The 123,698-nt window shown below is 44.2% G+C and overlaps 7 non-coding genes and 13 pseudogenes across 7 annotated transcripts; all 20 read left to right on the plus strand.

Moving 5' to 3' along the window:
• Positions 1 to 54,516: 54,516 nt before the first annotated feature.
• LOC130121312 (small nucleolar RNA U3) lies at positions 54,517 to 54,721 on the plus strand (annotated as a pseudogene).
• A 1,534-nt stretch (positions 54,722 to 56,255) lies between these two features.
• LOC130121342 (small nucleolar RNA U3) lies at positions 56,256 to 56,421 on the plus strand (annotated as a pseudogene).
• Positions 56,422 to 58,907: 2,486 nt separating this feature from the next.
• Positions 58,908 to 59,103, plus strand: LOC130121344 (small nucleolar RNA U3; annotated as a pseudogene).
• Positions 59,104 to 59,491: 388 nt separating this feature from the next.
• On the plus strand, positions 59,492 to 59,661 carry LOC130121340 (small nucleolar RNA U3; annotated as a pseudogene).
• A 1,386-nt stretch (positions 59,662 to 61,047) lies between these two features.
• Positions 61,048 to 61,229, plus strand: LOC130121348 (small nucleolar RNA U3; annotated as a pseudogene).
• A 400-nt stretch (positions 61,230 to 61,629) lies between these two features.
• On the plus strand, positions 61,630 to 61,799 carry LOC130121338 (small nucleolar RNA U3; annotated as a pseudogene).
• Positions 61,800 to 63,346: 1,547 nt separating this feature from the next.
• LOC130121346 (small nucleolar RNA U3) lies at positions 63,347 to 63,528 on the plus strand (annotated as a pseudogene).
• Positions 63,529 to 63,928: 400 nt separating this feature from the next.
• On the plus strand, positions 63,929 to 64,098 carry LOC130121339 (small nucleolar RNA U3; annotated as a pseudogene).
• Positions 64,099 to 65,696: 1,598 nt separating this feature from the next.
• LOC130121350 (small nucleolar RNA U3) lies at positions 65,697 to 65,877 on the plus strand (annotated as a pseudogene).
• A 399-nt stretch (positions 65,878 to 66,276) lies between these two features.
• Positions 66,277 to 66,446, plus strand: LOC130121345 (small nucleolar RNA U3; annotated as a pseudogene).
• A 2,079-nt stretch (positions 66,447 to 68,525) lies between these two features.
• On the plus strand, positions 68,526 to 68,737 carry LOC130121308 (small nucleolar RNA U3). The gene has a single exon (XR_008811041.1). It is a non-coding gene; the product is annotated as a small nucleolar RNA U3 (small nucleolar RNA).
• A 4,944-nt stretch (positions 68,738 to 73,681) lies between these two features.
• LOC130121321 (small nucleolar RNA U3) lies at positions 73,682 to 73,893 on the plus strand. Its single transcript, XR_008811052.1, has one exon. It is a non-coding gene; the product is annotated as a small nucleolar RNA U3 (small nucleolar RNA).
• Positions 73,894 to 83,017: 9,124 nt separating this feature from the next.
• LOC130121329 (small nucleolar RNA U3) lies at positions 83,018 to 83,221 on the plus strand (annotated as a pseudogene).
• A 2,340-nt stretch (positions 83,222 to 85,561) lies between these two features.
• Positions 85,562 to 85,776, plus strand: LOC130121315 (small nucleolar RNA U3). Its single transcript, XR_008811046.1, has one exon. It is a non-coding gene; the product is annotated as a small nucleolar RNA U3 (small nucleolar RNA).
• Positions 85,777 to 86,764: 988 nt separating this feature from the next.
• Positions 86,765 to 86,939, plus strand: LOC130121334 (small nucleolar RNA U3; annotated as a pseudogene).
• Positions 86,940 to 91,544: 4,605 nt separating this feature from the next.
• LOC130121332 (small nucleolar RNA U3) lies at positions 91,545 to 91,755 on the plus strand. The gene has a single exon (XR_008811057.1). It is a non-coding gene; the product is annotated as a small nucleolar RNA U3 (small nucleolar RNA).
• A 5,479-nt stretch (positions 91,756 to 97,234) lies between these two features.
• Positions 97,235 to 97,444, plus strand: LOC130121310 (small nucleolar RNA U3). The gene has a single exon (XR_008811043.1). It is a non-coding gene; the product is annotated as a small nucleolar RNA U3 (small nucleolar RNA).
• Positions 97,445 to 98,459: 1,015 nt separating this feature from the next.
• On the plus strand, positions 98,460 to 98,637 carry LOC130121325 (small nucleolar RNA U3; annotated as a pseudogene).
• A 1,980-nt stretch (positions 98,638 to 100,617) lies between these two features.
• Positions 100,618 to 100,833, plus strand: LOC130121316 (small nucleolar RNA U3). Its single transcript, XR_008811047.1, has one exon. It is a non-coding gene; the product is annotated as a small nucleolar RNA U3 (small nucleolar RNA).
• A 4,682-nt stretch (positions 100,834 to 105,515) lies between these two features.
• Positions 105,516 to 105,730, plus strand: LOC130121305 (small nucleolar RNA U3). Its single transcript, XR_008811038.1, has one exon. It is a non-coding gene; the product is annotated as a small nucleolar RNA U3 (small nucleolar RNA).
• Positions 105,731 to 123,698: the final 17,968 nt, after the last annotated feature.

Genomic DNA, 123,698 nt, shown 5'->3' on the forward strand with positions numbered 1-123,698 from the left:
GTGTGTGTGTGTGTGTGTGTGTGTGTGTGTGTGTGTGTGTGTGTGTGTGTACATGTCTGTTTGTGTGTGTGTGTTTGCATGTCTGTTTGGTTGTGTGTGTACATGTCTGTTTGTGTGTGTGTGCATGTCTGATTGTGTGTGTGTGTGTGTGTGTGTGTGTACATGTCTGTTTGTGTGTGTGTGCATGTCTGATTGTGTGTGTGTGTGTGCATGTCTGTTTGTGTGTGTGTGTGTGTGTGTGTACATGTTTGTTTGGGTGTGAGTGTGTACATGTCTGTTTGTGTGTGTGCATGTCTGTTTGTGTGTGCGTGTGTGTCTGCGAGTGCATGTCTGTTTGTGTGTACATGTCTGTTTGTGTGTGTGTTTGTGTGTGTGTGTGTGTGTGTGTGTGTGTGTGTGTTTACATGTCTGTTTGTGTGCTTCTCTGTTTTTCTGTGTGTGTCTACATGTCTGTTTGTGTGTGTGTGTGTGTGTGTGTACATATCTGTTTGTGTGTGTGTGTACATGTCTGTTTGTGTGTGTGTGTGCATGCCTGTTTGGGTGTGTGTGTGTACATGTCTGTTTGTGTGTGTGCATGTCTGTTTGTGTGTGTGTGTGTGTGTGTGTGTGTGTGTGTGTGTGTGTGTACATGTTTGTTTGGGTTTGTGTGTGTGTACATGTCTGTTTGTGTGTGTGTGCATGTCTGTTTGTGTGTGCGTGTGTGTCTGCGAGTGCATGTCTGTTTGTGTGTACATGTCTGTTTGTGGGTGTGTGAGTGTAGGTTGTGTGTGTGTGTGTGTGTGTGTTTGTGCATGTCTGTTTGTGTGTGTGTGTCTGTTTGTGTGTGTGTGTGTACATGTCTGTTTGGGTGAGTGTGTGAGTGTGTCTGTTTGTGTCTGTGTCTGTGTGTGTGTGCATGCCTGTTTGTGTGTACATATCTGGTTGTGTGTGTGTGCATGTCTGTTTGTGTGTGTGTGAGTGTAACTATCTGGTTGTGTGTTTTATGTATGTGTGTGTGCATGTCTGTTTGTGTGTGTGTGTGTATGTATGTCTGTTTGTGTGTGTGTCCGTGTGTTTGTGTGCATGTCTGTGTGTGCATGTTTGTTTGTTTGTGTGTCTGTGTGCATGTCGGTTTTTGCGTGTTTGTCTGTAGGTGTGCATGTCTGTTTGTGTGTGTGTGTGTGTGCATGTCTGTTTGTGTATGTCTGTGTGTGTTTCTGTATTGTGAATGTTTACACTTGATAGTGTGTATGTGTTGGTTTTTGTGCGTTTATGTGTATCTGCATGTCTGATTTTGCGTGTCTGTTCATGCGTGTGTGTGTGTGTGTGCATATCTGTTTGTTTTTGTGTTTGTCAGTGTGTGCGTGTGAGTGTGTGTCTGCATGTCTGTTTGTGTACGTGAGTGTGTGTGTGTGTGTGTGTGTGTGTGTGTGTGTGTGCATTTCTGTTTGTGTGTGTTTGTGTGCGTGTGTATGTCTTTTTTGTGTGTGTGATTGTGCATTTCTGTTTGTGTTGTGTGTGTGTCTGCGTGTGTGTGTACGTGTCTGTGTGTGTTTCTGTTTGAGTGTGTGTGCGTGTACATGTCTGGTGTGTATGCTTGTGTGCACATGTCTGTTTTTGTGTGTGTGTGTGTGTGTGTGTGTGTGTGTGTGTGTACATACCTGTTTGTGTGTGTGTGTGTACATGTCTGTTTGTGTGTGTGTGTGTGTGCATGTCTGTTTGGGTGTGTGTGTACATGTCTGGGTGTGTGTCTGTACATGTCTGTTTGTATGTGTGTGTGTGTGTGTGTGCATGTCTGTTTGGGTGTGTGTGTGTACATGTCTGTTTGTGTGTGTGTGTTTGTGCATGTCTGTTTGTGTGTGTGTGCATGTCTGTTTGTGAGTGTGTGTGTGTGTGTGTGTTTGTGCATGTCTGTTTGTGTGTGTGCGTTCGTGAGTGTAGGTTGTGTGTGTGTGTACATGTTTGTTTGTGAGTGTGCGCATGTCTGTGGGTGTGTGTGTGTGTGCATGTCTGTTTGTGTGCACATATCTGTTTGTGTGTGTGTGCATGTCTGTTTGTGTGTATGTGTGTGTGTACATGTCTGTTTGGGTGTGTGTGTGTACATGTCTGTTTGTGTGTGTTTGCATGTCTGTTTGTGTGTGTGTGTTTGTGCATGTCTGTTTGTGGGTGTGTGTTTGTGAGTGTAGGTTGTGTGTGTGTGTACATGTTTGTTTGTGAGTGCGCGCGCATGTCTGTTTGTGTGTGTGTGTGTGTGTGTGTACATGTCTGTTTGTGTGTGTTTGCATGTCTGTTTGGGTGTGTGTGTGTGTGTGTTTTTTGCATGTCTGTTTGTGTGTGTGCGTTCGTGAGTGTAGGTTGTGTGTGTGTACATGTCTGTTTGGGTGTGTGTGTGTACATGTCTGTTTGTGTGTGTGCGTTCGTGAGTGTAGGTTGTGTGTGTGTACATGTCTGTTTGTGTGTGTGCGCATGTCTGTGTGTTTGTGTGTGTGTGTGCGTTCGTGAGTGTAGGTTGTGTGTGTGTACATGTCTGTTTGTGTGTGTGCGCATGTCTGTCTGTGTGTGTGTGTGTATGAGTGTGCATGTTTGTGTGTTTGTGCGTGTGTGTGCATGTCTGTTTGTGTGTGTGTACATGTATGTTTGTGTGTCTGTGTGTGCATGTCTGTGTGTGTGTGAGTGCGTGTGTATATGTGTGTGCGTGTGTGTGTTTGTGTGCATGTCTGTGTGTCTATATGTGTGTGTTTGTGACTGTGCAGGTTTGTGCATATGTTTGTGTGTGCAAATGTCTGTTCATGTGTTTGTGTGTGTTTGTGCCTGTTTGTGTGTGTCTTTGTTTGTGTGCGTGTATCTGTTTGTGTGTGTGCATTTTGGTGTGTGTGTACATGTCTGTTTGTCTCTGTGTGTGTGTGCATGTCTGTTTGTGTGTGTGTGTGTGTGTGTGTGTGTGTGTGTGTGTGTGTACATGTATGTTTGTGTGTGTGTGTGCATGTCTGTTTGGGTGTGTGTGTGTGCATGTCTGTGTGTGTGTGCGCATGTCTGTTTGTGTGTGTGTGTTCATGTCTGTTTGTGTGTGTGTTTGCATCTCTGTGTGTGTGTGTGTGTCTGTGCATGTCTGTTTGTGTGTGTGTGTGTGTGTGTGTGTGTGTGTGTGTGTGAGTGTGCATGTCTGTGTGTGTGTTTGTCTTTTTGTGTGTGTGTGCATGTCTGTTTGTGTATGTCCGTGTGTGTTTCTGTTTTGTGAATGTGTACACTTGATAGTGTGTATGTGTTGGTTTTTGTGCGTTTATGTGTATCTGCATGTCTGATTTTGCGTGTCTGTTCATGCGTGTGTGTGTGTGTGTGCATATCTGTTTGTTTTTGTGTTTGTCTGTGTGTGCGTGTGAGTGTGTGTCTGCATGTCTGTTTGTGTACGTGAGTTTGTGTGTGTGTGTGTGTGCATTTCTGTTTGTGTGTGTTTGTATGCGTGTGTATGTCTTTTTTGTGTGTGTGATTGTGCATTTCTGTTTGTGTTGTGTGTGTGTCTGCGTGTGTGTGTGTACGTGTCTGTGTGTGTTTCTGTTTGAGTGTGTGTGCGTGTACATGTCTGGTGTGTATGCGTGTCTGTTTGTGTGTGTGCATGTGTGTGTGTATGTCTGTTTGTGTGTGTGTGTGTGTCTGTTTGTGTGTTTCTAAATGACTGTTTGTGTGTGTGTGTTTATGTGCACATGTCAGTGTGTGTACATGTCTATGTGTGTGTATGCGTGAGTGTGTCTCCTTGTGTGTGTGTCTGTGTTGTGTGTGCATGTCTCTGTTGTGTATACGTGCGTGTGTCTGTTTGTGTTTGTCTGCATGTCCGTTTGTGTGTGTGTTTGTGTGTGTGTGTGTGTGTGTGTGTTTACATGTCTGTTTTTGTGCTTGTCTGTTTTTGTGTGTGTTTGTGTGCATGTGTGTTTGTGTATGTGCATGTCTATGTGTGTGTGTGTGTGTGTGTGTGTGTGTGTGTGTGTGTGTGTGTGTGTGTACATGTCTGTTTGTGTGTGTGTACATGTCTGATTGTGTGTGTGTGTGTTTGTGCATGTCTGTTTGTGTGTGTGTGTATGTGTGTGTGTACATGTCTGTTTGGGTGTGAGTGTGTACATGTCTGTTTGTGTGTGTGTGCATGTCTGTTTGTGTGTGCGTGTGTGTCTGCGAGTGCATGTCTGTTTGTGTGTACATGTCCGTTTGTGTGCGTGTCTGTGTGTGTGTGTGTGTGTTTACATGTCTGTTTGTGTGCTTGTCTGTTTTTGTGTGTGTTTGTGTGCATGTCTGTTTGTGTGTGTATGTATGTCTATGTGTGTGTGTGTCTATTTGTGTGTTTTTGTGTATGTGTCGGAGTGTGTCTGTGTGTGTTTGTGTATGTGTGTGTGTGTCTGTGGGTTTGTTTTTGTTTGTGTGCACATTTATGCGTGTGTGTACATGTCTATATGTGTGTGTGAGAGTGTGTCTGTTTGTGTGTGTGTGCACTTGTGTCTGTTTGTGTGTGTCTGCATGTGTGTTTGTGCTTTTGTTTGTGTGTGTGTCTGTTTGTGTGGATATGCATGTCCGTCTGTGTGTGCATGTCTATGTGTGTGTGTGTGTCTATTTGTGTGTGTGTGTGTATGTGTCGGAGTGTGTCTGTGTATGTTTGTGTATGTGTGTGTGTGCATGTCTGTGTGTGTCTGTCGGTTTGTTTTTGTTTGTGTGCACATGTATGCGTGTGTTTACGTCTGTTTGTTTGTGTGTGTGTGTGTATGTCTGTTTGTGTGCGTGTGTATGTCTTTTTTGTGTGTGTGATTATGCATTTCTGTTTGTGTTGTCTGTGTGTCTGCGTGTGTGTGTACGTGTCTGTGTGTGTTTCTGTTTGAGTGTGTGTGCGTGTACATGTCTGGTGTGTATGCGTGTCTGTTTGTGTGTGTGCATGTGTGTGTGTATGTCTGTTTGTGTGTGTGTGTGTGTCTGTTTGTGTGTTTCTAAATGACTGTTTGTGTGTGTGTGTTTGTGTGCACATATCAGTGTGTGTACATGTCTATGTGTGTGTATGCGTGAATGTGTCTCCTTGTGTGTGTGTCTGTGTTGTGTGTGCATGTCTCTGTTGTGTATACGTGCGTGTGTCTGTTTGTGTTTGTCTGCATGTCCGTTTGTGTGTGTGTTTGTGTGTGTGTGTGTGTGTGTGTGTGTGTTTACATGTCTGTTTTTGTGCTTGTCTGTTTTTGTGTGTGTTTGTGTGCATGTCTGTTTGTGTGTGTATGCATGTCTATGTGTGTGTGTGTGTGTCTATTTGTGTGTTTTTGTATATGTGTCGGAGTGTGTCTGTGTGTGTTTGTGTATGTGTGTGTGTGCATGTCTGTTTGTGTCTGTCGGTTTGTTTTTGTTTGTGTGCACAAGTCTGTTTGTGTGTGTGTGTATATGTCTGCTTGTTTGTGTGTGTGTGTACATGTCTATGTGTGTATGCGTGAATGTGTCTCCTTGTGTGTGTGTCTGTGTTGTGTGTGCATGTCTCTGTTGTGTATACGTGCGTGTGTCTGTTTGTGTTTGTCTGCATGTCCGTTTGTGTGTGTGTTTGTGTGTGTGTCTGCGAGTGCATGTCTGTTTGTGTGTACATGTGTGTTTGTGTGTGTGCGCGCATGTCTGTTTGTGTGGGTGTGTGTGCATGTCTGTTTGTGTGTGTGTGTGTGTGTGTGTGTGTGTGTCTGCGAGTGCATGTCTGTTTGTGTGTACATGTCTGTTTGTGGGTGTGTGAGTGTAGGTTGTGTGTGTGTGTGTGTGTGTGTGTGTGTGTGTACATGTCTGTTTGGGTGAGTGTGTGAGTGTGTCTGTTTGTGTGTGTGTGTGTGTGTGTGTGTGCGCGTGTGTCTGTGTGTGTCTGTTTGTGTCTGTGTGTGTGTGCCTGCTTGTTTGTATGTACATATCTGGTTGTGTGTGTGTGCATGTCTGTTTGTGTGTGTGTATGTATGTCTGTTTGTGTGTGTGTCCGTGTGTTTGTGTGCATGTCTGTGTGTGCATGTTTGTTTGTTTGTGTGTCTGTGTGCATTTTTGTTTGTGTTGTGTGTGTGCGTGTGTGTGTACGTGTCTGTGTGTGTTTCTGTTTGAGTGTGTGTGCGTGTACATGTCTGGTTTGTATGCCTGTCTGTTTGTGTGTGTGCGTTTGTGTGTATGTCTGTTTGTGTGTGTGTGTGTGTGTGTGTGTCTGTTTGTGTGTTTCTAAATGACTGTTTGTGTGTGTGTGTTTGCGTGCACATGTCAGTGTGTGTACAAGTCTATGTGTGTGTATGCGTGAGTGTGTCTCCTTGTGTGTGTGTCTGTGTTGTGTGTGCATGTCTGTGTTGTGTATACGTGCGTGTGTCTGTGTTTGTCTGCATGTCCGTTTTTGTGTGTGTTTGTGTGTGTGTGTGTTTACATGTCTGTTTGTGTGCTTGTCTGTTTTTGTGTGTTTGTGTGCATGTCTGTTTGTGTGTGTATGTATGTCTATGTGTGTGTGTGTGTCTATTTGTGTGTTTTTGTGTATGCGTCGGAGTGTGTCTGTGTGTGTTTGTGTATGTGTGTGTGTGCATGTCTGTGTGTGTCTGTCGGTTTGTTTTTGTTTGTGTGCACATGTATGCGTGTGTGTACATGTCTGTTTGTTTGTGTGTGTACATGTCTGGTTGTATGTGTGTGTGTGTGTGTGTGTGTGTGTGTGTGTGTGTGTGAGTACATATCTGTTTGTGTGTGTGTGTGTGTGTGTACATGTCTGTTTGTGTGTGTGTGTGCATGTCTGTTTGGGTGTGTGTGTGTTTGTGCATGTCTGTTTGTGTTTGTGTGTGAACATGTCTGTTTGTGTGTGTGTGTGTACATGTCTGTTTGTGTGTGTGTGTGTGCATGTCTGTTTGGGTGTGTGTGTACATATCTGTTTGTGTGTGTGTGTGTACATGTCTGTTTGTGTGTGTGTGTGTGTACATGTCTGTTTGGGTGTGTGTGTGTGCATGTCTGTTTGTGTGTGTGTGTGTACATGTCTGTTTGTGTGTGTGTGTGTGTGTGTGTGTGTGTGTGTGTGTGTGTGTGTACATATCTGTTTGTGTGTGTGTGTACATGTCTGTTTGTGTGTGTGTGTGCATGTCTGTTTGGGTGTGTGTGTACATGTCTGTTTGGGTGTGTGTGTGTGCATGTCTGTTTGTGTGTGTGTGTGTACATGTCTGTTTGTGTGTGTGTGTGTACATGTCTGTTTGGGTGTGTGTGTACATGTCTGTTTGTGTGTGTGTGTGTACATGTCTGTTTGGGTGTGTGTGTGTGCATGTCTGTTTGGGTGTGTGTGTGTGCATGTCTGTTTGGGTGTGTGTGTGTGTACATGTCTGTTTGTGTGTGTGTGTGTACATGTCTGTTTGTGTGTGTGTGTGTACATGTCTGTTTGGGTGTGTGTGTACATGTCTGTGTGTGTGTGTGTGTGTACATGTCTGTTTGTGTGTGTGTGTGTACATGTCTGTGTGTGTGTGTGTGTGTACATGTCTGTTTGGGTGTGTGTGTGTGCATGTCTGTTTGGGTGTGTGTGTGTGCATGTCTGTTTGGGTGTGTGTGTGTGTGTGTGTGTGTGTGTGTGCATGTCTGTGTGTGTGTGTGTGTGTACATGTCTGTTTGGGTGTGTGTGTGTGCATGTCTGTGTGTGTGTGTGTGTGTGTACATGTCTGTTTGGGTGTGTGTGTGTGCATGTCTGTTTGGGTGTGTGTGTGTGCATGTCTGTTTGGGTGTGTGTGTGTGCATGTCTGTTTGGGTGTGTGTGTGTGTACATGTCTGTTTGTGTGTGTGTGTGTTTGCATATCTGTTTGTGTGTGTGTGCATGTCTGTGTGTGTGTGTGTCTGTGTGTGTCTGTGTGTGTGTGTGCATGTCTGTTTGTGTTTGAGTGCGTGTGTGTCTGGGTGCGCGAGTGTAGGTTGTGTGTGTGTGTGTTGCATGCATGTTTGTGTGCTTGTATGTGTGTGTGCATGTCTGTTTGTGTGTGTGTGTTTGTGCATGTCTGTTTGTGTGTGTGTGTTTGTGAGTGTAGGTTGTGTGTGTGTGTACATGTGTGTTTATGTGTGTGCGCTTGTCTGTCTGTGTGTGTTCATGTCTGTTTGTGTGTGAGTGCGTGTGTATCTGTGTGTGTGTGTTTGCATGTCTGTGTATGTGTGTCTGTGCATGTCTGTTTGTGTGTGTGTGTGTGCATGTCTGTTTGTGTGTGTATGACTGTGTGTGAGTGCATCTGTGTGTGTGTTGAAATGTGTTTGTGTATGTTTGTGTGAGTGTGCATGTTTGTGAGATTGTGTGTGCATGTCTGTTTGTGTGTGTGTGTGTCAGCGAGTGCATGTCTGTTTGTGTGTACATGTCTGTTTGTGGGTGTGTGAGTGTAGGCTGTGTGTGTGTATGTGTGTGTGTGTGTCTGTTTGTGTGTGTGTGTACATGTCTGTTTGGGTGAGTGTGTGTGTGTCTGTTTGTGTGTGTGTGTTTGTGCGCGTGTGTCTGTTCGTGTGTGTCTGTTTGTGTCTGTGTCTGTGTGTGTGTGCATGCCTGTTTGTGTGTACATATCTGTTTGTGTGTGTGTGCATGTCTGTTTGTGTGTGTGTGAATGTAACTATCTGGTTGTGTGTGTGTGTGTGTGTGTGTGTGTGTGTGTGTGTGTGTGTGTGTGTGAGTGTGTGTGTGTGTGTGTGCATGTTTGTGTGTTTGTGTGTTTGTGCGTGTGTGTGTGCATGTCTGTTTGTGTGTGTGTACATGTATGTTTGTGTGTCTGTGTGTGCATCGCTGTGTGTGTGTGTGTGTGTGTGTGTACATATCTGTTTGTGTGTGTGTGTGTGTGTGTGTGTGTGTGTGTGTGTACATGTCTGTTTGTGTGTGTGTGTTTGCATGTCTGTTTGGTTGTGTGTGTACATGTCTGTTTGTGTGTGTGTGCATGTCTGATTGTGTGTGTGTGTGTGTGTGTGTGTGTGTGTGTGTGTGTGTGTACATGTCTGTTTGTGTGTGTGTGCATGTCTGATTGTGTGTGTGTGTGTGCATGTCTGTTTGTGTGTGTGTGTGTGTGTGTACATGTTTGTTTGGGTGTGAGTGTGTGCATGTCTGTTTGTGTGTGCGTGTGTGTCTGCGAGTGCATGTCTGTTTGTGTGTACATGTCTGTTTGTGTGTGTGTTTGTGTGTGTGTGTGTGTGTGTGTGTGTGTGTGTGTGTGTGTGTGTGTTTACATGTCTGTTTGTGTGCTTCTCTGTTTTTCTGTGTGTGTCTACATGTCTGTTTGTGTGTGTGTGTGTGTGTGTACATATCTGTTTGTGTGTGTGTGTACATGTCTGTTTGTGTGTGTGTGTGCATGCCTGTTTGGGTGTGTGTGTGTACATGTCTGTTTGTGTGTGTGCATGTCTGTTTGTGTGTGTGTGTGTGTGTGTGTGTGTGTGTGTGTGTGTGTGTGTGTGTACATGTTTGTTTGGGTTTGTGTGTGTGTACATGTCTGTTTGTGTGTGTGTGCATGTCTGTTTGTGTGTGCGTGTGTGTCTGCGAGTGCATGTCTGTTTGTGTGTACATGTCTGTTTGTGGGTGTGTGAGTGTAGGTTGTGTGTGTGTGTGTGTGTGTGTTTGTGCATGTCTGTTTGTGTGTGTGTGTCTGTTTGTGTGTGTGTGTGTACATGTCTGTTTGGGTGAGTGTGTGAGTGTGTCTGTTTGTGTCTGTGTCTGTGTGTGTGTGCATGCCTGTTTGTGTGTACATATCTGGTTGTGTGTGTGTGCATGTCTGTTTGTGTGTGTGTGAGTGTAACTATCTGGTTGTGTGTTTTATGTATGTGTGTGTGCATGTCTGTTTGTGTGTGTGTATGTATGTCTGTTTGTGTGTGTGTCCGTGTGTTTGTGTGCATGTCTGTGTGTGCATGTTTGTTTGTTTGTGTGTCTGTGTGCATGTCGGTTTTTGCGTGTTTGTCTGTAGGTGTGCATGTCTGTTTGTGTGTGTGTGTGTGTGCATGTCTGTTTGTGTATGTCTGTGTGTGTTTCTGTATTGTGAATGTTTACACTTGATAGTGTGTATGTGTTGGTTTTTGTGCGTTTATGTGTATCTGCATGTCTGATTTTGCGTGTCTGTTCATGCGTGTGTGTGTGTGTGTGCATATCTGTTTGTTTTTGTGTTTGTCAGTGTGTGCGTGTGAGTGTGTGTCTGCATGTCTGTTTGTGTACGTGAGTGTGTGTGTGTGTGTGTGTGTGTGTGTGCATTTCTGTTTGTGTGTGTTTGTGTGCGTGTGTATGTCTTTTTTGTGTGTGTGATTGTGCATTTCTGTTTGTGTTGTGTGTGTGTCTGCGTGTGTGTGTACGTGTCTGTGTGTGTTTCTGTTTGAGTGTGTGTGCGTGTACATGTCTGGTGTGTATGCTTGTGTGCACATGTCTGTTTTTGTGTGTGTGTGTGTGTGTGTGTGTGTGTGTGTGTGTGTGTGTACATACCTGTTTGTGTGTGTGTGTGTACATGTCTGTTTGTGTGTGTGTGTGTGTGTGCATGTCTGTTTGGGTGTGTGTGTACATGTCTGGGTGTGTGTCTGTACATGTCTGTTTGTATGTGTGTGTGTGTGTGTGTGCATGTCTGTTTGGGTGTGTGTGTGTACATGTCTGTTTGTGTGTGTGTGTTTGTGCATGTCTGTTTGTGTGTGTGTGCATGTCTGTTTGTGAGTGTGTGTGTGTGTGTGTGTTTGTGCATGTCTGTTTGTGTGTGTGCGTTCGTGAGTGTAGGTTGTGTGTGTGTGTACATGTTTGTTTGTGAGTGTGCGCATGTCTGTGGGTGTGTGTGTGTGTGCATGTCTGTTTGTGTGCACATATCTGTTTGTGTGTGTGTGCATGTCTGTTTGTGTGTATGTGTGTGTGTACATGTCTGTTTGGGTGTGTGTGTGTACATGTCTGTTTGTGTGTGTTTGCATGTCTGTTTGTGTGTGTGTGTTTGTGCATGTCTGTTTGTGGGTGTGTGTTTGTGAGTGTAGGTTGTGTGTGTGTGTACATGTTTGTTTGTGAGTGCGCGCGCATGTCTGTTTGTGTGTGTGTGTGTGTGTGTGTACATGTCTGTTTGTGTGTGTGTGCATGTCTGTTTGGGTGTGTGTGTGTGTGTGTTTTTTGCATGTCTGTTTGTGTGTGTGCGTTCGTGAGTGTAGGTTGTGTGTGTGTACATGTCTGTTTGGGTGTGTGTGTGTACATGTCTGTTTGTGTGTGTGCGTTCGTGAGTGTAGGTTGTGTGTGTGAACATGTCTGTTTGTGTGTGTGCGCATGTCTGTGTGTTTGTGTGTGTGTGTGCGTTCGTGAGTGTAGGTTGTGTGTGTGTACATGTCTGTTTGTGTGTGTGCGCATGTCTGTCTGTGTGTGTGTGTGTATGAGTGTGCATGTTTGTGTGTTTGTGCGTGTGTGTGCATGTCTGTTTGTGTGTGTGTACATGTATGTTTGTGTGTCTGTGTGTGCATGTCTGTGTGTGTGTGAGTGCGTGTGTATATGTGTGTGCGTGTGTGTGTTTGTGTGCATGTCTGTGTGTCTATATGTGTGTGTTTGTGACTGTGCAGGTTTGTGCATATGTTTGTGTGTGCAAATGTCTGTTCATGTGTTTGTGTGTGTTTGTGCCTGTTTGTGTGTGTCTTTGTTTGTGTGCGTGTATCTGTTTGTGTGTGTGCATTTTGGTGTGTGTGTACATGTCTGTTTGTCTCTGTGTGTGTGTGCATGTCTGTTTGTGTGTGTGTGTGTGTGTGTGTGTGTGTGTGTGTGTGTGTGTGTGTGTGTGTGTGTGTGTACATGTATGTTTGTGTGTGTGTGTGCATGTCTGTTTGGGTGTGTGTGTGTGCATGTCTGTGTGTGTGTGCGCATGTCTGTTTGTGTGTGTGTGTTCATGTCTGTTTGTGTGTGTGTTTGCATCTCTGTGTGTGTGTGTGTGTCTGTGCATGTCTGTTTGTGTGTGTGTGTGTGTGTGTGTGTGTGAGTGTGCATGTCTGTGTGTGTGTTTGTCTTTTTGTGTGTGTGTGCATGTCTGTTTGTGTGTGTGTGTGTGTGTGTGTGTGTGTGTGTGTGTGTGTGTGAGTACATATCTGTTTGTGTGTGTGTGTGTGTGTGTACATGTCTGTTTGTGTGTGTGTGTGCATGTCTGTTTGGGTGTGTGTGTGTTTGTGCATGTCTGTTTGTGTTTGTGTGTGAACATGTCTGTTTGTGTGTGTGTGTGTACATGTCTGTTTGTGTGTGTGTGTGTGCATGTCTGTTTGGGTGTGTGTGTACATATCTGTTTGTGTGTGTGTGTGTACATGTCTGTTTGTGTGTGTGTGTGTGTACATGTCTGTTTGGGTGTGTGTGTGTGCATGTCTGTTTGTGTGTGTGTGTGTACATGTCTGTTTGTGTGTGTGTGTGTGTGTGTGTGTGTGTGTGTGTGTGTGTGTGTGTGTACATATCTGTTTGTGTGTGTGTGTACATGTCTGTTTGTGTGTGTGTGTGCATGTCTGTTTGGGTGTGTGTGTACATGTCTGTTTGGGTGTGTGTGTGTGCATGTCTGTTTGTGTGTGTGTGTGTGTGTGTGCATGTCTGTTTGTGTGTGTATGACTGTGTGTGAGTGCATCTGTGTGTGTGTTGAAATGTGTTTGTGTATGTTTGTGTGAGTGTGCATGTTTGTGAGATTGTGTGTGCATGTCTGTTTGTGTGTGTGTGTGTCAGCGAGTGCATGTCTGTTTGTGTGTACATGTCTGTTTGTGGGTGTGTGAGTGTAGGCTGTGTGTGTGTATGTGTGTGTGTGTGTCTGTTTGTGTGTGTGTGTACATGTCTGTTTGGGTGAGTGTGTGTGTGTCTGTTTGTGTGTGTGTGTTTGTGCGCGTGTGTCTGTTCGTGTGTGTCTGTTTGTGTCTGTGTCTGTGTGTGTGTGCATGCCTGTTTGTGTGTACATATCTGTTTGTGTGTGTGTGCATGTCTGTTTGTGTGTGTGTGAATGTAACTATCTGGTTGTGTGTGTGTGTGTGTGTGTGTGTGTGTGTGTGTGTGTGTGTGTGTGTGTGAGTGTGTGTGTGTGTGTGTGCATGTTTGTGTGTTTGTGTGTTTGTGCGTGTGTGTGTGCATGTCTGTTTGTGTGTGTGTACATGTATGTTTGTGTGTCTGTGTGTGCATCGCTGTGTGTGTGTGTGTGTGTGTGTGTACATATCTGTTTGTGTGTGTGTGTGTGTGTGTGTGTGTGTGTGTGTGTGTGTGTGTACATGTCTGTTTGTGTGTGTGTGTTTGCATGTCTGTTTGGTTGTGTGTGTACATGTCTGTTTGTGTGTGTGTGCATGTCTGATTGTGTGTGTGTGTGTGTGTGTGTGTGTGTGTGTGTGTGTACATGTCTGTTTGTGTGTGTGTGCATGTCTGATTGTGTGTGTGTGTGTGCATGTCTGTTTGTGTGTGTGTGTGTGTGTGTGTACATGTTTGTTTGGGTGTGAGTGTGTGCATGTCTGTTTGTGTGTGCGTGTGTGTCTGCGAGTGCATGTCTGTTTGTGTGTACATGTCTGTTTGTGTGTGTGTTTGTGTGTGTGTGTGTGTGTGTGTGTGTGTGTGTGTGTGTGTGTGTTTACATGTCTGTTTGTGTGCTTCTCTGTTTTTCTGTGTGTGTCTACATGTCTGTTTGTGTGTGTGTGTGTGTGTGTGTACATATCTGTTTGTGTGTGTGTGTACATGTCAGTTTGTGTGTGTGTGTGCATGCCATTTTGGGTGTGTGTGTGTACATGTCTGTTTGTGTGTGTGCATGTCTGTTTGTGTGTGTGTGTGTGTGTGTGTGTGTGTGTACATGTTTGTTTGGGTTTGTGTGTGTGTACATGTCTGTTTGTGTGTGTGTGCATGTCTGTTTGTGTGTGCGTGTGTGTCTGCGAGTGCATGTCTGTTTGTGTGTACATGTCTGTTTGTGGGTGTGTGAGTGTAGGTTGTGTGTGTGTGTGTGTGTGTGTTTGTGCATGTCTTTTTGTGTGTGTGTGTCTGTTTGTGTGTGTGTGTGTACATGTCTGTTTGGGTGAGTGTGTGAGTGTGTCTGTTTGTGTCTGTGTCTGTGTGTGTGTGCATGCCTGTTTGTGTGTACATATCTGGTTGTGTGTGTGTGCATGTCTGTTTGTGTGTGTGTGAGTGTAACTATCTGGTTGTGTGTTTTATGTATGTGTGTGTGCATGTCTGTTTGTGTGTGTGTATGTATGTCTGTTTGTGTGTGTGTCCGTGTGTTTGTGTGCATGTCTGTGTGTGCATGTTTGTTTGTTTGTGTGTCTGTGTGCATGTCGGTTTTTGCGTGTTTGTCTGTAGGTGTGCATGTCTGTTTGTGTGTGTGTGTGTGTGCATGTCTGTTTGTGTATGTCTGTGTGTGTTTCTGTATTGTGAATGTTTACACTTGATAGTGTGTATGTGTTGGTTTTTGTGCGTTTATGTGTATCTGCATGTCTGATTTTGCGTGTCTGTTCATGCGTGTGTGTGTGTGTGTGCATATCTGTTTGTTTTTGTGTTTGTCAGTGTGTGCGTGTGAGTGTGTGTCTGCATGTCTGTTTGTGTACGTGAGTGTGTGTGTGTGTGTGTGTGTGTGTGTGCATTTCTGTTTGTGTGTGTTTGTGTGCGTGTGTATGTCTTTTTTGTGTGTGTGATTGTGCATTTCTGTTTGTGTTGTGTGTGTGTCTGCGTGTGTGTGTACGTGTCTGTGTGTGTTTCTGTTTGAGTGTGTGTGCGTGTACATGTCTGGTGTGTATGCTTGTGTGCACATGTCTGTTTTTGTGTGTGTGTGTGTGTGTGTGTGTGTGTGTGTGTGTACATACCTGTTTGTGTGTGTGTGTGTACATGTCTGTTTGTGTGTGTGTGTGTGTGTGCATGTCTGTTTGGGTGTGTGTGTACATGTCTGGGTGTGTGTCTGTACATGTCTGTTTGTATGTGTGTGTGTGTGTGTGTGCATGTCTGTTTGGGTGTGTGTGTGTACATGTCTGTTTGTGTGTGTGTGTTTGTGCATGTCTGTTTGTGTGTGTGTGCATGTCTGTTTGTGAGTGTGTGTGTGTGTGTGTGTTTGTGCATGTCTGTTTGTGTGTGTGCGTTCGTGAGTGTAGGTTGTGTGTGTGTGTACATGTTTGTTTGTGAGTGTGCGCATGTCTGTGGGTGTGTGTGTGTGTGCATGTCTGTTTGTGTGCACATATCTGTTTGTGTGTGTGTGCATGTCTGTTTGTGTGTATGTGTGTGTGTACATGTCTGTTTGGGTGTGTGTGTGTACATGTCTGTTTGTGTGTGTTTGCATGTCTGTTTGTGTGTGTGTGTTTGTGCATGTCTGTTTGTGGGTGTGTGTTTGTGAGTGTAGGTTGTGTGTGTGTGTACATGTTTGTTTGTGAGTGCGCGCGCATGTCTGTTTGTGTGTGTGTGTGTGTGTGTGTACATGTCTGTTTGTGTGTGTGTGCATGTCTGTTTGGGTGTGTGTGTGTGTGTGTTTTTTGCATGTCTGTTTGTGTGTGTGCGTTCGTGAGTGTAGGTTGTGTGTGTGTACATGTCTGTTTGGGTGTGTGTGTGTACATGTCTGTTTGTGTGTGTGCGTTCGTGAGTGTAGGTTGTGTGTGTGTACATGTCTGTTTGTGTGTGTGCGCATGTCTGTGTATTTGTGTGTGTGTGTGCGTTCGTGAGTGTAGGTTGTGTGTGTGTACATGTCTGTTTGTGTGTGTGCGCATGTCTGTCTGTGTGTGTGTGTGTATGAGTGTGCATGTTTGTGTGTTTGTGCGTGTGTGTGCATGTCTGTTTGTGTGTGTGTACATGTATGTTTGTGTGTCTGTGTGTGCATGTCTGTGTGTGTGTGAGTGCGTGTGTATATGTGTGTGCGTGTGTGTGTTTGTGTGCATGTCTGTGTGTCTATATGTGTGTGTTTGTGACTGTGCAGGTTTGTGCATATGTTTGTGTGTGCAAATGTCTGTTCATGTGTTTGTGTGTGTTTGTGCCTGTTTGTGTGTGTCTTTGTTTGTGTGCGTGTATCTGTTTGTGTGTGTGCATTTTGGTGTGTGTGTACATGTCTGTTTGTCTCTGTGTGTGTGTGCATGTCTGTTTGTGTGTGTGTGTGTGTGTGTGTGTGTGTGTGTGTGTGTGTGTGTGTGTGTGTGTGTGTGTACATGTATGTTTGTGTGTGTGTGTGCATGTCTGTTTGGGTGTGTGTGTGTGCATGTCTGTGTGTGTGTGCGCATGTCTGTTTGTGTGTGTGTGTTCATGTCTGTTTGTGTGTGTGTTTGCATCTCTGTGTGTGTGTGTGTGTCTGTGCATGTCTGTTTGTGTGTGTGTGTGTGTGTGTGTGTGTGAGTGTGCATGTCTGTGTGTGTGTTTGTCTTTTTGTGTGTGTGTGCATGTCTGTTTGTGTGTGTGTGTGTGTGTGTGTGTGTGTGTGTGCATGTGTGTGTGTGTGTGAGTGAGTGTACCTATCTGGTTATGTGTGTGTGTGTGAGTGTGAGTGTCCATGTTTGTGTGTTTGTTTGTGTGTGTGTGTGCATGTCTGTTTGTTTGTGAGTGCGTGTGTATCTGTGTGCGTGTGTCTGAGTGTAGGTTGTGTGTGTGTGTTTGCATGTCTATGTGTGTGCAAAGAGATGCACAGACATGTAAGTCCTTTGTGCGCGCTGCAAGAAGTGCGCCCCTGGTACACCAATAGCGTAAAACTGAAGGACTGTGAGTAGAAGGGCGCACGCTAGTCCACTACTAGTACATCACTTTCACGGTATGTCGTCGCTGTAGTATTTTTTACTGACGGGTTTCGGCAGGCTTTCGGAGGGAACAGTTTAGTAGCTGGTTCCCTCCGAAGATTCCCTCAGGATAGCGGGCGCTCTGAAACCGTAGCCTTGTCTGGTAAAGCGGATGATTAGAGGTGTTGGGGCCGAAACCACCTCAACCTACTCTCGCTTTAAATGGGTAAGAAGTCCGGTTCGCCGGGCGTGGAATACGAGCCGCCAGTGGACCACCTTGGGTAAGCAGAACCGGCGCTGCGGGATTAAGCGAATGCCGGGTTAAGGCGCCGGATGCCGACGCTCATCAGACCCCAGAAAAGGTGTTGGCTGATATAGACAGCACGGCGGTGGTCATGGATGTCGGGATCCTCTAAGGCGTTAGTAACAACTCACCTGCCGAATCAACTAGCCCTGAAAATGGATGGCGCTGGAGCGTCAGGCCCATACCCGGCCGTCACCGGCAGCAGGAACCCTGATGGCTAGGCCGCGACGAGCAGGAGGGCCGCCGTGGTGCGCACGGAAGCATAGGGCGCGGGCCCGGGTGGAGCTGCCCCGGGTGCAGATCTTGACGGTAGCAGAAAATGTTTATATGTGGACTTAGCAGGCCGAGGTGGAGAAGGGCTCAGATCCCCGAATCTGGAGTGGAGGAGATGAGCGCAGTGGGGCGTGTAGTGAGGCAACGCAAATTATCCCGCAGAGGCTAGTGGGAGCGCCGGGGAGAGCCCCCCCCCGTGAAGGGCAGAGGGCCCTGTGCCCCCAGAAGCGAGCCCGAAGGCGGGCCGTTGGAGGAAACCTGGATACGGCGCTGCTACGGTGGTCAATCTAGACGCGTATTGCTACGGCGCCCGCCTGGAGACCCTCCGCCCCCCCCCCCGCCGGCGCCCAGCAGCCAACCTAGATATGTGATGGTCCTTGAGGAACTTTTTTCGCTCTTCTACGGTCTTTTCCGTGCAGCTATATTTCCCCACTGGGTGAGGCTTGTGGTTGGGGCAGTGCTTTCCAGGGTGACAAGGGGAGCCTCTCCGCTGGAGGTGTCCTGGTAAGTAGTCGTTCACCTCTAGGAGCAGGTCCCCCAGCTTGCGGAGCTTGTACGGGTCTTTCTGCGTCCCCTTCGGAACCTTGTCAAGTGTATTGAAGAGAGCCCTTTCGCTTGCCTCAGGTGAGCCGTACACAGTAAGTAGTCCAAGTTCCATCTCCCTGTGACCATAGGCCATCTTGGAGATACCTGCCTCAGCCTTGACTCGTGCTTTGGAACTACTTGATGTTGAGTAACGCGACCTTTTCTCTGCCAGGGTGAGAGAAGAGGTGTGGACAAAGTGTTCTGGTCCTAGCGGAGTTGTGTTTTCTTGAATATGCCTGTGTTCGGATGAGTACGACTCTTAGCGGTGGCCCCGCTAGAGGCCACTCCTGTCTGAGCGTCGCTTAGCCATCAATCGCAAAAGACAGGATAACCTCTTCCACAGAGAAGACCGTAGGTTCACACTTTAGCCGTGTAGGCGTCTTTCTTTAATCAACGGTAAATCAGAGAGACAAAAGCACAGCTCGACTGAGCGGAGGCGGCAAGACTCCTCAGAAAACTGGCTGCACAACCATAACTTAACCCTGCGGTAACCTGCCAGGGCAACCCTGACTTACCCCTTAGTTCACAATACGTGTCCACCACATCAGTTCCCCCCCAGAATTCGCCATAGTAATCGAAGTCAGGCAGGCGCGGGGGGATGACAGGCCGTCCGCGGCGGTTCCGTCAAGTCCTGGGGCGCCGTGTTGGGCGGTAGGGCCGTGTGTGAAAGCTCTGACCCCATCCAGCAAGGAGGCTCGTTGGTCCACAGCTGACCAGAGACGCGTTGCGTTGGGCATGGAATCGCCTGGGACTCGCAGTGGCGTGCTGTACACCAGCTCCGACGAAGGAGGCTTGTAGGTGTTCCTTCGGGGCGCTCCAAAGGCCCAGCATGACCCATGGGAGCTTGTCGATTCAGTTGCAGTCCTTGAGAGTAGCCCGCAGTGCAGCCTTCATGGACCGGTGGAAGCGCTCACATAGGTCGTTCGCTTGAGGGTGGTAGGCGGTAGTGTGGTGAAGCTTGACGCCCAGAGCCTCTCCCACAGCATTCCGTAGCTCTGAGGTAAACTGTGGCCCGCTGTCAGATGAAAGGTCGGAAGGTGTACCGAAACGTGAGTCCCACGACCCAATAAAAGCCCGGGCCACATCAGCCGACGTCGTGGATGGCAGGGGAATAACATCAGGCCAGCGCGTAGTCCTGTCCACCACAGTGAAGAGGTAGGTGACCAACCAGGTCGACGTGGACATGGTCAAATCGTCTCTCCGGCACTGCGAAGCGTTCCAGGGGCGCCTTAATGTGGCGGTGTATCTTAGCCCGCTGACAGGCCACACACGAGTCGGCCCACGCTTTCACGTCTCTCTTAAGTCCCTCCCACACGAACTTGGCAGAGGTCAGGCGCACGGATGGTTTACCGCCTGGATGAGAGAGGCCGTGCACAGCTTCAAACACGGGGCTGTCCTGTGTCGCAGAAAGTAACGCCCTGCAGGCGGAGCCCGTGTCGGAGATCCGTAGATGGAGGATGCTCGGGTCCGTGGCCTGGTCAGCGGCCATTTTTGCATAGTTCTAGCCTAGGTGGACCGTTCCAATCACTGCCCTAGAGTGGCAGTCAGCTACCTGGTTAACCTAACCAGCGACGTGCTGGATGTCGGTAGTGAATTCCGAATTGTAGTAGAGTTGTCGCTGCTGGCGAGCGGACCATGGCTCGCCCGACCCAGTTGCAGTCCTTGAAAGTAGCCCGCAGTGCAGCCTTCATGGATCGGTGGAAGCGCTCACATAGGTCGTTCGCTTGAGGGTGGAAGGCGGTAGTGTGGTGAAGCTTGACGCCCAGAGCCTCTCCCACAGCATTCCGTAGCTCTGAGGTAAACTGTGGCCCGCGGTCAGATGAAAGGTCGGAAAGTGTACCGAAACGTGAGACCCACGACCCGATGAAAGCCCGGGCCACATCAGCCGACGTCGTGGATGCCAGGGGAACAGCTTCAGGCCAGCGCGTAGTCCTGTCCACCACAGTGAAGAGGTAGGTGACCAACCAGGTCGACGTGGATATGGTCAAATCGTCTCTCCGGCACTGCGAAGCGTTCCAGGGGCGCCTTAATGTGGCGGTGTATCTTAGCCCGCTGACAGGCCACACACGAGTCGGCCCACGCTTTCACGTCTCTCTTAAGTCCCTCCCACACGAACTTGGCAGAGGTCAGGCGCACGGATGGTTTACCGCCTGGATGAGAGAGGCCGTGCACAGCTTCAAACACGGGGCTGTCCTGTGTCGCAGAATGTAACGCCCTGCAGGCGGAGCCCGTGTCGGAGATCCGTAGATGGAGGATGCTCGGGTCCGTGGCTTGGTCAGCGGCCATCTTTGCATAGTCCAAGCCTAGGTGGACCGCTCCAATCACTGCCCTAGAGAGGCAGTCAGCTACCTGGTTAGACTAACCAGCGACGTGCTGGATGTCGGTAGTGAATTCCGAAATGTAGGAGAGTTGTCGCTGCTGGCGAGCGGACCATGGCTCGCCCGACCCAGTTGCAGTCCTTGAAAGTAGCCCGCAGTGTAGCCGTCATGGACCGATGGAAGCGCTCACATACGCTGCCACTACGTAGTAGTACCTGGTCTCGTCTGCTGTTATGTTTCTGAGCGCGAACTGTGCCTCAGCCTGCGCGAATCATGTAGCCGCGGAAGACTCCCAAAACTCCGGCAGTTTAATTGCAACAGCGTTCGTAGCCGTAATGTGTGTGGTTTCAGAAAACTTACCCGAAAACCGACGTCGGGGTCAAAGCACAGCTCGACTGAGCGGAGGCGGCAAGAATCCTCAGAAAACTGGCTGGACAACCATGACTTAACCCTGCGGTAACCTGCCAGGACAACCCTGACTTAACCCTTAGTTACTGGGGTGAATTCTGTCCCCAATACGTGTCCACCACAGTATCCTCTTTCAATGTTGTATTATGTGAACTGCGTGAACACAACATCCATTGCACGCTGTCCGTCTTGGGAGAGAGATCCCTCCTCTGTTGCTCTCCCTGAGGTTTCTTCCTACTTTTTCTCCCCGTTAAAGGGGTTTTTAGGGAGTTTTTCCTCATCCGATGAGAGGGTCTAAGGACAGGATGTTGTGTTGCTGTTAAGCCCACTGAGGCAAATTTTTAATTTGTGATGGGCTATACAAATGAAAGTTATCTAGACGCGCGCCGGGGCTTTCTCGCGGATTGCTACGGTGCCCGCCTGGACACCCCCCGCTTCTCCCCCTTCGCTGGCGCCTAGCAGCTAACTGGTGCAGCATATATGATGGTCTTTGTGGAACTGTTTTCTCTCTTCTACGGTCTTTTCCCTGCAGCATCTACATTCCCCCACTGGGTGAGGTTTGTCGGGGTTGGGGCAGTGCTTTCCAGGGTGACAAGGAGCAAGTCCTCTGGAGGTGTCCAGGTAAGTAGCCGTCCTTATTTGCAGCTTCCACCTCTCGGAGCAGATCACCCAGGTTGCGGAGCTTGTACGGGTGTTTCTGCGTCACCTTCGGAACCTTGTCAAGTGTATTGAAGAGCCCTTTAGTGTTGAGCTACACAGCTCGGATGTGTTTAACTGCTCCTGGCTACACAGCCCGGACAGGTTAAACGTAGAGTGCATTTTATTGTATGTATAAATGACAAATAAAGTATTCTGTTCTCTTTTACAGTACACCCGAGTGTACTGTAAAAAAGTGCAGAGTTGGGGGTACCAGGGGCGCGCGAAGCCTTGGCTCATCTCCCCAGGAATGTTGCGGCCAGAGGCGGCGTGGCAGCCGCGAGGCAGGCGAGACTCGAGGGCGCTGGGAAGCCAAGCCCAACTGGTCGGGATGGGCGTCGCCGACGCAGGTGGCGCTGTCTAGGTAGACAGCGGCGGCTGGACAGCAGTGGTGCTGACGGCACCCATATTATGTTGTGGGATATTGAACATGTTAAAAACGGACATATCTGTTTCAGATAGCGGTAATGGGGACGTTATGAGAGAAGTTGTATTAGACAACATGCTATTTCCCACCATGAGGGTAAAGAGTAGGCAAGTAGATAGGGTCGCTTCGGTGGCCAAGAAAAGGGGGGAGATAAGACCCATAAAAACTTGTCTGTTTTGACTTGCGGTCATTAAAAGCTTACTTATCTCCGAAAGGTTGGCTAAGAAGTCCATTATTGAACCACATCACATTGGTGTCAGAAGTGGGATGGACTTCTTTAGAGAGCAAACGTTGGCCGAAGGGCGTAACCGAAAGTCGGCCGGTGAGCGTATGGAAATCGCTGCTCTCGAAAAGGGGATCAGAGTTCTGCTCTGTCTGCCAGATGGGAGTAGCGCAGTGCGGCCTCAGGAAGGGGGAGACCCGTGCCCACCTCTGAGTGCGGTAGGCGCGCTGGGTAATGTCCGAGGGGCGGAGTCCCAAGGAAATGGAAAATGTCTTCTCTTTCAGAGCGAGTCCAATGAGGAGTCCCCGCCTCGGCCTGCCCCGACCGTGCGACGAAAAACAGCAGGCGCCTCAAGCCATGGGGAAGCCACCAGAAGCAAGTTGGACATGACCCGTGGAGAGACAGCCACCAGCGGCGGCCATCAGGAGCAAGTTGGGCACGACTGGAGAGTATGTCACCAGGGGGTAACATCAGCAGCAAGCTGGACAAGATCTACAGAGAGGGAACTTCAACCCAAGTTACACACTGCCCCATTTGCCACTACTGGAGGAGTGGAACACACCTTGCAGATATGGTTCCAGTACAAGCCTCACCAACTGTACCCGAACCCTGGCCAAGCCCAAACATTCCCTCGGTGAAGTTGGGGCGCTGGGAAGGATTCCTTGCTCAGTTCAACCCGATTGCTAGGGTGATGAGATGGACAGAAAATCAACAAGTAGTCTACCTAGCAGTAGCCCTGGAGGGAGAAGCAAGGCAGGCACTCCTAGACCTGGCGGCTGGAGAGATATCACTGGGGGCGCTAACCACTGCCCTGGGTCGCCGGTTTGGCAACACCCAATCGCTGATTTGCCTCCGGGATCAACTCCATTCAAGACAGAGACACGGCCAGGAGAAGTTGGGTAACCTGGTGGCTGACATTCAACGCCTGGTGAGCCGTGCGTATCTTGATATACCCCAATCTGCCATCCAATGCCTGCTCCTGGATTCCTTCCTACGGGCTTTACAGCCACTTCACCTCAGGCAACAGGTGCGGCTTGCAAAGCCACTCACCATTGAAGAGGCGCTGCATAGGGCAGAGGAGGTGGAGGCCATTATGGCGGAAAAAGGAGCGGTCACAACACTGCACCATCATGTGCGGGCACTGCAGGAAAGTGAAGAGGGGCCACGCACATCCGTCCAGACAACACGACGAGCAGAGCCATTTCTGTGCCGGGGCTGTGGGCACCAAAGAAGGCAGTGTCAGAAGACAAACAGACGCTTTTACCAACGAGTACGGAGGCCTGTCACCCAAGTAGCCGCCTCTTCTGAACCGAGAAACGTCCAAGCGTCGGCCTAGAGGAGGACTGGCCGGCCCACACAACCTCCCCCCGGAAGGCTGGGGAACATTCGTCCAGGTAAAGATGGGGAAGAAACGGGAAGAAGGGGGGAGAAGAAAAGAAAGGGAGGAAGAGAAGGGGGAGGAAAAGGAGAGAAAGAAAGGAAAAGTATGACTGTTTCCAACCGCATCTTTCTGATAAATGCATTAACTGTCGAAACAACATCAGAAAACTTTTATGTTTTTTACACTTCGGACGGGATTCGAACCGACGACTGTCGTATAAGCTGCTGTCATATAAGCTGCCTTAAAAAAAAACCTGGGTTTCCAGAGCTGACAATGACGTCACAGGCAGTAGGCTATCTCATTGCAATTAGGACGGGATGGCTGGTTGATAGGTATTTATTTATGTACTGTTAAAATTAAATAGACCTAATGAAAAATATAAATGTAGCCTAATATTTGAAACGTCATTATTTTGAGAATAACATTATAATCTGATGTTATGAACTGCTATAACATAGGGTACATTTTTCTACACTCCTTTGTGCCAGCAGCCATCAAGATGTACAACAAGAACCAGCTTCATTGACTGACTGATGATGCTGTCTGTCCTGACCTCCCCTTATTCATCTTCCCGTGTCTCCATCTCATACATGCACTTTCATTATTATAGGCCTACTGCTTATTTATACAATTTTATTATTTTAGATTTGTATAGTTCACCATTTATTAATTATAGCACAGAGGTTTTTTGAGGGATACTAACATCCAGTCCTAAACTACAATCTGTTTGTTATATGTGTCAGGTGTTGCCTTTTCATGTGTCAAGTTTATTGATTGAGAAACTTAATAAATAAACAACTTAGTTGTTGTGGTTACACCGCCCCGAGCTGCCTCCCCGGCACGTTCGAGCCACTCCCCCAGCTCGGACGTGCCGGAAACATCCGAGCGCTCGGCTCGCGCTCTGAGGAGACGAGCGCTGCACTGCACCAGGTGTTTGCCATCATCCATCAGGCACACCTGCGGCAATCAGGCAGCCCTCTACAAGAAGTCTGCCAGAACACCACTCCGGGCTTCGACGTACTGAACCCTGCGGTAAAGTTCTGACAAGCCCTCCAGCGTTCCTTGCATCCTGTTTATTCCCCAGTGTCTTATCTTCGTGTCTCTGTTTCCTCCCAAGACTCTCCCTCCGTGACTTCCACGGCTCCCCGCGTCTCCCTTGTCCCTAGCGACCTTCACGTTTTTCCCCGGACCTCTCCTGCGATCTCCCCCCTTGTCTCCCTACCTGGACCCCTCCTTTCGGACTCGACTTCCCGGATCTCGGACCCGGACTTCCTCGGACAACCCCTCTTTGATCACGGACTGGACTTTCTTGCCAGGTGCACGCACATTATTTCAACACCTCCTGGTCATTTACATACCGCACCACACATTGGCTAAAAACACTCACACATAGTTATACACGCAAACCACGGGACACCACACATAGTTTATTCACACATCCCACTAACAGAACGTTTTTCGCACCATACATTCCCCTCCCGCAATAAAACCACCTTTTGGATTTTGAAGTCATCCTGTGTCTGTCTGCCTTGGGTTTCGCCACACGGGTCGGGTTCTGGTGCGCGAGCATAACAATTTAGGTAAATCGCTTTTTAACTACCGTTTTGTAGGTGCCAAATAAACTACAATGTACTTGCTACTCATCCTCAAAGGACATTTTGTGTCTTGTGTTATATTTGGTGATTGCAGTTAGTGAGCTGAAACAACCGAGTGATGACTTCCAAGGTGAACACAACATAGAGGCATTTGGGAATCCGTCCATCTACACATGATAAGCAGAGGATGTTTTGATGGTGAGTGTTGTGAGGCCAGGTCAGGTCGCTCTCCATGGTGCCGAAGGTGGGTCAGCAGTCCAGTGGAGCGCAGATGGGAGATCGGGGCGCCACAGTGTATATAGTTTGTCAAAAGAGTAAGATACACCAGGTCCCATTGGATGTGACTGCGTCTCCCCGGAATGAACTGTATTAGCTATTTCAATATTTTTGAAATTATGTTTTTGATGCAGACTCTTCACAGAATCCATTTGTTGTCCAACCGGCATATGACAATTGGGCACCATGGATTGGGAGGGAGACGAGGAAAAGCAGCAAAGTACTCAACACGGAATATGAAAAGGTCCCATTGCAGACATCGAACTAGACATCGAACTAGAATAGGGTCTAATTGGCTTTTCAGATTTCATGTTTTCATCTTTTCAAGGTATGGCAAGGTTTTTGCCCACTGGACAGAGCAGTCCAAAGCTCTACTGAGAGGTGACCTGTCTTCAGGCTCCCAAGACTCCGGAAACTGACGTTTTCGGAAGTCGTCCAGGTCAGATTGAAATTCAATTTAACTACCGGTATAATCAGAACCATTAATAACTAATACATTCAGATGCTTCAAACACTTTAACTAATGTTGAAAAGTGCATTGTTAAATAAATATATATTTTTAGTCATCATCTGTCTTGTTGCCCTCTTACATTACAGGAACATAACGAGGGCTTAGAACCAGAGGGGGGTAAGTGACATTTGACAAACTTTACAGGACAGCCACAACAAAAAATGACCATACATTGTCATTGCGTGTTGTGTTTTTACAATATCTGATGAATCACTCTGGGTTGGATTAGAATTCACAAGTTGTCCTTTGCCACACACCCCTAGAGGTTCCTTTACATTACTTGATGACCACTACACCCACTACAGCAAAGATGCAAAACGTGCAAGAGAAGCCCGCAGGTCTGCCCATGAAGGATTGGTGGACTTCATCACGACGCTGAAGGGGTCGGACAAACGGCTACTGGTATGATACCAATAATAATAATGCTTATACATAAAAACACTTCTAATTGCAAAAAAGATGTTGTGGTTACACCGCCCCGAGCTGCCTCCCCGGCATGTTCAAGCCACTCCCCCAGCTCGGACGTGCCGGAAACATTCGAGCGCTCGGCTCGCGCTCTGAGGAGACGAGCGCTGCACTGCACCAGGTGTTTGCCATCATCCATCAGGCACACCTGCGGCAATCAGGCAGCCCTCTACAAGAAGTCTGCCAGAACACCACTCCGGGCTTCGACGTACTGAACCCTGCGGTAAAGCTCTGACAAGCCCTCCAGCGTTCCTTGCATTCTGTTTATTCCCCAGTGTCTTATCTTCGTGTCTCTGTTTCCTCCCAAGACTCTCCCTCCGCGACTTCCACGGCTCCCCGCGTCTCCCTCGTCCCCAGCGACCTTCACGTTTTTACCCGGACCTCTCCTGCGATCCCCCCCCCCCTTGTCCCTCTACCTGGAGCCCTCCTTTCGGACTCGACTTCCCGGATCTCGGACCCGGACTTCCTCGGACAACCCCTCATGAATCACGGACTGGACTTTCTCGCCAGGTGCACGCACATTATTTCAACACATCCTTGTCATTTACATACCGCACCACACATAGGCTAAAAACACTCACACATGGTTATACACGCAAACCACGGGACACCACACATAGTTTATTCACACATCCCACTAACGGAACGTTTTTTGCACCATACATTCCCCTCCCACCATAACACCGCCCTTTTTGGATTTCGAAGTCATCCTGTGTCTGTCTGCCTTGGGTTTCGCCACACGGGTCGGGTTCTGGTGCGCGAGCATAACAAAAGATGATCAAAGCCTGATCTTCTGCAGTGCATTTATTTGACATGGTCTTTGTTTCTATAGGAAATAATCACAGGTGAAGGCAGCTCCAAGTGGCTGAATTTCAGGTCTACGAAACCAGACAGGGTCTTCACCTACCTGGAAGAAGACGACCAAATTGATTAAGTATTTAAGCACATCAACTTGGTCCTCAAAGGAGCCACAAAATGTGCACCTTATGTCCCAACGACAGAGTTCCAGAGAGTCAGCTTCGTGTTGGATGTGCTGATGCCTGAGGTGAGGTTTAACTCAACCATCTAATCTTAGTTACATTGATTTCAACTCAACCATCTGATCTTAGTTACATTGATTTCAATACTTGTCTGTTTATCCAGTCATCAAGGCCTGTATTATAACTGTTAAAGGGCATTCCGCGATTTAGTGAATGGGTTATGCTCGCCCCACCACTAATTTGTATTGTGTTGTAAATATGGGAGCCCTTTTAACTGGAGGTTATCTATCTCTACCAGGCCATTGTCCACGCTCTTGTGGCAGTGGACAACCTCTCTCTAGCTGAGGCAAAGAGAAGATTTAACGCGGGACCATTGTATGATGAAAGGTACAAATGTCTGAAATCAGTCTACCACTTTGTTCCTAACATCCCCTAGCTGTATTAATATTCATGATACACCTGTTATGCTCGCGCACCAGAACCTGACCCGTGTGGCGAAACCCAAGACAGACAGACACGAGATGACTAAGTCTACAAAGGGAGGTTTTATTGTGGGAGGGAAATGTATGGTGAAAAAAGGCGTTCTGTTAGTGGGATGTGTGAATAAACTGTGTGGTGTCCCGTGGTTTGCGTGTATAACTATGTGTGAGTGTTTTTAGCCAATGTGTGGTGCGGTATGTAAATGACCAGGAGGTGTTGAAGAAATGTGCGTGCACCTGGCGAGAAACTCCAGTCCGTGATCCAAGAGGGGTTGTCCGAGAAAGTCCAGGTCCGAGATCCGGGAAGTCGAGTCCGAAAGGAGGGGTCCAGGTAGAGGGACAAGGGGGGAGATCGCAGGAGAGGTCCGGGGAGAAACGTGAAGGTCGCTGGGGACGAGGGAGACGCGGGGAGCCGTGGAAATCGCGGAGGGAGAGTCTTGGGAGGAAACAGAGACACGAAGATAAGACACTGGGGAATAAACAGAAAGCAAGGAACGCTGGAGGGCTTGTCAGAACTTCACCGCAGGGTTCAGTACGTCGAAGCACTGAGAGACGTTCTGGGAGGCTTCTTGTAGAAGGCTGCCTGATTGCCACAGGTGTGCCTGATGGATGATGGCAAACACCTGGTGCAGTGCAACGCTCGTCTCCTCAGAGCGCGAGCCGAGCGCTCGGATGTTTCCGGCACGTCCGAGCTGGGGGAGTGGCTTGAACGTGCCGGGGAGGCAGCTCGGGGCGGTGTAACCACAACAACACCATGACTTCTCATGTCCTATCGATTGTATTTCTTATCTCTCCTTTTCTGTCTCTTTTCTTTTCCCAATGTATTCTTTAGTGAAGTGCAAGAATTTAATGATATTATCAAGATGCAGAAGAGGCAGTAGATCGAGGCCGAGCATTTATATTTTTATTTATTTTATTAATGTTTTTGTTTATTATTATTGTTATTGTAACCGGTTATTTTCTTGCGCGGTGTGGGATTCGATACGGGGTGTACTGCACCACAAGGCGATGTCACTAACCGCTCGGCTAAAGGGTCAGACCCGTTAGCTAGGGACTAACGTGTCTTATTAGTAGTTTACATTATTATTATGTAAAACCTCAATCACATTCTGTAAAATGCTGAACCCGATGATAACACTGAAAAATGAAAAAAAGAAATGTGCGTCTGCCTTGGGGGCCCTCCACCCCGGGGACCCCCGGTCACAGATGTTTACCATGTGAAGATGTCAAATGTTGTGCACAATGTCACATTAATAAAGATTATTGTTATATTTAACCATATTATCAAGAGGCAGTGGATCGAGGCCGAGCTGACTTACATGTGTAAATGTATTGTTTAGTGTGTTCATTTTATTCTTTGACATTAACTACACTGCTTAAAAAAATAAAGGGAACACCTAAAAACACAATATAGACCTCGATGAATGAAATATTTCATCTGAAAATCTTTATTTATTAGACAGAGGAATGAGTTTAGAGCAAAATAACCTAAGAATGATCAATGGAAATCAAAATCATTAGCCCATTAAGGTCTGGATTCAGAATCATACTCAAAATCAAAGTGGAAAATGAGAACATAGGCTGATCCAACTTCTGTGGAAATTCTTCAAGACGATTCAAAATGAGGCTCAGTAGTGTGTGTGTGGCCTCCACGTGCCTGTATGCACTCCCTACAACGTCTGGGCATTCTCCTGATGAGACGACGGATGGTCTCCTGAGGGATCTCCTCCCAGACCTGGATCAGGGCATCGGTCAACTCCTCGACAGTCTGTGGTGCGACATCGCGTTGGCGGATGGTACGAGACATGATGTCCCAGAGGTGCTCGATTGGATTCAGGTCTGGGGAACGTGCAGGCCAGTCCATAGCATCAATGCCCTCGACATACAGGAACTGCTGACACACTCTGGCCACATGAGGACGAGCATTGTCATGCATGAGCAGGAACCCAGGGCCCACTGCACCAGCATATGGTCTGACAATGGGTCTGAGGATCTCATCCCGGTACCTAATGGCAGTCATGGTACCTCTGGCTAGCACGTAGAGGTCTGTGCGGCCCTCCAAGGATATGCCTCCCCAGGCCATCACTGACCCACCGCCAAACTGGTCATGCTGGAGGATGTTGCAGGCAGCAGAACGTTCTCCACAGCGTCTCCAGACTCTCTCACGTCTGTCACATGTGTTCAGTGTGAACCTGCTCTCATCTGTGAAGAGCACAGGGCGCCAATGGCGAATCTGCCAACCAAGATGTTCTCTGGCAAAGGTCAATTGGGCTGCACGGTGTTGGGCTGTGAGCACAGGCCCCAATTGTGGACGTCGGGCCCTCATACCATCCTCATGCATTCTGTTTCTCACTGTTTGAGCAGAAACCTGCACATTAGTGGCCTGTTGATGGTCGTTTTGTAGGGCTCCGGCAGTGCTCCTCCTGTTCCTCCTTGCACAAAGGACCAGATAGCGGTCCTGCTGTGGGGTTGTTGTCCTCCTGCGGCCCCCTCCACGTCTCCTGGTGTACTGGCCTGTCTCCTGGTACCTCCTCCATGCTCTGGACACTGTGCTGGGAGACACATCAAATCTTCTTGCCACAGCACGCATTGATGGGCCATCCTGGATGAGCTGCACTACCTGAGCAACTGCTGTAGGTTGCAGATACCGCCTCATGCCACCTCTAGTGGTGAGGGCACTAGCAAAATGAAAAACTAACCAATGATCGGCCAGAAAAGATGAGGACAGGCAAATGGTCTGTGGCCACCACCTGCAAATCCATTCCTTTTATAGGGGTTGTCTTGCAAATTGTCTAATTTCCACCTGGTGGAAATTAGACAATTTACCAACAGGTGAAATTGATTCACAAATCAGTGTTGCTTCCTAACTGGACAGGTTGATATCTCAAAAGTGTGATTGACTTGGAGCTACATTGCATTGCTTATGTGTTCCCTTTATTTTTTTGAGCAGTGTAGTTTAATTAATGTTAGTCAGGAAATTTCTCATAGTGTAGATTATCAGCCTGATAGCTTGGTCTATAACATTGAGACTGTCTCCCTGCCCTGCTGTATTGCTCTTAAGCTCTCCTCTCCTAAATGTGTGAATTACAATAATCTAGTAATTATTCCTACCACTTGTAGTGGTGAGATGCGTGACAAAGTACCTAATAATCTACAAAACCAAACAGCTAACGTTATCAAAAATGTGACCACATATCGTCCAAAGCGTTGGTGGCCAAAACTCTCAACAAGGTGTCTAATTCCAATTAATCTTTCACCTATTGGTAGCTCTAAAGCTCTGCCTACTACTGATCACTTCCACAAGACGCTTAAATTTTTGTAAATATCAGATCACTGTCTACCAAAGCCTTACTAATAAATGATCTGATTCTTGAACATAGTTTTGATATGATTAGGTTATGTGAAACATGGCTGAAACCAAATGTTTTCCTTCCCTTAAATGAAGCTTCCCCACCTGACTATACTTATGCCCATGTAGCTCGGGAAAATAAACAAGGTGGGGGTGTTGCCTTAATATATACATCTATTTTCAATCTGACTTCTAGACTTGAATCTAAATTCCAGTGTTTTGAGTCTCTTGTTCTTGGTCCATCTCCCTCAGCCATGAATAGACTCGGCTCAGTCCAAATTGTGATACTCTACCAGCCTCCTGGCTGTTACTCGTTATTTCTTGAAGAATTTGGAGAATTTGTCTCAGGCTTTGTTACGCACTGTGATGAGATTCTAATTCTAGGTGATTTCAATATTCATCTGAATAAGGCTGCTGATCCTCTAAGTATAGCCTTTCTGGCACTAGTTGATACTTTTGGGTTCACTCAGTTTGTTCAAGAGTCGACTCAGTGCAGTGGTAACACCCTTGATTTGGTTTTATCTAAAGGAATAGCTGTTTCTGATCTGAATGTCTTACCAACCACATCTGCTGTCAGATCATTTTCTCATCAAATTTGAAGCATTATTGGCCTGTCCAGTTATGTCAGCACAGATGTAATTGCCACTCACCATATTGGTCCCTCCAGTGTAGCTGCATTTGGCCAGCAGCTGCCTGAAGTCTTGGCTCCTTTCACTGTAGTTAAATGACTCTGTTGAAAATTTCACTAGTGACTTAAATGTGGCCCTCTCTAGTCTCTTCTATTCAGTTGCACCTCTCACTACCAGAGCTAGGCAACTAAAGAGGCCTACACCCTGGTTTAATGATGAGACACATGCTCTTAAGCGGACGTGCAGGAGACTTGAATGTAAATGGCGAAAATCAAAATTGCAAGTTTTTTACCTATCGTGGCACGAGTGTTTATTGAAATACAAGCGTGCTTTATCTACAGCAAAAACATCGTATCTCTCTCACTTAATGAATATTAATAAACATAACCCCAGAGTTCCCTTTGACACTGTATCTAAACTTACTAAAAGCAGCCGTCTATTAGCTGCTCACCATTCACAGCCCATGAATTTCTAGATTTTTTCTGCAATAAGGTTGATGAGATCTTGGACAAAATGAGTTCTTCAACTCCATCTACTCCTGCAGATCCTGTCTTACTATTTTCATATCTACATAATGAGTCACTGACAGTTCCAGTTATTACAGCTTTTGAGATTATCTCTCTTGATACTTTGACTAAGTTCGTGTCAGCTTCTAAATCAACTGCTTGCCTACTTGATCCCTTACCAGCAAAACTTTTTAAAAACCTCTGGCCTTTTTTTGGACCTACAATCCCAGACATCGTTAATTTATCTCTTACTGCTGGCATTGTTCCCAGCAGTTTTAAGACAGCTGTGGTTAAACCTCTACTTAAAAAAACCGCACCTTGATCCAGAGTCTCTTAATAACTATCGACCAGTCTCTAATCTTCCATTCTTCTCTGAAGTACTAGAGAGAGTTGTTTATCAACAACTTTGGACCCATATGAAAGACAACCTGTTATGCTCGCGCACCAGAACCTGACCCGTGTGGCGAAACCCAAGACAGACAGACACGAGATAACTTCCAAAGGGAGGTTTTATTGTGGGAGGGAAATGTATGGTGAAAAAAGGCGTTCTGTTAGTGGGATGTGTGAGTAAACTATGTGTGGTGTCCCGTGGGTTGCGTGTGTAACTATGTGTGAGTGTTTTTAGCCAATGTGTGGTGCGGTATGTAAATGACCAGGAGGTGTTGAAAAAATGTGCGTGCACCTGGCGAGAAAGTCCAGTCCGTGATCCAAGGGGGGTTGTCCGAGAAAGTCCAGGTCCGAGATCCGGGAAGTCGAGTCCGAAAGGAGGGGTCCAGATAGAGGGACAAGGGGGGAGATCGCAGGAGAGGTCCGGGGAGAAACGTGAAGGTCGCTGGGGACGAGGGAGACGCGGGGAGCCGTGGAAATCGCGGAGGGAGAGTCTTGGGAGGAAACAGAGACACGAAGATAAGACACTGGGGAATAAACAGAATGCAAGGAACGCTGGAGGGCTTGTCAGAACTTTACCGCAGGGTTCAGTACGTCGAAGCACGGAGTGGTGTTCTGGGAGGCTTCTTGTAGAAGGCTGCCTGATTGCCGCAGGTGTGCCTGATGGATGATGGCAAACACCTGGTGCAGTGCAGCGCTCGTCTCCTCAGAGCGCGAGCCGAGCGCTCGGATGTTTCCGGCACGTCCGAGCTGGGGGAGTGGCTTGAACGTGCCGGGGAGGCAGCTCGGGGCGGTGTAACCACAACAGGACCCCCCCTCCTACGGGAGACACCGGGCGACCGTCCGATGGCGTTGGGGTGGGCCCGATAGAACTCCTCCAGGGAGTGCGGGGTTGGCCAGGTAGGACCGGGGAACCCAGCTGCGGTCCTCGGGCCCATAGCCAACCCAGTCCATCAGGTATTGGTACCCACGCCCCCGGCGGCGTACGGCGAGCAGCTGGTCGACATCCCAGACCATGTCACCACCGTCGAGGACCCTGGGGGGTGGAGGAGCTTGGACAGGGGGAGACAGGGGGCTGGTGGCTACTGGTTTGAGGCACAAGACATGGAAGACGGGATGGATCATGAGTGAGGTAGGGAGATGGAGACGCACCACCGAAGGGTTGACGATGCGGTCGATGGTGTAGGGACCGACGTAGCGGGGAGCCAGCTTCCGGTTGAGGGTAGGGAGGGGCAGGTCCCGGGCCAGGAGCCATACCCTCTGGCCAGGTCGATAAGCTGGGGCCGGCACTCTCCGCCGGTTGGCGCTGCGCCGGGCCCGCTCTGTAGCTCGCAACATAGCGGCCCGGGCGGTCTTCCAAACGCGCCGACATCGGCGGAGATGGGCCCTCGTGGACGGGACCGCCACCTCCAACTCCTGATGGGGGAACAGAGGGGGTTGATAGCCCAGGGAACACTCGAAGGGGGACAAACCGGTAGCCGAACTCTCCATGGAGTTGAGCGAGTACTCCACCCAGGGCAGGTACTTGCTCCAGGAGGCGGGGTTGCTGGTGGTAACGCAACGCAAAGCCGCCTCCAGGGCTTGATTGGCCCGCTCTGCCTGCCCATTGGTCTGGGGGTGATACCCGGAGGAGAGGCTGACCGTGGCCCCAATCCCCTTACAGAAGGCCTGCCATACCTTCGAAGTGAACTGGGGACCACGGTCAGAGACAATGTCCAGGGGAATCCCATGAGGTCGGACGACGTGGGAGACGAGAAGGTCCGCCGTCTCGGCTGCAGAGGGGAGTTTGGTGAGGGCAACAAAATGGACGGCCTTGGAAAACCGGTCGACAATGGTCAGAATGGTGTCATTGCCTTGGGACACGGGGAGGCCAGTTACGAAGTCCAAGGCAATGTGGGACCAAGGTCGGCCGGGGACAGGAAGGGGGCGCAGGAGACCTGCTGGAGGGCGATGGAGAGCCTTGCTGCGGGCGCAGGTGGTGCAGGCTGCCACGAACTCTCTGGTGTCTGCCTCCATGGTGGGCCACCAGAAACCCCTGCGGATGAAGGCCGCCATTCGGTAGACACCGGGGTGGCAGGCAAGATGGCTGGAGTGGCCCCACTCCAGCACCTGGGGCCGGACAGAGGGAGGCACAAATAGCCGGTTCCGGGTCCATTGCCTGGGTCGGGATGGGCGCGCTGGGCCCTTCTCACCACTGATTCGATGGCCCAGGTGACGGCACCCACCACCCGGGCCGGGGGAAGGATGGTGTCTGGGGCGTCAGGGGACCCCTCGGGAAACAGACGGGAGAGGGCGTCTGCCCTGACGTTCTTGGTGCCCGGGCGGTAGGTGAGGGTGAAGTCGAACTGGCTGAAGAAGAGAGCCCAGCGCGCCTGCCTGGGGTTGAGCCTCTTAGCCGTCCGTACGTAGGTCAGGTTTTTGTGATCGGACCATACGATGAACGGCTGCCCTGCTCCCTCCAGCCAGTGTCTCCACTCCTCTAGGGCGGCGTGGATGGCCAGCAACTCCCTGTTGCCGATGTCATAATTCTTCTCCGCAGGACTGAAACGCCGGGAGAAGAAGGCGCACGGGTGGATCTTCTGGTCCTCCTCCGACCGCTGGGAGAGGACGGCTCCGATGCCCGTGTCCGATGCGTCCACCTCCACGATGAACTGTCTGCACGGGTCCGGGTGGGCGAGCACCGGAGCCGTTGTGAACAGCCTCTTCAGGGCCAAGAAGGCGGCTTCCGCCTCCGAGGTCCAGGAGAAGGGGCGGAGGTTGGAGGTGAGTGCAGTGAGGGGGGCGGCCACACGGCTGAACCCCCTGATGAAGCGCCGGTAGAAGTTTGCAAACCCCAGGAAGCGCTGGAGTTGCGTCCTGTTGGTGGGCCGCGCCCAATCCTCCACCGCTCGGGTCTTCCTGGGGTCAGTGCGGACGAGCCCCTTCTCCATGATGTGGCCAAGGAACTCCACGGAGGCGGAGTGGAACACGCACTTCTCGGCTTTCACGAAGAGCCTGTTCTCCAGCAGCCGTTGGAGGACCAGGCGGACATGCTGGTGGTGTTCCTCCTCAGTCCTGGAGAACACGAGTATGTCATCCAGGTACACCACCGCGAACGTGTTCAGCATGTCCCGGAGCACGTCGTTGACCAATGCCTGGAAGACGGCCGGGGCGTTGGTGAGGCCGAAGGGCATAACGAGGTACTCGAAATGCCCTAGAATACAAGGTGCTTCTGCTGACTTGTAAAATCCTAAATGGGCTTGCCCCACCTTACTTGTCTGATCTCCTTAAACCTTACATGCCATCTCGAGCTCTTTGTTCTCAAAATACAGGGCCCCTGTGTGTACTCAAAGTTAAAAAGAAGTCAGCTTGTGGCAGGGCCTTTTCCTATCGGGCTCCATTGTTGTGGAATAATCTGTCTGCTGCCATCAGACTATCGGAGTCTGTTGAGTCCTTTAAATCCAAACTTAAAACTCATCTTTTTGCCTTAGCTTACAATTAGTTGCCTTTAAGTTGTGTGCTTCACAACCTGTACTGGATGGCAGGTTGGTTTTTTGTCTCAATTAATTTACCAACCACTGTTCTGCCGACGAGATTATCGAGTATAGATTACAGAGTATAAATTATGACTACTTGATGACTTAAATTATTATGACTAATGACTATTGCAAACTGTTCTCTTCTCTAACATGTCTTTTTCTCTCTCTCTGAATGATGTCTTCTCCTTTCTCTTTTTCTGTGTTTGAATGGTGTCATATGAGTCTCTCTTGCGTGCACGTGCAGTCGGTTCTCCTCCCAGGTCTCCGTGGTGATGGTGGTCGCCATTTGGATGCTGCCTGCCCTTCCTCTCCTCACATAAGTTTTTTTTAATTTTAATTTTTTTTAACTGATGATGCTGGTCATGTGGCTTGGGTCCTGGACTGCACCTGGGGAAGGATCAGCCAGTCAAAGAGAGCATCTTGAGGATCGCCTCAAAAGTATGTTTGAGGGGCTGTTGTTGAAATTGAGACAGGATGAAACATTCCAGGCACCCATAAAATCTTTTGTCTCCTCTTATGAGAAGTTTATGCCCGAGAGTGCGCTGATTTCACCGTTGCCCACGTTTGGAAAACCAAGTAGTGCAGCCACTTCAGCCAAACTACTAAAAATGCGGGCAAGGAAATGCCTGCAAATGAGCACAGGAACTGGTGTGCAACCTACAGCTGTGGTTCGATGGAAGGTACCACTTGGAGGCAGATGGGCATTGATCACTGGACGACCTCCTGAAAGAGCCCGGAGAGATCATAACTGTGGCAGAGTTAAAGAGGGGGGCAGCAAACTGCCCAAAAGATCGGCACCACACTTACTTTCTCAGTGTGTGACTGATCGTGTGTCCCTGGGTGGCAAACATAGCAGCAAATAAACTATTAAACAGCATGTTTATGTTTATGTAGGCCTAAGTATTTCGATTTTAACAGCAAAAAGTTCTCAAACAAATCACAGACTATACCTTCCAAAAAAAATTATATATATATTGTAACGTGCATGGATAAGAAGACATCGCTAACCGCTAGACTAAAGGGGTTACAATATACACTCACTGGCCACTTTATTAGGTACACCTTGCTAGTACCGGGTTGGACCCCCTTTTGCCTTCAAAACTGCCTTAATCCTTCGTGGCATAGATTCAACAAGGTACTGGAAACATTCCTCAGAGAGTTTGGTCCATATTGACATGATAGCATCACGCAGTTGTTGCAGATTTGTCGGCTGCACATCCATGATGCGAATCTCCCGGTCCACCACGTCCCAAAGGTGCTCTATTGGATTGAGATCTGGTGACTGTGGAGGCCATTTGAGTACAGTGAACGCATTGGCATGTTCAAGAAACCAGTCTGAGATGATTCGAGCTTTATGACATGGCGTGTTATCCTGCTGGAAGTAGCCATCAGAAGATGGGAACACTGTGGTCATAAAGGGATGGACATGGTCAGCAACAATACTCAGGTAGGCTGTGGCGTTGACACGATGCTCAATTGGTACTAAGGGGCCCAAAGTGTGCCAAGAAAATATCCCCCACACCATTACACCACCACCACCAGCCTGAACCGTTGATACAAGGCAGGATGGATCCATGCTTTCATGTTGTTGACGCCAAATTCTGACCCTACCATCCGAATGTCGCAGCAGAAATCGAGACTCATCAGACCAGACAACGTTTTTCCAATCTTCTATTGTCCAATTTTGGTGAGCCTGTGCGAATTGTAGCCTCAGTTTCCTGTTCTTAGCTGACAGGAGTAGCACCCGGTGTGGTCTGCTGCTGCTGTAGCCCATCTGCCTCAAGGTTCGACGTGTTGTGCGTTCAGAGATGCTCTTCTGCATACCTCGGTTGTAATGAGTGGTTATTTGAGTTACCGTTGCCTTTCTATCAGCTCGAACCAGTCTGGCCATTCTGCTCTGACCTCTGGCATCAACAAGGCATTTTCGCCCACAGAACCGTCGCTCACTGGATATTTTCTCTTTTTCGGACCATTCTCTGTAAACCCTAGAGATGGTTGCGCGTGAAAATCCCAGTAGATCAGCAGTTTCTGAAATACTCAGACCAGCCCGTCTGGCACCAACAACCATGCCACGTTCAAAGTCACTTAAATCACCTTTCTTCCCCATTCTGATGCTCGGTTTGAACTGCAGCAGATCGTCTTGACCATGTCTACATGCCTAAATGCATTGAGTTGCTGCCATGTGATTGGCTGATTAGAAATTTGCGTTAACGAGCAGTTGGACAGGTGTGCCTAATAAAGTGGCCGGTGAGTGTATATTGTAGCGAATTCGGTACAATATATATATATATATCAGTTATGAAAAAATGAATTGACAGGTCCTGTAAATATTGATTAAAACGACAAAACGCACACACAGGTTTCCCGGTTAAATAAGTAATTACGTAAATTACGTGTTAGCATGTTTATTTATTTTAAACTTGCAGCAACTTTGCTAGAAGTTTGACACAAGTGTTTGCCTGAAGGCACTTTTTGTAAGGGAATGCATTGTAATTTTTGTGTTACACATATTTCACAAGTATTGTAGGGCAGAGGAAGAGTCAGAAGACGGGAAGAAATTGAAACGGATGATGCGCTGTGGTGACCCCTAATGGGAGCAGCCGTAAGTAGTCGTAGTAGTAGTAGTAGTAGTAGTAGTGGTAGTAGTAGTAGTCGTAGTAGTAGTAGTAGTAGTAGTAGTAGGTAGAACCCCCTTAAGGGTCAGATCCTCAAAATGCTGCTACTTCCGTTCTCTCCCCCCAGAATAACGTTACTGAAGCTGATGATGCATCATCTTTCTAACCAGTACTAGTCTGCTGTACATTATTGCGCCTATGAAAATAATGGCGAAAATAATAAAAATATGTTTTCAGTATATCTGTGGTGGTGATAGGATTACACTAATATATAGAGATAGGACAAGAAGTTGTTTTCATACGTATGTATAATAGTGTAACGTACAGGATCGGACCCTTTAGTCGACTGGTTAACGTTGTCGCCCGCGATGCGGGAGATACGGGTTCACGTCCCGGCTGTAAACGGATCCCACTTCTGACACCAATGCCGCGGGGTTCCGCTACAGCCGGGACGCGAACCCGCATCTCCCGCACCGCGGGCGACAACGTTAACAAGTCGACTAAAGGGTCCGACCCGTTATCCAAGGGCTAACGTGTCTACTTACTCGTCTACGTCACAATATATTGATGTAATGGCGAAGATCGGTTATAACTCATGCTAGCTAACGTAGCTCACTAGCCAAGCATTGTCAGAGCAAGGAAGGAATCACGTGCTTTGAGGGGAGCAACGCGAACGTCAGATCGTTGACTTTTCAGCGGCCAATCAGGTAGCGCTTTTATGAATATTAATTAGCCTTCCCCTGCCACCCTGCGCTAAGGAAATTCGCACGCGGCGCAGCAGTTAGCGGAAGATAACGTTAACATAACGCGGCGCAGCAGTTAGCGGAAGATAACGTTAACATAACGCGGCGCAGCAGTTAGCGGAAGTGGAGACGTAACAAGCGCATTTGATTTACACCACTGGTACATTACCTGTTTTAAAGCACCGCATTATAAATCCAAAGTTATCAAGCAGTACATGATCATTGTGGTCTACAACTGTCACAGCACATCCAAAGCAACATTTCAGACCGTCATGACCCGCTCCACATCCTAGCTCATGTTTTATGAGTTTTTCATATTCCCCAGTGTTTCCTGTTTTATTGTGGTATTTACGTGTGTCTCGTTTGCAGATGCCACTTCCTGTCAAGTTTCCCTCCTGTGTGATTACCGGCCCCGCCCTAATGTGTTGCACCTGTGTGTCATCATCTCCCCCATGTGTGTATTTAAGCCACGCGTTTCTCCCTCATGCTGCCAGTTCGTCTTTACCCCGGAGAAGAGCCTGACGCCTCTGACTGGTTGCGGCGTACCGACCTTTTTGCCCGGTTAAACCTTTTTTGGAGCTTTTGCTGCCTGTGTCAGTCTGCTTTGTGGGTCCTTCGTCATTGTGAGCCTGCGAACTGGCCACAATATGGGCCCCGCAAACCACAGTCCGGTTCGTACTGCTCTGCGAGCTAGGACCAGCGACCGCAATGCTAGAAGTGATGCATAAATCGGACGCTACATCGCCGTGTGACCCTGGTAAGTTTTCTTTTCCTGTCAAACCACGTTATTGATTGTCTTACACGTTTGGTAGTTAATGCTGTACAACAGAAACAATTTCACTTGATGTTTTATTGCTTGTGCAGTACGAGTGTGAGTAGACTCGCTAGCTGGTGGTCGTATATATAAAAAAAATAAAATAAAAAACCTCCCACTAACACCTGCACATATTGCATTCTACCACACAGCAAACAACCACCACTCCCAAGAGACGCACCCGGGTCTTCTGTGGTGTCTTAAGTCTGTGGTCATTCAAGAAAACATTATTTCAGTGGTGTCAGTCAGGGCCGGAGTTTGTGTCCATATTTTATGATTAACTCCCGGGTTCACCGCGCAATTTCCCATGAAGTGAGGTCTGCCGGGCCGGTTAGGGTTTAGCCTTCTCACGAACGGCCGGCCCCGCAGTTGCCACCGAGGCAATTCCAACCGAGACAAATGCCGCGTCGTACAGCGTGTCTGAGAGTTGGCATGCTATGCTAGCACCGTGTCATGAGCAGGCGAGCCGCCGGGTCGAGTAGCCGCTGGTCTCGGCTAGTTTTTGACGGAGGTGCCAAGAATTTTGAACCGTGAGAGACGAACACTTTGGGCGGTCTTCGGCTGCAAGTTCTAAAGGACACCGTTTTAAATGAGGACGCGCAGCCGGCAGGAGACGAGGAGAGACATGCCGCGGAGTATGCAGAGCTAATTCAGTTTGTGGATGATGAAAGCTTGTCGCTGGTGCTGCGAGAAGCAGTGGACAACGGTGATTCATTAACACCAACAAAAGCTAAATGAAGCCTCCATCGCAATTATTTACATGGTCTCGAGACCGAGAAAACGACAAAACATGTTTTTAAACAAAACATGAAAAATGCTTTCAATAAACAAAGCCAAGTTTGTTAGGCGAATAAGAATTTAATTTTTTGGAACATTTTAGTAAACAACTTTATGCGCAATCGATATACTTTTTTTAAAAAAAATGTAAATCCAACAGACTGGGGGGTGGCAAGGCGTGCAGAGCCTGTGGCACGGCTAACCATTTTGCAAGTGTGCATCAAACCCAATAGCCGGGGGCAGGAGTTCATTCCGTGGACAATTCAATTCCGGGACAGCGGAATCTGCGTTATTCTGTTGTTTGCTACCTAACCCTGGTTAGTTAAGACAGCGTCTTAAGTTGATCTGTTGCATATATTTGCTTATGGTTAGTATTTGTTTTGTTAATAAACTCGTCTATTTTTAAACTGGGTTCTGCCTACCACCTTTCTTATTCCCCCGGGATACTTTTCCTTTGTTACTTCCCCTGGACCTTTTGACGGGCAATGTAACGGGGAGGAAAGGGAACAGTGGTTTCACTCTTCAACTAGAAGCAGCAATGTCAACTCGATTCAGGAGCCACATGTGTAATGTCATGAGTTTCAAGCACAAAATGCGGATTGCTCCCAGACCATCTCACGCCAAGTAGCACCAGACTCTACTCAGACCAGTTGATGCCCTCCATAGGCCTGTTGGTGACGGTGTGTTGTGCGCTACCACAGATGCACTATAGATTTCGAGGTAGTTGAGGCCAGAGCGCTAGAAAGAGTTACGTCAATGAGGGGTCAGAACGCGAGAGGGTCACGTGGTTCATGTAGCCGTCGAATAGTTCCAAACGAAGCTTGGCGGGTCATTTAAATGAACTACTTAGCCGCGATGATTTTTTTTAAAATATAGATATATTCCAACGTGAACTTATTCTATGCGCACTGTTTGGAACTATCCGGGGCTCCCACGATCCGCCGTTGCTGTTAAATAATTGGCCCATTGACGTCTACGGAGTTAACGTAACTCTCTTTTCTAGGGCTCTGGTTGAGGCCAGCCAGCAGCCATTGCTCTGACGGTCCATCTGTGAATACGTTGGGCTCATGCATTTCACCATTCCATCTGACTGAGAACACGCTGGTTAGCAAATGCCAAGGTGTTTTAACTCCGTGCCAGATGAGGTGCATTTTGAGTTGGATGCAGTGATTCGGCCAGTCCAGAGTCCACCTCGCAATGTTCAAGTCGCTACGCAGAAAGCGGTGAAGTCACGGCGTGATCAATACGAAGCGGAGGGCTATATTACTCCAGTTGGAGCCAACAGATTAGGATTAGCAATATGGTGATTGTTAAGCGACCTGACAAGCTGCGGGCATGCGTTGATGCCAAGCGCTGGGGCGATCACATTACTTCATGCCCACGCTAGACGATGTACTCTACAAGCTTTCTAAGGGGAGGGTTTTCACTTTCGTGGACGCCAGGGATGCCTTCTTTCAATGCCAACTTGATGAGCCCAGCAGTTACCTCACAACTTTTTGGACGCCCTGTGGTCGAACGCTGGTTGACGCTTCCCTTTGGTGTGTCTGTGGCCCCAGAAGTGTACCAACGGAAATGGTACGAGCTGCTGGTTAGGTTCAATGGAGCGGAGCATAATGCTGACAACTTTCTCGTCGTGGGCTGTGACGAAACGGATGAAAAGGCAGACCGGGACTATAATACCAAGCTGTCGGCCCTAACGGACGGATGCAGGCAGGTCAAGCGGCGACTTGGCTTAAGAGCGCTCCAATTGAAGGTGCCAGAGGTCTGCTTCCATGTGCACACCGTCTTCCATGGGCTTGAAAGCAGATCCGGAGAAGGTGAAAGCAATTGGAAATGCCACCCCCATCAAATGTGAAGGCTGTGCAGCGGTTTGTTGGATTTGTCACCTACCTCGCCAAATTCCTGCCACCGTTTTCGAAAGTGTGCGAGCCGTTGAAGACTCGTGGACAAGGACGCAGTCTGGCACTGGCTCTCAAAGCATGATAGCGGTGAGATAAAACGGCTGATGATGACAACGCATGTGTTACTACGACGTGGCAAAGGGGGTCATTATTCGGAGTGATTCATTAGCATGACCTGGGCTGCTGCCAGATTCAGGAGGGTCGCTCTGTCGCATTTGCTTCGAGGGCCCTCACACTAACAGAGCAGAATTATTCTCCAATCGAAAAGGAGTGCCTCAGCATTGTTTTCGCCATTATCGGTATGGACGCTACAGCATAGACCAATCACAAGCCCCTCATCGCCATATTCAGCAAGCCCCTTCTGAGTGCCCCAAAGCGTCGGCAGCGTATGCTGCTGGCTCTGCAGAGCTACAACCTCGGGTGGTGTGTATATTGGTTGGCTAAAATAACCATAAATGACTTAATGTAGGAGTGTCTTCTTAACCAAGCTTTTTGTGCCGTTTAAAGAATAAAAGTTACAAGTGAGGCACTCGTGGCTGTCGACTAGGCATGCTATCAGGACTAACCTAACTGTCTCAGTCTGGATGTTAACATTAACTACCTAAAACGATGAACACTGGTAGTTGTGGTCCTCTAACTAAGCTATGACTATGTAGTCATGGCAGGTCCTACAGAGCCATTTAACATGCATGGATAAGTCGACGCGTTGGTCCTTGACTAACGGGTCGGACCCTTTAGTCGACTAGTTAACGTTGTCGCTTGCGGAGTGGGAGACAAGGGTTCGCGTCCCGGCTGTGGCAACGGTTCCTGGGCTACCCCCCAAATTCGCTACAGTACTTTACTCGTGCTCCGCTAGGCACTACGGTAAATCGGTTTATGGTGACCCCTCTGGGGGTCACTGTCGTAATAATGTAAACTAAACTACGACACATCAGTACAGTGTAGAAGCTGGGACCAGTGATATACGTCAGTGAGACCCTCAGAAGAGCCACTGTCAAACACGTGGGGTCCATGCACAACGATCACGCTGTCTGTAGTTTAGAGACAGCAGCTGGATGTGGAGCTCATCAACCGGGCTGACTACCGCAATGTCACAGATGGGCGACTCGTACAGATCCGGCAACACACGGACAACGACGAGCACCCCAGACTGGCTTCAGGACAGCCGCAGGGTCAGATTTCAGAGTTGAAGCTCCACTTGCAGCAAGGGAATACTGGCATTTAAGGAGGGGCTCAGTAGTCAAAATGGGGTATTATTCAAAGGTGAAAGTCATTACTCTGCCTCCAAATGTTGGCACAGTGCACTCTAGTCACATAGGGGTCGAGGCATTATAGATGCAAGCTTCGTAGAAAGTGTTACCGAAAATTCTTATCCACAAGGTAGAGATTCAGACACGGCCAAAACTTGTGCATTAAATCTGCCGGGTGGCCTCTACATCGAGGGCATAATTAAATTTATTGTCTTTAAAAACAATGTGCAGGCACATGTTAAAAATGAAATGAGGGCTGTGGCTTCACCAAACGGTGCAAGACAGACGAACACAATATAAGATGTACACACATGAAGACCAAAAGCTAAAATAAGTTTAAAGAAAGAGCTGGAGTACAAAATATCTAGACATTCAGTGGTTAGCCAGGTTCAGGTGGGCAACAGCTTGTGGAAAGGAGCTGTTTTTGAGCCTGGTACTGTGGGCTCTGAGGCTCCTGTAGCGCCTCCCAGAGCGCAGGGGGGAGAACAGTCTATGGTTGGGGTGGGTGGGCTCTGTGCTGATGCTCGGATCCCTTCGAAGGCAGCGTTTTTGATAAATCTTTTATGGCTGGGTACTAGTGATATGCTTGGCTGCCTTGATGATCTACATAAAGGCTCAATGTTTGGATAAATCTTTGCCAATGTAGCATTAGTAAAATGTACTTTGCTAAACATGGCTTAATACAACTGAAAGTTGTACAGATGCAGACAATGTTTATCAAATCTAAAATGGAGTCCCATTGGTCATCCGTTAAAGGTGTTTCAGGCCAGTTTTACATTTTCCGTGGAATGTTGCTTGATGTTAATGAACTCATAAATCTCAGATGTCCTACCTCTGTGGTCTGAAGTCAATTCCAGGAAATGGTCGACGTGTTTTTTTTTTTTGTTTTTTTTTTTTTAAAGGGGTTTGTATGGAAATGTCTTTTGTGCAAAACTCCTGATCTGTAAATAACAAAAGTGGTTCTCAGATAAGTCATAGACTTTGGATAATTGAGGAAAAGATACAAATGTCTTTTATGGATTGATCTAATCCCTTTGTTAAACCATAAAGTAAATGCAGCGTCTGTACAAGAGGGAATGATTAGACTTAATCGGGCAGAGAATAAAGTTCCTTGCAGCCCAAAATGCCTTCTAAACTGAGTCCATATTCTTATTGAGTGATTGACTATTATATTCGAACTGAGGTTATTGCTAAGAAGGGTCAAGGCTGCACCAACCACTGAGCCAAAATGGTGTTGGCATGATGAGAACTCTAATCATACCCAGTCTGCCTTTCCTGCAATTGGGTTTTCTTCAAACCACTGAATTATTTTCTGAATATTGCATGCCCAATCGTAAAGGAAATTAGGCAAAGCCAGGCCTCCTTAGTGCATTGGTCTTTGGAGATGGGTTTGTCTGATTCGGCAAGACTTATTCCCCCATATGAACGAGATGATACTTTTATCAAGGGTTTTTAAAAAACATTTTTTTTAATGAGGATGTGGATGTTTTGGATGAGATATAAAAACTTTGGTAATACTATCATTGTAAGGTGTCAATATTTGAAAAATTTCAATAGCTCTTACACGACAATCTGTTTTCAAAAAGCTATTAAGAGTGACTATTACAATTGACTTTAAAGCTGGCTCCTACACCAGCAGTCACATCATAGATAATAATAAAACTTTATTTGTATAGCACCTTTCATACATAAAATGCAGCTTAAAGTGCTTTACATTTAAAAAAAAGGGAAACGATAAAACTCAACAATACAGATAAGTTAAAAGTAATAAAACACAAGGCAAGAAATAAAACCACAGTATAAGGTAAAAGAAATAAAATGGAATTTATTAAAAGCAAGAGCATGGAAATGGGTCTTGAGCTGATTCTTAAAACTATCTATGGATGTTGCTTTTACTTGTTGGGAGTCTATTCCAAGCTGTCGGTGCATTAAAAACAAAAGGCTGCCTCGCCATACTTTTTGTAGTTCATTCTAGGGACATTGAGCAGGCCAGCACCAGAGGATCTAAAAGATCGGCTCGGAACATAATCGGATAAGCTGTCAGATAGGTATGAGGGGTGCTAAACCATGTAGAGATGCTGGAAGCTAATAAGCAAGATGCTCGACCGCCAATTGGTGACGGAGGTGTCCAAGTCTCCAGCCTGGGACATAATGGTTGACGAGACAACAGACGTGCATCTGTCACCAAACAGTTGGGTCTTGTTGTGAGGCAAGTAAAATGTTCAAATATGACCAAAATGACTTATGGTGCAGCTAGAAACAGAGTTACAATAGTGTTACTTGGTTTTCTGCAGCTATTTGGGTCCAGATCAGACTGGAACTGTAGTGGTCAAGTCAAAGGTGTTGAATGTCTGCAAAGTCCAGGCTGGAGACGCAGCAACCGTGACAGTCTTAACCAGCCAGAGGCACTGGTGACATACCTGTCCAATGCCGCCTCACCATCTCCCTCAGAGTGGAGTTGAGGGGGATGGTGAGGTGGCATTCATGGTTTTTAATGTATCTTTAGTGATGAAGTGTCTGATTTGCAAGTATCTTAAAAAAAATTCCACCTCTCTGCAAGCCATATTGTTGCTGCAACTGCTGACGTGGCACTTTGTTAAAATTGGTTAATGTAAACGGATGCCCCCATTTTTTTGTTTGTTGTAAATGTACAGAAAAAAACACTTGCTTGTCAAAGTACAGAAATTGTAATATTACTGGTCACTATGATCAACGTACGCTTGGCCAACAGAGGGCGCAGTGAGTAGTATTCCCGAAGCGTCTGTAGGTTGGTGATTCTAGAAGCTTCGTCAGTACGTCATGTGAGTGCTGAGACCACGATAGAAAGGTTCAGCGCTCGGATAATATTTTGTATTCTCTACTTTTCTACAGGTAGGTTGATCATGATTATCAGTCTGATAAATGTAATGACGTTGTACACTCGAGTGAATGGTAACGGCGATCATTATGGAAGGAAATGTCGATTTGGACCGTATTTTAGCATGACGACATTAGACTAGCAACAGCAGTAAAATGGCGACCGCCGACGGAACGAGTCACGTAAATGTTGTATTCACAAAAGACGAGATATCAATATGATGGAGGCCTCTGTCTTATTATAATCGGTGCTAGCAGGCTAGATCGCTGATTAGCTTAATTATCCGAAGACGATTTGTCATTCATTTATGAGGTTCTAGCTAAGCTAACCGCTAGCTTGGACTACAGTAAAACCCTGCAGTGCCTAGCTTACGTTCACCACAAGGTGGGAGACACCGCGTGCTAGTATAATGGCTAGTGAATCAGCTCGTCATCTTCAGACTAATGGGGATTAACAATAAATAGAATATATTAATGTGTTAATGGCTTGATGACAATAGATTAGACACGTAATGGATTGTGACTGCGTGTAGTAATGGGTCGATGAACGTAGCCTTTCTAATTCTGTGAACTACATCAGCGCACAGAGTGCAAGGCATAGTATGGCGTTCATGCAGTACGAACACGGTGTATCAGATCAAGTAAACACAGGTCCTTTTAAATAGACATGTTATTCTTAAAGAGTTTATCTGCTATTCTTAAAAGATAAGTATACTGGTTTTCAAAATAAGAATGGTTTGATTGGTAAATGTTAACGTATGTTTAAATAGACCTCTTTAATGCAGTAATGCCAACCTTCTAAGATATTTCAGGGTCAGGACATGTTGGAACAGTAAAACAGGTATCCAGTCTGTAATGAACAATATATATTTTATATATTGTGTGTATGTAACTATAGAATGCTTGTTTTGTAAACGATAGGGTATAAATTGGTTAACCCACTATCGAAGTTATTTACCTCAACCTCTAAGGGGAGGGACACCTAACCTTTTATACTCAACTGGAGTCTTGTAAGAAAGATCTTAATCTGTAAACGAAATATGGGTTAATAAGGACATTGTAATTGAAGAGTGGTAAACTTGGTACTAGGAAGGTACAATTGTGTATTATTGTATGAGTTAAATGATGGTATTGATGTTTGATTGTATATTGATGTTTGTATTGTTTAAGAGGAAAAAAAATAAGGTTGCTGATTCTAGAAACTTTGTCGGTACATGATGCGAGTGATGAGGCCACTACAGAAAGATGAAGTGCTCTGATAATATTTTGTTCTCTGCTTTTGTAGTTTTCCGACTAAAATGTGTTACACCAATTGGAGCCTCAAGCATCATTTTGTGTCTAACAACACTGAAAGGATAGTAAAGTTTGGCCATCAAATAAATCTCCTAGCTTTGATAGCCCCTGGCTGTACCCTGCTTTTAAACACTACCTTATTGTTTTCCTTTAAAATGACTTTCTGTTTCGTCCGTTTTAACGTTCCATGTAGGGCTGAGACATTTAAGCCTGAGTCGAGCACCACTACTACCCTTCTTATCGACCCTAAAAAAATCGGCAAAGGTAGTTCTTGTTGCTACAGGCACTTCTGTTTCATGAAATGTAGAAGATCCACCCAGTAGTGGAACTAGAGTTTTATACAGGGAGTGGCCAAGGCTAATTCAGGAGGTCCATAGACGATGACAGAAAACTAGTGTATAACCCTAACCTGGCATCAAATGAGTATGAATGAATCCTATGGTTGCTGATTAGAGGTTGAAGTGATAATTCACTTAGCCTGGAGTTCTTCAATGTGGCACATAGTGTGGTCCACAGGGTTACTTCACTAGAATTCTTTAACATACCATGAATAGCCAGTGTCTCTACCTCCAGAACTGCAGCTCAATTTCTTTCTCACACACTGTGCTGTACTCGTATACTGGAGAGACTGGGGTCACTCTGTTTTAATGAATATATAATCTGGGTCTGTAAGTGTTGAACATCAAATATTTTCAGGAACTAAAGCTCAAGCATCAAGGAGATAAGATGGCATTTGTGTGTGTGAGACATAATTTGCATAGCTTATTCATGGAAGTAAATTTACAAAACACTGCAATTTGATGTACCAGTTATGACCAACTTGTACAGACCTCTGATTACCAAGTCAAACAATTTTTTGTTTTGTAAAAATGCAAGATATGCTTGCACAAAATATTATCAAGCAGAAATGGACTTGGAAAAGAAAAATAATTTTGGTGCCCACCAAGGTTACAAACTTAAACAATGTTCCCTGCAATTACTGCAAGGTTGTTTTTATTTAAAAACATTTCTCAAGTAGCTAGCTATAATTTCCTATACCTTACAATGGCAAACAGGCGATCTGCAAATTGTGGTAATGTTAACGGCTTGATAAGAATTGTTCGTTCTGAGTTCAAGAACGAAAATCTGAGTTGATGGATTTAGATTGCTAAATGTTAACTTGCTTAACTTTTGTATTAATTACCCCACATTAGCGAAACACTTGTGTACTGTAACTTACAACAGTTAACTTTCTATGCATAATGTGTATTACTAGCGCAGATGTAAACATAATGTTAGGCTAAACAGGGAACCGAGCTCTCTCAGCTGATCTGTTATTGAGTCAAATGGTTAGTATGCATCTACACAGCCACGCAACTTTTGTAAAAGTTGTTCAGGAAACCTTAAGTCGATGCTAAAACTTAGTTCAAAATGGTGCTTTCGCCGTAGGTCTGCCATAGTTGTCAGTCACTTGCATAACTCGTGAGCTGTGGAAATATTTTCTCTTCCTCATCCTCGATTTTGAAAGGCGCTGTCGGATGTCAAAATAAACGCTTCTTTCAAGAGGTGAAATGAGATGTCAATCGGCATCAAACTGCAAGTGATGGCGAATGAAGTTTTAGGATGGCATCTGGGGTGGCCAATCAGATGTCTGGGGTGTCCAGTTTCACCCCAGACACCTGTCTGGCTCCGCCTTGATTGAGGTGGAAGTTTTGTGATTGCACAGGAGCAAATTGTGGCGTCAGATGTCTAATAAACTGGCTAACAACCGTTTTTTTTAATTATTTCTTGACCTAGCAAGCACTGTGAGCAGCACTCACTACCTGATAAACATTTTTATAGTTTCAAGGCTTTAAATTTCATCCAACCTGATGCAGCACTGTGCTGAGAGCTCGCTAATATAAATGGCAGGGAGGCAAGGAAAACTTGCATTCTGCTGTGAGTATTGGGGGAGGATGGAGTGCCCTCTATTGTCCAGAAACGCACACTGCATCTGTTTGCTGAAATGTAGCCGATGAGGTTTTCTTGGTGCAATGTTTCCATCAGAGTGTCAGCCCACCTGGACTAGCAAATTGCTAATGCTCCTGTATAAAGATGGTTGTATTTAAATTGCAGGCCCTGGAAATTGATGGACTCGGCACCCTCACAGAAGGGACAGCCCACAAGAAAGGTAATAAAAACTGTGTGAATAAATGTTCCTGAGTGTTGAGCTGCAATTGTTCAGTTATTTAGCATTTGGTTTTATGATGGTATGGTTACCTTGTACAAAAGGGAAAGACTATAAAAATGCCAATGTACCCATCTAATTTATAGGCTCTAGCATCCCCGCGACCCTGAGAGCAGGATAAACAGTTTGGATAATTGATGCATGGATAGCAAAAGAATTCATGCATTGACATATACTTTCATTAATGTAAGCCTTGTCTTGTTCCTTGTGATTAGGTCTTGTCAAAACAGGCAGCAAAATATATGGTAGATTCTCTTAAAGAACTTGGATGGAGACTGAGAGCCTAAAGTCCCAGATCCGAACACAGGCCACGTCTTTGTGATAGACTGTCACAGATATCAACCACCAAGAAATGTAAGTAGTTGTAGTACTGTTTTTATTTTATACTTTATTTCTTTGGGAGAGTGCATATTAATTAAATGAATAAAATCATAAATATGCAATATTTAGCCAGTCATGTAGTCCTACCTTGGCAATAACCTACAAACTTCATCTGAACACATTTTGCACAATTTACTAATTCACTTTCAGTTGGGTATGAATTGGAATATAATTAAGTGAAAACCTCTCACATGAGCAATTGCAGCTCTTTTGTGAAGCTTGTTTTCTATGATTAAGCTTTGTGTTTTTGATTCCTGTTTATGCCTACATTTCATTTGCCCCATTTTTTCTGTTCATGGTATAGAGATGACCTGAATTATTTCATAAGGCCACATACAGCTCGCTACCCGTGCAGCAGACGGCTATTAAATGTACAAGTACTTGTTCTTATTTTGTTGATGTGGTTGTCTCATTTATGGCTGCAACTAAACTATTTTGACAGTCAAATAACTTATCGATTGATACAAATAATCGATTATTTAGATTATGACTCAGTTACTCAATGGCTCTTATTTATCTTTCTGCTTTCAAATGTAGCTTGAGGTTGTTTTAGGCATGCGGTAACGATAAAGATGAGACCTTCATTCAAAAATGTATTTTTTAATGAATGGCTAACTAGGACTAGTTCAGTGAGGGCAGTTGCTTGCTGGGGTGTACAAGTCTGCTTCCTTTGAAGAAAGCCATCCATGGTAGCATAACAAGATCCAACAAACCCACAACTTGTTCCAATTAATTTGAATGCGACCCACATTGGGCATGCACGCATAAACAAGTTGCAGAAATCTTTCACAAATTCAAGTATCAAATCCTCCGGTGTTCTCTAAACTTTTGTGTTCGGCAGCAACACCATCTCCAGCCATACATGTCACCATGACAACAATGCGACGTTTAAGCAAAGAATTTCCAAATGGCAGACAGGCTCTGGTTTAACATTGTAAAGTTAGGGCACATATGGAATGTGAACAGGATGGTTGTGAATATGTCCAATGTCATTAATAATTGATTGATCAAGAGAAAATGTATTTCAAAACAGAAAATGTTACAGCTTGTAACATGGCTTTTAACACTAACATTAGCTAGCCAGCTAGCTTAACTAGACGAGTCTTAATCATGCAGAGAGCCAACGTGCCACCTCTTCAGATTTTGCGTCGCGTTGATCAGTGCATAATTTCCGTTGGTTGGTTAGTAGACGTAGCTCGTACTAACGGTCACATTGTGAGATGGTCATCCTAACTTTGACACTCAGACTTTTGTCCCAGGTTATCTTCGGTCGTAAGACTGGAATTATGGCCATCTTTGAACCTGTCTCACAGTGCAACGTAAGACCACTTTTAGAACCCCGACCAAACATATCGCCACGTTTACTCATCTGAGACGGCCCAAATCGCATAGTCTGTAGGAGAGAGATGATGTTTAGTTACAGAATTTTTTTCTTTTTCCAAAAAAAAACACACCCAAACTCCAAATCTGCCTGGAGACACACCATAGAGCCAATCGGTAATGAACAGGACAGCCCTCCCAATGGCACGTAAACTGACGATGATGATTGCTGCCTTCAGAAACTTCAGGGGGCTATTATGAAAGTAGAGTTGTCCTATATGGGGTTTTAAATTTTCAGTTCAGACAAAAACAATGTTCTTTACAAGGAAAAGAACTGATGATGAAATGAAACAAATTATGTAATCAAGAATTGGAAAAGTGGGACCCTTTCAGTTTTTAAGGATATGGTTCGATGAAAGAATTGCATGCTTATCCATTCAGAAAGTAGTGGACAAATGTAAGAAGGTAATGTAATGGTGTTTAGTTGGAAGTGAATGGGGCAGATGGAACTGCTTTGAAGGCCATATAGAATGGTTTACTTTGGTCAGTATTAGATTATGGCTGTGTAGTGTATGGGTCAGCAGCCAACATTGGGGGAAAAAAATGAGAAGGTACAATATCAGGCTTTGAGATAATGCAAAGGTGCATTTAAAACAAGCCCCAATAGCAGCATTACGGGTAGAAATGGGAGACATGCCACTAGAAATGAGAAGGATGGTTATCCTTGAACTACTGGGCTAATTTACAGGGCCATAGTCAGGATCATCCAACACTAGACACTTCAGTCCCTTGTTGGGAAAAGGAGAGAAGGGAAACAAAAAGCTTTGGATGGACAATGACACAAAGCAATAGAATTTGAAGTAGATCAATTAAACATTGAGCCAACAGTGCCTTTGCCAGCAATACCACCTCGGATACTTCCAGATTCCTCAGTAGATTTCCCATTATTAGAAAAGAACAAATGTAAGAATTTGAATTCTGATTGACATAAAATACAGGCTTACATTGATAATTACACAGTTGCATCCAGATTTATATGCATGCATCAAACAGGTCAGTAAATCAAGATGGGAGGTGAATTGTAAAGAAGAAACATCCAAATTTACCGTATCCTTAATCCATCAAACTCTATCCGCATCCCTAACCCTAATTCTGGGGGTATCTCCAAGCCAGCACTGGCGTAGGCCCTCTGGTGACACACGCTGGCCCGGGCATTCAACCCTTAACTTTCACTCCGAGAAGGTCAGTATTATCCATCAGAAATGCCATTGCCATGGTTCGCTTGCCTACTGCGAAGAGTTGGTCTCTGTTGCTGTGGTGTTCTTTGTGGGATTGTCTACCTGAGTAAGTAAAATCTTACCCTAACAAAAACCCAACCCAAAGGTGTGGAAAGATCCGGCAATTTTATCCAAAACTCACTCTGAGAAGCTCAAGACTTTACATAAGAAATGCCACTGCCGTCGTTAGCTTGGCTACTGCGAAGTTAGTCTCTTTTGCTGTGGTATTGTCTGCCTGAGCAGATAAATCCCATACCCTAACCCAACCGAATCATGTAGAAGGAGGCATCCGTTAACTTTATCCAAAACTCACTCTGAGAAGCTCGGTGCTTTCCATTATAAATGCCGTTACTGTGGTTAGCTTGGCTACCGTGAAGAGTTAGCCTCTGTTGCTGTGGTATTTTCTGTGCGATTGACTGCCCAAGCTGATAAAACGCTTACACTAATCGAAATATGTAGAAAGAGCCGTCCGTTAATTTTATCCAAAACTTTCATTCCGAGAAGCTTGGTACTTTACATCCGCATTGCCATAATTAGCTTGGCTACGATGAAGAGTTGGTCTCTGTTGCTGTGGGATTCTGAGGGATTGTTCGACTAAACGGATAAAACCCTTACCCTAAGTGAAACCTGTAGAAAGCACTTCAGTAATTTTATCCAAAACTTTCACTCCGAGAAGCTTGGTACTTTGCATCAGAAATGCCATTGCAGTGGTTAGCTTGGCTACTGCGAAGAGGTAGTCTCTGTTGCTGTGGTGTTCTCTGTGCAATTGTCTACCTGAGCTGATAAAACCCTTACCCTAAGCGAAACATGTAGAAAGAGCCATCTCGTTCTACATCTTTGTCAGGGTTGGCGTAGGGTTATGGTCAGCAACAGAGACTTCCCATAGTAAGAGACTGTCTTGGTGGTTGCCAAGCTAACCACTGCAGTGGCGTTTCTGATGGAAAGTGCAGAGCTTCTCGGTGTGAAAGGTTTGGATAAAATTAACGGATAGCTCATTTTACACGTTTTTGTTAAACTTGGGGGTAGAACTAGGGTAAGAGGTTGTTTTTTTTTTTTTTTTTTTTTTTTTGCTCAGGCAGCCAGTCTCTGCTGTAGTATTGTCTACCCTAGCAGATCAAACCCCAGCCCTAACCACAAGATCCACCCGTTAAGTTTATCCAAACCTAACACTAACCAAAAGCTGCAGAAGACTGTATTTTCAGCGATCATTTCTGCCTTACTTAACTTGAAATATGTTTCTAAAGTGATTCCCGCCAGCCACGATAATGGGCTGTTGTGAATCTTCCTGAGCGCAAAGCGGGTACAGGGAAGTTGTTTAATGACACTCTGCTTTTATGACCGTTGAGTGCTCCTTTATGGGAGCTTTGAGGAAGGAGCACATTCTGAGGGGTTAAAAAGGGGGGAAATCCAGAACTCCTCCAGTTTTATCCAGACCTAAATTTTAGTCCTAATCCTTACCCCTAAAAACAGTAAATTGCAATAGCAGACCACTTCAAAAAAAAAAGCAGCTTATATTACTCTAAACCCCACCAATAACTTTTCAAGCTTAAAGCAGGGTAAACTAATCAAGATGGGAGGTGAATTGTAAAGAAGAAACATCCAAATTTACCTTATCCTTAATCCATCAAACTCTATCCACATCCCTAATCCCAATTCTGGGGGTATCTCTAAGCCAGCACTGGCAGAGGCACTCTGGTGACACGCGCTGGCCCGGGCATTCAACCCTTAACTTTCACTCGGAGAAGCTCAATATTATCCATCAGAAATACCATTGCCGTGGTTAGCTTGGCTACTGTGAAGAGTTGGACTCTGTTGCTGTGGTGTTCTCTGTGCGATTGACTGCCTGAGCTGATAAAACCCGTACCCTAAGCGAAACATGTAGAAAGCGCCATCCATTAACTTTATCCAAAACTTTCACTGAGAACCTTGGTACTTTCCATCAGAAATGCCATTGCGGTGGTTAGCTTGGCTACCGCGAAGAGTTAGCCTCTGTTGCTGTGGTATTCTCTGTGCGATTGATGGCCCAAGCTGATAAAAACCTTACCCTAATCGAAATATGTAGAAAAAGCCGTCCATTAATTTTATCCAAAACTTTCACTCTGAGAACCTTGGTACTTTTCATCAGAAATGCCATTGCAGTGGCTAATGCGAAAAGTTAGCCTCTGTTGCTGTGGTATTCTCTGTGCAATTGTCTGCCTGAAAAAAACCCATACCCTAAGCGAAACATGTAGAAAGAGCAATCTTGTTCTACCTCTTTCAGTCAGGGTTGGTGTAGGGTTATGGTCAGCAACAGAGACTGTCTGCCTGTGCAGATAAAACCTTTACAACTAAGCGAAACATGTAGATGGAACCGTCAATTAATTTTATCCAAAGCGTTTACTCTGAGAAGCGTCGTACTTTCCATTAGAAATGCCTTGCCATGGTTAGCTTGGCTACTGCAAAGTTAGAATACCACAGCAACAGAGTCTCTGTGCCATTGTCTGCTTTGAGTGCTCCTTTATGGGAGCTTCGAAGAAGGAGCGCATTCTGAGGAGTTAAAAAGTGGGAATAATTCAGAAATCCACCAGTTTTATCCAGACCTAAACCTTAGTCCTAATCCTTACCCTAAAAACATTAAATTGCAATAGCAGACAACTTAAAAAAAAAAAAAAGCTTATTACTCTAAACCCCACCAACAACTTTTGAAGCTTAAAGCAGGGTAAACTAATAAAGATGGAAGACAATGGGAGGTGAATTGTAAGGAAGAAACATCCAAATTTACCGTATCTTTAATCCATCAAACTCTAACCCTAATTCTGGGGGAATCTCTAAGCCGGCACTCTGGTGACACGCGCTGACCCGGGCATTCAACCCTAAACTTTCACTGCGAGAAGGTCAGTATTATCCATCGGAAATACCATTGCCATGGTTCGCTTGCCTGTTGCGAAGAGTTAGTCTGTTGCTGTGCTGTTCTAGAGAAATGTGTTTCTAAAGTGAGTCCTGCTACCCACGATGATGAGCTGTGATGCTTCTTCCTGAGCATAAAGCAGGTACAGAGAAGTGGTTTAATCAAGTTCTATGCTTTTGTGGAAAGAAGCATGCTCTGAGTGGTAAAATGCAGAGCCATCAATTAATTTTATTTAAACCTAACCCTAAAAACACACTGCCGTAGCAGTGAACTTCAAAAAAAAAATCATTTATAATGCTCCAACCCCCACCATCAATTTTTCAAGTTTAAACTGGGTAAACCAATCAAGATACAAGACAGTGGGCGATCAATTGTAAAGAAGAAAAATCATCCAAATTGAACCTACCATTAACCCATCAAACTCTCTCCATAACACTAATCCTGATGGTTTCTCCAAGCCGGCGCTTAGGCACTGTCCACCTGAGCAGATAAAACTTTACCCAAACCCTACCTAAACCGAAACATGTAGAAAGAACCATCTGTTAATTTGATCCAAAACTTTGACTATGAGAAGCTTGGTATTCTCCTTCAGAAATGACATTGCTGTGGTTAGTTTGGCTCCTGCTAAGAATTAATCCCACAAAGAATACCATAGTAACAGACTGTCTTGGCAGTTGCCAAGCTAACCACTGCAGTGGCATTTCTGATGGAAAGTACAGAGCTTCTCGGTGTCAAAGGTTTGGATAAAATTAACGGATAGCTCAGTCTACGTCTTTCTGTTGGACTTGGCGGTAGAACTAGGGTAAGAGGGTTTTTTTTTTTTTTGCTCAGGCAGCCAGTCTCTGCTGTAGGATTGTCTGCCCTAGCAGATCAAACCCCAGCCCTAACTAAGATCCATCCGTTAAGTTTATCCAAACCTAACGCTAACCAAAAGCTGCAGAAGACTATTTTCAGCGATCATTTCTGTCGTTCTTAACTTGAAATATGTTTCTACTAGAGGAACCCTGCTGCAATGTAGCGGTTTGGTTATCCACCCGTCTAAATCTTCAACCTGCCAGCTAACTCCCTCCCCCCAAATGCTCAGAATCATATGAAATGCCAAGAAAAGTGGTTTTTTTTAGAAAATGCATATTTTGCATAATTATGTATAATTGTTTTAATTTTCTATTTTTCTGGTCCTCTCTGGAACAATACCTACCACCTCCAAAAAAAATTAGGATCATAAATGCATTTTTGCAAAAATGCATTTATTTTGCATAATGCCAAACATTTGTAAGTCCCTCTTTTTTTACATAGGTGGAAAAAATGAAAGATGCTCAATCATCTGAAATGCAGATAAAAGTGGTTTTTAGCGATTTTTAGAAAAATGCATAATTTTAATTTTCTGGGATTTTTCCTTTACTCTCTGAGACGATACCTACCACCTCCAAAAAGAATTGGGATCATAAATGCTTTAGTTTCCGGTCCCGCTATCTACGCTAACAGACATACACTCACCGGCCACTTTATTAGGCACACCTGTCCAACTGCTCGTTAACACAAATTTCTAATCAGCCAATCACATGGCATCAACTCAATGCATTTAGGCATGTAGACATGGTCAAGACGATCTGCTGCAGTTCAAACCGAGCATCAGAATGGGGAAGAAAGGTGATTTAAGTGACTTTGAATGTGGCATGGTTGTTGGTGCCAGACGGGCTGGTCTGAGTATTTCAGAAACTGCTGATCTGCTGGGATTTTCACGCACAACCATCTCTAGGGTTTACAAAGAATGGTCCAAAAAAGAGAAAATATCCAGTGAACGGCAGTTCTGTGGGCGAAAATGCTTTGTTGATGTCAGAGAAGAATGGCCAGAGTGGTTCGAGCTGATAGAAAGGCAACAGTAACTCAAATAACCACTCATTACAACCGAGGTATGCAGAAGAGCATCTCTGAACGCACATGTCGAACCTTGAGGCAGATGAGCTACAGCAGCAGAAGACCACACCGGGTGCCACTCCTGTCAGCTAAGAACAGGAAACTGAGGCTACAATTCGCACAGGCTCACCAAAATTGGACAATAGAAGATTGGAAAAACGTTGCCTGGTCTGATGAGTCACGATTTCTGCTGCGACATTCGGATGGTAGGGTCAGAATTTAGCGTCAACAACATGAAAGCAAGGATCCATCCTGCCTTGTATCAACGGTTCAGGCTGCTGGTGGTATAATGGTGTGGGGGATATTTTCTTGGCACACTTTGGGCCCCTTAGTACCAATTGAGCATCGTATCAATGCTACAGCCTACCTGAGTATTGTTGCTGACCAAGTCCATCCCTTTATGACCACAGTGTTCCCATCTTCTGATGGCTACTTCCAGCAGGATAACACGCCATGTCATAAAGCTCGAATCATTTCAGACTGGTTTCATGAACATGACAATGAGTTCACTGTACTCAAATGGCCTCCACAGTCACCAGATCTCAATCCAATAGAGCAACTTTGGGATGTGGTGGACCGGGAGATTCGCATCATGGATGTGCAGCCGACAAATCTGCAGCAACTGCGTGATGCTATCATGTCAATATGGACCAAACTCTCTGAGGAATGTTTCCAGTACCTTGTTGAACCTATGCCACGAAAATTAAGGCAGTTCTGAAGGCAAAAGGGGGTCCAACCCGGTACTAGCAAGGTGTACCTTTATAAAGTGGCCAGTGAGTGTGTACGCGCACACACATTACGAAAACCTATGGGTAGAAAGTGATTCCCGCCAGCCACGCTAATGGGCTGTCATGAATCTTCCTGAGCGTAAAGTGAGTACAGGGAAGTTGTTTGATGACAAACTCTGCTTTTATGACCGTTGAGTGCTCCTTTATGGGAGCTTCGAGGAATGAGCACATTCTGAGGGGTTAAAAAGGGGGGGGAAATCCAGAAATCTACCAGTTTTATCCAGACCTAATCCTTACCCTAAAAACATTAAATTGCAATAGCAGACAACTTTAAAAAAAAAAAAGAAGCTTATATTACTCTAAACTCCACCAACAACTTTTGAAGCTTAAAGCAGGGTAAACTAATCAAGATGGAAGACAATGGGAGGTGAATTGTAAGGAAGAAACATCCAAATTTATCGTATCCTTAATCCATCAAACTCTATCCACATCTCTAATTCTGGGGGTATCTCCAAGCCGGCACTCTGGTGACACGCGCTGACCCGGGCATTCAACCCTAAACTTTCACTCCGAGAAGGTCAGTATTATCCATCAGAAATACCATTACCATGGTTCGCTTGCCTGTTGCGAAGAGTTGGTCTCTGTTGCTGTGCTGTTCTAGAGAAATGTGTTTCTAAAGTGAGTCCTGCTACCCACGATGATGAGCTGTGATGCTTCTTCCTGAGCATAAAGCAGGTACAGAGAAGTGGTTTAATCACAAGTTCTGTGCTTTTGTGGAAAGAAGCATGCTCTGAGTGGTAAAATGCAGAGAGCCATCAATTATATTTAAACTTAACCCTAAAAACAAACTGCCGTAGCAGTGAACTTCAAAAAAGAAATCGTTTATAATGCTCAAACCCCCACCATCAATTTTTCAAGTTTAAACGGGGTAAACCAATCAAGATACAAGACAGTGGGAGATCAATTGTAAAGAAAAATCATCCAAATTGAACCTACCATTAACCCATTAAACTCTCTCCATAACACTAATCCTGAGGGTTTCTCCAAGCCGGCGCTTAGGCACTGTCCATCTGAGCAGATAAAACTTTACCCAAACCCTACCTAAACCGAAACATGTAGAAAGAACCATCTGTTAATTTGATCCAAAACTTTGACTACGAGAAGCTTGGTATTCTCCTTCAGAAATGACATTGCTGTGGTTAGTTTGGCTCCTGCTAAGAATTCCACAAAGAAAACCATAGTAACAGACTGTCTTGGCGGTTGCCAAGCTAACCACTGCAGTGGCATTTATGATGAAAAATAGAGCTTCTCGGTGTCAAAGGTTTGGATAAAATTGACGGATAGCTCAGTCTACATTTTTCTGTTGGACTTGGCGGCAAAACTAGGGTAAGAGGTTTTTTTTTTTTTTTTTTTGCTCAGGCAGCCAGTCTCTGCTGTAGGATTCTGCCCTAACTGTAAGATCCATCCGTTAAGTTTATCCAAACCTAACGCTAACCAAAAGCTGCAGAAGACTATTTTCAGTGATCATTTCTGTCGTTCTTAACTTGAAATATGTTTCTACTAGAGGAACCCTGCTGCAATGTAGCGGTTTGGTTATCCACCCGTCTAAATCTTCATCCTGTCAGCTAACCGCCTGCCCCTAAACCCCCCACTCCAACGTCCTCCCCCCAAATGCTCAATCATCTGAAATGCCGAGAAAAGTGGTTTACCCCCCTAGTTCAACTCCCTCCCCCCAAATGCTCAATCATCTGAAATGCCAAGAAAAGTGGTTTTTAGCCATTTTTAGAAAATGCATATTTTGCATAATTATGTATAATTGTTAATTGTTTTAATTTTCTTCTATTTTTCTGGTCCTCTCTGGAACAATACCAACCACCTCCAAAAAAAATTAGGATCATAAGTGCACTTTTGCAGAAATGCGTTTATTTTACATAATGCCAAACATTGATAAGTCCGATTTTCTTTTTTTTTACATAGGTGAAAAAATGAAAGATGCTCAGAATCATCTGAAATGCAGATAAAAGTGGTTTTTAGCAATTTTTAGAAAAATGCATATTTATGTATAATTTTAATTTTCTGGGATTTTTCCTTTACTCTCTGAGACTATCTACCACCTCCAAAAAGAATTGGGATCATAAATACTTTAGTTTCCGGTCCCGCTATCTACACTAACTAACAGACATATACGCGCACATTACGAAAACCTATGAGTAGAAAGTGATTCCCGCCCGCCACGATAATGGGCTGTCATGAATCTTCCTGAGCGCGAAGCGGGTACAGGGAAGTTGTTTAATAACAAACTCTGCTTTTATGACCGTTGAGTGCTCCTTTATGGGAGCTTTGAGGAATGAGTGCATTCTGAGGGGTTAAAAAGGGGGAATAATTCAGAAATCCACCAGTTTTATCCAGACCTAAACCTTAGTCCTAATCCTTACCCTAAAAACATTAAATTTCAATAGTAGACAGCTTAAAAACAAAAAAGCTTATTACTCTAAACCCCACCAACAACTTTTGAAGCTTAAAGCAGGGTAAACTAGTCAAGATGGAAGACAATGGGAGGTGAATTGTAAGGAAGTAACATCCAAATTTACCGTATCCTTAATCCATCAAACTCTATCCACATCTCTAACCCTAATTCTGGGGGTATCTCCAAGCCGGCACTCTGGTGACACGCGCTGACCCGGGCATTCAACCCTAAACTTTCACTCCGAGAAGGTCCGTATTATCCATCAGAAATACCATTGCCATGGTTCGCTTGCCTGTTGCGAAGAGTTGGTCTCTGTTGCTGTGCTGTTCTAGAGAAATGTGTTTCTAAAGTGAGTCCTGCTACCCACGATGATGAGCTGTGATGCTTCTTCCTGAGCATAAAGCAGGTACAGAGAAGTGGTTTAATCACAAGTTCTGTGCTTTAGTGGAAAGAAGCATGCTCTGAGTGGTAAAATGCAGAGAGCCATCAATTAATTTTATTTAAACCTAACCCTAAAAACAAACTGCCGTAGCAGTGAACTTCAAAAAAAAAATCATTTATAATGCTCCAACCCCCACCATCAATTTTTCAAGTTTAAACTGGGTAAACCAATCAAGATACAAGACAGTGGGCGATCAATTGTAAAGAAGAAAAATCATCCAAATTGAACCTACCATTAACCCATCAAACTCTCTCCATAACACTAATCCTGAGGGTTTCTCCAAGCCGGCCCTTAGGCACTATCCACCCGAGCAGATAAAACTTTACCCAAACCCTACCTAAACCGAAACATGTAGAAAGAACCATCTGTTAATTTGATCCAAAACTTTGACTACGAGAAGCTTGGTATTCTCCTTCAGAAATGACATTGCTGTGGTTAGTTTGACTCCTGCTAAGAATTAATCCCACAAAGAATACCATAGTAACAGAGACTGTCTTGGCGGTTGCCAAGCTAACCACTGCAGTGGCATTTCTGATGAAAAGTACAGAGCTTCTCGGTGTCAAAGGTTTGGATAAAATTAACGGATAGCTCAGTCTACGTTTTTCTGTTGGACTTGGCGGTAGAACTAGGGTAAGAGGTTTTTTTTTTTGCTCAGGCAGCCAGTCTCTGCTGTAGGATTGTCTGCCCTAGCAGATCAAACCCCAGCCCTAACTAAGATCCATCCGTTAAGTTTATCCAAACCTAACGCTAACCAAAAGCTGCAGAAGACTATTTTCAGCGATCATTTCTGTCGTTCTTAACTTGAAATATGTTTCTACTAGAGGAACCCTGCTGCAATGTAGCGGTTTGGTTATCCACCCGTCTAAATCTTCATCCTGCCAGCTAACCGCCTGCCCCTAAACCCCCCACTCCAACGCCCTCCCCCCAAATGCTCAGAATCATCTGAAATGCCGACAAAAGTGGTTTACCCCCCTACTTCAACTCCCTCCCCCCAAATGCTCAATCATCTGAAATGCCGAGAAAAGTGGTTTACCCCCTGCTTCAACTCCCTCCCCCCAAATGCTCAGAATCATCTGAAATGCCGAGAAAAGTGGTTTACCCCCCCTAGTTCAACTCCCTCCCCCCAAATGCTCAGAATCATCTGAAATGCCAAGAAAAGTGGTTTTTTAGCGATTTTTAGAAAATGCATATTTTGCATAATTATGTATAATTGTTAAAATTGTTTTAATTTTCTTTTTTTCTGGTCCTCTCTGGAACAATACCAACCACCTCCAAAAAAAATTGGGATCATAAGTGCATTTTTGCAGAAATGCGTTTATTTTGCATAATGCCAAACATTGATAAGTCCGATTTTTTTTTTTTTACATAGGTGAAAAAATGAAAGATGCTCAGAATCATCTGAAATGCAGATAAAAGTGGTTTTTAGCCATTTTTAGAAAAATGCATATTTATGTATAATTTTAATTTTCTGGGATTTTTCCTTTACTCTCTGAGACGATATCTACCACCTCCAAAAAGAATTGGGATCATAAATACTTTAGTTTCCGGTCCCGCTATCTACACTAACAGACATATACGCGCACATTACGAAAACCTATGAGTAGAAAGTGATTCCCGCCCGCCACGATAATGGGCTGTCATGAATCTTCCTGAGCGCGAAGCGGGTACAGGGAAGTTGTTTAATAACAAACTCTGCTTTTATGACCGTTGAGTGCTCCTTTATGGGAACTTCGAGGAATGACTGCATTCTGAGGGGTTAAAAAGGGGGAATAATTCAGAAATCCACCAGTTTTATCCAGACCTAAACCTTAGTCCTAATCCTTACCCTAAAAACATTAAATTGCAATAGTAGACAGCTTAAAAACAAAAAAGCTTATTACTCTAAACCCCACCAACAACTTTTGAAGCTTAAAGCAGGGTAAACTAGTCAAGATGGAAGACAATGGGAGGTGAATTGTAAGGAAGTAACATCCAAATGTACCGTATCCTTAATCCATCAAACTCTATCCACATCTCTAACCCTAATTCTGGGGGTATCTCCAAGCCGGCACTCTGGTGACACGCGCTGACCAGGGCATTCAACCCTAAACTTTCACTCCGAGAAGGTCCGTATTATCCATCAGAAATACCATTGCCATGGTTCGCTTGCCTGTTGCGAAGAGTTGGTCTCTGTTGCTGTGCTGTTCTAGAGAAATGTGTTTCTAAAGTGAGTCCTGCTACCCACGATGATGAGCTGTGATGCTTCTTCCTGAGCATAAAGCAGGTACAGAGAAGTGGTTTAATCACAAGTTCTGTGCTTTAGTGGAAAGAAGCATGCTCTGAGTGGTAAAATGTGGAGAGCCATCAATTAATTTTATTTAAACCTAACCCTAAAAACAAACTGCCGTAGCAGTGAACTTCAAAAAAAAAATCATTTATAATGCTCCAACCCCCACCATCAATTTTTCAAGTTTAAACTGGGTAAACCAATCAAGATAAGACAGTGGGCGATCAATTGTAAAGAAGAAAAATCATCCAAATTGAACCTACCATTAACCCATCAAACTCTCTCCATAACACTAATCCTGAGGGTTTCTCCAAGCCGGCCCTTAGGCACTGTCCACCTGAGCAGATAAAACTTTACCCAAACCCTACCTAAACCGAAACATGTAGAAAGAACCATCTGTTAATTTGATCCAAAACTTTGACTACGCGAAGCTTGGTATTCTCCTTCAGAAATGACATTGCTGTGGTTAGTTTGACTCCTGCTAAGAATTAATCCCACAAAGAATACCATAGTAACAGAGACTGTCTTGGTGGTTGCCAAGCTAACCACTGCAGTGGCATTTCTGATGAAAAGTACAGAGCTTCTCGGTGTCAAAGGTTTGGATAAAATTAACGGATAGCTCAGTCTACGTTTTTCTGTTGGACTTGGCGGTAGAACTAGGGTAAGAGGTTTTTTTTTTTTGCTCAGGCAGCCAGTCTCTGCTGTAGGATTGTCTGCCCTAGCAGATCAAACCCCAGCCCTAACTAAGATCCATCCGTTAAGTTTATCCAAACCTAACGCTAACCAAAAGCTGCAGAAGACTATTTTCAGCGATCATTTCTGTCGTTCTTAACTTGAAATATGTTTCTACTAGAGGAACCCTGCTGCAATGTAGCGGTTTGGTTATCCACCCGTCTAAATCTTCATCCTGCCAGCTAACCGCCTGCCCCTAAACCCCCCACTCCAACGCCCTCCCCCCAAATGCTCAGAATCATCTGAAATGCCGACAAAAGTGGTTTACCCCCCTACTTCAACTCCCTCCCCCCAAATGCTCAGAATCATCTGAAATGCCGAGAAAAGTGGTTTACCCCCTGCTTCAACTCCCTCCCCCCAAATGCTCAGAATCATCTGAAATGCCGAGAAAAGTGGTTTACCCCCCCTAGTTCAACTCCCTCCCCCCAAATGCTCAGAATCCTCTGAAATGCTGAGAAAAGTGGTTTACCCCCCTATTCCAACTCCCTCCCCCCAAATGCTCAGAATCATCTGAAATGCCAAAAAAGTGGTTTTTAGCCATTTTTAGAAAATGCATATTTTGCATAATTATTAAAATTGTTTTAATTTTCTGCTATTTTTCTGGTCCTCTCTGGAACAATACCTACCAACTCCAAAAAAAATTAGGATCATAAGTGCATTTTTGCAGAAATGCATTTATTTTGCATAATGCCAAACATTTCGAAGTCCCAGATTTTTTTTTTTACATAGGTGAAAAAATGAAATGTTCAGAATCATCTGAAATGCAGATAAAAGTGTTTTTTAGAAAAATGCATATTTATGTATAATTTTAATTCTCTGGGATTTTTCCTTTACTCTCTGAGACGATATGTACTACCTCCAAAAAGAATTGGGATCATAAATGCTTTAGTTTCCGGTCCCGCTATCTACACTAACTAACAGATATATACGCGCACATTACGAAAACCTATGAGTAGAAAGTGATTCCCGCCCGCCACGATAATGGGCTGTCATGAATCTTCCTGAGCGCGAAGCGGGTACAGGGAAGTTGTTTAATAACAAACTCTGCTTGCTAACCGTTGAGTGTTCCTTTATGGGAGCTTCGAGGAATGAGTGCATTCTGAGGGGTTAAAAAGGGAATAATTCAGAAATCCACCAGTTTTATCCAGACCTAAACCTTGGTCCTAATCCTTACCCTAAAAACATTAAATTTCAATAGTAGACAGCTTAAAAACAAAAAAAGCTTATTACTCTAAACCCCACCAACAACTTTTGAAGCCTAAAGCAGGGTAAACTAGTCAAGATGGAAGACAATGGGAGGTGAATTGTAAGGAAGTAACATCCAAATTTACCGTATCCTTAATCCATCAAACTCTATCCACCTCTCTAACCCTAATTCTGGGGGTATCTCCAAGCCGGCACTCTGGTGACACGCGCTGACCCGGGCATTCAACCCTAAACTTTCACTCCGAGAAGGTCAGTATTATCCATCAGAAATACCATTGCCATGGTTCGCTTGCCTGTTGCGAAGAGTTGGTCTCTGTTGCTGTGCTGTTCTAGAGAAATGCGTTTCTAAAGTGAGTCCTGCTACCCACGATGATGAGCTGTGATGCTTCTTCCTGAGCATAAAGCAGGTACAGAGAAGTGGTTTAATCACAAGTTCTGTGCTTTTGTGCAAAGAAGCATGCTCTGAGTGGTAAAATGCAGAGAGCCATCAATTAATTTTATTTAAACCTAACCCTAAAAACAAACTGCCATAGCAGTGAACTTAAAAAAAATCATTTATAATGCTCCAACCCCCACCATCAATTTTTCAAGTTTAAACGGGGTAAACCAATCAAGATACAAGAGTGGGCGATCAATTTTTAAGAAGAAAAAACATCCAAATTGAACCTACCATTAACCCATCAAACTCTCCATAACCCTTATCCTGACGGTTTCTCCAAGCCAGCGCTTAGGCACTGTCCACCTGAGCAGTTAAAACTTTACCTAAACCGAAACATGTAGAAAGAACCATCTGTTAATTTGATCCAAAACTTTGACTACGAGAAGCTCAGTACTCTCCTTCAGAAATGACATTGTTGTGCTTAGTTTGGCGACCGCGAAGAGTTAGTCACTTTCTGTGGGATTATCTGCCTGAGCAGATAGAGCTTTACCCCAACCGAAATGTAGAACGTTTTTTTTAAACTGGATCCAAACATTTTACTCTGAGAAGCTCAGTATTTTCCATCAGAAATGCCATTGTCATGGTGAGCTTTGATACCACGAAGAGTTGGTCTCTGTTGCTGTGGGATTGTCTGCCTGAGCAGGTAAAACACTTGCCCTAACTCAACCGAAACATGTAGAAAGAGCCATCTGTTTATTTCATCCAAAACTATCGCGCCGAGAAGCTCGGTACGTTCCATCCGCAGTGCCATTGCCATGGTTAGCTTGGCTATGATGAAGAGTTGGTCTCTGTTGCTGTGGGATTTCTGAGGGATTGTCCGCCTAAACGGATAAAACCCTTGCCCTAAGCGAAACGTGTAGAAAGCACTCCGTTAATTTCATCCAACATTTTCATTCCGAGAAGCTCTGTTCTTTCCTGCAGAAATGCCATTGCCGTGTTTAGCTTGGCTACTGCGAAGAGGTAGTCTGTCGCTGTGGAATTGTCTGCCTGAGCAGGTAAAACACTTACCCTATCCCAACCGAAACATTTAGAAAGAACCATCCGTTTATTTTACCCAAAACTATCGCTGCGACAAGCTCGCTACACTCCATCAGAAATGCCATGGTCGGCTTCGGCTACCACCAAGACTGCCTGTTGCTTTGGTATTTCTATGGGATTCTCTGGCTGAGCAGATAAAACCCTTACTCTTAAGTGAAACATGTAGAAAGAGTTGGCTGTTAATTTCATCCGGAACTATCACCCCGAGAAGCTCGGTACTTTCCATCAGAAATGACTTTGCTGTGGTTAGTTTGGCTACTATGAAGAGTTAGTCTCTGTTGCCGTGGTATTTTCTGTGGGATTGTCTGCCTGAGCAGATAAAACCCTTACTGTAACTCTACTCTAACCAAAAGATGTGGAACGACCCAACCCTTAATTTTATCCGAAGATTTTATTCCGAGCAGCTCGGTACATTCCATCTGAAATGCAATTACTGTGGTTAGCTTGTCTATCGAAGTTATTCTCTGTTGCAGTGGTATTCTCTGTAGGATTTTCTCCCTTAGCAGGTAAGACCCTATCCCAACCGAAACATCTAGAAAGAGCAATCCGTTAATTTTATCTGAAACTATCACTCCATGTTCAGAAATGCTACTGAGAAGAGGTAGTCCCTGTTGATTTGGTATTGTTTGCCTGAGCAGACAAAACTCTTAGCCTAACTCATCCCTAACCGAAAGATGTGGAAAGAGCAATCTTAATTTTATCCAAACCTTTCAGTTGGAAAATCTCAGTACTTTCCATCAGAAATGACTTTGTCATGGATAGCTTGGCTACTGCTAAGAGTTTTTCTGTTGTATTTTTTTGTGGGATTGTGTGACTGAGCAGATAAGTCCTAACCCAAACCTTACCTCAAGTGAAACATGTAGAAAGCGCTCTCCGTTCATTTTATGCAAAAGTTTTACTCTGAAAAGCTCAGTACTTTCCATCAGAAATACCATTGCCGTGGTTAGCTTGGCTACTGCGACGAGTTGGTGTCTTGCTGTGGTATTCTCTGTAGGATTGTGTGCCAGAGCAGATGAAACCCTTGTCCCAATCCAACCGAAAGATGTAGAGCCATCCGTTACGTTTAGCCAAACCTAATCCTACTTTCGGGGATAAGTTCTTTAGTTTTTATCGTGAATTTTTTTTCTAAAGCGAGTCCCGCCATCCACGATGATGAGCTGGGGTGCTTCTTCCTGAGCGCTAAGCGGGTACAGAGAAGTTGTTTAATCACAAGCTCTGTGCTTTAGATGACGTTCAATGTCCCTTTTATGGGAGCATCAAGAGGAAGGAGCATGTTCTGAGTGTAAAAAGGAAAAAAAAGTGCAGAAATTCATCAATTTGATCTAAACCTTAGTCTTAACTCTTAAAACATTAAATTGCAATTGCAGAAAAGTTCAATTTGAAAGAAAAAACAAAAACAAACAAAAAACACTTGTATTGTTCCAAACCCCACCAACAACTTTTCAAGATTAAAACGGGATAAAGTAATCAAGATATAAGACGATGGGAGATCAGTTGTAACGAATAAACACCCAAATTGCCCCCAGACTTATCCAATCAAACTCTATCCACATCCCTAACCCTAATTCTGGGGGTATTTCTAGTCCAGCACTTGGGCATTGGCGGAGGTGCTCAGTTGCCATGTGTTGGCTCGGGCATTCAACCCTAACCATAAAGTTAACCTAGTATGTTCAGTGTGAAATGCCGGAGCCGTGGTTAGCTTGGCTTCCGCGAAGAGTTGGTCTCTTGCTGTGGGGTTTTCTGTGGGATTTGCTGCCTGAGCAGGTAAAACATCTACCCTAATACAAACCCTAACCCAAACGTGTTGAAAGAGCCGTCTGTTAATTTTATCCAAATTTTGCATACCGAGAAGCTCTGTACTTCCCATCAGAAATGCTATTGTTAGCTTGGCAACCTCCAAGACAGTCTCTGTTGCTATGGTATTATTTGTGGGATTAATTCTTAGCAGGAGCCAAGCTAACCACGGCAATGGTATTTCTGGTGGAAGAGACTGAGTGTTTCGGAGCTTGTGGTTCAGATATAATTAGCGGCTGGCTCTTTGTACATCTTTTTGTAAGGATTGGGTTAGGTTTAGTATAAGGGTTTTATCTGCTTAGGCAGACAGTCTCTGTTGCTGTTGTATTTCTGCGGGATTGTCCGCCTGAACAGATAAAACCCTTACCATAAGTGAAAAATGTAGAAAGAGGCGTCCATTAATGTTAACCAAAACTTTCACTCCGAGAAGCTTGGTACTTTCCATCAGAAATGCCATTGCGGTGGTTAGCTTGACTACTGCGAAGAGTTAGTCTCTGTTGCTGTGGTATTCTCTGTGCGATTGTCTGACTGAACAGGTAAAACCCTTACATCTAAGCGGAACATGTAAGAAGAGCTGTCCATTAATGTTTTCCAAAACTTTCACTCCGAGAAGCTTGGTACTTTCCATCAGGAATGCCATTGCCGTAGTTAGTTTGGCTACTACAAAGTTTTTCTCTGTTGCTGTGGTATTTTCTGTGCGATTGACTGCTTGAGCTGATAAAACCCTTACAATTAAGCGAAACATGTAGACAGAGCCGTCGATTAATTTTATCCAAAACTTACTCCAAGAAACTTGGTACTTTCCTTCAGAAATGCCATTGCCGTGGTCAGCTTGGCTACTGCGAAGAGTTGGACTTTGTTGCTGTGGTATTCTCTGTGTGATTGTTTGGCTGAGCTGATAAAACCCTTACAACTAAGCGAAAAATGTAGAAAGAGTCGTCCATTAATTTAATCTAAAACGTATACTCTGAGAGGTTTGGTACTTTCCATCAGAAATGCCATTGCCGTGGTTAGCTTGGCTACGACAGAGTCTGCTGCTGTTGTATTTCTGCAGGATTGTCCGAGTGAACAGGTAAAACCCTTACCATAAGTGAAACATGTAGAAAGAGCCGTCCATTAATGTTATCTAAAACTTTCACTCCGAGAAGCTTGGTACTTTCCATCAGTAATGCCATTGCCGTAGTTAGCTTGGCTACTACGAAGTTAGTCTCTGTTGCTGTGGTATTCTCTGTGCGATTGACTGCCTGAGCTGACAAAAACCTTACACTAAACGATATATGTAGAAAAGCCGTCCATTAATGTTATCCAAAACTTTCACTCCGATAAGCTTGGTACTTTCCATCAGAAATGCCATTGCTGTGGTTAGCTTGGCTATCACGAAGAGCTCGTCTCTGTTGCTGTGGTATCCTCTGTGCGATTGTCTGCCTGAGCTTATAAAACCCTTACCATAAGTGACACATGTAGAAAGTGCCGTCCATTAATGTTATCTAAAACTTTCACTCCGAGAAGCTTGGTACTTTCGATCAGGAATGCCATTGCCGTAGTTACCTTGGCTACTACGAAGAGTTGGTCTCTGTTGCTGTGGTGTTCTCTGTGCTATTGACTGACTGAGCTGATAAAACCGTTACACTAAGCGAAATATATAGAAAGAGCTGTCCAGTAATTTTATCCAAAACGTTCACTCCGAGAAGCTTGATACTCCCCATCAGGAATGCCATTGCCGTAGTTAGCTTGGCTACTACGAAGAGTTAGTCTCTGTTGCTGTGGTAATCTCTTTTCGATTGTCTGCCTGAGCGGATAAAACCCTTACAACTAAGCGAAACATGTAGACAGAACCGTCAATTTTATCCAAAGCTTTTACTCCGAGAAGCTTCGTACTTTCCATCAGAAATGCCATTGCCGTGGTTAGCCTTGGCTACTGCGAAGAGTTGGTCTCTTTTGCTGTGGTAATCTATGTGCAATTGTCTGCCTGAGCTGATAAAACCCTTACGCTAACCAAACCGAAACATTGTAGAAAGAGCATATGTTAAGATCCAAAACTGTCACTCCCATTCCCATGGTGAGCTTTGATAATGAGAAGATTTAGTCTCTGTTGCTGTGAGATTGTTTGCCCGAGTAGATAAAACCCTTACCCAATCCCAAACCCTACCTCAACCAAAACATGAAGAAAGTCATCAGTTAATTTGATACAAAATGGTGACTACGAAAAACTAGGTACTTTATTTCAGAATTGTCATTGCTGTGTTTAGCTTGCCTACAGTGAAGTGTTAGTCTCTGTTGTTGTGCTATTCTGTGTGGGATTGTCTGCCTGAGCAGGTAAAACCCTTACCCTATACCAACCGGAACATGTAGAAAGAGCAATCTGTTAGTTTTATCTGAAACTATCTATGTTCAGAAATGCTACTGCGAAGAGGTAGTCGCTGTTGCTGTGGTATCGTTTGCCTGAGCAGATAAAACTCTTACCCAAACTCATCCCTAACCGAAAGATGTAGAAAGAGAAATCTGTTAATTTTATCCAAACCTTTCAGTTGGAAAAGCTCCGTACTTTCCATTAGAAATGACTGTCATGGATAGCTTGGCTACTGCGAAGAGTTATTCTCTGGTGTGGGATTGTTTGACTGAGCAGATAAAACCCTTACGCTTAGCGAAATATGTAGAAAGAGCCGTCCAGTAATTTTATCCAAAGCTTTCACTCCCGAGAAGCTTGGTACTTTCCATCAGAAATGCCCTTGCCGTGGTTAGCTTGGCTACTGCGAAGAGTTATTCTCTGTTGCTGTCGTATTCTTCGTGCGATTGTCTACCTGAGCTGATAAAACCCTTACCCTAACTGAAAAATGTAGAAACAGCCTCCGTGAATTTTTTCCTGAAACTATCACCCAGAAGCTCGGTACTTGAGAAGAGCAATGCCATTGCTGTGTTTTGCTTGGCTACGGCGAAGTTAGCCTCTGTTGCTGTGGGATTGTCTGCCTGAGCAGGTAAAACCCTTACGCTAACCAAATCGAAACATTGTTGTAAGAGCATATTTAAATAAGATCCAAAACTGTCACTCCGAGAAGCCTAGTACTTTCCATCAGAAATGCCATTGCCATGGTGAGCTTTGCTATTGTGAAGAGTTAGTCTCTGTTGCTGTGAGATTGTTTGCCTGAGCAGATAAAACCCTTACGCAAACCCTACCTCAACCAAAACATGAAGAAAGTCATCAGTTAATTTGATCCAAAATTGTGTCTACGAGAAAGTCGGTACTTTATTTCAAAATTGTCATTTCTGTGTTTAGCTTGGCTACCGCGAAGTGGTAGTCTCTGTCGCTGTGGGATTGTCTGTCTGAGCAGATAAAACACTTACCCTAACCCAACCGAAACATGTAGAGAGAACCATCCGTTTATTTTACCCAAAACTATCGCTGCGACAAGCTCGCTGCTCTCCATCAGAAATGCCATTGCTGTGGTTGGCTTGGCTACCATCAAGACTGTCTGTTGCTGTGGTATTTCTATGGGATTATCTGGCTGAGCAGATAAAACCCTTACTCTTAAGTGAAACATGTAGAAAGAGTCATCTGTTAATTTCATCCGGAACTATCACTCCGAGAAGCTCGGTACTTTCCATCAGAAATGACTTTGCTGTGGTTAGTTTGGCTACTATGAAGAGTTAGTCTCTGTTGCCGTGGGATTGTCTGCCTGAGCAGATAAAACCCTTAGCGTAACTCTACTCTAACCAAAAGATGTGTAACGACCCAATCCTTAATTTTATCCAAAGATTTTATTCCGAGCAGCTCGGTACATTCCATCTGAAATGCCATTACCGTGGTTAGCTTGTCTATCGAAGTTATTCTCTGTTGCATTGGTATTCTCTAAGATTTTCTGCCTTAGCAGGTAAAATCCTAACCCTATCTCAACCGAAACATCTAGAAAGAGCAATCCGTTAATTTTATCTGAAACTATCACTCCATGTTCAGAAATGCTACTGCGAAGAGGTAGTCCCTGTTGATGTGATATTGTTAGCCTGAGCAGACAACACTCTTAGCCTAACTCATCCCTAACGGAAAGATGTAGAAAGAGCAATCTGTTAATTTTATCCAAACATTTCAGTTGGAAAAGCTCAGTATTTTCCATCAGAAATGACTTTGTCATGGATAGCTTGGCTACTGCTAAGTTATTCTCTGTTATTTTTTTGTGGGATTGTCTGACTGAGCAGATAAGCCCTAACCCAAACCTTATCTCAAGTGAAACATGTAGAAAGCTCTCCGTTAATTTTATGCAAAACTTTTAATCTGAAAAGCTCAGTACTTTCCATCAGAAATACCATTGCTGTGGTTAGCTTGGCTACTGCGACGAGTTGGTGTCTTGATGTGGTTTTCTCTGTAGGATTGTGTGCCTGAGCAGATGAAAGCCTTGCCCTAACCGAAAGATGTAGAGCCATCCGTTACGTTTAGCCAAACCTAATCCTACTTTCGGCGATAAGTTCTTTAGTTTTATCGTGAGAAATGTTTTTCTAAAGTGAGTCCCGCCACCCACGATGTTGAGCTGGCGTGCTTCTTCCTGAGCGCTAAGCGGGTACAGAGAAGTGGTTTAATCACAAGCTCTGTGCTTTAGATGACGTTCAATGTTCCTTTCATGGGAGCATCAAGAGAAGGGGCATGTTCTGAGTGGTAAAAAGGAAAAAAGTGCAGAAATTCATCAATTTGATCTAACGCTAAACCTTAGTCTTAACTCTTAAAACATTAAATTGCAATTGCAGAAAAGTTCAATTAAAAAAAAAAAACAACAAACAAACAAAAAACACTTGTATTGTTCCAAACCCCACCAACAACTTTTCAAGTTTAAAACGGGATAAAGTAATCAAGTTATAAAACGATGGGAGATCAGTTGTAATGAATAAACACCCAAATTGCCCTTAGACTTAACCAATCAAACTCTATCCATATCCCTAACCCTAATTCTGGGGGTATTTCTAGTCCAGCACTTGGGCATTGGCGGTGGTGCTCAGTTGACATATGTTGGCTCTGGCATTCAACCCTAACCATAAAGTTAACCGAGTATTTTCAATCTGAAATGCCGTTGGCTTGGGTACCGCGAAGAGTTGGTCTCTTGCTGTGGGGTTTACTGTGGGATTTGTTGCCTGAGCAGATAAAACCTTTACCCTAATACAAACCCTAACCCAACCCAAACGTGTTGAAAGAGCCATCTGTTAATTTTATCCAAATCTTGCATACCGAGAAGCTCTGTACTTTCCATCAGAAATGCTATTGTTAGCTTGGCAACCTCCAAGACAGTCTCTGTTGCTATGGTATTATTTGTGGGATTAATTCTTAGCAGGAGCCAAGCTAACCACGGCAATGGTATTTCTGGTGAAAGATACGGAGTGTTTCGGAGCTTGTGGTTCGGATATAATTAGCGGCTGGCTCTTTCTACATATTTTTGTTAGGTTTAGTATAAGGGTTTTATCTTTTTAGGCAGACAGTTGCTGTTGTATTTCTGCGGGATTGTCCGCCTGAACAGATAAGCCCTTACAACTAAGCGAAACATGTAGAATGAGCCGTCCATTAATTTTATCCAAAACTTTTACTCCGAGAAGTTTGGTACTTTTCATCAGAAATGCCATTGCCGTTGTTAGCTTGGCTACCACGAAGAGTTGGTCTCTGTTGCTATTGTAATATCTGCGGGATTGTCCGCCTGAACAGAGAAAATCCTTACTATAAATGAAACATTTAGAAAGAGCCGTCCATTAATGTTATCCAAGACTTTCACTCCGAGAAGCTTGGTAATTTCCATCAGTAATGCCATTGCCGTAGTTAGCTTGGCTACTACGAAGAGTTAGTCTCTGTTGCTGTGGTATTCTCTGTGCGATTGTCTGCCTGAGCTGATAAAACCCTTACTCTAATTGAAACATGTAGAAACAGCCTCCATGAAATTTTTTTCCGAAACTGTCACTCAGAAAGTCGGTACTTGAGAAGAGCAGTGCCATTGCTGTGGTTAGCTTGGCTTACGACGAAGTTAGTCTCTGTTGCTGTGGGATTGTCTGCCTGAGCAGGTAAAACACTTAAGCTAACCAAAACGAAACGTTGTAGAAAGAGCATACGTCAATAAGATCCAAAACTGTCACTCCGAGAAGCTGGGTACTTTCCATCAGAAATGCCATTGCCGTGGTGAGCTTTGCTACTGCGAAGGGTTAGTCTCTGTTGCTGTGAGATTGTTTTCTTGAGCAGATAAAACCCTTGACCAAACCCTACCTCAACCAAAACATGAAGAAAGTCAGTTAGTTTGATCCAAAATTTCGAGTACGAGAAAGTCGGTACTTTATTTAAGAATTTTCATTGCTGTTTAGCTTGGCTACCGTGAAGTGTTAGTCTCTGTTGCTGTGCTATTTTGTGTGGGATTGTCTGCCTGAGCAGGTAAAACACTTAAACTAAACCAACCGAAACATGTAGAAAGAGCCATCCGTTTATTTCAGCCAAAACTATTGTGCGAGAATCTTGCTACTCCATCAGAAATGCCGTTGGCTTGGCTACCACCAAGACTGTCTGTTGCTGTGGTATTTCTTTGGGATTATCTGGCTGAGCAGATAAAACCCTTACTCTTACGTGAAACATGTAGAAAGAGTCGTCTGTTAATTTCATCCGGAACTATCACTCCGAGAAGCTCGGTACTTTCCATCAGAAACGACTTTGTTGTGGTTAGTTTGGCTACTATGAAGAGTTGGTCTCTGTTACTGTGGTGTTTTCTTTGGGATTGTGTGGCTGAGCAGATAAAACCCTTACCCTAACCCAAATCCTACCTCAAGCGAAACCTGTAGAAAGCGCTGTCCGTTAATTTTATGCAAAGCTTTTACTCTGAGAAAGCTCTCTACTTTCCATCAGAAATACCATTGCTGGGGGTGCTGGTGAGCAGTAACATGTGAGGACGTCTTTAGATTGAGCTCCTGATCAGGGCGAACTTTTCATTAATATTTTAACTTTTCAGATCAAACACAGATAAATTAGGTTTAACACACACGACACTTAACCGCTAGCACACCGGACTCACAACCCTGTACTTGCATATCGATCATCTAGAAGACGCGATGGGCAAAAACAAATCCAGCAGTGACCAGGCCGCTAAAGCCTCGGGCTCTGGAGGAGGTACCAGGAGACAGGCCAGTACACCAGGAGCCGTGGAGGGGGCCGCAGGAGGACAACAACCCCGCAGCAGGACCGCTATCTGGTCCTTTGTGCCAGGAGGAGCACTGCCGGAGCCCTACAAAACGACCTTCAACAGGCCACTAATGTGCAGGTTTCTGCTCAAACGGTGAGAAACAGAATGCATGAGGATGGTATGAGGGCCCGACGTCCACAATTGGGGCCTGTGCTCACAGCCCAACACCTTGCAGCCCGATTGACCTTTGCCAGAGAACATCTTGGTTGGCAGATTCGCCATTGGCGCCCTGTGCTCTTCACAGATGAGAGCAGGTTCACACTGAACACATGTGACAGACATGAGAGAGTCTGGAGACGCTGTGGAGAACGTTCTGCTGCCTGCAACATCCTCCAGCATGACCGGTTTGGCGGTGGGTCAGTGAAGGTCTGGGGAGGCATATCCTTGGAGGGCCGCACAGATCTCTACGTGCTAGCCAGAGGTACCATGACTGCCATTAGGTACCAGGATGAGATCCTCAGACCCATTGTCAGACCATATGCTGGTGCAGTGGGCCCTGGGTTCCTGCTCATGCATGACAATGCTCGTCCTCATGTGGCCAGAGTGTGTCAGCAGTTCCTGTATGTCGAGGGCATTGATGCTATGGACTGGCCTGCACGTTCCCCAGACCTGAATCCAATCGAGCACCTCTGGGACATCATGTCTCGTACCATCCGCCAACACGATGTCGCACCACAGACTGTCCAGGAGTTGACCGATGCCCTGATCCAGGTCTGGGAGGAGATCCCTCAGGAGACCATCCGTCGTCTCATCAGGAGCATGCCCAGACGTTGTAGAGAGAGCATACAGGCACGTGGAGGCCACACACACTACTGAGCCTCATTTTGAATCGTCTTGAAGAAGTTGGATCAGCCTATGTTCTCATTTTCCACTTTGATTTTGAGTATGATTCTGAATCCAGACCTTAATGGGCTAATGATTTTGATTTCCATTGATCATTCTTAGGTTATTTTGCTCTAAACACATTCCTCTGTCAAAGATTTTCAGCTGAAATATTTCATTCATCGAGGTCCATATTATGTTTTTAGGTGTTCCCTTTATTTTTTTGAGCAGTGTATTTGTGGCTAACTGGTATTGGCGGCTAATTGATATTAGCTGCCAAGTGCCAACAGCTAGCGGAAGTAACTAGCTAAGACACCAAGACAACAGGGTCATGTTATGGTTTAACTTTATCTATTTACCTTAACTTTTGTAATTTGAGACTCACAGATAATGTTACATTTTTCATTTAATAAGTGTCTCATACCTGCTGCCCATTTAAAAAAAAGCTATTTTTCTGTTTTATTATCGTGTGTGTGCATGTATGTGTGTATGGATGCTAATTATTATGAGACCCGTAACAGTGCTTTGGTGACGACTGCTAGGGCGACACCCAGGTCAGTGTCACTTACCTACAAAGGAACTGTATTATAACTGCTGTTATATGGGTGTAGATATATTTTTCTTTTTTAATTTTTTTTAATATGGGTGTTGATATATAGTTCTTAGGTATATAAATACTTTTTGGATTTAATATAATCTTAACAAGACCACTGTTCGCCCTGGTTGGGGCTTGTTAGAAGGTTTCTATATGGTTATTTGCCAGGTTATACTAGAAATGGGGGATGCGATCTCTAGGGAATTAGTAGATCAGCATGGGTTCTCAAGGCTCTGTTTTTGTTTTGTAGCTAGTAGGCAGGGACTTTTTCTTTTCTTTTCTCTTTTCATTTTTAGAAAAAATGTTTGACACTCAGAATACAGGTTATCTTCGTTTTTTGAGCTGGACTATAAAGGGAATTCACAATCCAGTAAAGCGTAGTAGGGTTTTTGTACATTTAAAATCTTTGAGAGCTGATGTCATGTTCTTACAGGAAACCCACCTTCGGTCAAGTGAACACACAAAACTAAAAAAAAAGCTTGGATAGGACAAATTTTCTGTTCCAGGAATGAGAACAGAACGCGGGGCACGGCCATCTTGATCAGGAAGGGTATCCCATTCGTTCCACTACTGACTATTTCTGACCCCAGGGGAAGGTATGTGATAGTGACGGGTAACCTGTATGGTACACTTGTGGCACTGGCAAATGTATATGGACCAAACTGGGATGACCCACTTTTTTTCTCTAGTTTCATAGCAGCCCTCCCAGACTTAAATAATTACCGATTAATATTGGGGGGAGATTTTAATTGTGTATTACATCCATATTTGGACAGATCAAACCCAAGACCTAATAGTAAAGTTTCGAAGGCAGGTGCTGTTATTCATTCATTTATGGAATCCTACTCTCTTTTTGATCCCTGGAGAAGAAACAACCCAACTACTAAACAATACTCCTTTTTTTCCCCAGTGCACCATTCTTACTCAAGGATTGATTTTTTTTTTCTCCTGGATAGTAGGGTCCTTCCTATGGTTAGGGGGAGCCAATATAATATTATTTTGGATCATAGTCCTGTACATCTAGATATAGGTTTCATAGACTGCCCTAAACCCCAACGCACCTGGCGATTTGATCCTCTATTACTGTCCAGGGACTCCTTTAAAATTTTTCTCTCCCAGCAGATAGATATCTTTATGGAATTCAACCATACTCTGGATATGCCACTAACTATTGTTTGGGAGGCTCTCAAAGCCTACCTTAGAGGCCAAATAATCTCATACACAGCACATGAGAGAGAGAAACATAAACAACGTCTAACAGAACTGTCCCATAGTATAGCGGAAGTGGACCATTCATATGCCAATTCCCCAACACCTGAACTTTATAAGAAAAAATTATTAAAAACAGAATTCGACAAACTCTCCATTAAACAAACGGAACAATTCTTTAAATCAAAAGACATTTTATGAGTATGGAGAGAAAGCTGGAAAACTATTAGCCCATCAGGTTAGACAGTCCATAGCCGCTAACACTATTTCTGAAATTTGCACAGCAGCTGGGGTAAAGACTGCCGACCCTGACACCATCAATAACCAGTTTAAACAATTTTATATTACCCTTTATAGTTCAAAACTGCCCAGCGACTTGTTGCATATTTCAACTTTTTTAGACTGTCTGACCACACCAAAATTGCCCTTGAAGACAGAGCACAGATAGACAGAGATATCAACAGAGGAAGTGATACAAGCAATTAAATCCATGCAGAGCAACAAAGCACCAGGTCCGGATGGTTTCACAATTGAAATGTATAAAGAATTTGCTACCAAGCTGGCACCAATACTTAACCTGATGTATCAGGAAATTTTTAACCAACAGAAATTGCCCCAAACTATGATGCAGGCAATCATATCAGTGTTACTTAAAGAAAAAGATCCCCTAATGTGTGGCTCCTACCGTCCTGTAAGCTTGTTGAATTGCGACTACAAAATCCTTACAAAAAATCTTGGCCACCCGTATTGAAACTGTTGTCCCAACGGTTGTTAACCCTGATCAAACTGGTTTTATACCAGGCAGGCAGTCGTTCTATAACATGCGCCGCCTATTTAATGTACTATACACACCACATTCCGTAGAACAGACAGAAGTAGTGATTTCTTTAGATGCTGAGAAGGCATTTGACCGCATCGAATGGCAATATCTATTTGCTGTTCTAGAAAGGTTTGGCTTTGGTTTCACATTCCTAGCATGGGTTAAAATATTGTATTGCTCACCGACAGCCGCAGTGCGGACGATTAATATTATTTCTGATTATTTTTCACTCCATAGGGGCTGCAGACAGGGCTGCAGCCTCTCTCCTTACTTGTTCGATTTGGCAATTGAGCCACTCGCTATAGCTCTTAGGGCAGAGGATGGCATTAAAGGTATCTCAAGAGGTGGTAAATTGCATAAGGTATCACTTTATGCAGATGACCTGTTGTTATATATATCCAACCCAATAGAATCTATACCAAGACTATTACTTACCCTGGATAACTTTGGTCGCCTGTCGGGTTATAAGATAAATTATTCAAAGAGCTTGCTTTTTCCGATTAACCACACTGATAGACTACTCTAGCTTTCCATTCAAACTTGAACATAATGTATTTACATATTTAGGAATCAAAGTCACTCATACAATGGGAAGGTTATATAACCATAACTTTAAAACACTAATAGAACAAACAAAACAAGATTTTAAAAAGTGGTCAACGCTACCAATTTCATTAGCGGGCCGCATTAATATAATTAAAATGACAGTCTTACCCAGATTTCTCTATCTTTTTCAAATGATTCCCATATTCATACCTAAGACAACTTTTCAACAATTAGATAGATTAATTTCATCATTCATCTGGAACAATTCAAACCCCAGGATGAAGAAAATATACTTGGAGGTCCCTAAGGAGACAGGGGGATTAGGTTTGCCTAACTTTATTTGTTACTACTGGGCTGCGAACATTGTAAAACTTTTACATTGGGCATTTACATATGAGAATCAACAGGGTACAGATTGGGTTCACATGGAACTCTTATCCAATCCTTTACCGATACTCACCTCTCCACTACCACATAATCGTAACATACAAATAACAAACCCAGTGGTTAAAGCTTCACTTAGGATATGGCTCCAGTTTAGGAGGCATTTTGGATTAAAGCATGCTAGCGGTCTTTTTCCAGTAGCAAATAATCAATTCTTCTTGCCATCTGTGTTAGATAACACATTTCAACTTTGGCATAGAAATGGACAGGTGTTTTTCTGTGATCGATTTACAGATGGAACATTCGCCTCATTTGAAACACTTACCAAAGACCATAACATACCCAGATCCCATTTTTTTAGATACCTTCAAATCCGTAGTTTTGCCAAGGAAGTGTTTCCCTCATTTCCGTATCTGCCAAACAGGAGCCAATTAGATGTTATCCTAGAGAAGGATCCCTTTGGGGAAAAAACGGGTCTCTATAATTTACACACTGATACAGGAATTGAAACAGATATCCTGGGACAAAACAAAAACTGCATGGGAGAGAGATTTGGGTGTAGAGCTTTCTGAAGAGGCATGGCGGGACAGCTTAACTCGTATTCATACGTCTTCATTGTGTATACGACATGGGTTAATTCAGTTTAAGGTGCTTCACCGTCTTCACTACTCAGGACAAGCTTGCCAGAATCTTTCCCACCACAGACCCTAGCTGTCCGAGGTGCAGTCATAGTCCAGCCTCGGTGGGACACATGTTCTGGGCATGCCCCTCCCTCAACAGTTATTGGGGACAGATATTTAATGTATTCTCACATATCTGTAAACAGACCATAAACCCCGATTTTCACACAGCCGTCTTTGGCATACCACCCCCTAACTGTAAGGTCACAACTTTGCAGGCAAATGCTCTAGCATTTGCCTCATTACTAGCACGCAGACTTATCCTATTTAACTGGAAGTCAAATAAAGCGCCATCATTTTTGAAGTGGTTGAGGGAGGTGCTGTCCTTTCTACCTTTAGAAAAGCTCCGATATAAAATATGTAAAACCCGCAAAAACTTTACTTTGACCTGGAGTCCTTTCATAGACTTTATTGAAGGGTTTCCCTTTTATTGAATGTACTTTTTATTTACCTGGTTGTAACGAAAATACTCATAGATATGTGTACAACTTTATATTTTCTTCAAAAATATGGTTATTATGTGGAATTGGAATAAGAAATCCCTGCGTAGTCCTTTTTTTTTTTTTGAGCCTTGGGGGGGGAGGGGGGATTACTGCATGTTTATTTTTGTTGTTGTTCGTGTGCTTTGTATACCTGTTCCAAAAAAACTTGAAAATTGGAAAATGAAGTTTATTTAAAAAAAGAAAAAGAAATGACTCTGCTGTGGTTAGTTTGGCTACTATGAAGAGTTGGTCTCTGTTGCTGTGGGGTTTACTGTGGGATTTGCTGCCTGAGCAGGTAAAACCCTTACCGTAACTCTACTCTAACCAAAAGATGTGGAACGACCCAACCCTTAATTTTATCCAAAGATTTTATTCCGAGCAGCTCGGTACATTCCATCTGAAATGCCATTATCGTGGTTAGCTTGTCTATCGAAGTTATTCTCTGTTGCATTGGTATTCTCTAAGATTTTCTGCCTTAGCAGGTAAAACCCTATCTTAACCGAAACATCTAGAAAGAGCAATCCGTTAATTTTATCTGAAACTATCACTCATGTTCAGAAATGCTACTGCGAAGATGTAGTCCCTGTTGATGTTGTATTGTTAGCCTGAGCAGACAACACACTTAGCCTAACTCATCCCTAACCGAAAGATGTAGAAAGAGCAATCAGTTAATTTTATCCAAACCTTTCAGTTGGAAAAGCTCAGTATTTTCCATCAGAAATGACTGTCATGGATAGCTTGGCTACTGCTAAGAGTTATTCTCTGTTGTGTTGTTTTTCTTTTTGTGGGATTGTCTGACCGAGCAGATAAGCCCAAACCTTATCTCAAGTGAAACATGTAGAAAGCTCTCTCCGTTAATTTTATGCAAAACTTGTACTCTGAAAAGCTCAGTACTTTCCATTAGAAATACCATTGCCGTGGTTAGCTTGGCTACTGCGACGAGTTGGTGTCTTGCTGTGGTATTCTCTGTAGGATTGTGTGCCAGAGCAGATGAAACCCTTGCCCTAACCGAAAGATATAGAGCCATCCGTTACGTTTAGCCAAACCTAATCCTACTTTCGGGGATAAGTTCTTTAGTTTTATCGTGAGAAATGTTTTTCTAAAGTGAGTCCCGCCACCCACGATGTTGAGCTGGCGTGCTTCTTCCTGAGCGCTAAGCGGGTACACAGAAGTGGTTAATCACAAGCTCTGTGTTTTAGATGACGTTCCTTTCATGGGAGCATCAAGAGAAGGGGCATGTTCTGAGTGGTAAAAAGGAAAAAAAGTGCAGAAATTCATCAATTTGATCTAAACCTTAGTCTTAACTCTTAAAAAATTAAATTGCAATTGCAGAAAAGTTCAATTTGAAAAAAACAACAAACAAAAAACACTTGTATTGTTCCAAACCCCACCAACAACTTTTCAAGTTTAAAACGGGAAAAAGTAATCAAGATATAAGACGATGGGAGATCAGTTGTAACGAATAAACACCCAAATTGCCCTTAGACTTAACCAATCAAACTCTATCCATATCCCTAACCCTAATTCTGGGGGTATTTCTAGTCCAGCACTTGGGCATTGGCGGTGGTGCTCAGTTGACATGTGTTGGCTCTGGCATTCAACCCTAACCATAAAGTTAACCGAGTATTTTCAATCTGAAATGCCGTTGCTGTGGTTAGCTTGGCTACCGCGAAGAGTTCTCTGTTGCTGTGGGGTTTACTGTGGGATTTGCTGCCTGAGCAGATAAAACCTTTACCCTAATACAAACCCTAACCCAACCCAAACGTGTTGAAAGAGCCACCTGTTAATTTTATCCAAATCTTGCATACCGAGAAGCTCTGTACTTCCCATCAGAAATGCTATTGTTAGCTTGGCAACCTCCAAGACAGTCTCTGTTGCTATGGTATTATTTGTGGGATTAATTCTTAGCAGGAGCCAAGCTAACCACGGCAATGGTATTTCTGGTGGAAGATACGGAGTGTTTCGGAGCTTGTGGTTCGGATATAATTAGCGGCTGGCTCTTTCTACATATTTTTGTAAGGGTTGGGTTAGGTTTAGTGTAAGGTTTTATCGGCTTAGGCAGACAGTCTCTTGCTGTTGTATTTCTGCGGGATTGTCCGCCTGAACAGATAAAACCCTTACAACTAAGCGAAACATGTGGAAAGAGGCGTCCATTAATTTTATCCAAAACTTTTACTCCGAGAAGTTTGGAACTTTCCATCAAAAAAGCCATTGCCGTGGTTAGCTTGGCTACCACGAAGAGTTGGTCTCTGTTGCTATTGTAATATCTGCGGGATTGTCCGCCTGAACAGATAAAATGCTTACCATAAATGAAACATTTAGAAAGAGCCGTCCATTAAGGTTATCTAAAGCTTTCACTCCGAGAAGCTTGGTAATTTCCATCAGTAATGCCATTGCCGTAGTTAGCTTGGCTACTACGAAGAGTTAGTCTCTGTTGCTGTGGTATTCTCTGTGCCATTGTCTGCCTGAGCTGATAAAACCCTTACTCTAAGTGAAACATGTAGAAACAGCCTCCGTGAAAAAACATTTTCCGAAACTGTCACTCAGAAAGTCGGTACTTGAGAAGAGCAGTGCCATTGCTGTTTAGCTTGTCTACGACGAAGTTAGTCTCTGTTGCTGTGGGATTGTCTGCCTGAGCAGGTAAAACACTTACGCTAACCAAAATGAAACATTGTAGAAAGAGCATACATCAATAAGATCCAAAACTGTCACTCCGAGAAGCTGGGTACTTTCCATCAGAAATGCCATTGCCGTGGTGAGCTTTGCTACTGCGAAGGGTTAGTCTCTGTTGCTGTGAGAGTTTTCCTGAGCAGATAAAACCCTACCTCAACCAAAACATGACGAAAGTCAGTTAGTTTGATCCAAAATTTCGAGTACGAGAAAGTCGGTACTTTATTTCAGAATTGTCATTGCTGTTTAGCTTGGCTACCGTGAAGTGTTAGTCTCTGTTGCTGTGCTATTTTGTGTGGGATTGTCTGCCTGAGCAGGTAAAACACTTAAACTAAACCAACCGAAACATGTAGAAAGAGCCATCCGTTTATTTTAGCCAAAACTATCGCTGCGAGAAGCTTGCTACTCCATCAGAAATGCCATTGCCATGGTTGGCTTGGCTACCACCAAGACTGTCTGTTGCTGTGGTATTTCTTTGGGATTATCTGGCTGAGCAGATAAAACCCTTGGGTGAAACATGTAGAAAGAGTCGTCTGTTAATTTCATCCGGAACTATCACTCCGAGAAGCTCGGTACTTTCCATCAGAAACGACTTTGTTGTGGTTAGTTTGGCTACTACGAAGAGTTGGTCTCTGTTACTGTGGTGTTTTCTTTGGGATTGTGTGGCTGAGCAGATAAAACCCTTAACCTAACCCAAATCCTACCTCAAGCGAAACTTGTAGAAAGCGCTGTCCGTTAATTTTATGCAAAGCCTTTACTCTGAGAAGCTCTCTACTTTCCATCAGAAATACCATTGCCGTGGTTAGCTTGGCTACTGCGACGAGTTGGTCTCTATTGCTGTGGTATTGTCTGCCAGAGCAGATAAAACTCTTAGCCCAACCGTAACCAAAAGATATAGAGCCATCCATTGAGTTTATCAAAACCTAATACTAATTTCAGAGAATTTCTTTAGTTTTTATCTTGAGAAATGTTTTTCTAAAGTGCGAGTCCCGCCACCCACCATGATGAGCCTGGGGTGCTTCTCCCTGACCGCGAAGCAGGTAGAGAAGTGGTTTAATCACTCACTCTGCTTTTGGTGACCGTTCAGTGTTGCTTTTATGGAGTTATCAAGAGGAAGGAGCATGTTCTGTGTGGTAAAAAGGAGGTGCAAAAATGTAGAAATTCATCAATTTTATTAAACCTACCCCTCAAACTTAGTCCAAACCCTAAAAACATGACGATTGTAGAAGTGCAATTCAATAAAAGAAACCCACTTGTATTGCTGCAAACCCCACCAACAACTTTTCAAGTTTAAAACGGGATAAACTAATCAAGAGGGAAGACAATGGGGGATCAAGTGTAAAGAATAAACAACCTCCAAACAGATCCTATACCCAATCCATCAAACTCTCTCCAGATTCGTAACCCTAAACCCGGGTGTATCTGTAAGCCAGTATTTGGGCATTGTTGAGGCGCCTGGTTGACATGTGTTGGCTCTGGCATTCAATTCTAACCCTTACCTTTCACTCGGAGAAGCCTAGTATTTCCCGTCAAAAATGCCATTGCCATGGTTGGCGTGGCTAACATGAAGAGTTAATCTCTGTTGCTGTGGGATTTTCTGCCTGAGCAGGTAAAAACTTTACCTTAACACAAACCCTACCCTTACGTGTTGAAAGAGCCATATGTTGATTTTTATCCGAAGCTCTGTCCTTTCCATCAGAAATGCCATTGCAATGGTTAGCTTGGCAACTGCCAAGACAGTCTCTGTTGCTATGGTGTTCTTTGTGGGATTAATTCTTAGCAGAAGTCAAGCTAACCACGGCAATGGTATTTGACGGAAAATACTGTCACGGAGCTCAAGGTTTGGATATAATTAACGGATGGCTTTCTGTAAGGGTTGGGATAGGTTTAGTATAAGAGTTTTATCTGCTCAGGCAGACTGCCTGTTGCTGTGGTATTGTCTGTGGAACTACTTTTGAGTAGGAAAAACCCTCGCTAACCCCACGCCAACCCTGGCCAAAAGATGTAGAAAGAGACGGCCATTAATTTTATCCAAAACTTTCATTTTGAGAAGCTCGGTACTTTCCATCAGAAATGCCATTTCCGTCAAATTATGCAAACCTAATCCTAACCAAAAGATTCAGAAGACTACACTTTCAGTGGTCATTTCTGTCGTTCTTGGTTTGAAAAATTTTTTAAGTGCGAGTCCGCCACCCACGATGATGAGCTGCGGTGCTTCTGCCTGAGCATGAAGCAGGTACAGAGAAGTGATTTGATTACAAGCTCTGCTTTTGAGGCAAAGAGCGTGCTCTGAGTGGTAAAAGAAAAAAATTGAGAAAGCCATCAATTACTTTTATTTTAAACCTAACCCTAAAAACATTAAACTGCAATAGCAGTGAACTTCAACCAAAAAAAAAAGAATCACTTATAATGCTCCAAACCCCACCAACAACTTTTCAAGTTTAAAACGGAATAAACGGTGGATAATCCCAAGTTGTGCTTTTGAGTCAAGATGCATCCTCTGCTTGGTAAAATGGAGAAATCTATCAATTTTATTGAAACATAACTCTAAAAACAAACTGCCATAGCAAAGAACTTCAATTTAAAAAAAAAATCGTTTATAATGCTCCAAACCTCACCAGCAATTTTTCAAGTTTAACACGGGATAAACTAATCAAGATACAGGACAGTGGCAGATCAGTTGTAAAGAAGAAAAAACATCCACATTGAACCCATCAATCTCCATAACTCTCATATTGGGGTATTGCTAAGCCAGCACATGGGCACTGTCTGCCTGAGCAGAAAAACTTGACCCTAAACTCAAACACTACGTCAACCAAAACATGTAGCAAGGACCATCCGTTGATTTTTATCCAAAACTTTTACTACGATAAGCTTGGTTCTTTCCTTCAGGAATGCAATTGGCGTGGTTAGCTTGGCTACTGCGAAGAGTTAGTCTCTATTGCTGTGATATTCTCTGTGCGATTGTCTGCCTGAGCTGATAAAACTCTTACCATAAGTGAAACATGTAGAAAGAGCCGTCCATTAGTTTTATCCAAAACTTTCACTCCAAGAAGCTTGGTACTTGCCATCAGAAATGCCATTGCCGTGGTTAGCTTGGCTACTGCGAAGAGTTAGTATACGTTGCTCTGGTATTCTCTGTGCGATTGACTGCCTGAGCTGATAAACCCCTTATACTAAGTGAAATATGTTGAAAGAGCCGTTCGGTAATTTTATTCAAAATTTTTACTACGAGTACCTCTACTTTCTATCATAAATGCCATTGCCGTGGTTCGCTTGGTTACAATGAATAGTCTCTGTTGCTATGGTATTCTCTGTGCGATTATCTGCTTAAACAGGTAACACACTTACCCTAACCCAACGAAAACATGTAAGAAGAGCCATCCGTTAATTTTGTCCAAAACTTTCACTCCAAGATGCTCGGTTTTTCCTTCAAAAATGACATTGCCGTGGTTGCCTTGGCTACCACAAAGAGTTAGTCGCTGTTGTATTTCTGAGGGATTGTCCGCCTAAACAGATAAAACCCTTACTCTAAGTGAAACATTTAGAAAGCACTCCGTTAATTTCATCCAACATTTTCAGTCCGAGAAGCTCGGTTCTTAACTTCAGAAATGCCATTGCCGTTGTTTGCTTCGCTACTGCGAAGAGTTAGTCTCTGTTGCTGTGGTATTCTCTGTGAGATTGTCTGCCTGAGCAGATAATGCCCTTACAACTAAGTGAAATATATAGAAAAAGCCGTCCAGCGATTTTATCCAAAACTTTTATTACGAGTAGCTTGGTACTTTCCATCAGAAATTCCATTTTCGTAGTTAGCTTGGCTACAATGAAGAGTTAGTCTCTGTTGCTGTTGTATTTCTGCGATTGTCTGCTTAAACAGGTAACACACTTACCCTAACCGAACCACAACATGTAGAAAGAGCCGTCTGTTAATTTTATCCAAAACATTCACTCCAAGAAGCTCGATTCTTTGCTTCAGAAATTCCATTGCCGTGGTTAGCTTGGCTACCACGAAGAGTTGGTCTCTGTTGCTGTTGTATTTCTGAGGGATTGTCCGCCTAAACGGATAAAACCCTTACACTAAGCGAAATATGTTAAAAAAAAAAAAAAAAAAAAAAAAGCCGGGCATTAATATTACCCAAATCTTTCCCTCCAACAAGCTTGGTACTTTCCATCAGAAATGCCATTGCCCTGGTTAGCTTGGCTACCACGAATAGTTAGTCTCGGTTGTTGTTGTATTTCTGTGGGTTTGTCCGCCTGAACAGATAAAACCCTTACCGTAAGTGAAACATGTAGAAAGTGCCGTCCATTAATGTTATACAAAACTTTCACTTCGAGAAGCTTGGCACTTTCCATCAGGAATGCCATTGCTGCAGTTAGCTTGGCTACTACGAAGAGTCATTCTCTGTTGCTGTGGTGTTCTCTGTGCGATTGTTTGTCTGAGCTGATAAAACCCTTTCGCTTAGCGAAACATGTAGAAAGAGCGGTCCAGTAATTTTATCCAGATTTCACTCCGAGAAGCTTGGTACTTTCTTTCGGAAATAACTTTGCCATAGATAGCCTGGCTACTGCTAAGAATTATTCTTTGTTGTTGTATTTTTTTGTGGGATTGTCTGACTGAGCTGATAAAACCCTTACACTAAGCGAAATATGTAGAAAGAGCCGTTCAGCAATGCGACTACCTAACCCTATCACTCCATGTTCTATTGCTGTGGTATTGTTTGTCTGAGCAGATAAAAATCTTAGCCTAACTTATCCCTAACCGAAAAATGTAGAAAGAGCCCTCCATTAATTTTATCCAAAACTTTCACTCCAAGTAGCTCGGTTCTTTCTTTCAGAAATGACTTTGCCATTGATAGCCTGGCTACTGCTAAGAATTATTCTCTGTTGTGGTATTTTGTTTGTGGGATTGTCTGACTGAGCTGATAAAACCCTTACAACTAAGCGAAATATGGAGAAAGAGCTGTTCAGCAATGTTATCCAAAACTTTCACTCCGAGAAGCTTGGTACTTTTCATCAGAAATGCCATTGCCATAATGAGCTTGGCTACTGCGAAGAGTTAGTCTTTGTTGCTGTGGTAGTCTCTGTGCGATTGTCTGCCTCAGCTGATAAAACCCTTACCCTAAGTGAAACATGTGGAAACGGCCTCTGTCAATTTTTTGCCCAGAAAGTATCACTCAGCAGCTCGGTACTTGAAGAGCAGTGCCATTGCTGTGGTTAGCTTGTCTACGATGAAGTAATTCTCTGTTGCTGTGGGATTGTCTGCCTGAGCAGGTAAATCCCTTGCGCCAACCAAACCGAAACATTGTAGAAAGTGCATACGTTAATAAGATCGAAAAACTGTCACTCCGAGAAGCTTGGTACTTTCCATCAGAAATGTCATTGCCATGGTGAGCTTTGCTACTGCGAAGAGTTAGCCGCTGTTGCTGTGAGATTGTCTGCCTGAGCAGGTAAAACCCTATCCCAACCGAAACATGTAGAAAGAGCGATCCGTTAGTTTTATCTGAAACTATCTATGTTCAGAAATGCTACTGCGAAGAGGTAGTCACTGTTGCTGTGGTATTTGTCAGTATGGCTTGTTTGCCTGAGCAGATAAAACTCTTAGCCAAACTCATCCTTAACCGAAAGATGTAGAAAGAGCAATCTGTTAATTTTATCCAAACCTTTCAGTTGGAAAGGCTCAGTACTTTGCATCAGAAATGACTTTGACATGGATAGCTTGGCTACTGGTAAGAGTTATTCTTTGTTGCGGTATTTTTTTGTGCGATTGTCTGCCTGAGCTGATAAAAGCCTTACCCTAAGCGAAAAGTGTAGAAAGAGCCGTCCAGTAATTTTATCCAAAACTTTCACCCCGAGAAGCTTGGTACTTTCCATCAGAAATGCCATTGCCGTGGTTATCTTGGCTGCTGCGAAGAGTTAGATTCTGTTGCTGTGGTATTCTCTGTGCGATTGACTGCGTGAGCTGATAAAACCCTTAGGCTAAGCGAAATATGTAGAAAAGCCGTCCATTAATGTTATCCAAAACTTTCACTCCGATAAGCTTGGTACTTTCCATCAGAAATGCCATTGCTGTGGTTAGCTTGGCTACCACGAAGAGCTCGTCTCTGTTGCTGTGGTGTTCTCTGTGCGATTGTCTGCCTGAGCTGATAAAACCCTTTCAACTAAGCAAAGCGTGTAGAAAGAGCCGTCCATTAATTTTAAGCAAAACTTTTACTCCAAGAAGTTTGGTACTTTCCATCAGAAATGCCATTGCCATGGTTAGCTTGGCTACCACGCAGAGTTAGTCTCTGTTGCTATTGTGTTTCTGCGGGATTGTCCAACTGAACAGATAAAACCCTTACCGTAAGTGAAACATGTAGAAAGAGCAATCCATTAGTTTTATCTGAAACTATCATTACATGTTCAGAAATGCTACTGCGAAGAATAATTCTCTGTTGCTGTGGTATTGTGTGTTGGATTGTTTGCCCGAGCAGATAAAAATCTTAGCCTAACTCATCCCTAACCGAAAGATGTAGAAAGAGTCCTCCATTAATTTTATCCAAAACTTTCACTCTAAGAAGCTTGGTTCTTTCTTTCAGAAATGACTTTGCCATAGATAGCCTGGCTACTGCTAAGAATTATTCTCTGTTGTTGTATTTTTTTTGTGGGCTTGTGTGACTGAGCAGATAAGCCCAAACCTTACATCAAGTGAAACATGTAGAAAGCGCTCTCCGTTGATTTTATGCGAAACTTTTACTCTGAAAAGCTCAGTACTTTCCATCAGAAATACCATTGCCGTGGTTAGCTTGGCTACTGCGACGAGTTGGTGTCTTGCTGTGGTATTCTCTGTAGGATTGTGTGCCAGAGCAGATGAAAGCCTTGCCCCTAACCGAAAGATATAGAGCCATCCGTTACGTTTAGCCAAACCTAATCCTACTTTCGGGGATAAGTTATTTTAGTTTTTATCGTGATAAATGTTTTTCTAAAGTGAGTCCCGCCACCCACGATGAGCTGGGGTGCTTCTTCCTGAGCGCTAAGCGGGTACAGAGAAGTTGTTTAATCACAAGCTCTGTGCTTTAGATGACGTTCAATGTTCCTTTTATGGGAGCATCAAGAGAAGGGGCATGTTCTGAGTGGCAAAAAGGAAAAAAGTGCAGAAATTGATCAATTTGATCTAAACCTTAGTCTTAACTCTTAAAACATTAAATTGCAATTGCAGAAAAGTTCAATTTGGGGAAAAAAAACAAAAACAAACACTTGTATTGTTCCAAATCCCACCAACAACTTTTCATGTTTAAAACGGGATATAAGACTGGGAGATTGGTTGTAACGAATAAACACCCAAATAGCCCCTAGACTTAACCAATCAAACTCTATCCATATCCCTAACCCTAATCGTGGGGTATTTCTAATCCAGCACTTGGGCATTGGCGGAGGTGCTCAGTTGACATGTGTTGGCTCTGGCGTTCAACCCTAACCATAAAGTTAACCTAGTATGTTCAGTGTGAAATGCCGGAGCCGTGGTTAGCTTGGCTACCGCGAAGAGTTGGTCTCTTGCTGTGGGGTTTTCTGTGGGATTTGCTGCCTGAGCAGGTAAAACCTCTACCCTAATACAAACCTTAACCCAACCCAAACGTGTTGAAAGAGCCGTCTGTTAATTTTATCCAAATTTTTGCATACCGAGAAGCTCTGTACTTCGCATCAGAAATGCCACTGCAGTGATTAGCTTGGCAACCACCAAGACAGTCTCTGTTGCTATGGTATTATTTGTGGGATTAATTCTTAGCAGGAGCCTAGCTAACCACGGCAATGGTATTTCTGGTGGAAGATACGGAGTGTTTCGGAGCTTGTAGAAAGAGCCAGCTGCTAATTATATCTGAACCACATGTTTTTGTAAGGGTTGGGATAGGTTTAGTATAAGGGTTTTATCTGCTTAGGCAGACAATTGCTGTAATGTCCGTAGACGCCTTGTCTTACTGACATAAGAATAATTCAAGAAAGAGCCGACTTCGTAGGTTCTTAACTCTGTGTAGCTTTTACTAGCGTTCATCCGACATACAACCTTCATAACATGCGCTTCTAACTTCCTGTATACGTCACACGCACTGCACGTACATCCGTGAGTGGGTCAAGTTAAACACGTGACCTTTATTCATTACATCTCCCCCTCTAAGATGATTTTCTAACCTGTATACCACCCCCCTTTTCACAAAAAAAATAAAAAATCCCCCACAGTACACAAGTCCATACGCCTCACAAATCCAGCCGGATTGCAGGCTTGCTCACCCTGCCAGAGCGAGTAACATATGGTGTGGAAGTTGGCATTTCTGCTGCTCGGGACTCATCCGTGTTTCCACTCTCCCCTGGAGTGACATGGTCAGGATCCCTGCTGACAAAGGTGAGTGTTTTAGGTGTGGCCAACAGGTGGCGCCTGTTCCTTCTGTAATGTTCACCTTGAGCTGTCTCCACTATGTAGGATCTGGGAGTGGAGCTCTGACTGTGAACAACTGCTGGCATTGTCCATGTTTTCTGTCCAAGTTTGGTGAGTACTGCGTCACCCGAGTTCAGTGGGCGCAGTGTCCGCACGCCGTTCCTGCGGTTGTAGTAGAAAGCCTGCCTCGATTTGGCTGCGGCGTCAGCGGTTTTGATCAGTTCCTCTTTAGGCCAGGCCGGTTTCAGGTTATGCTGCAATGTGGGTAAGGTGGTTCTGAGTCTCCTACCCATGAGCAATTCTGCTGGACTGGCTCCAGTGGAAGAGGAGGGTGTAGCTCTGTATGTCAACAGGGCGAGGAGAGGGTCTTCCTGCCTTAATATGCTTTTGGCTATCTGAACAGCCCTCTCTGCCTGTCCATTACTCTGGGGGTAGTGTGGGCTTGAAGTCACATGGATGAAATCATAATCCTCACTGAACCTCCTCATCTCTTCTGAAACTAGCTGTGGCCCATTATCGCTAACTACAATTTCAGGGATACCAAAACGTGCAAATGTAGCCTTCAGCCTAGCTACAACCTGACTGCTAGTAGTTGTTGGTAGATTTAGGATCTCCAAAAACCTGGAATAATAGTCAGACACTATCAAGTAGTTTTGCTTTTTGTACTCACACAGGTCTATGCCAACTTTCTGCCATGGTCTGGATGGGAGCTCACTTGACATTAAAGGCTCTTTTCTCAGTGTGTTCTTGTGTTCTCTGCAGAATTGACATTGCTGTATCTTTGTTGTAATGTGCTCTGTCATTTTGGGCCACCACACTGACTGGCTAGCTCTCTCTCTGCACTTAACTATCCCCTGGTGCCCGTCGTGTATTCTGTCTAAGATCACCTCCCTCATCTCTGTGGGAATGACGATACGACTGCCTCTGATGACTAAACCATCTACCTCAGATAACTCCCCTCTCACCTGATAAAAGTCTCTGACTGTCTCCGGCACTTTATCGACATACTCAGGCCAGCCGTGTCTGATGAAGCCCAACACTGTCTGGAGCTGCAGATCCCCATCCGTGCTCTGTTTTATCTCCTGCATCCTTTGAGGTGTGGCAGGCACCTGGCACACGATGGCATCAATGTGTGCTGCAACATCATCATGAGAAGCACCATCTCCGTAGCACTGCTCTGGGCCTCTGGAGAGTGCATCAGCCACAGCTAAAGTTTTGCCTGGTGCGTATTCAGCCACTGCATTGAAACGCATCAGCCTCATTAACAGTCTCTGGCACCTAATGGGCACATTATCCAAGTCTTTGCTGTTCATGAGGGGCACTAGTGGTTTATGATCGGTGACAAGTCTGAAATTGTCAAGCCCAAACAAGTACTTCTCGAACCTTTCACATGCCCAGACGCTGGCTAAGCACTCTTTCTCGATCTGTGCGTACCTTGTCTCGGCGTCACTCAGCCGTCGGGAGCAGTAGGCCACGGGCTTCCAGTGTTCCCCGTGCTGCTGGAGCAGAACGCCTCCCAGCCCGTAGCTGCTGGCATCTGCTGACACCACCGTAGCCTTAGTGACGTCATAAAAGGTGAGTACCGGGGCGGTGGCGAGTGCTGCTTTAAGGTCTTGGAATGCTGTGTTCTGTGCAGGTCCCCACAGCCACTCTGTCGTTGCTTTAAGCAGTCCATAAAGCGGCTGACCTACAGTGGACAGCTCTGGGACGTATTTTGCCAAATAGTTCACCATCCCGAGGAACCTCTTGAGTTCCGTCACGTTCTGGGGCTGAGGAAAGTTCTCTATTCCGGCCACTTTGTCCGGGTCAGGTCTGATGCCTGCCTCGTTGATGATATGACCAAGGAAGCGGACTTGTTTCTGTTTGAACTTGCATTTCGCTTGGTTCAGTTTGAGACCTGCTGTTTCAATGACCCCCAGCGCCTCTGCTAGGCGCCGGTCATGGATTTCCTCAGTCTCTCCATGTATAAGGATGTCATCCATGTACACCTCTGTGCCCTCTAGCCCGGTCAGAGTTTCCGCCATCTTTCTCTGGAAAATCTCTGGAGCACTCGTTATACCAAATGGAAGGCGGCAGAAAGCATACCTCCCAAATGGGGTGATGAAAGTGGTGAGCCCCCTGCTGTCTTCATGCAAGGGGATCTGGTAAAACCCACTTGCTGCATCCAACGTTGTGAAGAACTTTGACCCTGCGAGCCTTGGCATTATTTCCTCCATAGTGGGCAGCACGTATTTCTCACGTTTCACCGCTCGATTCAGCCTCCTGAGGTCAGCGCAGCAGCGAACCTCTTTCTTGTTCGGTTTCAGCACCGGCACCATAGCGGCGCACCATTCTGTGGGCTGAGTCACTTTTTCAATAATGCCCTCATTTTCCATGCGCTGCAGTTCTTAACCAGTGGTACAAGTGGCAGCGGTATCCGTCTGGCTGTATGCACCGCGTATGGCTGGGCACCCTCCACCAGAGCTATCTTCACTGGGTCTGTTTTCAGCAGTCCACTTGAACCGAAAACTCCACTGACCTCATTCATCCGCTTCACTAGACCCATCTCCACTGCCTCTAGACGACTCAGCAGACAGCTGCCTCTCCCCTTGATCACATACACTGGAAAGGAGTATTGTTTCTCCTTGTAGTTGGTTGTGGCTTGAAACTGTCCTATGCAGCTGATGTTTCCACCTGGGCTTATGAAGCATGTGTCAGGAGGTCCCAGTTTTATGTTTGGCTTCAGCTTTTTAAATGTCCCTTGGTTGATAACAGTAGCGTCAGCCCCCGTGTCAATTTTAAAGGTTATTGGTACATCACTTATTGTTAAACTAACAGTCCAATCTTCCTGACTGCTCTCTTTGCCAACTTCTCCCAGAAAGTACAGCTGTTTAACCTCTTCAGTGACTTCTCTCACCGCTTTAGAGTGACATACACGCTCCCAATGTCCCTTTTTATGACACTTGTTGCACTTACTGTTCGTTGCAGGACACTTCCGCTCATCGGTGTGCTGCGTCTTGCCGCACCTCCCGCATTCATCTACTTTGTTGGTTGCCGGACTGCCGCCACCATGACGCTGTCCGCCCTTTTTGTTTTGGCGTTCGTCCCGCCATCGGACAACATTGACGTTAGCCAGCAGGGCCTCTGGTTGGTTAGCTTGGAGGCTGAGCTGCTTTGTTATTGCCTCCGCCTGGCGCACTTGTTCAATGACTTTCACCAGAGTAAGGTCCGCTGTGAGCTGGAACTGACGGGAGAGCACCTTATCTTTTATGCCCACTACCAGACGATCTCTGATATGTTCATCCCTCTTGTCCCCAAACTCAGTGTTCAGACAGCTCATACAATGTCCGGATGTACATCTCCGCTGTCTCTCCTGGCTGCTGGCTACGTTGATAGAAGCACGCCCTCTCATGTATGATGTTACGGCGGGGAATAAAGTAGCCGTCGAACTTTTTCAGTACGATATCATAGTCCACTTTATCACCCTCCGCCGCGAAGTCAAACGAGCTGAATATCTTTTCAGCCTCGCTGCCCATTGCATAAATCAGCGAACTCACTTGAATCTCCCCGTCGTCTTTATCCAGCTTTGTCGCGAGCCTGAAGCGCGAAAACCGTTGTCTCCACTCCGGCCATTCAACGGGGCAGTCAAACTTGAATTCACTCGGCGGATTAAACTTCGGCATGACCGCTCGTGTTCCGATACACAGACTATTCTGACACCATGTAATGTCCGTAGACGCCTTGTCTTACTGACATAAGAATAATTCAAGAAAGAGCCGACTTCGTAGGTTCTTAACTCTGTGTAGCTTTTACTAGCGTTCATCCGACATACAACCTTCATAACATGCGCTTCTAACTTCCTGTATACGTCACACGCACTGCACGTACATCCGTGAGTGGGTCAAGTTAAACACGTGACCTTTCATTCATTACAGTTGCTGTTGTATTTATTCGGGATTGTCCGCCTGAACAGATAAAACCCTTACCATAAGTGAAACATGTAGAAAGAGGCGTCCATTAATGTTAACCAAAACTTTCACTCCGAGAAGCTTGGTACTTTCCATCAGAAATGCCGTTGCTGTGGTTAGCTTGGCTACTGCGAAGAGTTAGTCTCTGTTGCTGTGGTATTGTCTGCCAGAGCAGATAAAACTCTTACCCCAACCGTAACCAAAAGTTATAGAGCCATCCACTGAGTTTATCAAAACCTAATACTAATTTCAGAGAATTTCTTTAGTTTTTATCTTGATGTTTTTCTAAAGTGCGAGTCCCGCCACCCACCATGATGAGCCTGGGGTGCTTCTTCCTGACCGCGAAGCAGGTACAGAGAAGTGGTTTAATCACTCACTCTGTGCTTTTGGTGACCGTTCAGTGTTGCTTTTATGGAGTTATCAAGAGGAAGGAGCATGTTCTGTGTGGTAAAAAGGAGGTGCAAAAATGTAGAAATTCATCAATTTTATTTAAACCTACCCCTCAAACTTAATCCAAACCCTAAAAACATGACGATTGTAGAAGTGCAATTCAATAAAAGAAACCCACTTGTATTGCTGCAAACCCCACCAACAACTTTTCAAGTTTAAAACGGGATAAACTAATCAAGAGGGAAGACAATGGGGGATCAAGTGTAAAGAATAAACAACCTCCAAATAGATCCTATACCCAATCCATCAAACTCTCTCTAAATTCGTAACCCTAAACCTGGGGGTATCTGTAAGCCAGTATTTTGGCATTGTTGAGGCGCCTGGTTGACATGTGTTGGCTCTGGCATTCAATTCTAACCCTTACCTTTCACTTGGAGAAGCCTAGTATCTCCCATCAAAAATGCCATTGCCATGGTTGGCGTGGCTAACATGAAGAGTTAATCTCTGTTGTTGTGGGATTTTCTGCCTGAGCAGGTAAAACCCTTACCTTAACACAAACCCTACCCTTACATGTTGAAAGAGCCGTATGTTGATTTTTATCCAAACCTTTCACACCGAGAAGCTCTGTACTTTCCATCAGAAATGCCATTGCAATGGTTAACTTGGCAACTGCCAAGACAGTCTCTGTTGCTATGGTATTCTTTGTGGGATTAATTCTTAGCAGAAGTCAAGCTAACCACGGCAATGGTATTTGACGGAAAATACTGTCATGGAGCTTAAGGTTTGGATATAATTAACGGATGGCTCTTTCTACATCTTTCTGTAAGGGTTGGGATAGGTGTAGTATAAGAGTTTTATCTGCTCAGGCAGACTGTCTGTTGCTGTGGTATTGTTTGTGGAACTACTTTTGAGTAGGAAAAACCCTCTGTAACCCTACGCCAACCCTGGCCAAAAGATGTAGAAAGACGGCCATTAATTTTATTCAAAACTTTCATTTTGAGAAGCTCGGTACTTTCCATCAGAAATGCCATTTCCGTCAAATTATGCAAACCTAATCCTAACTAAAAGATTCAGAAGACTACACTTTCAGCGGTCATTTCTGTCGTTCTTGGTTTGAAAAATGTTTCTAAGTGTGAGTCCGCCACCCACGATGATGAGCTGCAGTGCTTCTTCCTGAGCATGAAGCAGGTACAGAGAAGTGATTTGATTACAAGCTCTGTGCTTTTGAGGCAAAGAGCGTGCTCTGAGTGGTAAAAGAAAAAAATTGAGAAAGCCATCAATTACTTTTATTTTAAACCTAACCCTAAAAACATTAAACTGCAATAGCAGTGAACTTCAACTAAAAAAAATCACTTATAATGCTCCAAACCCCACCAACAACTTTTCAAGTTTAAAACGGAATAAACGGTGGATAATCTCAAGCTGTGCTTTTGAGTCAAGATGCATCCTCTGATTGGTAAAATGGAGAAATCTATCAACTTTATTGAAACGCAACTCTAAAAACAAACTGCCATAGCAAAGAACTTCAATTTAAAAAAAATCGTTTATAATGCTCCAAACCTCACCAGCAATTTTTCAATTTAACACGGGATAAACTAATCAAGATACAGGACAGTGGCAGATCCGTTGTAAAGAAGAAAAAACATCCAAATTGAACCCATCAATCTCCATAACTCTCATATTGGGGTATCGCTAAGCCAGCGCTTGGGCACTGTCCGCCTGAGCAGAAAAACTTGACCCTAAACTCAAACACTACGTCAACCAAAACATGTAGCAAGGACCATCCGTTGAGTTTTATCCAAAACGTTTACTACGAGAAGCTTGGTTCTTTCCTTTAGGAATGCAATTGGCGTGGTTAGCTTGGCTACTGCGAAGAGTTAGTCTCTATTGCTGTGATATTCTCTGTGCGATTGTCTGCCTGAGCTGATAAAACTCTTACCATAAGTGAAACATGTAGAAAGAGCCGTCCATTAATTTTATCCAAAACTTTCACTCCAAGAAGCTTGGTACTTGCCATCAGAAATGCCATTGCTGTAGTTAGCTTGGCTACTACGAAGAGTTAGACTTTGTTGCTGTGATGTTCTGTGTGATTGTCTGCCTGAGCTGATAAAACCCTTACACTAAGCGAAATATGTAGAAAGAGCTGTCCAGTAATTTTATCCAAAACTTGCACTCCGAGAAGCTTGGTACTTTCCATCATAAATGCCATTGCCGTAGTTAGCTTGGCTACCGCGAAGAGTTAGTCTCTGTTGCTATTGTATTTCTGCGGGATTGTCTGACTGAACAGATAAAACCCTTACTATAAGTGAAATATGTAGAATAGCCGTCCATTAATTTTATCCAAAACTTTCACTGCAAGCAACTTGATACTTCCCATCAGGAATGCCATTGCCATAGTTAGCTTGGCTACTATGAATAGTTGGTCTCTGTTGCTATGGTATTTTCTGTGCGATTGTCTGCCTGATAAAACCCTTACACTAAGCGAAATATGTAGAAAGAGCTGTCAAGTAATTTTTTCCAAAAGTTTAACTCCGAGAAGCTTGGTACATTCCATCAGGAATGCCATTGCCGTAGTTAGCTTGGCTACCACGAAGAGTCTGTCTCTGTTGCTGTTGTATTTTTGCGGGATTGTCCGACTGAACAGATGAAACCCTTACCATAAGTGAAACATGTAGACAGTGCCGTCCATTAATGTTATCCAAAACTTTTACTCCGAGAAGCTTGGTACTTTCCATCAGAAACGCCATTGCCGTGGTTAGCTTGGCTATTGCGAAGAGTTACTCTGTTGCTGTGGTATTACCTGTGCGATTGTCTGCCTGAGCAGATAAAACCCTTACAACTAAGACAAACATGTAGAAAGAGCCGTCCATTAATTTTAGCTAAAATTTAGTCCGGGAGGTTTGGTACTTTACATCAGAAATGCCATTGGCGTGGTTAGGCTTGGCTACTGCTAAGAGTTATTCTCTTTTGTTGTGGGATTGTCTGGCTGAGTAGATAAAACCCTTACCCTACCTCAAGCGAAACATGTAGATAGCGATGTCCGTTAATTTTACGCAAAAATTTTACTCTGAGAAGCTGTGTACTTTCCATCAGAAATACCATTAGCGTGGCTACCGCGATGAGTTCTCTATTGCTGTGGTATTCTGTGTAGGATTGTCTGCCAGAGCAGATAAAACTCTTAGCCCAACCGTAACTGAAAGATATTAAGCCATCAGTTGAGTTTATCCAAACTTAATCCTAATTTCGGGGATAATTTCTTTAGTTCTTTTATTGAGAAATGTTTTTCTAAAGTGTGAGTCCCTTCACCCACGATGATGAGCCTGGGGTGCTTCTCCCTGAGCGCGAAGCAGGTACAGAGAAGTGGTTTAATCACTCACTATGTGCTTTTGGTGACCGTTCAGTGTTGCTTTTATGGGGTTATGAAGTGAAGGACCATACTCTGTGTGGTAAATAGGAGGGGGAAAATGTAGAAATTCATCAATTTTATCCAAACTTATCCCTAAACCTTAGTCCTAAACCTAAAAACATTAAATTACAATTGCAGAGGTGCAATTCAATAAAAAAAACACTTTGTATTGCTCAAAACACCACCAAGTTTAAAACGGGATAAACTAATCAAGAGAGAAGACCATGGGAGATCAATTGTAAAGAATAAACAATCTCCAAATTGACCCTATACCTAACCCTAAACCTGGGGGTATCTGTTATCCAGTATTTGGGCATTTGGCTCTGGCATTCAACCATAATCCTTACCTTTCACTAGGAGAAGCCTAGTATTTCCCATCAAAAATGCCATTGCCATGGTTGGCGTGGCTAACATGAAGAATTAGTCTGTCGCTGTGGTGTTTTCTGTGGGATTTTCTGCCTGAGCAGGTAAAACCTTTACCCTAACACAAACCCTATCTTGACACCGAGAAACTCTACTTTCCATCAGAAATGCCATTGCAATGGTTAGCTTGGCAACCGCCAAGACGGTCTCTGTTGCTATGGCGTTCTTTGTGGGATTAATTCTTAGCAGGAGTCAAGCTAACCACGGCAATGGTATTTCTGGTGGAAAATACTGACTGTCTCGGAGCCTTAGGTTTGGATATAATTAACGGATGGCTCTTTCTACATCTTTATGTACGGGTTGTGATAGCTTTAGTATGAGTTTTATCTGCTCAGGCAGACAGTCTCTGTTGTTGTGGTATTCTATGTGGGACTACATTTGAGTAGGAAAAACCCTCCCCGTAACCCTAATCCTACGCTAACCCTTGCCGAAAGATGTAGAAAGAGACCTCCGTTAATTTCATCCAAAACTTTCATTTCAAGAAGCTCGGTACTTTCCATCAGAAGTGCCATTTCCATCGAAATCTTGCCTATCGCTATATTAGTCTCCTCTTGCTGTGGTATTGTTTGTGGGATTAAGCCTTGGCGGTAGCCAAGCTAACCACGGCAATGGCATTTCTGATATAAAGTACCGAGCTTCTCCGAGTGAAAGTTTTGGATAAACTTAACGGATGGCTCTTTCTACATCTTTCGGTTAAGGTTTTATCTGGTAAGGAAGACAATCCCAAAGAGAATACCTCAGCAACAGACTGTCTGCCTATGCAGATAAAATCCTTAAACTAAACCTATCCCTGGCCTTACTTTCCATCTGAAATGCCATTACTGCGGTTAGGTTCGCAACCGCCAAGAAGGTCTCTGTTGCTATGGTATTCTCTGTGGGATTGTCTGCCTCAGTAGGTAAAAACCGAATCCCAGCCTTAACTGAAAGACCCGTCTGTCAGGTTTATGCAAACTTAACCCTACTCTTAACCCTAACCAAAAGATTCAGAAGACGGTACTTTGAGCGATAATTTCTGTCGTTCTTGTAAAATGTTTCAAAAGTGTGAGTTCTGCCACCCACGATGAGCTGCGGTGCTTCTTCCTGAGCATGAAGCAGGTACAGAGAAGTGGTTTAATCACAAGCGGTGTGCTTTTGAGGCAAGAAGCGTGCTTTGATCAGTAAACTGGAGAAAACTATCAATTTTATTTAAACCTAACCCTAAAAACAAACTGCCATAGCAATTAACTTTAATTAAAAAAATTGGTAACACTTTAGTATGGGGAACATATTCTAAGTAACAAAAACTTAATTTATAGTAATTTAACACTATTAACACTTGTAGTTTTGTTATGTAAGAACAGACCATATTCATTAAGTGTTAGTAAGGGAGAATAACTCTTCTTGTGGTACTACCACCTTATAAAGTCCATACTAAGCAAAGCATATTGAGATGGTAGTACTAATAAACAATAGTTCTGAGGTTATAGAGGGAAAACTCATAGTTAATGGCTTACTGGTTGTATAAGGCCATGCAGAATAAGGCATTGAGTATGTAATAATGACCAATTAAGAGCCAATATGTTGCTAATTTGCATGCAAATAAGCACCTAATTAATGGTGACTACGTTCCCCATACTAAAGTGTTACCAACATTTTTTTATAATGCTCCAAACCTTACCAACAATTTTTCAAGTTTAACACGGGATAAATTAATAAAGATGCAAGACAGTGGGAGATGAGTTGTAAAGAAGAAAAAGCATTCAAATTGAACCCATCCTTAACCCATCAATCTCTCCATAACCCTAATATTGGGGGTATTTCCAAGCCAGCACTCGGGCACTGTCCGCTCGAGCAGATAAAACTTTACCCTAACCCAAACTGTACCTCAACCGTAACATGTAGAAAGAACCATCCGTTGATTTGATCCAAAACCTTTACTACGAGACGCTCAGTACTCTTAATCAGAAATGAGAAGGCTGTGGTTAGTTTGGTGACCGTGTAGTTATTCTCTGTGCGATTGTTTGCCTGAGCAGATTAAACCCTTTCACTAACCCAGCCCTAACCGAAATATGTAGAAAGACACACCTGTTAATTTTATCAAAACTTTTCACTCGGAGAAACTCAGTTCTTTCCTTCAGAAATGCTATTGCTGTGGTTAGCTTGGCTACCACAAAAAGTCAGTCTGTTGTTGTGGTATTGCTGCGGGGTTGTCTGCCTGAGCAGATAAAACCCATTACTCTTAAGTGAAACATGTAGAAAGAGCCGTCCGTTAACTTTATCCGAAACTGTTCCTCCGAGAAGCTCGGTACTTTCCATCTGAGATGCCATTTACGTGGTTAGCTTGTCTAGCGAAGTTATTCTCTGTTGCAGTGGTATTCTCTGTAGAATTTTTGGCCTGAGCAGATAAAACCCATTACTCTTAAGTGAAACCTGTAGAAAGAGTTGTCCGTTAATTTTAACCGAAACTATCACTCCGAGAAGCTTGGTACTTTTCATCAGAAATGCCATTGCCGTGGTTAGCTTGGCTACCACGAAGAGTTGGTGTCTGTTGCTGTGGTATTTTCTGTGGGATCGATTTGCCTGAGCTGATAAAACCCTTACTGTAACCCTATCCCAAACCTAACCAAAAGATGTAGAAAGAGCCAACCCTTAATTTTATCCAAAAGTTTTACTCCGAGAAGCGCTGTACTTTTCCTCTGAAATGCCAGTGCCATGGTTGGCTTATGTATGCGAAGGTATTCTCTCTTGCAGTGGTATTCTCTGTAGGATTTCCTGCCTGAACAGGTAAAACCCATACCCTACCCCAACCCAAACATGTACAAAGAGCATATGTTAATTTTATCCGAAACTATCACTCTGAGAAGCTCGGTACCTTCCATCAGAAATGCCATTGCCGTGGTTAGCTTTGCTACCATGAAGAGTTAGTCTCTTTTGCTGTGGGATTTTCTGCCTAAGTAAAACCCTCACCCTAACCAAACTGAAATGCGTAGAGAGAGCATACGTTAATGTTATCAGAAACTATCACTCCTAGAAGCTTGGCACTTTTCATCAGAAATGACATTGCTGTGCATAGCCTGGCTACTGCTTAGTTGGTCTCTGTGGTGTTCTGTGCGATTGTCTGCCTGAGCTGATAAACCCCTATCCTAAGCAAAACATGTCGAAAGAGCCATCCGTTAATTTTATTCTCTTTTCACTCCATGAAGCTCAGTACTTTGTCAGAAATGCCATTGTTGTGGTATGTTTGGCTTTCGCAAAGAGTTGCTCTGTTGCTGTGGTATTCTCTGTGGGATGGTCTGCCTGAACCGATAACACTTACCCTAACCCAACCGAAACGTGTAGAAAGAGCCATCTGTTAATTTTATCCAAAACTATCACTCCATGAAGCTCGGTACTTTCTGTCAGAAATGCCATTGTTGTGGTTGGTTTGGCTTTCGCAAAGAGTTGATCTCTGTTGCTGTGGTATTCTCTGTGGGATGGTCTGCCTGAACCGATAAAACACTTACCCTAACCCAACCGAAACGTGTAGAAGGAGCCATCTGTTAATTTTATCCAAAACTATCACTCCATGAAGCTCTGTACTTTCCATCAGAAATGTCTTTGCCGTGGTTAGTTTGGCAACTGTGAAGAGTTAGTCGCTGTTGCTGAGGTATTGTCTGCCTGAGCAGATAAAACTCTTGGCCTAACTCATCCCTAACCGAAAGATGTAGAAAGAGCCATCTTTTTTTCTTTTTTATGATTAATAGTTTTTTTTCACAATAATAAAACGTATAAACAAGTATTTCAGTTTGAAATAACATGGACATTAAATCAGAATGCGAACGAAACAAGCACAACCAGACCGAAAATAAATAAAAGATAGGAGAGACATCCTGAAATAATGAAAGAAGGAAAAAAAGAGGAAAAAACAAAAGAAGAAAAAACATGACTGTGAGCCATCTTTTAATTTTATCCAAATGTTTCACTCAGAAAAGGTCAGTACTTTCCCTCAGAAATGACTTTGTCATGGATAGCTTGGCTACTGTCGAGTTATTCTCTGTTGTGGTATTTTTTTGTGGGATTGTCTGACTGAGCAGATAATCCCTAACCCAAACCCTACCTCAAGTGAAACATGTAGAAAGCGCTGTGTTAATTTTATGCAAAACTTTTACTCTGAAAAGCTCGGTTCTTTGCTTTAGAAATGCCATTGCCATGGATAGCTTGGCTATCGCGACGAGTTAGTCTGTATTGCTGTGGCTCTGTAGGATTGTCTGCCAGAGCAGATAGAACCCTTATCCCAACGCTAATTGAAAGATATAGAGCCACCCGTTACGTTTATCTACACCTCATCCTAATTTCGGGGATAATTTCTTTAGTTCTCATATTGAGAAATGTTTTTCTGAAGTGTGAGTCCCGCCACCCACAATGATGAGCTGGGGTGCTTCTTCCTGAGTGCGAAGCAGGTACAGAGAAGTGGTTTAATCACAAGCTCTGTGCTTTTGGTGACCGTTCAGTGTTCCTTTTATGGGAGCATCAAGGGAAGGAGCATGTTCTGAGTGGTTAAAAAGGGGGAAAAAAATGCAAGAATTCATCAATTTTATCCAAATCTAAACCTTAGTCATAACCCTAAAAACATTAAATTGCAGAAAAGTACAATTAAAAAAAAAAAAAACACACCCACTCATTAATTTGGTATATAAAATTTGTTGCTATATAAAAATCCCAAAATCTAACCCAACAGGCTTGAAAACATAGGAATTGACACCAAGCTCAATCAAGCCAAAAAACAACACAAAATATATAAAAAAAGCCATTTTTGGAGGCTAATTTGACAGCCATCTTGAAAAATGGCCTCCATCTTGGATTTTCAAGTGGCCAATCGGACAGATTTGATTGGAAGCCTGTGGAGAAGAAATGCACCAAATTTCATGCTTGTATCATAATTTGCACAATTCCACTCGAGTTTGGCTTTTATCCGCTCCACTATAACCCAAAACAAACCTCAACCGCAACATATAGAAAGAGCCATCTGTACACTTTATCCAAAACTGTCACTCCGAGAAGCTTGGTACTTCCCATCAGAAATGTCATTGCCATTGTTAGCTTAAGAGTTCGTCTTTGTTGTTGTGATATTTTACAGTATACCCACCAGCAACAAGCTCCCCTCACTACACATACCCAAATAGTGCCCAAACAAATTTTAACAGAAACCAGCATCCCCCAAAAATACTTTGGGGGACATTTGTCCCTGATTTAGTTTGTCTCGTCATAAAGACTGGTTTGTTTGTTCCTGGTTTAGTTTGTCAAGTCATAAAGACTGGATTATTTTCAGTTTTATTGTCATTAAAAACAATGTGCAAGCACATGTTCCTGAGTTAGGGTCTCAAGTCATGAAGACTGGGTTATTTGTTCCTGATTTAGTTTGTCAAGTCATAAAGGCTGGATTATTTTTTACCCCCTGATTTAGTCAAGTCATAAATACTGGTTTATTGTTTGTTCCTGGTGAGTTTGTCAAGTGAAAGACTGGATTGTTTGAAGCCTGGTTTCTGTCTGATTTATTTTTTTTTCTGTACTTTGGTCCATACCAAACCAAGGTCCTAACAAAGATGTGCCCCCCTTCTTTATTTAATAACTGTTCCCCAGCTGTGAGAGGAACTTGTATTGGATGTGTGTGTGCGCAACATGGTATTTGATAGATATAATAAATACATTATAGAGCAGAGAACATAGAGTATAGGACATAGTAAAGTTAGATATAATCGATGGATATAATAGTATAGAGCAGAGAACATGGCAGAGACAAATTGATTTGAAGATATGCTTTTTGGTAAATAATTTTATTAGCCACACGAGCAAAACCGGTGGAATTAGTTTTTGCTACATTTTGATTCTGCAGCACAATATATACATGTACAACAACACACTCCACAAATCATGAACAATACAGTTACACAATAGCAGAAATAAACATATCAGGTATAACAGGTGAATGGTGGTATTTATGCCAATGGTGTGTGAGGATGGGACTATAGGGAGGAATTCAGAGTCTTGATAGGGAGAAAAAAACTGTTTGCAAAGCGTGTAGTCTTAGTTGACAGTGACCTGTAGCGCTTCCCTGAGAGAAGGAGCTGGAAGAGGTGATGAGCAGGATGTGAGGGGTCGCAGGTGATCTTTGCTCGCTTTACAGTCCAGTTAGTATGTAGAGATTCAACTGAGGGGAATGGGTTGCCTATGATTTTGGATGCCTTGTTGACAATCCGCTGCAGTTTTTTCGTGTTTGACTGTCTGTGCTGCTGTACCATACGGTAATACTGTAATAGAAGATGTTATGATGGACTCGGGTAATGGCTGAGTAAAACGACGAGCAGTGGATGTGTGATCCGGTACTTTTTTCTTTTTTCACAAATTTTATTTATTGAAATTTTACAATCAAAATGTTATACAGACATATATGAAGTCAATGTTTATTGGTCCACTTCATTCAAACATGAAACCTACCGCTAAAAATTTGGTGTCATCTTTGACCAGTGTCTTTTGATCACCATGTTACTAAGGTTGTCCAATCCTGTTTCCTTCAGCTACAAAATATTGCAAAAATCACTTTTAAAGACATCGAAAAATTAATTCACACTTTCTCCCTTCTAGATTAATGTAACTTTCTCTACTCTGGCCTCAACTATGCTACTTTAAATCATCTACAGTTGGTTCAAAATGCAGTTGCTAAACTAAGTAGAACTAGTTGTAGGTCCCATATTACCCCTATTCTTGCATCTCTTCATTGAAGGCCTGTAAAGTAAAGAATAATGAGTTTATGGATTACATTTAAAGCACTGCATGATCTTGCCCCCAGTTATATTTGCGATCTTCTCATTTCACTTTCAGACCACTCTGATCCTCAAACCTCAGTTATATTTCCCTCAAAGCACAGACACAAGTGGCTTTCTCGCTACTGGTTTATTTGAAAGTTGTCTTCGCCTCCAAATCCACCATGAAAACTGACAGTATTAATGACCCATGAAGACCATAATAGCTTCACGTGGAAAAAATGGTATATGCTCCATGTTGTGTAACATATTGAAGTAACATACAGACAAAGAAAATGCCTATGAGTCAGAAAATGGGTTATAAAGCAAACTGGGCTAAATCTAAAATAGGTTTGGCTAAGGAGGCATTGGAAAAGAATATTATTCAGACAACAGTATTATAAAAGAGAAACGGCTGGCATTTATTAAACATAACAATACAAGTGCACTTTGAATGGTCAATAAGGAAAATAATAAAGAATAAGGGTCAAACCCCTTTTGGTCTGTCTGTAATGTCTTTTCAGTGTGTAGACTCAGAGCTCTGGTCAAAAAGAGAAAATATGAAAAGATAAAAGTCTGAAACTACCTGGGTAGTGTGTGTAGTGTTCATTCACAAAAATGGAGATCTCCAAAACGGTTTTGTCTGTCTCTCCTGGTCGTCCTCAATGGAGAAGCAAGACGCCACTCTTCCACGTGCTGTCTATGCCTCGTGGGTCACAGGGCTTGCTGCTCCCTTCTCTTGGGGAAGGAATCCAGTACACAAAAAAACCAACCTGCATACCGCAGGGTAGAAAATAAGTCTCTACTCTCTAAAGCACCAGATCTAGAATATTTGAATCAATCTTTCACATTCCCAAATAATGGAATTAGGAAACAAAACGAAGCTAGTGAAGGTCCTTGCAGCTAACAAGTACAAATCACAGCGGAATCGTATAACATTTCACATTCATATTAAGTTATAGGATATAGGCTATCTGAAAATCCTCCGATTGGTTCTTGTAATGAAATGTTCTAGGTTCTCTTCAGTTCTAGGCCTAACAGGCCTACACATTATAAGACAACTACTATGCTACTACAGTGCATGGATAGAAAAAAGACAAACATGGCTAAACTAGCACATGGTTAGCTACTGTAGAAACTCACTGAAGAATCCGGGCAAATAAAGAAAACAGGTTTCCAAGCAAGCAATCCTCTACAATCCAAACGGGATTAATTAATTTAAACTGGTAAACTTAAATGAGTAAGGGTAACAAAGGCATAAATTTTGTATCTGTTCCAGCTTCTACGAGTCGAACTTTGGTTCATTAGTCTGCAGCTCAAGAAAGGTCTGCAGTCAATCTTTTACTCTCGTTCTGATCTGACAAGGCCTGGTAATTTTCCATTTGGACAGGCTGCTAGCGCCCTCTACAGGGGACTGCATGGACATGCATTAAGTCTTTCTAGGGCAGCTAAAATCAGGGGGGGTTGCACCTCGTTGGCTGCATGCTACGACAGGGAAGTCGTCAAATCTTGTTTGTAAATATTAACTTCTCAAAGTTCGCTATATACGCCAAACTTTCATTACACATGCAGTCTTGTTAGTTTCTTGCTTGCGGAGATCTTCCCTTCATCTAACTTATGTGAAAGAAACCCAACAGGATTTGCCCCTCAACTTTAAAATCGGCTGTCAAAATAAGTCTCAATACAAATCATAGTTGCATGTAATACAATAATTGCTTGCCGGTACTGCTTAAGAGTCTTCCTGATGTGTACGTAACCTTAAGCTGAGACTTCAAAATTATAGTACTATTACTTGTAATAAATGAAATGATGTATACATAACAAATGCAGTTAAAAAGAACTCTCAATTATAACATTGGTCTTGGAAAAGGTAGGCGAATATTACAAATTATGTAAACATGATGGCATCAGTCTTTTATCTATTGCTTATTCCAACTGCAAAACAAAATATGACTTCGCCTTTGCAGTTTCAGCCCCAAGCCTCTGGAATAATCTCCCCAATCTATTAAATTTGCTAAATCTTCGATTGTTTTAAGCGGCTTCTAAAAACCCATCTTTTAATGGATTCCCACGTTTGACTTCTGTTTTTGTTTTTTTTAGCTTGGTCTGTTACTACCGGTTCTATATATATATATTAAAGATTTCATTCACTTTATGTATTTGTTCGCATTTTGTGTATGTAATGTAAAGCACTTTGTAACGGTGTTTAACAGTGATATAAATAAAATGATGTAAATACAATTTTGCTTGCTTTAACTAATGGGACTGTGTCCAGATAGATGGGGTTTCCTCAGTTTTAGGTAGTAATTGTCGTCTTTATGCTTTCCACAGATACTGTTCTCTGGCCATGACAATTGCGCTCCTTGTCGGCCGGTTTAATCTGTCTGTTATCGAGGGGTTCTGATAAGGCTCTGTCTTTTGTACTATTAGGTTTTACTACATGCTGTATGTGGAAGAATTTGTCAAAATAATTCAAATTGGCCACAATGAGGGTCGCGATTTCCACCAGCAGCGTGCTGTTAGGAGTCTATTCCGACTTGGAAGTGAATGGCAGGGGCTCCGCATCTGTGCTGTCCTTGTAATACACTGCTAGTTTCAGTCTTCTGTGGCATTGTTGAATGTCCCTTCTGATCTGTTCCATTATGCTTTTTGTTACTTAGTTGGAATGAATTTTATTCCTCTGTTCAGTAGGGTTAATTGTGGGGAAGTTTGGAGAAAGTTTTTCGCTAGTACTACATTTTCATTCCTGTCCTGTATCGGCAGGCTTGTGGGGACTTTTAATTTAAATACTCCAACCAGTTTGGTCAGTAATTATATTGCTGTCTGTGGAGTCCAGTGCACCTTGTCCTTCTATAAGTCTCGAAGAGTCCTATTTAGTGGTGGCATGGTTGGAGTTGCCTTTGATGTATTCAGTTTTTGTAGGTTTGTTTGTTCCCCCATCAGGAGGCTTGTGGAGTAGTTAATCATGGGTATCTGCACATTGGCCCGTGGGAATTTGCTTTATGCTGCTCTGATGCCCCCTGAAGCTGCTTGATGGTGGTCCTTTTCAGTTTTTGTGATCTATTACTTCGCCTAAAGGACACAATCACCTCTTCCATTGTGTTGGAGTGGGTGACTTTGTTGGTTGTGCTCTGCGCATGTCTGAATGTGGCTCCCGGATAACTGTCAATTTGTAGGTTAGCCAAGTCGAAAGGTGGGAATTTGGCAGCATTTGAGTCTCCCATTATCAGTATAGTTTTGCTTGTGCTTATGTTAAACCTCTAGTCTTGGCATTTGTTTTGTTTGTTTGCCAGATAGTCTGGGGTATAGTGGTCAGGTTTATTTTTCGTCCGGCGTCCACTTTCAGACAGCTCTGTTTAGCTGTTGTGTGATTTGGCGTGAGGGTCAGACCAGTCAGGATTGGTGAGTTGTTGTTGTTGGGACGGTCCCGCCTCGTCCTGTAGGAGTGTTTATTTGGTCTGGATTCCCATATGGATCAGTCTGTTGGGTGGGTATTCCAGTGTGGTTCCTTCCCTGCCTCTGTTCTTTTGGGGATGGTGCCTGCGGTGGTGGTGTGGGGAGTATAGTCCTGCTTTTCAGCTGACCAGTCTCCCCTGATCTCCGCGGCCTCGCTGGTCCTCAGTTGCAGCTGTGGGGCCGTAGACGGCTGTGGGCGATCACTGTTTGCGTGGGGGAGGTTGTTTGCTGTTTTCTGCCCCCGTGATGCGATTCGGCGGCACATGGACTTGGGTGACCACAAGCTTCGTTGTACCAGATGGCCCCACCATTGGTGATTGACTTGGGCGTTTGGTGGCTTCGATTGGCTGTCCTCAGCCTCGAAGTCTGTCAATTTGGAGATGAATATTGTCTGTCGTCAATCGTTTCCTCCTGCAAGTGGCAGCCCAGGCCTTTCCTTGCCGAGGATGAGGCTACCTGGAACTGGCCATCCTAGTCCCGTGTGGATAGGTTGGTGAATTTATCCATTTCTCCTTTTATCAAGTTTTTGTAGTGTTGCTGTACTATTCTCATGGTTGTGGCAGCCCAGTTTTTTTGCAATGTCCTCAATCTTTCTCCGTGTCTTCGTTCAGGACTGCTGGTTTAATGGTGGTAGTCAAATTGTTGGCCAGACTGGTTGGGGGTTGCTGTGAGGCCGATGCAGTTTTCGAGTGATGGTTTGCTGTGAGCAGTTTATGAAAATTCGCCATCTTTAAGCTGAAGTCTGTCATCAGACCGTTGTCTTTTAATTTCATTTAGCTCTATTTGTTGTTGTAGAGGGCCTTAAAGGAGCAGCAGCCCCTGGTGAATCTACCCTCAAATGTGTATCACCACAGTGGCATAGAAAGGGACTTTGTCTGTAAGCAGCTACTCCGTGAAAAGAATCTCACCCTGGAATTAGCGATAAGCACCTGTGCGCTTCATGAACAGTCAGAAAAGAGCTCCAAGGAGTTAAAGAAAGAAGCGGATATGTACGCTATTCAGAAAACTCGCTGTGGCAACTGCAATGGACAACACACGCTCCTGACCGTAGTAAATGTTATGCATTCAATCAACAATGCAATAATTGTGGCAAACTCAATCATTCTGTTAAATGCTGCAGATCCACACCAGCATTGCCCATAGTTAGCACCAAAGCCCCCCAGTCATTAATAAAAAAGACAGCCAGATAGCGAGAACGAACTGACCACACAACCAGACAGTGCTTTGGATGATACGTTTTTTTGCGACCCAGTTGATTCAGCCACTCGGGAGAAATCTTCACAACGCTGAAACTGAAAAGTGGAAAGGGCAACTGAAGGTAAAATTGGTTTACACTTTGATTTTTGTATTGTCTTTTAACATTTCTCTGTTCAGCACACATATTCTTATCTCGTTTGTAGCCGGGCTCTGCTTAGGTTTGGCGGTGGAGAATGCGTGGTTGCCAGATACAGCTGATAGTTTCCAGCCCAAAAGCTGTCCAAAAACCGCCAGGATGCACATAAAACTGCCCAAAATGTAAAATCAATATATAGTTCAGTAATGTTACTTAATTGCCATACTATCAGCATAAAAACAATGTACACTGACAGCCGAAGCACGCACAAAATAGCCTAACTCTTATGAGAAATTACAGCACCGCAAACCACAGCATATCGATCTTAGGTGCTACTGCCACCCTCTGGACAACATATAAATACTGTATGAGAGTCATCAAATGGGTTCGCCATGGTGCTGCGCATCTCTCTACTCCTCGGGAAGCGGCAAGTCAGACAGAGCTGAACCAAGCAATTATCGTTTTCATGTCAATGCAGCAACAATATGTTGCGATCAAATCTATGTCCCTCTTTGCAAAAGCACAAAGGCACAGAGCGCGGTCAGTGTGCTGAAGCGCACGCAGGCATTGCACTTTTACAGGGTAGATATAGAGTTTATCTGTGAACATACACAGTAATCAATATTAGCTTTTACTCCAGACGTGTGTGTGTGTGTGTGAGAGAGTGAGTGAGTGATATCTTGCCTTTAGATGCAGAACAGGCTGTCGGTTGCAACTTGAACACACTGGTGAAAAACACACGAACTTTGTAGAACTATGTACAGTTTGACACAGCTGTGTAGTACATGGATGAGTCAAACCTCCCCAACAGCTGTGGGGGAGGTTGGAACATGGCTGAGGTACATCTGTGTTAGACCTGTGCGCACATCCATCAGAGCAGAAAGGAGCAGTAATTCCATGCAATTTCTGGTATCGTCCTTGTGTTACTTGGGAAATGTTCTTTCCACATGCGCAGTTGAGATGGGCAGGGTCAGAAATGTTTTGCACCTAGTGCTAAATCCTGGAAGCACTGGTTTCCTCCGACATCTTTAAAGGCTTCCACCTCCAGCCAAAGGGCATCGATGGGCTGATCATGGGAGAAATTTGTTGATGCCATATTTCTCCACTGGGTCTCAAGTGAGCATGGAAAAAAAGCCGGGCACAGTAGCTCCATTTTCCACAGCATTTCCAAAGAGGCAGGTAAGCACACCTGATGCTGCACCAGGACTTCTTTCAGAAACTCCATGCAGCATGTTGTAATGAGCTGCGTCTTCTCAAGGGGCGGAGTACTGATCTCTAATTTCTGACTAAAAGAGGTCACCAGAGCTGCCTCAAGAGGTGAAATGAATGTTTGGGTGTTGTAGGTCCAGTTACCTGATCGGTTGATCGGTGTTCATGCGACGTATGATCTGCTTGATTATTCATCTGTGTTGACATGAACAGCCTGTTAAGGTCCCTGAAAACGCCTAAGCTGTCTCCTGTTTCCAGCTGAAAGTACTTGATCACAACTTTGATCTCTTGAAGAATTGGATGTAGAAAATGCATGAAAAGACTTTGTCGAGTCACTATACATCTCATTCAGGAGTCGCATAGCAGTGCTCATTATTTGTTGCCTGAGTGAAGTGCAACTTGAGCTTTTCTTGCTCAAGTATTCTATCGATGCAGTCAGCTGTCACTAACCAACAGGTAGCACTTGGTGAAAACTTTCAGCGGACATTCCCCATTGTTAATGGTCTTGTAGATAGCTCGATTGGCGCTTGGCTGAATGAGCGAACCAGTTGTAGGACTCGTATGTAATCGAGATTGTTGGGGAGATGCTGCATCGCCTTGTGAGCAACGATGTCAAGGGAATGGCGCACACACAGCTAATTAGCTGTAAACCGGGTTGTTTTATGAGTAGTGTAAGCTGAATGTTGTTTATCAACTATGACCCTGGCTCCGTCAGGAGCAATTCCCACCATGTTAATTTTTAGACTGCTATCTTCCAAAAACCTAATGATAGCTTCCACAATCCCTTTGGCATCTGAACATGAAAGTTCAGCCAGGCCAAGGTAATTGCTGACAAAGTTGTTGTTTCTTGGAGCGACATTAAACATAAATGCAAAGCAGTTTGTTTACAGAAATGTTGGTGGTTTCGTTCAGGTCAAGTGAGTAAGGGGACCCACCGATGTCCTCTCTAAGCTCTTGTCTGAAATGCGGTGCCAGTACTGATTTGATTACAGCCGTACACTTGGTTCTGTGCGTTTTAAATTCTCCTGTCTCATCTTGCAGTAAATCTGAGAAGTCGTTCACAGCGTTAATAGAAGTGTGGCGAGCGATAGACGTTGCTATGCTGAGCTCGTGGCGTTTCTGGTCGTCTTTGATGTTCTGGTTGCTCGTCATGGGCACAGTAAAGGGTTTCACACTAGACAGGCAACGAACCTTGTTTGCTGGTTGCACCGTGATCTCAAATCTTTTAAATGAGCCCTAATGCCGCTTTTGCAAAATTTGCAATGTGCCTTTGTCTCGTAGGTAGTACCATAACTCATTTCTCCTCTCACCAGAATGTTGTGCTTAGATGTTATTTAGCCTAGTTAACATATATATTTTAATATACTGTAATTTGTAATACAAAAAACCTGCCCAACTCATGGAAAACCAGCCGAAACGACACCCACCTGCCCAAGGCCATTTTAACCCGCACAATCCAACCGAAAATCGTCCAATTACCTGGCGACACTTAAGGTAACAGCGGACTTGTGACCACGTGATCTGCATGAGCTTATCCCCCCCCCCCCCCAGGAGTGTTCTTGAGTGGCCACAGGCGGTTAGCACCGGTCCTACAGTAAACCAGGAAGTGAAGAAAAACTCGGAAAGTGAAGCTACGTTTACTAGTTAAATTGACCGTTAATTCCTCTTGGATTACATGTTTGCGTGGATCAAATGAGTGAATACTTTGGTGTTAAGAGTATGTCATGGAATGCAGGTAATGTGAAGTTAGTACTGTTATTTGGGTGACATTTCATGCTTCCAACATAGTGTTATTAACATACAACATGTAACCTGATTCCCTATGGCGCTTGCATGTGTTTGTTTCCTGTAGACCACCCACTCTGATACCTGCCAATAAACGGGTAAAGGGAAGTTCTGTCTCCTCTGTTTGATCAACACACATTGGTGACGGCTGTCGCACCTGGACCACATACTCTCACCTACACCTTCTTTATGCTAGCTCTATCCCGTCTGCTCCTGGGTCCTGCGTTGGTCCGTCGACGAAGAAAACGTGTTCCGACGTTGGCGTAAGTGGCTCCGTTGGCGGGAGCGGTGTTGGTAGCTTTGTGGTTGGTCTTGCTTTCCAACGCGTCCGTCTCTGGTCCCCGAAGCACAAGTCCGTCGGAGTCTCGGTCTGGTGAGCCATAGCCGTTGCGCTGGTGTGGGCGCCCGTGCCGGTAGTTGACTGTCGTCCACTCGGTGGCTTCCGTGTAGGTTTGCCGGTGGTGGAAAAGACGTGGTCTGTCATCCGTGTACGTGGCTCCTTCATTTCGGTTAGTCGCATCTCGTCTGTAAGGGGGTCCCGTGTTGGTTTGTCGTTGAGGAAAACGTGTTCCGTCACTGATTTAAGTAGCTAAATTGGTGAAGGCGGCGTTGGTAGTTGCGTGGTTGGTACTCCCTTCCAACGCGGCCGTCGAAGTCTTGGTCTGGCGAGTCGTAGTCGTTGCTGCTGTCGACGCCCGTGTCGATAGTTGATGTTCATCCACTTAGTGTTTTTTTTTCTTCTGTCCTAGGTCGCCATAATGCTGTGGATTGACTCGTCCGGATAAAAGGTAAAAAATAAATAAATAAAAAATTCGGGGTTTTTAAGTATTTTGTCCAGAAACCAACGCGTTGTCAATTGGCTTGGTTTCTGTTTAGACAGGCCATTGAGATGTTGCTCTGTCTAAAAAAAAACAAAACAAAAAAAACTTTTTTTTAACTTTTTCTAAATAAGGGAGAGGGGGGGGGTATTTTGCCCAGAAACCAGAGCGCCGTCTTTCGGCTTGGTTTCTGCTTAGACAGGCTGTTGAATGTTGCAACGTTTCGGTTTTTAAGAGACATTCAGGCCGGCCTATATGACGTTTTATGGTAAAAATAAATAAATTAAAATAGCTACGTGGAAAAAAATCCGTCATTGATGTAGCGTTCCTCTCCTATCTTCTGTTTCTCTATTTTTATAGTCCCTGAGGGCTTTGAAAACAGATTGGCATGTTGATTGAAAGATTTTTCATTTTGTCCAAGAAATCTTATGTATCTTGGATGTAGCTAGGATGTTTGTTAGAAATGTGGTTAAGATAACATTCAGTAAATTCAGCTGTTAAGTATCACTGTTGCAGTCAAACAATTGTGTAACCGGGAGGAATTTCATAGGGTGTACTCCAGGATTTCGGATCTTGGTAATAAAATCTTTTAGGGCGGGGATTGTCACTACCCTTCAAATATATATATATATATATATATATATATATATAGAGATATGTGTATATATGTTCTTTTTAGTATTAATCAAACCTCCAATATTTTGTGTACTACTGGTATGGTGTATGGGAAAATGGGGCTACTAAGTTTGGTGTAATGTCTGGTGTTACTGAATTCTGTCTGCGACACATATTATTCCCTATCCAAAATAACCTCCCCACTACCTTTATCTGCGGGTTTAATAACAATGTGTTTGTTTTTGAAGTTGCTTAGGAGCTTCAATTTCTTCCTGGGATAAATTAGTGTTGTCTTTTCGATCCCAGTGAAGATTCCTCAGAACGAATATACGCTATGTACAAAAGTATTGGGACACGCCTCCTAATCATTGAATTCAGGTGTTTCATTCAGATTCATTGCCATAGGTGTATAAAATTAAGCAGCTAGCCATGCAGCCTGCATTTACAAACATTTGTGAAAGAATGGGTCTGACTAACCATTAAGTGGCAAGGTCTGCATCAGTCCTGTATTAGTCAGATTCAATGTCCATATATTATTGGCGAATTATCTGCCTCGCAAGCTCTGACGAATGAAGGCGTAACCTTACATTCACTGTCGGTGAGTAAGTGGAGAAGCGACTAGAGCTGTGCCTAATGTTAAGATTGGCTTGTCTTTAATTTTCTGAGTGTTGGGAGATGACCGACAACAAAACTGGCAGAAGCCAAAAGATCAAAAACATTCACAATGAATGGGAGGAAGATTTTTATTTTTTATTCCAACGCAAAATCCATATGGCTGATCTGCAATACTAGCGCCGACGAAGAGTAATTTGGAGCGGCATTTTAAAATGGTGCACAAAAGTAATGATACTTCCCAGTGAAAACGGCTCTAAGAACCAGAAAATAGCAGGAATTGAAGTCTCAATTAGCGCAAGTAATTTTTATGAGACAACTCCAAGGGTAAGGCTGCAATGATATCGTATCGCAATCAGTCACGTTCTTGTTAAGCATACAATCGTTCAAGACGGTGAAATTGTGAAAGACGTTTGTTGTGGCTGCGGATGCACTCTAAGGTGATTTCACGAATAAAACGGACACTGACTGCCATTAAAGACCTTCAACTATCCCGGAATACTGTTACACGGCGCTGTGAGGAAATGGCCAAGAATCTTAACGAGCAACTGAATGACATGGATGCATGCGAGTGTTTTTCCTTCTAGTTTGACGAGTTAACCGATATGGTAGTTGTGGCACAGTTATGCATTTTCGCTAGAATGTTCTTTGAAGACATGAGCGCAAAAGATCTACTCCCCATTTTGCCGCTTAAAGGGTAGACTAGAGGCGAATATATTTTTCAAGCATTCATGGAATTCGTTAACCACACTATACTTCCCCTTTTTTAAACTCCTCTCCCTTGCAACTGATGGCGCACCTGCTATGGTAGGCTGTACTAATGGGTTCGTGGAATTGTGCAAGCAAAGTGATTCTTTACCGGACTTCTTTATCATTGCATAATTCACCAACAAGCGCTGTGTGGGAAGATCTTAAATATGAAAGAAGTAATGGATGTAGCTATGAAGATTGTGTGCTCAGTTAGGGCGAGGAGGCTATTTTGTGCACACATGGTGGAGATGGTAGCAGAACACAGACTGTTACTGCACACGGGTGTAAGGTGGCTGAGCCGAGGCACATTTTAGGGGAGATTCAATGAGTTGTTACCTGAAATCAAAGATTTTCTCAGGTTTGCTAAACATGCCGATAATACACAACTGGAGGACAAGTGGCTTTTGGATTTGGCATTCCTCATCGATCTCACTAGCACGCTAAATGAGCTGAATTTAGAACAATAGGGAAAGGATAAACATGATCAGCTCAGTGAAGGCGTTTAATAGCAAGCTCCAACTGCTGTCAAGTAGGCTGTAACGCAGTGACCTGTGACACTTTGCTGACATGCTGGACTTAAACGTCAGTGCAACGACACAGCACAGCTTGATAGTACAGATCCACAATGACAGAAGTCAACCTAGTGGCCTGTGTAAGGCTTGCAACCAGCTGCTACAACCCTATTCATGGGTTTCAGTCACGTGGTTTTTGTTGCTATGACCGCCATCTTGAGGACCGCGGTCCCCGGGAAGTTTAGAAAGACTGTCCAGAATCGTTCACTTATCCACGGAGGAGATGCAGTGTTATCTGCAAAAAATCGAATTTTGAGAATTGGATCCTTCTATCCAAAGACCAATTAACCCTACTTCAGTCTGCTATCGATCTTCCTAATTTTCTGTTTCACGACGTTTACGTGTACCTCTTCCACAAGACTGTTTTGTTGCAAGGCTATGAAGTTAACGCGGTAGTCAGCTAGCTAACGTTCATAGCCTGGAGTGTTCTGTGGGAATCCAGTGGTCCTTTTTGATTACTGCGATCAGTTTATTTAGACAATCATGGTTTTTAGGGATTCTGTAAAATTGTAATCCATTTGTTTGTAACTTCTTGTGGTCACAACCCACAGCACCACAGATCGAAGGCATCCTGGTATCCATTGGTCCTGAAGATGGTGGTGTGATGCACCACTCAAATGATGTGAAACCCATGAATAAGAAACTATCCGCCTGCTCCCACTGCCAGCACTCCCACTAAGGTAGGGTGACATTTATTTTCTAAGTGAGGGATTGGGCAGGTTTAGGGGTTGGGGTAAGGGTTGGGGTTGTGGGTTATACATTGTATTTATGTAGCACTGGCCTCCTGATCTGAGGGATGGTGTGATGGAGAAGGCTGCGGTCCCTTCTGCCAGGGACGAAGGTTCAATTCCCAGACAGAGTACAAGAGCAGAGGAAGGAGTGGTCTAATAGAGTTAGGTTAAAAGGGGAGGCTACACGGATCCCTGGACGAGAAGGTCCCCCGGGTTAAGTTATGAGTTTGTAAGTTAAATACTGAGGTAAAATCTAGAAGCTGGAGGAGCAGTAAGTGCTAAGTGTGAAATTATAAGTGCTAAAAATAAAGTGCTATTAGAAGACTCACTAGCATAGTAAAAAATAACAATAATAAATAGGAATAATAATAAAGAAAAACTCTAAGCCATGTGATTACGTGCTCTAATAAAAAACCGAAAATAAGTTATCCCCTCAAACCAGTCTAATAAAATTGCCTAAAATTTCATAAATAAAACACAATAAATAACAATTAATTAAAAGGGTAAATCGATGACTAAATAAATATGGGGTTGTCATCTCGTGCCAAGATTTAGACAAGATTGAGATCTTTAAGAAAGGGGGATCAGTGCAGCCAGATTGTAGATCCAGGGACAACCACACCAGGAGTGGGTCGGCCATCTGTCAATCATCATTAAGACCTCCTGGTACGGTGGTCCCAAGCCTGTGGATCCAAATTCTCTCCACTCTCTTTCTCTGCTCAACGGTCCAGCGGTCGTTGTTTTCTAGACCGGAAACTGTGAGGTGAGTGGGGGGGTGAAGTTGGAAATGTTTGACCCGGGTGGTGTTGAGTCGACCTTGCCTGATTGTATAGGTGTTGTGATAAACTGGTGTGAATGGAGTGCTTGGTTTCTCCTATGTCATGTTTGTGACGGAGTGTGCATGTATTGATGTATTCCACGTTGTTGGTGGTGGTGATGGAAAAAGAGCCTAGCGTGGGGAAAGATGTGAATTTTGGATGAATTTTCTGTTTTTGTAGTGGTGGCCATAGTGCAGTTGGGGTGTGGGTCTATGGTCAGCGAATTGGGATCTAGTGAGTAATGGTTGAAGGCTCTTGCTTTTTCTGTTGGCTGAGATGATTTTGTGATTGTGAAAAGCCGGGTGTTGAGACAGTAATATGGCAAAGTTGTTTGATTGTACGGTGAAGTGCTGTAATTTTGTGTGAAAAAGAGGAAACAAGGTATGAGTTGTGGTGTATTCTAGGGTTACGGTCTGGGTTAACTTTGGGTTAGAGTTTTGGCTAGGGTTAAGGGTTGGGTTAGGGCCTAGGTGTCAGGTTAGGGTTAGTTTAGGTTTGGGTTAGGGGGTTACAGTTGGGTGAGGGTTGGGGTTAGGGTGGGTTAGGGGGTTAGGGTTGTTAGGGTTAGGGGGTTAGGAGTTAGGGTTAGGTTTGGGTTAGCGTTCGGGTTAGGGTTGGGGTTTGGGGTGTCGGTAATTGACTTCATTTGCACTGGCCTACGGTGTCTGAACTAGTCCCCCCAATGGATAAAGATGGTTGTTGGCGGATGCATGGACATGAGCAAACAGGGGCCGGCGTCATTAAACGTCATCATTGAGGCCTCCCGGTGCGGTCGTCCGGAGCTTGTGGATCCACTGTTTTTCCGCTCTCTTCCTCTGCCCCACGGTCCAGTGATCGTTGTTTTCAAGGCCAGAGATGATGAGGTGGGAGGAGGGGTGCGTTTGGAAGTGTATGATTAGGGGGGTACGAAGTTTGCCTACCATGATGTTGTGTATGTGTTGTGAGAGTCGTGTATGTATCGAGTGTCGGGTTTCCCCAATGTAGTGTTTGTCGCAGAGGGTGCATGTGATGATGTAAACGACGTTTGTGGTGTTGACGGAGAATGAGCCCAAGGTGGGCATAGCTGTGTTGGTGTGTGGGTTGTGGATGTATTTTCTGTTTCTGTAGTGGTGTGCATATTGTAATTGGGGTGTGGGTCTGTGATCGGAGAATTGTGATTTGACCAGTATGTTGTGGAGGCTCTTGTTTTTTCTGTAAGCGGATATGATTTTATTGTTGTGGAAAGGCGGGTGCTGGGACTGTAAACTGGAGAAACTGTTCTTTATGGCATGGTGGAGACCGGTTATTTTGTGTGAGAAGGTGGAGATGAGAGGTATGAAGTGCCGCGGCGGGGTAGGGTTGAGGTGTGAAGTAATTGTGGCGGTGTGTTGTGGGCCCGAGCTGCCTCTTGCTACAGGGGGGTTGGGATGCAGGCCTTCATTCGGGAAGGGGGAAGAGTTAGGTTCAGGATAAGGACCGGGGGTAGGGTCATGGTTAAGGTTAGGGTTAGGGTCATGGTTATGGTTAGGATAAGGATGGGTTAGGGTTTAGGTTTGGGGTTGGGGTTAGGGTTAGGGGTTAGGGGGGGGGGTTAGGGTTAGGGGTTAGGTTAGGGTTAGGGTTAGGGTCAGGGTCAGGGTTAGGGGGTTAGGGTTAGGGTTAGGTTTGGGGTTGGGTTAGGGTTATGGGTTTATAAGTTATTTTTATTTTGCGCTGGCCTACTGATCTAAGGGGTGGTGTGGTGGAGAAGGCTGCGGTCCCTCCCGCCAGGGACGAGGGTTCAATCCCCAGAGAGCACAAGGGCAGGAGGAGGAGCGACTCAATAGAGTTAATTTAAACAAGGAAGGCTGCCCAGATCCCCGGGCGAGACGGCCTCCCCAGATAAAATTATTAGTAAGATAGATAATTAAGTAAATAAATAAATAAATAATAAATTAATAGTTAAATCTAGGTAAAATCTAAAAGCTGGAGGAGGAGAAAGTGCTAATTATAAAGTTCTAAGTGCTAAAATAAGATAAAAAAAGTGCTATTAAAAACAAAGTGCCATAGTAAAACACATAAATACAAGTAAAAAAATTTCAAAAAACCATGCAATAAGTGCTCTGGGTAAAATCACAGCAAACAAAATTAAAAAATTGTCCCCTCCAAACAGTCTAATAAGATTGTCTAAGATTCAGTAAAAGTAATAAATAACAGTTAATAATAATAAATATAAATAATAAATGCATATAATAAATAAATAGATAAAAAAATAAATAGATAATGGGGTTGTCATCTCGCACCAAGATTAAGACGTGATTGGGATCCTAGGAAAGGGGGATCCGCGCAGCCGGATCGTAGGTCCAGGGACCACCCCACCAGGAGTGGGTTGGCCAGATCGGCCTTCCTTCAGTCCTTATTGAGACCTCCCGGTACCGCGGTCCCCAGCCTGTGGATCCAAATTCTCTCCGCTCTCTTTCTCTGCCCAATGGTCCACCGGTCATTACTCTCTAGACCGGAAACTGTAAGGTGCGTGGGGGGGTGAAGTTGGAAATGTTTGACCAGGGGGGTGTTGAGTCGACCTTGCCCGATATTGTAGAGGTGTTGTGATAGGCGGGTGTGGATGGAGTGCTTGGTTTCACCGATATAATGTTTGTGGCAGAATGTGCATGTGATGATGTATACTGCGTTGGTGGTGGTGATGGAAAGGGAGCCTAGGGTGGGAAAAGCTGTGCCGGTGTGTGGATTATGGATAAATTTTCTATTTTTGTAGTGGTGGGCGTATTGTAATTGGGGTGTGGGGCTATGGTCTGTAAATTGTGATCGAGTGAGTAGTGATTGGAGGCTCTTGTTTTTTCTGTAGGCGGAGATGATTTTATGGTTGTGAAAAGCCGGGTGTTGAGACTGTAATATGGCAAAGTTGTGTTTGATAGTACTATGAAGTGTTGTGATCTTATGTGAAAAGGTAGAAACCAGGGGTATGAGTTGTGGTGGGTTCTGATGTGTGCATGTGTGTGGTGGTGGGCCCGAGTCGCCTCCATCCTCAAGGGGTCGGGGATACAAACCTTG

Source organism: Lampris incognitus, chromosome 11 (assembly GCF_029633865.1).
Source record: "Lampris incognitus isolate fLamInc1 chromosome 11, fLamInc1.hap2, whole genome shotgun sequence".
NCBI classification, from domain to species: domain Eukaryota; kingdom Metazoa; phylum Chordata; class Actinopteri; order Lampriformes; family Lampridae; genus Lampris; species Lampris incognitus.